The sequence below is a fragment of the Vipera ursinii genome, assembly GCF_947247035.1.
Source record: "Vipera ursinii genome assembly, chromosome: 1".
In the NCBI taxonomy this organism is placed as follows: Eukaryota; Metazoa; Chordata; class Lepidosauria; order Squamata; family Viperidae; genus Vipera; species Vipera ursinii.
The window spans coordinates 160,112,481-160,256,659 of record NC_139512.1 but is presented as its reverse complement, the minus strand read 5'-3'; the positions used below and the strand labels follow the sequence as shown (position 1 = coordinate 160,256,659).

General features: G+C 41.4%; 1 protein-coding gene across 4 annotated transcripts; it reads left to right on the top strand.

Moving 5' to 3' along the window:
- The first annotated feature begins 45,438 nt into the window (after nucleotides 1-45,438).
- LNPK (lunapark, ER junction formation factor) lies at nucleotides 45,439-124,405 on the top strand. 4 transcript variants are annotated; one of them, XM_083372191.1, is made up of 14 exons: nucleotides 45,644-45,751; nucleotides 56,745-56,835; nucleotides 58,987-59,127; nucleotides 60,202-60,246; nucleotides 61,740-61,927; nucleotides 65,964-66,022; nucleotides 89,810-89,850; nucleotides 99,754-99,837; nucleotides 99,919-99,970; nucleotides 102,015-102,257; nucleotides 108,928-109,033; nucleotides 110,394-110,464; nucleotides 117,993-118,163; nucleotides 123,450-124,405. In XM_083372191.1, the coding sequence occupies exons 5-14, from the start codon at nucleotides 61,896-61,898 to the stop codon at nucleotides 123,641-123,643; spliced, it is 1,053 nt and encodes a 350-aa protein (XP_083228317.1). In that variant the 5' UTR covers nucleotides 45,644-45,751; nucleotides 56,745-56,835; nucleotides 58,987-59,127; nucleotides 60,202-60,246; nucleotides 61,740-61,895; the 3' UTR covers nucleotides 123,644-124,405. The 4 variants fall into 4 exon arrangements, with proteins under 4 accessions (XP_083228314.1, XP_083228315.1, XP_083228317.1 ...); XM_083372188.1 differs by lacking the exon at nucleotides 58,987-59,127 and having other exon boundaries at nucleotides 45,439-45,751; XM_083372189.1 differs by lacking the exon at nucleotides 58,987-59,127 and having other exon boundaries at nucleotides 45,440-45,751; nucleotides 60,205-60,246.
- Nucleotides 124,406-144,179: the final 19,774 nt, after the last annotated feature.

Below are 144,179 nucleotides of genomic sequence, written 5' to 3'. Positions count from 1 at the left end.
TTGAACATTTCAGCCCTCTGACTCTCATTCACTTGGTGGGAGCCACACTAAATTGGACCTTAGAATACTGTGAATCACAAATATTTGTGATTAAGTCATGGCTACTGTGCCGCAAGAGCCCCCAAACTTTGGGCTAGAGAATCAACTGTGCATGAAGTAACTATGGGTAAGCCCATGGTTTCTGTGATCAGAATCACTTTGTGTTTGAACACAGAAATATTTTCTCCATGTAAAAAAAAATATCTGTGTGGTGAGGCAGGTGAGAAATGCTGAAGGGAAAGGCCTGGACTGTTGATGGACTTTTAAGCCAACCACCTTGTAGGGGAGATAGGCAGCATAAAAAGTGAATAATTAAATAAACAAATTTTAAAACAAGTTCATTAGGAATGAAGGACTTACTGGGATAATACAGGTTGGCTCCTGAGGAACCATTGTCTAGTTCCAAGGATCTCTCCAATTGGTTAGAATAGATTACGGGTAGGCAACCTCGGCTCTTTTATGACTCATGGACTTCAACTCCCAGAATTCCTGAGTCAGCTGACTCAGGAATTCTGGGAGTTGAAGTCCATGAGTCATAAAAGAGCCGAGGTTGCCTACCCCTGGAATAGATGGTCATTTTGTTTGTGTGTGTGTGTTTTCTTTCGCTACTGGAGGAAAATATTGTGTTTATGGAGGAAAATACAGATCCAGAAAAGAGGCTTTCTTCACTGATAGATGTGCATACTTGAATCACAGAGCAAACAATGTATGTATATGGTGTTTGTAATATTCTTGTTCTAAGTTTGTAAACTGATTTTTAAAAATTATTATAGTATACAGTAATCTTATCCCTATCTTCCGCTTCTTTTTGCTATTTCCACTATCCACTGGGGCTTGTTCCTAGGTAAGTGGTTTGAGTCGAAAGAGTGTAGTGTCCCTATGTGGTAGCCTTCTCCAAGTAGGTGAATATGTACACACTTTTCAGATGCGGTTACATAGAAGGCAGTCTTAAAAAATGTAATTATTTCTCATCATTCCCACCAGTTGTTTGCCCTTAGGTTCTCTGACTTGTGGAACCAAACTTGTAGAGCTACACATTTTTTGGGGTGGGGGTGGGGAAAAAAACCCCTCCACTGAACTCAACGGGGCTGCTGAGTAGTCTTGCAGATATCTCACAGTGATAGCAGGTTACCTTAAAGTGTATTTGAGAATGAATGAATGAAATAATTAGTACCACTACTAATACCGTGGTCTTTCTGAGAGAAAAAAAAAGACGCGTATAAACCTGACGTTGATGAGAACTTTTAAAATAATAATAATAATAATAATAATAATAATAATAATAATAATAATAATAATAATAAACTCTTCGTTTCAAATTAAAACGAAGGCAGAGGGGGACTGCGGATAGCAGCAGAATCTGAAGTCTTTGGGGCGGGGGGGGGGAGGGAGACCCTCGGAGAGAACGGACCGAACCGAGTGCTGCTCATAGAATGTGACCGGTTCGAACTTTAGCGCTGTTTTCACAAAGTGGGTGAAAATTCAGGGGCATTTTGTTGCCAAGCACCATTTGGCGACGCAGTAAATTTCGCGAGGGTCCCTGGCGTCCGGTCGTACGTAGCTCCCGGCTCCTCGGCGCTTCGCCTCCAGGAGTTTCCTCGCAACTTCGGGCTCCTCCTCCTCTGCAGCCGACTGCAATTGCACGCTTGGTCCCGAACAGGGGTGACCGTCGGAGGAGGCGACCCTTCCCTTATGCAAACCTCGCCCACCGAACTGTCCCGTCCCAAATACGGCTGCCTCCCCCAGCAAGATGGGCTGGATTACCAATCCCATCAGGCCATGCACGCTAGGGGGGTCCTCGGGTGGGAATTGCAGTCCAGATTAGCTGGAAAGCTGTAAATCGGGGGCAGGGAAAAGGTGCAAGCGGAGGGCCTGGTGGTTAACCTGACGCCTCGACTCCGGGCTCACGGAAATTAGGAGGCGATGCGGAGAAGCAGCCGCTCCACGGATGAAAAAGCTCCGGATGAGAGTCTACTACGACTACAGTCAGGTGCCCTCCTTGCCACGGACAACTCTTCTCCCTTGCTCCGCTATTTCTTTCTCCCTCCCCCCCCTCCCCCGAAAAAACCACGATGCCGCTGGCCAGGGTTCGCGCTGCGCTTTTGCAGGTCGAACTAAATGCGGGAGGACAATTCGGGAAGAAGAATAACCTAAGTTCACTTCGCTTCGACAAGGGCGATTTTGACAGTCCCCACAGGACTCACCGGGGGAATTCAGCGGAGGAGGAGGAGGAGGGAGAAAGAGGCGGAGGACGAAGGGAAAAAAAACCAACCTTCTGAATTGCTACCTGTAAAAACAGCGTAGCCGAACAGCGCAGTCCGTGCAGGTCTACCCAGGAGGGGAAAAGTAAGCGCCGTGCAGTTTCGGCTTCCTATCAAATGAATACAACGCAGAAGCGAAATTCAGGAAAACAAACACAAAAACAAACAAACGAGCAGAATTTTTCCGGCAGCCTGGTGGATGGAAGAGTGGAGTTTCGTAGGAGAAGCGCAGCGAAGGACTTGTCTCCTCCACAAACTCATTGGCCGCTCAGAAGTCGCACTTTGTAGGGTTAGCCTACAGCAGGGGTCTTCAAACTTGGCCCTTTTATGACTGGTGGACTTCAACTCCCAGAATTCCTCAGCTGAGGAATTCTGGGAGTTGAAGTCCACCAGTCATAAAAGGGCCAAGTTTGAAGACCCCTGGCCTACAGGGTTATTTAGTCCAATGTTGCGTGTTTACAGTTCATTGAACCAGACTCTTTAACAGCTAGGCTAAACGGCGTCTGACTACTGAGGTTTTTTTTTTCCAATGTTCGTGTGAGCACAGCTTCCGGTGTTTTAAGAAAGCTGCTATTTTCTTAACCCTGTCTGCAGCGTGGTTTATATAGACAATGAACAGACTAACGCTTTGGGTAGCCTGGATAGATAGATTTTAGGAATGGTCCGACGTCGCCATTGCTCATGAAACTGGGATTGCGGGTGGGGAGAACTATTTATAAACTTCTTTTTTTGAGGCTGGGGGTGGGGAAATTCGTCCATCGATTCATTCCGTACGGGTGTCAATTGGGGTTGGGGGCTTGGAACCTTCTGCGAAAGAGTGCCGGCCTGTTTCCTCGTCATTGTGATGAACGATGGCGGTGCGTCTTTTTGACGCCCCTGATTGCATTCCAGAGTCCCCTGTTTTTGATCTGCGGCTGCAATCCATAAAGGCCTCTTTGGAATATTCTCATTGATCGCAAAGGATCCCCAGAGCAGAAGAGATGTGGGCTGCCGTCTGTGTCCAGGGACCCCGTGACTCTCATTAAACATCCTTAAGACAAGCACTTGAATTGAAAGTACTAACTAGACCCTTTGTTTCAAGAGCCGAACGAGCTGATTATCTTTCTTTAAAGGAAGGGATTTAGCGAACGACTTGGGTTTTGCAAGCCTAAAGGCATTTTCTTTTAAAGGGTAACTTAACACTCGATTCACATACGGGATTCAACGGGAAGGCAAATTAATGAGGAAACGTTAGCAAATTGAGACGCGTGTACTTTTTCAAGCTTGCCACTCTGCGCTCTCACCCACTTCTTTCACATCAAAACCCCACCGAAATCAGCGGGGAGGAATTCCCAGAAACGCTGCCCGAGGTTAACTCCCTTTTTACCACCACCCTGCAAACCCTTAATTCGGGGTAGAATCGGGGCGACTGGATCGGGAGTGCAATCTAACCTAGTGCGCCTGTAGGCTCTTCCTTCCAATTTCAAATATACGCGTGGCTCTGATGGAGTGGATACTTCTCTTAAAAAAAATCACGGGGAGTGGCTACCATGAAGAGCCTAGAAACTAACCAGACCGTGAATTCATCTCATGTTTTTTCCAACTTAATTAACTATTTCCAGCGCTTAATGGCTGAATTGATTTTGTCGGACCTCCTTCTAATGGTTGTGTGTGGGAGGGGGAGGGGAGGCTAAATGTCTTTAGATGGCACTGGCCGAGCAACCAAAGGCAATCCTGCTGCAGCTTGTTGGGGAGGGCGGGGGTGTGGGTGGGTGGCTGGGTGGGTGAAAGAAAGCGCGTGTTAACTTTGTTTCCTCCTCCTCCTCCTCCTCCTCCTCCTCCTCCTCCTCCTCCTCCTCCTCCTCCTCCTCCTCCTCCTCCTCCTCCTCCTCCTCCTCCTCCTCCTCCTCCTCCTCTCTGGTCGCTTTCCAACCTTCCCAACCGCAGCACTCGATTGTAAGAGCTTTGATTTCAACGATCTCTCTTTACAGGCCTCCGAACGCGGGGATGTCGAGGGTAATCTTTGAAAGAGGAAGCGGGGCAAAGCCATCCGCAAACGAGAGACCTGACGGCTCTTGGGTGGCGAGAAGGACGCCAGCGCTACTTGGCCGCCAAAGCAGGGACGCGCCGGGGGCGGGTGGGGGGGGGGAAGAAAACCACACACCACAGGACGATGACGTCATTCCTGCGTGGAGAAAGGCTGCGGGTGGGAGGAGCGAGGGGGTCACGAGGTAGCGCCTGAAGCCCCTCTAGGATTTCCCTCCCCCCCCCGCCCCACCAAGAGGAACAGTTTGGTTTAGAGATGAAGGTACCAGGTAGGAGCCGGGAGTTCTAGCGGCGTTCTCACCTTAAGCGTGGAAAAAAAAACTGGCTGGGTGACTTGGCCACCAGGCTTTCTCAGCCCAGCTCACCTGGCAGAGTTGCTGTTGTGGGGAAAAAAATAGGAGGATGTATTAGGGATGTCTACCTCCTGGTAGTTGTTTATAAACAAATAATAAAGGTGGGCTCTACATTCAATAAATGTAAATTAAATTAAGGCACAGAGGTGGTAGGGGTGAAGCACAGAATCTGAAGAGAGAAGTCGTTAGATTATTTTAAGATCTGGCCTAGCCTTTGCTCTCAGGGTGTGTATCACTTCAAAGAGGTCAAGCCCGCCCAGCTGGATCTGGCTAATTTCTGGTGGATCCCTGTCCTCAAACCTGTGTTCAAAAAACTTTCCTGGGTAGCACCTCCTAATTTTTCCTTGGCTGGAAGTAAGCCTAGTAAGATTTATTATGCCTGATGGGTGGGGATTGCTATCCCCCTAGGCACAGAACCCATCTAATAAAGTAGGCCTCCTTTGGAGTAACAGGATAATGATGCACAATCTCCTGCGCTACACAGCATAGTGGTGACTTCAACTAGTATGCTGCTTGAGTAGGAGGTTGGACTAGAAGATCTCAAAAGGTCCCTTCCAAATCTCTGTTAATGGAATAATGAAGGTGGTCAGAGCATGGGCTTTGGGATGGTCTTCAGGCTCTGCTTCCAAACAGAACCAAGAACTCCAGGAATTGGAGGCTATGCCATCTCAAGGGGATCCAATGAGGAAGGCCTGTGTCACGGTTCCAATAAATGAGACCAGTAGAAATAAGAACTCTGAGGCAATTGCTTTCCTCAAAGAACACTTTTAATGGCCACGGTGGAACCAAGACCGAAAGTTACCCCCCCACACACACAAACAGGTTACAAAGTAAAAGTTGAAGTCCCCACCCCACTGATGTGTCATAAGTCATAATCCCCAATTAACACCTTTGGCGGGCTTCCTAAAGGTAGCTCCAGCCTGCCAAACATTTAGGCTGCTTGATCTTGGTTCCCACAAGAAAGTTATTATTTTGACTAAACTAAAAGAATTCAGAGCATTTGAAGGTTTGACATCCTGGGGTTTACAGGTTGTATATGTGTCTGAGATCCCAGATTAGTGAAGCATCTTCTTGCTGCAGAAGATTCTGCTGAGATCTGTGTGTCAAAAATATCAAGATGGTGGCCATCACCCCATGCATGCAAAAATAAGGCAGGGTTTTGACTATGCAACCATAAGTACCGTTGACTTTTTTGATCCTCCTGATGCACAGGTACCAAACTCGATTACGTCACATGATGTATCGTGACATATTGTGATGTTTTTTTGCCTTTGTGGAACTGGGCTGGGCCTGGCGTGCATGTGACACATCTGGCCAGTGGGCCACTAGTTTGACATCCCTGTCCTTGAGGATCCCCCTGGGCATCTGAGTTTCCTATCAGTAGTTTGACTGCTTCCCACTTTCCATTTCACTAAGAAAGTTTAAATGATCTTATTAAAAATGTGCTAAGAACAAAGATCAGCCTATGTTTTTTTTATGAAGCTCTTACATATCATAAGGCAGCCTTTTTTTTCTTTCTGGAAATGCTGGATTGCAGATTCTGCTACTCCAAACACACTCTTTCCCTATGTCTCCTGGGCGTGTGTGTGTGTGTGTGTGTGTGTGTGTGTGTGTGTGTGTGGGCTGGCCTGCCAGTCTCATCATCTGAGCCAGCAGCAGGCACAAGGGTGGATGACACTGAGAGTCGTAGTCCAACGTATCTGGAGAGTAACAGCTGGGGGGGGAATTAAATGCAGGACCCACCAGAATATTTGTCTCTTTTCAAGTGATGTCCTTTAGATTCAACTTCTTACCTCCCTCCCATAAATAATAATAGACTTGTTTCCGTTGTCTCAGCAACTGAGATTAAATTGTCTGGGTGAATGAGTACTATGGTACAAGACATCTGGGGATGCTAATTTGAGGAAACCCCAGGAAAATGGTACCCTTGGTCTGGGCAACGGGTTGTTCTTCTGGACTTCAAATGACCAAATTAGACAAGCACATGCTTGTGATGCCATTTCCACAGAGTCTTGCACTCTATCCAGGAGAACACAGGTTGTTTTTTCCCCAACTCCCTCAAGTGAGAAGAAAGCCTCAGTGATATCAGAAGCAAGATACAATCCAAGACACTAGTAGCAATTCTGTTGCAGCTGCTTTCCGAGTCAACTGCAGGATCCAAGCCATCATACTGTAATAATGCAAGCTCCACCCCTTTATACATCCATATGATACCACAAGTCAGGTTTAAAAGTGACAGCGCTTGCACTGTGGTAATGTGACGCTGCTTTCATCGTTTCCCCTCTTGACACCCCCTCCTGGGTACACATGCAAACTTGTTTCCCTGAAATTGCTGTGTAAAGTATTTCAACTTTGACTAAAAAGTCTTACCTACTACAACAAGGAGCAGAGGTCACCATCTTCTTCTCATGCCTCTAGAACAGAGGTCTTCAAACTTGGCCCTTTTATGACTTGTGGACTTCAACTCCCAGAATTCCTCAGCCAGGCATGCAGGCTAAGGAATTCTGAGAGTTGAAGTCCACAAGTCATAAAAGGGCCAAATTTGAAGACCCCTGCTCTAGGAAGAACTGTGCCACAAGTGATGGTGTTTTTAAAAGGTCACTGAGCTGGAATACAAGAAAAAAAACCATATCCTCCTTCCAGTCTTCCTCCTTTGTACATAACCATGGGACAAAATTGGCCTGATAACTTCCCCCCCCCCTGATATGTTGTATCCCCATGATGTTGCTTTCTTCTCATCCCTAGCTCATACATGAGATAGCCTGAAGTTCTGTACTGGTCTTATTGTAATATTTTCCCCTTTTCCAACACAATCCCAAGGATCATTTCAAGGGGTAGGAACACTTGTTGAGTATTGTCACCAGTGCTTTTTTTTGTAAAAGAAAAAGGTGCCGGAACTCACACATGTCATACAACCCGCCTTGCCTACCCTACAAGGTTCCATCCAAAAAAGGTGCCGGAACTCCGTTCTGAGCGTTCTATGAGAAAAAAAGCCCTGATTGTCACCCATTATTCTGGAGAGAAATCAAATGATTGGTAGGGATTTGGAACAGAAGCCAGATAGGGCTTGGTATCGGGGATAAACAATTCAACTGTGGCATTGATTTTTTTGTTTTCTTGGGAAAAAGTGCTTAGTGCTTCAACTTAGCCAGGGCGAAAGGACACAGAGATTCCTTGGCTTTGCTGAGGATCACTAGGCCTCTTTCAAAAACCTTGGAAGGCCCAGCCAGCTTTCAGGAGAATCTGTAATCTTCTAGGTCAGGGGTGTCAAACTGCCAGCACGTGGGCCAGATGGGTCATGCGGAAACCGTGCCCACCCCATTGCCAGCGAAAGCAAAACAGTCCCGATACGTCGCGCAACAACATCACGTGACATTGCGAGTTTGACATGTCTGTTGTAGGTCAAGGGAGCTAAAGCATTTTGTTTTCAAGTTAAGAGTGAGCTAGGCATATTTATTTTATTTGTATTTATCAAATGTAGGCAACACCCATCTCACTATTTATCAAATTTAGGCACCACCCATCTTCACTATCACTATGACTAAGGGTGGTTTATAGATAAGAAGTTATAAAAACATAAAAAGATACAGTTGAAACAGAATTAAAACTGAATGACAAACAGATGCAAGCAAGGATAATAGGAACTCTCTCAGGCCACCAACCACCCCCCATGGTTGCATGCCACTCTTTAATAACCAGGCGAGTTGGCAGAGCCAGATCTTCACACTTTTTCAGAAGGAGTGATAAGGAAAGTGAGGTCATATTATTCATTGTTTTTTATTTTTGTCTTTCCCTGTGAGCTCATGTACGACAAAAGATCCTCCCACTGGATCCTCACAATGTCCCTGTGATCTGGGCTAGGCTGAAAAAGACTAACTAGCTCAAAGACACCAGGTGAGCGTTATGGTGGAGGGAGGACTTGAATCTGACCTCCTCTTAAAACCCACCATCTTAAGGGTTATATGCAGTGCTTTTTTTGTAAAAGAAAAAGGTGCCGGAACTCACACATGTCATACAACCCGCCTTGCCTACCCTACAAGGTTCCATCCCAAAAAGGTGCCGGAACTCCGTTCTGAGCGTTCTATGAGAAAAAAAAGCCCTGGTTTATATGTTCTCTCTCCAATGAGCTTGCAAGCTTTTCCAAAATGAGGCTCCCCAGCTGGTTTGGACTGCAACTCACAAACAAAGTGCTATGTGACAAAAGTTCAGAAATCTGGAAGTTACAGAATCTGGAAGAAGCCACACTGTTTTAGGTGTCCTCTTTCTGCTTCCCCCTGAACCTTGTTAAAAGAATTATAGAATTTCTCTATGAAGTTTGTCTGACTAATCTCTCCTTAGTAGAGAGGAGTGAAGCCATTTGTACATACTGTACTCAGAGACTCTCTTCTGTTGTGCTGAGGATGCCATTTCCATTAACTCTTGCACACAATTATAGGCCTCTTTTCAAGGAAATTCAATGGGCATGATACTTAGCCATGTAGCCAAATTAATCAAATGCAACTTATCTTCATAATTTGGTTGGTTTATAGCAGGGGTCTTCAAACTTGGCCCTTTTATGACTTGTGGACTTCAACTCCCAGAATTCCTCAGCCAACAAGGCTAGCTGAGGAATTCTGGGAGTTGAAGTCCACAAGTCATAAAAGGGCCAAGTTTGAAAACCCCTGGTTTATAGTAAACAAAGGCCTGGTTAGTTAATTGACGCATTTTCTGAAGTTACACCACCTATTCAACCATATTAGACTAAAATATGGTTGGCTTTTTTGCTGCTCAGCCATGTTTGAGCCTCCCATGTCACAAATGGATCTTCAAATAAATATAGGCTGGAAGAGGAGAGCAGAATTTCATACAAGGAGATCTGGTGCCAGGTCTCTAGGCATAGAAATGAGCTGCTTAGGTCAGTTTGTTGTTTTAGCATTATCACTTTAACAGAACGTGGTTCAGATCTGTACATACTGAGTGAACCTCTGTGAAATGCATTCAAGCCAGTTTAGTTGTAATCCACTGTCAGTACTAAAATTAATTGGACACCTGGCTTAGTGTGTTGAAGAACAGGCTGATATGTGACATCCTCAGGTGAATTCAATGGGATGCGAGGAATTTGGATTAGGGCAGACATGTCAAACCCGCAGTGTCATGTGACGTCGTGCGACATATCGGAGCTTTTTATCCATTGCCGGCAATGGCACGGGCATGGCTTCCTGATGATGCATCTGGCCCGTGGGCCGGCAGTTTGACACCCCTGGATTAGGGCATTCTTTGATAATCATCTGGGAACTGGGGCAAAAACCTGATTTCTGTCACTTGCTCTTGTATGAATGGTGCCAGGCTGAAATAATCCAGCAAAAATACACCTGCCTTTTCCCAATCATCCAAACATCAGTGGTGGCACACTACTTCAGAAGGCTACTGGGCACCCAAATGAAGCCACACTTTTGCTCCTACCTCCTTGTTTTCTTCTTCCTCTCCACTTACCTTTTTAATTTAGATCAATTCAGAGAAAGAGAGGAGGAAGGAGGGAGGGAGGGAGAGATAGATAGATAGAGAGCGCACCTCAAGTGTTATGTACTGGGTTCTTGAGGAATACCACGTGGGTTGCTGGAGCAGCTAACGGCTCTCCAGCAACCCAGACTACAAGTCTCCTGTGCTGCAATTTGCTATCTCCAGGCGGCAATGGTTGATTCAAACCTATTGGCTGCCGCCTAGGGGCTAGGGTATATATTGCGGCTAGTTGCAGCCATTTCCCCAGTACAGTTCCAGCACGAAATAAACTATGAGGTACCTTGTACTCAGCTACGTGTCTTCTTTCCTGCGCCAAAGAAGCTGCTATTTAACATCAAGGAAATTCAAAGGCAAGAAGATGAGAAATTTAAGAAGCAGAAGGAGAGAGAGAGATTTCTTGTGTGGATTTATTTGCATCTTTCTGTTTCTATACCGTCTGTTCCATCAACAGACCTGAAGACGTGGTTGTTCCAACAAGCGGGCCTGGACTGAGTACGATTTTTAATTACGGTAGGCTTTTACTGGGTTAAATTGTTTTGTAATTTTGTATTTATTGTTTAATTCTCTTTTAAATTTTTTACTCTATGTTTTTTTTAATTTTTTATTGTTGTGAGCCGCCCTGAGTCTTCAGGGAGAAGGGCGGCATATAAATTTAATAAAATGAAATGAAAATGAAATGAACATATAGAGGAAGGGTAGGGAGTGAAGTGCTGTGTGGGGGTAGGCTGGAAGGTTGGAGGAGAAGAAAAACTGTTCTGTATTGACAATGAATTGGCAGCTAGAGAAACCCATATGTTCTCTAGAAGAAATACCTTTTGTTGATTAACCAAAGTTTGCTGCATTATAAACTAAGCAGCCTCTGCCACCAAATCACATTAAATAAATTATGGTAGTTTGGAGATTTAAGGCCTTTCCAGGCCAGAGCCAAACTCACTAGACTGGTATTTCTCAACCACAGCAACCACAGATGGGTGGATCTCAGTTCCCAGAATCCCCCAAACCAGCCATGCTGACTACAGAATTCTGGGAGTTGACGTCTGCATAGCTTAAACTGGAAGATGACTACAGAGGTGAATCATTGATACAAATGAATTTCTAGAATGAGTGGAAGGACGTCATAAAATGAAAAATAAGGGAAAAACATAAAAAGGAAACATATAAAGAAATTCATTAGAGAAAAAAATTGACCTGCAAAATAAAAATGGGTGATAAATGAAACGAAACTGAAGTACAAGTAGTCCTCAACTTATAACAGTTCGTTTAGTGACTGTTGGAAGTAATAACAGCACTGCAAAGGTGAGTTATGGCCATTTTTCACACTTACATCCATTGCAGCATTCCCATGGCCCCGTGATCAAAATTCAAATGCTTGGCAACTGACTCATATATATGACGGTTGCAGTGTCCTGGGGTCATGTAATCACCTTTTGCAACCTTTTGACAAGCAAAGTCAATCGGGAAGCCTGATTCACTTAACAACCGTGTTACTCACTTAGCAACTGCAGTGATTCTTTTAACAGTTGTGGCAAGGAAGGTCATAAAATGCGGCAAAACTCACTTAACAACTGTCGTGTTTAGCAACAGTAATTATTGGCTCAATTGTGGTCATAAGTTGAGGACTACCTGTAATGGAAGGTAAAATTGTTCAGTATAATTTTGGATACAGGGGCTATGTCAGATGATTAGCCAATAATTATATTCATTATTACTCTATTTAAAGCAATGTCAAAAATGCAATGATTACCGTACAATAAGTTTAATGAGTCATGTTTTTTTTTTAAAAAAAAATCTTAAACTGGTACACAACAGATCTACTGAAGTCGTTTTACGTGTCACTAGTTTAGATTCAGGTAATGGAGATGCCTTTTTAAATTTAAAATGTCTAGCAGATATGAATAAGGATGTTGATGAGGCAACAGTCAGGGTAACTAACATTCTATATTTGTTAACCTGCCACTGGCTTCAACTGCATTAGTAGACTGTGCGCAGTGGTGATGACCTATAAAGCCTTAAATGGCTTGGGTCCAGACTATCTAAGGGAACACCTGCTGCCGACATCAACCTCCCATCGTCCTGTGCGCTCCCATAGGGAGGGCCTCCTTAGGGTGCCGCCGGTCAGGGAATGCCGGCGGGTGATCCCCAGAGGGAGGGCATTCTCTGTGGGCGTGCCTGCCCTTTGGAATGATTTACCTGTGGAACTCCGGACTGCCCCCAACCTGCGCTCGTTTCGCCGGGAACTGAAAACCTGGCTTTTCGATCTATCTGGCCTGGACTGAGGGGGTTTTTAGTTTTAAGTTTTAACATTGTTTTATTGTTGGGCTATTATTAATTTAATTCTTTTTAATTCTATTTTTATCTTAATTTATATTGTCTTTTAAATATTGCCCTGTAAACCGCCCTGAGTCCTTTGGGAATAGGACGATATAGAAAACTAATAAAATAAAATAAAATAAATAAATAAACTCTGCCCTCCAAAATCTGGAACGCACCTCCTATTTCCTGCCTAGCAACACAGAGCTTCTTCTAGTCGTTGTTGTCTTTCATTATAGCAGAAGACCAGCTTTATATCATTTCAGTGATGGCTAGATGATGTTCTGAAAATGTTCTAAGTCGCCAGTGTGGAAATGTCCCATGATGACCATTATCCAGAATTAGATAAACCTTTCTCTATTCTGAATTTGGTCCACAACAGATTTTGAAGGATTTTGAATGACAAGCAGCAAAAACGTCCTTCAGTTCTGGTATAAATACTAAAGAGCTAGGCCTTCAGTGAGATGTATTTTGTGGATATTACTGCTTTTGAAATCCAATACCGATCTGACTGTTTGCTTTATGTGTTTATATTATTGCTTGTTTCTTTTATATTTATACTGTGGATACTTTATCGCATTTTTATGGATGTGTGTAAACTGCTGAGGGCTTTTTTTTATTGCAAGGGCAGATAAGGGGCAGGTATGACTCTGATACATACAGTACATGCATATATAGCAGATATTTGACAGACGTGCCCCTTATGTTACAAATGTCCCTCGCAGTTGAATTTCAAAAGGAGAAAAAATAGTGTTTAAACATCGTGTACGATTTGGAAAATGAAGACAAACTTTGTTTTCCAGGCCAGATGTTTATAATCTCTGTCTAGAACTCACTTCTAAGATACAGCCAGGAGGAAAGGTCTGATATTACATCCCAGTTCCAAAGAAATGATACAGGTGTCACTTCATAATGTAACTGCTCAGTCAAGTTGACCTTGACTCCAATAACTTTGTGGAACACATTCATGCAATTTTCTTGACAACAACACCTGTGGAAGAATGCTCTTTCCTTTTTCGGGTGCTTCTTTGACTTCCCAGACTGGCCTGTTTAACTCCAATTAAATTGCTGGGGTTTGAAGCAGAGGCCCAATGGGATTTATTAGCATTATCAGTCAGTTTGTCAGTGACTTTGCATTTGTTCGCTTGAAATAAGCTGCATTGACTCTAAATGTATATGTACAAATTATCTCCTGACACAGTGCAGCGGGTTGCAGAGGGATTTTTCCGCCAGGGAAAATATGTTTGCTACCCAGCAGCCAGTCCCTACTAGTGTTGGAATCAAATGCTGCCTTTACTTACAAACAGAAGAGTGAGAAAGTGGTAAGAAAATGGCAGATTTCTGGAACTCTTCCAATTAAACAGTTTCCAGCATTGTTCTTGTTGTAAAAATACGAGTGGCAAAAAAAGTTGTGCCTTTGAATACATTTTTATGGAAGGAAGCAGGCAGTGACCTTTTATCCTTTAAAAAATATGTTATTTACAAGTGAAGTTGTTGACTCTCTAATTGCAGTTTAGAAACCAGCATACAGTCTCATTTAATCTCTGACCATTTCAGTTTGGGAACACATTTTTGTTTCCATAGGGATTGCCTATATTTGCTGGAAGTTAATCCCAAGGTAGATAATAAATGCAAACTTGTGGGAATTGGAGGATCTAAATGCAAAAAGATTCCAAATACTGGGGGAAAAAAAAGATAGCACAACCCTTCATTGTTTTGAAATTGTCTTTGTAATATTAAATCAAACAGGATGGATACAACGGGAATGAAGAAAGGAAAATGATCAAAACTCCTTAAGATTTTCAGAGAGCAGGGCCAAGTTAGAAATTTGGGAGTTGTCAGTTGAGGTCAGTTTGATAAAAGCTGTGTGAATGCGCACAAAGAGAATTCAAGAGACTCAATTAGGAATGATACTGCAGTTGGATGCATATTGCCACAGGGAGGGGAAATTCCATTACGCACAGAGGGATTTACGTACTTCTAAATACGACTTTATTTGTAATTTCAGTGGAAGCTATTTTGCTTTAAAAATGTTTATGTACCGGTAATTGTTAGATTACATAATTTACATAATAAATTGTTATTACTGTTAAGCAGGATGGTCTGCTTAAAAGCCCACCCTGACAAAGAGAATAGAGAGGAAAGAAGGCATGGCTACCAGCCCTCCTACCCCTCCATTTGCACGTTAACAACGACAGGCGTTGTAACTAAAGGATACTGGCAATCCCTCCTTGCTTCCTTCCTAATGGTGCTTTTGTTAGTTGGTGGATCAGATTGTTAACGTGAATGATCAAAAGCAAATTAATGAAGTAGAAGACAAAACGAAAGCTATTGAGCATCAAATAATCTCTAGCTATTGTACAACTCTTTAACTTGTTAACCTCATACCAAGCAATCAATATTTTGAATTATTTCCCTGTTGGCAGCTTTAAAGAGAACATCTTGAAAAATTGATTAGTGTCAAAATTACAGCAGCTCTTTCCAAACCACCCAAAGCCTTTTCTTTCTTTTACTAACTATCCAAATGGTCAATTTTTCCCTCCGTACAGCATTATCAACTTAGCTTTAAGTGCAGAGTCTGGAATGTCTAGACATGCTGAGGGAGAACCGCTACTCAAAATCTTTTGTGTTTGTTTGTTTGCATATATGATACATGCTGTAATCAACACAAACTCAATACTTTGGTGTTGCCATATAATGATCAAATCAGAATCTTCAGGGCCAAACTTTTTAAAAAAATATATTGCTCTTAGACTACAGCAGCCATCACCAGCTATGAGTCCAAAAGACATGTTTGCTTTCTTTGTATTTTGGCTTCTTTCTTGACAAACTTGCTTGCAGATAAATCCTCTTGAGATCAGTGGAAGTTTGGTTGGAAGTTTGTAAACATGCATACGTTACATACATAAATTACAAAGGTAAGTATCCACCCCACAGTGGTCTGGTTAGCAAGGAAGTGCTTTCCCCCCCTTCCATAGGATCACAATTACTAATTGCCTGTTATGAAGGCTCTTAGATAATTCTTCCTTATTTCCAAATCTTATATATTGTACTTGTATTTATTCCATATTGTATTTGCATTTATTATATGCTGTATTTATTATATATTGTATTTTTATTTACAGCAGTTTATATTTTTGAAGCTACTTTTAGAGAATTGTGGTCCTGAAAGCCAAGATATTAATAATTGAAATAAATAAGTAGCTGCTTGGTAATAGTAAGATAGAAATTCAGTGAATAACACTATCTTAAATAAGAAATGAGAGAATTCTTGTATGTATTGGAATCACTTCAAAAAGGAGGAGAGTGAGCAAGATTAGCACAATAGTGACATGGATGTTATTTAGAATGGATTATAATATTTGAAAGAATCACTTTGGTTTAATGGTTAGAGCATCAGGCCAGAAACCGGGAGATGGTGAGTTCTAGTATCACCTTGTGACCTTGGGCCCTCTCTCATCTCTAGGAAAGTGGCAATAGCAAATCCCTTCTGAAAAACCTTCCAAGAAAACTGCAGAGATTTGTCCAGGTAATCACCAAGAATTGGACACAATTGAAAAGAAGAAAAACAAATAAATATTTAAATAAAAATACTACAATTTAAATATCAAGACAATATCTGTAATGAGGAAGATTATAACAAGATGGCTTGAGTTAGGTCTGCAGTCCAGATGCTCAGTGTGAATGGGCAACCTGGATAGGATAGGATAGGATAGGATAGGATAGGATAGGATAGAATAGAATAGAATAGAATAGAATAGAATAGAATAGAATAGAATAGAATAGAATAGAATAGAATAGAATAGAATAGAATAGAGCTGGAAGGGACCTTGGAGGCCTTCTAGTCCAGCCCTCTGCTCAAGTAGGAAAACCTATACCATCTCAGACAACACTGTCCAGCCTCTTCTTAAAACTCTCCAGTGATGGAGTGCCCACAATTTCTGGAGGCAAGCTGTTCCACTGGTTGATTGTCCTCACTGTCAGGAAGTTCTCCTTAATTCCAGGTTGCTTCTCTCTTTGATCAGTTTCCAACCATTGTTGCTCGTCCTTCCCTCTGGTGTTTCGGTGAATAACGTGACCCCCTCTTCTTTGTGGCAGCCCCTCAAATACTGGAATACTGCTATCATGTTTCCCCTATTTCTTCTTTTCTTTAGACTAGCCAAACCCAAGTCCTGCAGCTGTTCTTGGTATGTTTTACTCTCCAGGTCTTTGATCTTCTAAGACTCTGTTCTCCAGCTTCTTGACATCTTAAAAATTGGGCAGCTTTTTTAACAGAGCCAGGTAGCCATACAGAAAAATGTTTGGGATATTATCTGGGTCTGATGAGAGCTGTTTCTGGCATATTTGGAGGGCATCAGTCTGTTTAGCTGCTTTCTTACAACCTTTATAATTGTTGTATAAGTAGAGCATATGGTAATCCTTTCATTTTTACTTCATTTCACTTTCTCATTGCTATGCAACTTTTTCCCAACAATAGATTTTCTACAAAAGAAGCCAAAGCATTACTGAGCCATACTGATCACATAGATAGAACGTTCCATAAGCAAGGTGCTTCACTCTCTGGTATGTGTTAAACTGGCAATAGGTGGCTTTCCAAATGTTGCTGAATTTTATTTCTTAGCAATTCACAATAAATTTTATTTTACTAATCAATTTAGATGCTGTTAGCTTCAGAGTGACTGTAGGTGGCTCACAATCCGACAAAGAGGAAAAAATATAATACAATTCAAAGAGACAAAGCCAACAAAAACAAACAGGATAAGAATAAGATAAAGAACAAGATGGCAAATCCAGTGAACACACAAACATATATTAACAAAACTCACAAGCAGCTCCAACTACACTACACCAGGAGCTACATGGTCAACATGACCAACAACTATGAGGCTCCCTACCTAGACACTGAGAATACTTGCAGTCTCTATCCAAGAAGATAAGATGGTTTTCCTTACAAGGTCATATATGTTTTCTCATTTGATAATGAAAAGTAGGTAGTAGTTCATTGAAACCAGTCTCAGAACACCTTATTTGCCTACGCTGCTATTCTTTAGAGAACTAGAGGAGTGGCCTTTCAAAAATGGAAGGTTTACTAAATATTCGTGCCAACCAATGTCAACATAAATGGGGGTCATAATGCTAGCTAGAACCCAATTATGTGGTTACCATATGTTTAGATTGGTTTGGTACTTCTGCTGTTGTTTATGTTTTACACAGTGTTTAGGTATTCATTCGTTTTCATTCATTCCATTTATTTATTCAATTTATACATCTGCCTACCTCAAATTCATGACTCTGGGTGGCTAACAACAGTAAAAAAAAATCATTAAAGCCTATAACTATACTGAACCCATGGAAGAGAACAGTTGCTTCTCAATGCCTAGAGTTCCTATTGGGAGACAGGTGGTTACATACAGTAAAACAAATAAATATGTAAATAAATAAGGTAGAAAGCAAGTTCTTCTGTTAGACCCATCAGAATTACTGAACATGTTTTCACCTCCTACAGTGGTCACTTCATTTACTTGGAAAGTAATAAGAATTGGCAGCAGCAACATACACACCAATAGCAATCTAAATGCTTTATGTGCTATTCCTTATTAGTCACAAAATGCACTGGAAGATGTGCAGAGGACACATGTATTAGCAGGCTTGGAATTTTTGCAGATCCTGAAAAGCATTAAACAACAGGAAGAGGGACAAAAACAATTCAGTGACGATTGGCACTCCTCCATGCTGCTGGAAGCCTTGCCCATTGCCAACTGCCACTGTATTGTGTCACCATTGGTCCTCAAATTTGGGGAAGAGTTGAAAGGATAGAAACACCTCCTGGATCACCAGCAGGGAAGTTAATAAAAAGGAGAGAGAGAGGGAGAGAGAGAGAGAGAGAGAGAGAGAGAGAGAGAGAGAGAGAGAGAGAGAGAGAGAGAGAGAGAGAGAGAGAGAGAGACTCCAATCAGTGACCTATCCACATATCTTCACTTTCATGGCAAAGAAAGGAAAAACATGACTGAACATGTGGGAAGAGCAATGAAAATGTCCCTATGATTTGTCTAGAGAAAGGGAGAGGTTGATAAGATACTATGGCATGTTGGCTTTAGCACGGAAGAGGAAGTCCCAAGAGCAGGCATTCTCAATGACAGCACCTGCCCAGCCCTCAGCTTCAGAGGAAATATTACAAAAGTGCCTTGCAGTATTTCCTCTAGAGAAAAAGTTGAGTGCATAGGGAATAAGGATCTACAAAGTTTCAGATTCAAAGCCAGAAAGTGCTTTGGAGAACATCTGGGTGCATGTATTGTATAGCCAATCTTCAATTCCTTACATCAAAAGCACTTTTTCCTGGGGTTGTGCTGCAGGGGTAGAGAAGGGAGGTATGTTTTGGTGTGTTTGGTAGGTTGAAGACAATGAATGATTGTTGGGATGGAAGATGTTAGTTGAATTTAATTCAATCTGCAATCTAAAAGACATTTTTAATGAACATGACTCATATGCATGAAAAAGGGGATAAATATAACAATACACTGATTAATATTTGAACTTATCAAGTTAAGCAAAAATATTTTCCCAGAAGCAAGTCTTCTTGATTTATTCTTATAAAAATGTGCGTTGGGACAACTGACTAGTTGAATCAATTTTAAATTTGAATGATACCCTGTGTAAATTAAAGAAAATATTATTGATTATCTTGAGGGTGCAATAAATGTAACATAGGAGAAGAAGGAAGAATATGCCATTTCAAGAGCTACAAATGAACAGTTTTTATTAACTATTGTAAACAGTATAACTATAAAATGACAAAACCTATGATTCTATGATAATTGAACTTATGGAATTTCATTGAAAAAGAGCTTCCTGTTTCCTACCCCTTCCTATGTTCCCTAAAATATTTATTTATTTATTTATTTATTTATTTATTTATTTATTTATTTATTTATTTATTTATTTATTTATTTATTTATTTTTATAAACCGCCCTTCTCCCGAGGGACTCGGGGCGGTGTACAGAGTAAGGTAGGCAAACATAATGAACAGTACTGAAAAACAATAAACAAAACAAAACAAACTGGGACCCCAATTAGAGCTATCAGGCCAGGCCGGACTGCTGGAATAGGTAAGTCTTCAAGTCGCGCCGGAAGGTGCGGAGGTCGGGGGCCATCCGGATTTCAGTTGGTAAGCAGGACTGTGAAGATCCCTCCCAAACAGTACAGGATGGACGGTGAACAGGTGCTGGGAGAATAAAGAGCCTTTTACTGCATTATTTTTTTCTGATCTTCTATAAACACTTGTCAACTTCCAAATCAGTACTAAGTGGAAATCCAATTCAATATGAAATATTATTCTTTCAAGAAAATGTTTCCTGATCTGAAAGAAATTAGGTAAAAGAATCTGGCCATAAAATGGTGCAGGATGGAGTTTTAAGTTCCAGCCAGCCTATCATCTTCCAATAGCCAGCATTCTGTACTCATGGAGGAGGAATATTCTGTCCTTGTTAGTCAATTCTAGGACTTTTGATCTTCTCCTTGCACTCATCGAGAAGGTTCATACGTATACGTACTTAGTCCATGGATGTCTCCGGTCATTCTTTCTGCAGGATTTTAAACTGCTTGAGAAAACTCTCAACCGATCAAAATTGCTTGCCGTAGAAAGTAGATGGTTCTGCATCCTATAGTCTTGCATGAAAAAATAACAATTGCCAAGCACTAAAAGGGAGCATAGCATTATTGTTATATTTCCCTCCCCGTTTTTTATCACAAAAATAGCAGATGTATTTAACATAAAAGGTATTAATTAATACCTAATTAAGAGGAAGCCCAAAGTCCTTCTACTCACGTGGTTTAATGCTCAGTATCTTTTAGCTTTTTTCTTATGGGGAAAAATGGCTCTTAAATGATGCAAGTTTTTTTTAACATTAACATTTGCTTTTGATTAGCCTTTGTAACACTTCAGTGCTCTCATGTACGGCTGATGTTTGTTCAAGAACTTCGAGTAAAATGACACCGTGAGTCACTCGTGAAGAATTTATGGGAAAGATCCTGACAAAAATAGTGTCCCTGTTGAACAGGCAGGTACTATAGATTTTATTGGTTTGCCAGAAATACATAGTTAAGTTTATCTATAAAACCTGACTTTGATCTTGTTCTTCTGTTCCCTGGCCTTGAGCAAATAGCCTGTACCTATATTCTACCTTCAGAAGTACTTGGTAAGGGTTTTTATGATGATGATGATTGAAACTAGACTTCATCCATCTGGCACCTTTCAGATATGTTGGGGGTATAACTCTGAGAGGTCCCAACCAATGTGTCCAGCTAAAGACTAGGCTGATTGGGAGTTTTGGGAACCACAGTCTCAGCAGACCACCTGCTGCCGGCGTCAACTTCCCTCCGCCCTGTGCGTTCCCACAGAGAGGGCCTCCTCAGGGTGCCTCCGGTCAGAGAATGTCGGCTGGTGGCCCCCAGGGGGAGGGCCTTCTCTGTGGGCGCTCCGGCTTTATGGAATCAGCTGCTGGTCGAGCTCCGGACGGCACCTGACCTTCGCTCCTTCCGACGTGGTCTGAAGACCCATCTATTTGTACAAGCCGGCCTGGCCTGATGGGGATATGTTGGGGTTTTAATGGGGATTTTTAATGGGGATTTTTATATTGTATATTGTTACCGACTGTTTTAACTGGGCTATTATTTAATTCTTTTTTAATTTTTGTATCTTGTATTTTTTATGTATGCCCTGTTCACCGCCCTGAGTCCTTCGGGAGAAGGGCGGTATACAAATACAATAAAACATAAACATAAACAAGTGTAGTTGGAGGGAACCAGGTTGGAGAAGGCTAATCGAAGCGATATTTCTTCATTAGCATATATAATTAATTCTGCAGTTTGGGTCGCTACAGGAGTTTGACATGATGCTATAAGTTCATTTGACAGTTCGTCTTTTCATATGATTGGTGAACGGGGGCCGTTGTTCCACTTTTCTTTTTAAAAAGTTGTTTAAAAAGGACACCTCCAAGTTTACACCATTGAACCATTGCTATATTTAGCTGGCCTGAAAATGTGATTAAATAAAATAAAAAAAAGTTCCATGAATTCTGGCTGTATTATGACCATGACTTTTTAAAAATTACTTTTTCTTATGGTCACCCACTCTGGAGATTCAGAAGACTCTGATCCTTTTGGTTTTCTGAAAGGCCTTTAAGACCTGGCTTTTTCTCTGGGTCCTGGATGAGACTGTCTATAATGATTGGAATACTGAATGTTTGTGGATTGGTTTTAATTTATATAATTTTTTTCCTCTTTGTTCTACCTTGTTGGTCTATTTTTGGTTTTATTCCTCTGTTAGCCACACAGAATCACAGTTTATGATTCAGGCATCAAATAAAGTAAAGTAAAATAAAATAATAAAATAAAACAATCCAGTCTGTCCCCCACATCAGAGCACTTGAATATATACTTATAATTGCATAATTCCTTTATTTCTCATTTTAATTTGTAGGGCTGTCCATCTCAAATTCATGACTCTGGTTGGCTAACAGCAGTTAAAACTGCATATAAAGAGATTGAAAAATTAGAACAGCATCTGGATCCCAAGAAGTTGTCCAACATGTATCCTAATTTACAGTCTAAATGTTGGAGATGTGGTAGTTTAGAAGCTACCTATTTTCACATGTGGTGGACTTGTAGAAATATAAAAGCTTTTTGGATCAAAATTTGGTGGAACATTCAAAAGATTTTTAAGAGAAAGATAAAGTTTTCTCCGCAATTGTTTTTATTGGGTATTGTTGTAGATTGTGATGTTAAAGAAACTAACTTGATGTTGAACATGATAACAGCAGCACGGTTACTGGTGGGACAATATTGGAAGAAGGATAGTTTGCCCACTATAGAAGAATGGGTGTTTAAAGTTTCGAATCTTGCAGAAATGTCTAAGATTTCTGCTTATTTGAAAGATCATTCACAGGAAAGATATATTTCAGTTTGGAGGAGATGGATAAATTATATTCAGAACAAATATGGGACTAAAAAGTTCCATTTAGGTTATGAGTAGATTTTAGTGGGATATTGTTATTGGTACTTTGTTTGTAGTTATGTTAAAGGGGAGTTAAAGCACATTATGAATTTGGTTAATTGTATATTATGCATAATTTTTATTTAGAATATGATTATTGTAACTATAATCCTGTATTTAGCTCTGGGAAGTGGGGGGGGGGAAGTGGGCGGGTTTGGGGTGGGAGGGATTTGGGGATATATTGTAAAATTTTGTTTTTGTAAAACTCTTTAATAAAAAAAAAGAGATTGAAAAATTAGAACAAGAACACATGCAACCCACAGGTAAAAACAAACTCACCTATGACAAATGAATACAACCACTGCATAGGCTCTGCCATGCATCCAGATCCCAAGCCCAGTGACAAAACTGTCTTATGAATGGTAGACAGGTTTGAGGCTAATCTAGCCTTTTTAGGTTTGTTACCATGCACTAAAAATTATTAAGTGCATGAGCGAATATATCTACATATACTCTGGTTTCTCTTTAGATCATATACACCTTTCTTTTTTTAAAAAAAGAAAAAGAAAATAATAACCATGCATTTTTAGTAAGGGTAACAGATCTTTCAAGAACAATGTAGGGAAGATTTGGGGAGAAAAAAAAGCTATAACCAGAATGAAAAGAGACAACAATATCGATCCAGATGCAGGCTAAATCTTCTCAGCATGAAATGCTATGTCATCAGCATTTTTACTTAAGCATTTCAAACCAACTGGATAATTGGATTAGTTCTTTCCCCCTTCCACTGTAGCTGAACAAAAGTTACTGAGTGTCCTGCCTTTTAAATCAAGACCCCTTCCTGCATTATCTGAACTGACTCCGACACTGAACTGCTGAAACAGAGCGCGCAGCTTTACTAACAAAAATGTTTGTGCTTTTTTATGATTAGGGCTGTATGCTTTAATCAGTAGATTAATCAACTATAGCATTAGTTAATTAATCACTCGGGGGCAAATCTTAGTCGGTGTGGAAAAATGTTCATTGCTGAAGTTAATGCTGATGGGCAATTTGGGGACTTTAAAAAAAAGAGAAAAAAATTATCATTGATCTGTTGTGGTTCATTCCTTGAGAAGATTACACACATACACACATATGTTTGTGTCTATGTACTTGAATCTCTATATATCTATCTAGCTACACACAAACACTTCTTACAATGTCTCCTTGTATATTCAACTGTCATTTAACTCCTCATTATTTCAGAAAGCTATATTGAGATTTTGGTAACAAGAATTATGTTCAATTCTTTATCTATTATGCAGCCATTTTAAAAAGGCAGGGGACAAATAATTACTTTTTACTTACTTATTCATTGTAAGTAAATCTGTTGGTTGTGTGTGTGAAGAGAAAAGCGGGCAGGAAAGGAGAGCAAAAGTACGTAGGGCATTATGAAATGTTTACAATTTCTATCCAAATCTGCACCTTGAAGCAACAAGCCCAGTCCAAAACTTGAAGAACCTGCCTTGAGAGCCTTCCCGTGATTACAATATGCCCATGTATTTACGGAAGAGATTTTTGCTGGAATTTGCTGGAAACTCAATCAAAATTTCAGTCAAAGTATCTTCACTTGATGTTGTGAAGTCCCCATGAAGACCTTGAAGCTTCAAGTCGCAGATTTGGATGAGGGGTTCACAAAGTGCCCTTGCAGAATCCTAAGTGCTCATCTATATGCAAAAATCGGTTAGAAATTCATTAGTTATTTGCATATTTGAAACATGTATTTTAAGTCTCCTAGAAATTTGTACGTGCGAACAATTGATTATGACCACTATATTAGGTACATATGCAATTATGAGTACACTAGCATGTACAGTGATGTGGGTAAGATTAGACTGCACTTCAGCCTCACACATAGCCATCTGGAGTATGACAAGAGATGGAGTAATGATAATATTACAATAATAAATATTTATATAAATATACATCTTTAAGTAGAAGAAATGGGGAGGCTTTATAAATATAAATCTAGAGCAGGTGTGTCCAACCCACAGCTCATGGGCTGCATGTGAACCTGGATAGCTAGTAATGCAGCCTCACAAGATTGTAAACTTTTAACATTAGGATGTGATTTATATACATTAACTGTATTATATATTTTATATGTGAACCAAGACAATTCCTGTTCACTCAATGCGTCCCAGGCAAGTCAAAAGGTCGTACACCCATGATCTAGAGCAATTAGTTATCTAAGTATAATATTGAGTGTATCAGGCACAGTACCTACCATCATAATCCTAGTCATAATCTTTTTTAAGAAATGATTTTAATTAACACGAAGTAAAAATGAGTAACCAAGCATAAAACTGAATGAAACACAAAAAACAAACTATCCAGAACACAAGAAAAGCCAAGCAAAAAACTAGAAAGAAAGTCAAAAATGATATGTAGCAGAAGAAATTCAGTGGGGTCCAAGTCTTAAAACTGACCACATGGAAACTTATTGATCAGATATTCCCCAACATAAATAAAAGGTCAATTTGTATTGTAGAAAGTGCATACATATCTTCTATCCAGTTTTTTTTAGAGCAGATACACCAAAGTAAATCAACTTCCTTAGCTGCACCCCACAGCCAATAAATCTAAATGTGTTATTCTTCAATAGGTTCTAAATTTTCAAGATGTAATTTGATATCACAGTTACATTTTTAATCTATTTTTTTTCCTCCAATACTGTCTTTAAATCACAATGGTGTCTTCGTAGAACTTGCCCCAAACTATTTATTAGTGTCTGTTCCAACATAGAGATTGAAACCCAGCTATTGTTGCACATCTTCTTGAAATATTCAAAATATTTTTATGAGTCTGTAGTTTTTAATGAAGGAAATCATTAGATGTATAACCAAAAGAAGTACTGAGTCTCTGTCAAGATATTAAGAGGAAGAAACAACAGCTTTCTAGTTGTAACCATAATGGTTTTTGAAATAAATCATTTAAATTCCACAATGCAATAGAATTCAGAACAGAATCAAAATGGAAAAATCTCCTCTCTATATACTGTCATAATTTAGGTTTTAAAAGTAGGGATCTGACTAGTTCTTAAAAACGTATATTTTCAAAGCACTCTCTGTTTTAATGTATTTGACAGCATTTCCCCTTTTCTTTTACAAAATCTTTCACAACACGGAGGTTTTAAGATTAGTGTTTAATGCCAGAACATGGCCCTGCTGAGAATATAGAAAGCTTGTACTTTGCTGGCAGGACCAATAATGGCTGGAGGTGCTGATCTTGCTGAAGCCCTGACACTAGCTAAGCTGATAACATTGAAAGTGATTAATGAATGATTGAAAATTCAATCACTGCAGCTCCAGGAAGAATCTCTTATTTAGAGGCTGTGGCAGAAAACTAGGCAGCTTGTAAATGAGCCTCTGATCATTGTATTGATAGGTACGCTACTGTTTTCCAAGGCTAGATGGAGAAGGAAAAAGTATAGGCCAAGCTTCAGTAGGTAGCAACCAAGCTAAGAAATATCCTTCTTACTGTGTATAGAACGCCTGTCACTTTTCACCTCTTCGTTTCTCGGGTTCAGCTTTTGCCTAAGAATGTTATTGTCTTAATACCGACATTATTCATCAGCCTGGAGTTTCTGTAGAAAATCCTTCATAGGTTTTCTGCAAAAGGTAAAATGGAGAGGGGAAGCTATGGTTTCATACGATGCCAAATGAGAAAAGTGGAAGGGATTGCAGATAAAGGTGGTTACCATGTTTAGATCTCAAATTGCAATTAATTTTCATATATACAAATTCATTTTCAGTACTATACACCACCTGTAAATTCATTCCTTTTCTTCCCTTCAAGAAAAAAGGGACCGTAACAATTTTTAAAAGAAACAAACAGTTCACTGGGTCAATAATTTTATTTTCAGTTCCAATGATTTAGATAATTTTTTGGATGTTTTGGTCTCTGTAAGTAATGCTAAGCCGATCTATTGCAAATAAATCGTATAGAGCCAATGAAGATAGTTTCCAAGAATATATATATTTTGTAAGCAATTAAATATATTTTATGGGAAATTACCCCCACTGGATAATCTCCATCTCCATTTTAGAATCCTAAGCCTAAAAATAATTTTTTGGACATAAATAACTTTGTCAATAAAACTTAACACTTAATGGGAATATAAACTATTTTGATTTCGCTACATTTAACACCTCTTTCCTGACTGCATCAGAACTGAAATATGCAAACTCTCTTCCCACTGTTTTCTTTCCAGTGATATTACTTCCTCAGATTGGTATGTTATTTTATCATTTTGTTATTCAAAAAGTACGGTGGGAAGCAAGCAAGGAAGCATAATTTCCCCCAGCGATACAAATTAACGTACAGTATTAGGAACCAAGTTGCTTCTCTCACGGATGAATTAGTTTGCCTCACGAAAGATGAGGTAATTCTCAGATGTATGATTAGAATGGTTACAAATCAAGATTCTATCAATTTAATAGAACCCAAGTTTGTGTGCCAGATAAAACAAAGCAGTCAGTGCTCAACTTGTAACAGTCCTCTATGATGAAACGTTCCAATAAATGGAATGCTTATACATGTAGAGAAAGTAAAATGCCTCAGTAGTAACAGACTCCTTAAATTTTATAGTTTGAGGATTTTAAAATATGTATAGTATGCTAGGGTAATAAAGTTTTTTACATTTTATATTGATTTCCCCCCTTTGCTGAGTACTGTTTTTTTCCTAAAGTTATTGTCGATAGATTTTTTTGTTTAGTTTTTATAATCTCCATTGATAATATTTATTACTGGGAAAGTGAAAACATATAGTACTTCTCCGAGGTATCCAGACAGATAGATACTGTATATTGATACATGGGTGCATCAGCTAAGTTCATTATATTTACTGTATTTTGAAAGAACACAACTACAGCAGAGGATTTAAATACATGACTGCTTGGCATGCTTGGATTAGCTCTGCTAGTTTGGAGTCAATTCCTTCCCACGCTATAGATCTCATATAATTCATTGTGGATACTGTTCCATTAAGATAGAGGCTGACAATCATTTGGGGCCAGAGATTGCATTTTTCCTTTTTTAAAAAGTGTCTTTGGTTTCCACTGGTTGCAGCAATCATGGCAGACAACCTGTTTCTGTCACTACTGGTAGTCCTCAATTTATAACCACAATTGGGACGGAAATTTCAGTTTCTAAGTGATACGGTTGTTAAGAGAGACATCACTCCTGATCTGATTTTACAACCATTTTATGCGGGCATTAAGCAAATTGCTGGTTGTTAAGTGAATCACACAGTGATTAAGCGAATCTGACTTCCCCTTGCCGGAAACTGGCTGGAAGGTTGCAAATCATGATCATGTAACCACAAGAAGCTGCCACCATGATAAATGTGAGCTCAAATGGTAAACATATGACCAAGGGGTGGTGTAACAATAACAGGTCATAAGTAACTTTTTCTGAGGCTGTCATAATTTTTAACTGTTTTTAAATGAATAGTTGTAAGTCAAGAACTATTTGTAAAATGGGCTGGGAGAAATGTTCAATCACCCGTGATGCTTTTCAAACTGAATATATGAGACAAAATAGATATAATGAGCCTCACAAAAATTCCAAAATCTTTCCAAAATTTGAAATACTCCCTCCCCATTTTCACCAAAAGAATCATTTCTGATTTCTGTTTCTTTATTAGAAAATCACAAAAGATATCCTACCATCATCATTGCCATAGAATATAAAAATGTTCTGTTTTCACTTTTTACAAAGAGTAATCTCATGTTGTCTTTGGGCTTCAGAATACATTATTAAGGCCTGTACTTATCTTTCATGAACACACTGGAGAAAAATCAGCAAGCATATTAAGGTTATCACACCCCTGCATCTTTAAATAATCATAGATGTCCACTATGAGGGAGGGCAAGATGGAGAGCTCTTGGACATAATGGTGGAAGGTCACTTTAAAAAATAAGACGAAATAGTTTTTCTCTGATGTATCCATTTTCTGCTTGGACCAATCCTCTCTTATTCCAATCACATGGAACCGAAAAACTTGGACTTTTGTGGCAAATGTATATTCTTCTCTTGTGAACTGTAAATCAAACTTGCAAAAGAACGTCATGCAGAGAAAATAAACTAAAATTCAATTAAAAGAAACCTTAATGGAGTGGACAGATTGATCAGCTATTTAAAAATAAGCTACATAACACATGAGAAAATTGTAGCAATGGGAAGAGTAAAAACAATGAAGAGGTGAAGCTATCTCTATTCTTTGAAAAATGTGAGCAAGTTATAATATTTATATCTAGCCATTATAAACAAAACATGGCTGCATTGTTTTTAAGACATACACACACTTTTTATCCATTCTTAACCTTTATCAAATTTTACCAACATGATTTTTCTTTTTCCTAGATAGAAAGTAGGTTGGGTGGTGTGGGGGTGGGGGTTTGAGATGTAAGAAAAGTCTTTTGACTTTATCTGTATGTGGGTATATTAAACAAGGCACTCCCCCTCCCCCAAAGCGGTCATTTTATTAAGGTTTCATTGGGAAGCATTTACCCTAACCTCAAACTGCAATCAAACATGAAATTCTGATGAGGCTGTTTCTTTGTTAAACCTATAACATCTAATGGCCTGAGGTTATAAGAAAAATAAAGTACTCAATTAGAGAATTTAGGATGGTTGCCCACATACCTGATGGCAAATTATATTGCAGAACTGTCCTTATAAAAGGACTAAACAATATTTCCTGTTTTTCCCCCCCTCACTCTCTTTTTTTTGGAGGTGAATGAATTATTCCATGAATTTCCCTCCTTGAACTTTCTTAACATTTTATTTCTATGATAATACTTCCTTTTTTTAAAAAAAAGAGCAACAATTTGGTTTCCACTCTTCTACTATTCTGCTGACCCTTAGTTGGCATGTACAAATACAAAAATATAAAATGCTTTTCAATAAGTTTTTATTAAAAACAGTTTTCCTCCTCCTGTCTCAAATTGCTCAGACAGAGTGAGGTATCCTGTGTTATCATGATAACAGATACTCTGCGTGTGAGGCCTTTCTCAGAGTCCACGGCTGTCTTTTATCATGGACTTTTTCATCGGTTATTTCTTTCATTTAAAGGAGGAACTGTTTCTCCCAAGCCATAAACACCTATTAAATATTCCCCACCCTTTCATACTGGGGCTGAGGGTCTTAACAGTCTGCAGCTGGGTGGATCATTTTATCTTCATTTCAAAGGCAAAGCGCTCCAACATGTAAGCCAGCTTATTACAAACTCCCCTTAATGGACATTATCTTCAATAAAAAAAGCATGTGATTATGTCTGCAAAGGGAGAAAGGTTCCTGTCCTGTAATCTATATTCACAAATAGAAAAATCAAGTCCTGGCGTTCTGGGGTCCAGAAGTCTGAGTGCAATCAAAGTGGACCAGCTGGGAAATAGAATCGGTGTCCTGCCAAGTGAACCTCTTGGGTGGCTGACATTTCACCGGGAATTTGCAAAAGGGAGAAGGCCTGGTGGATGGAGTGGCCTTGCTTAATCTGATAAGAGGCTCAAAGGTGCTGACATGGTTCTCATCTCCTGATCTAGAAAAAGAGAGTCCGATTTCATTATTTCACCAAGGGTATGTATATGGGTGTGCATATGTGAATGGATGGCTGTAAACACAGAGGACGGCTTTAAAATGGTTTGACTCTTTAGAAAACAATGCCTTTTCTTTCTTCATAAACTGTTCAACTGGCCTATTCATTTCTACAGTCAGGCAAATGGGCATCATTTATTTCAGCGAAAGCCCCATGTTTCTTAAAAGAAACATAGAGGATCTAAGAGTTTCAAGGAGCAGCTAAAATATAGTAAAACTCATGCTAGCAGGACTCAAATAACAAAAATGCTAACTAAAGTCCAACCAAGTTATACTGAACTGCTTGTCTAGTTTTATCTTCTAACAAATTATAGAAGTTCAGCCTATGCAAAACTCTGCCTTGTTGGGAAAAAAATCACAATTATGTAGTATGACATTAAGTTATAAACAAAGAAGCCATGTTTTGAGTCGGTGTGATGGGTGAACCAATCAAATAAGTAGAGTTAGCTAGGAGTAAGTACAACAAATGTAGTGCTGAAGAAACTGTTGAGAAAATTCTTGTCCACATCCATGCTATCTTGATTTCTTCAGAAGATAGAACAGGATTTCTAGATTAGCAGGTATCTTGACATCCTGGAAAGGAGAACCAAGGCATTAGAAATTGTTGGATACATTATCTTTGTCTATCAAATTGTTCCTTTTATGGTGCAGAATAGAGAAGATATCACCTGGTGTCCTACTTTCCATTTCTATTCAACTGTTGATATATACATAAAAAGGATTAAACCTGGAACAATCAAACGCCAGTCCCTTTGGATTTGTCTATATTAATTATCCTGTTATTTGCAATAGCTTTGGAAAGTTTTGTGTTTCTTGACAGAAATGGAGATAAAGATTACAGTTTGTCAATTTCTATTGGTCATCTTTCTCTCATTTTCTATATTTCCATCTCTTGGTCTTTTATCCCACTAACTATTTTGGTAGTTGCTGATGTTTAATATATAAATATCAGGCTATATTTTTGCTAGCTGAATTGAGTTGTCTGATTTTGTTATAAACTAAACTGAAAATTACTCACAGTAATTATTGAACAAAACGGTTATGGACCCAATATGGAGCAAAACTGAACTCTGATCACCCCAGTAATAAAAACATCCCAATTTATTTCCAGGCACTTGATCTAGCATACAGCTGATCAACGCTTAGAGATCATGGGTTGTTGATTTTTATTAGGACTCAAAATATCCTAACTGAGGAACAGTTTTCATTCTTACAAATATAACATAGATTTTTTTAAATGGCTGTGAAATAATGACCAGAAAATCTCATCCTTGAAAATAGGAAAGAATATGGCATCTGGAACACCAAATAGAGTTTGAAAAGCTGGACCTCTTTGAAGATGTCAGGCAGCTTTGATGAAACAGGATGGATTGCTGAAATTTGAAATAATTCTGAGGTTGAGCTTAACAAACTGTAAGCCGATTGTTAAACTGTACTTCAGGAAGGAGAATCAAACAGATTGAAAATGTTTTTACTAAAAGAACATTTCGAAGAGTAGATGCACAGTTATGATATAGGATGCATCCCCTTTAACTCCTTTAATATTTATTTTTATTTTATTTTTATTGAATTTGTATACTGCCCTATTCCCGTAGGACTCATAACGTATATATCAATCAGAATGATTATTATGATTTGGCTAAAATGAAATCTTTGAGAGAATATAATCTTTATGAATTAGAAGATTTTTATAGTAATAGGGAACCTTTGATAAAGATCAGATTGAGTAAGAAATAAATGATAAATTACCACGGCTCTTCTGGTATCAACTTAAATCTCTTCTGGGCAATAGAAATATCAGAGATTCAGCAACATAGATCTACGCCAATTTTGAGAATTTAATATTTCATTATTTAGAACAACCAAAAGGAACACTTTCAAAAATTTATGGGTTATTATTGCAATCAGAAAAAGGGGAGCCTTTAAAGGAAGCTTGGGAAACTAATCTGGGTAATTCCATGGCAGAAGTTGCAGAAGCTGGACAGATTCACTTCAACTTTGATGCAAAAAAATGTAGCAGAAGATTATACATCATTGGTATACGATTCCTGTTAGGCTGACATATATTTATCAAAATACTCTTCCCAATGTTGGAGAGGTTGCAAAAAAGATCATTTTTTTCATTTGTAGTGATCATGCAATAAAGTTATAGCCTATTGGTATAAAAATTTTGAGAAGATAAGCACCCCCACTAATCAAAGAACTGAATGTTTCCCAGAGCTAGGCTTACCACATTTATTTACAGAAACAAATCATAGGCTTAAAAATAAAGGACTCATATTGTATTCAATTTTAGCAATCAAATTAACAATTGTACATCATTGGAAAACTCTAGATAACATGACAGCTGAGTTGTAGATTACGAAGGTCTTTTCAATTGCTATTTTAGAAAAAAAATACGAAGTTAATAAGACATCAGAGGCAGGAACTACAACTTTATCAAACTTGGATGGATTTTATGGTTTAACTTAATAGCCATAGATTATAATCTGGTATTATACACACATGCAAACACACACAACACACAAGCACAGATGGAACAAATTTTTATATGTATAGTACTTTCCCTTTATTCACATTACGGTGGATCTCTGGCATTGTTTATATTTTGTTTCTTTTTTTATTTTTTCTCTCTAAATTATTTTGGATTTATGTAAATGTAGTACCTGATATTATTTGATAAAACCAATACAGATAATTTTTTTAAAAGAAAAGGAGATGGTTGGTTAAGCAGACAGGCATGTTCAGAAATAAACAATCATACCTTCATGCAGAAACTCATAAATCTTAAATTACTGGGGAATTTAATGGAACATGCACCAAAGTATCTCTCTATTCCGGAGACACTAAAAATAGTGTGAACCTTTCCAGTGATTTAATCAAGAAAGCGATATTAAAATCATGACCAGAATATTATATATAAGGTATGTATTAGAGTTAATCAAACTTCATGATGAAATTTCTCTTGAGAAAGTAATTGCAAAACTGGAGGCATAGTAGCACAGTGGGAATAGTTTGCAACTGTAAAGAATTCTTTAACAACGTAAAGGAAAGAAATGGAACATGTCATTATTCTAATAAAAGATGACCTATTAAAGGAAAATGAAGACTTTACAGAACTAAGACTCATATAAGAAAGACATATAATGAGATCAAATATCCTAAAACAAAAGTCAAGCCTGACCAAGGATTGCAAAAACAAGGAGATGTAGACAAGCACAGTATTTATGTTCGCCTACTTGAAATTGGCTATGATTCTGAATTTAAAAAGTTAGACAGATTTTTGTTAGATAGTGGTACATTATCAATTTGTCTGTAACAAATATATTTTTATGAGCATTGATGAATTTTACTATGGAAAAGTTAATTGAGAAATGGAATGTTTATAGATGTATGTGGAAAAGGCAGTATTAAACTGAAATGCCTGATAAAATATAATGAAAGCAGAAATGCTCTAAGAAGCATATTATGTACCTGGATGCAAATGAAGTACATCTGTGTAATCTATGTAACATGGTTGTAAAATAATGTTTAAAAATAGATTTTGCACTGTTACAAAGGACCATGAAATAATGTTGATGGAAAATTGAAGCTAATTTGCTAAAACTGTGCAACCTGAGGCAAACAGTACCAAAACATATGCATTATAATAAAATGGCATAGAATATTTAATTATAGAGAATCTGTTTTTAGAGAATAAAGGATGAGGACTATTAGAGGGAAAAAAATCAGAGTTTTTTAGCATTCTACTTCCTTCTCAGTTACCCAATTGATGAGGTTCAAATCAGTCAGGACACAGTACCTTTATCAAGAATGCAGAGTCTGGTCAAGCGGACAAAGAATGTGTTTGACAGTGGCTTCTTGGGCAATGTTATGTATTGGGCTTGTGGTGTTACACCACGTGCGTTGCTGGAGCAGCTAACGGCTCTCCAGCAACCCAGACTAACTGTCTCCTGTCCTGCAACTGGCTAGCCTCAGGCAGCAAGAGTGGGTTCAAACCTATTGGCTGCCGCCTAGGGGCTAGACTATATATTGTGGCTGGTTGCAGCCCACGTTCCAGTACAGTTCTAGCAAGAATAAAGTATGTGTTATCCTGTACTCAGCCTCGTGTCTTCCTTCCTGCACCAAAGAGCCCACTACTTAACAGGCAAGACCACAAGCACACATATAAGCAAGGTTTTATAATCATTTTCACACAAAGAGTTAAAGACAGTACAATTGCATTGGCCAATACATAAATTATTCCATATGTGATGATTTTCAAACTAATTTGGAAGTTCCCTGCTTATAGTTTATCTAGCACAGGCATAACTGTCTGTAATGCCTTGGCAATATACAGTGGATAACAATGGAAATTTTTATATTCTGTGTTGATAATACCAGTGGTTTTCTAACACGGTAACCTTTTCGTGGAAGAGGAGAGCTTGTGCATGCTATTATCTATGCTTTTATAAGCTATTTTGTTCCTTTATGGTTGTCCTGGTTTTGTATTTCAGAACAGTTACTTTAACCATCAGTGTCTGCGCAGTACTAAAATATTACGGCAGCTGTCTTGCCCTTTTATTCCATGCATCCCTTATAGGACTGGACTCTATATTGGTCCTTACAAGAAATAAGAGGAAACAAAATGTGATTGTTGCTTAAAAGCAAAAGGAAAAGGAACAAATTGAATTCAAAGAATTGGACCTTAGTTTTTTTTTGATGACAGTCAAAATCAAAATGAAGGGCAGTTAACAACTACTTTGTAGTGTTCATGCACTGTCATTCAAAATATACCTGCATATCTTTTAATGAGAGGCATTAAACAATTATACCAATATTTGTGTTTTTTTTAGAATATATCAGCACAATACAAAATCAAAACTAAATCAATATACTATTAGGGGTTATCTTTGTCAGGAGGGTGGTTATTAATAGCCCAGGATGGCAAAGGATTCTTGTTTGTGTCCCGATACTAAAAAATCTGGTTCGTTTGTTGCTGACTAATTTTATGGTGCTCTAACTTTTCCTGATGGCTTCAACCTTGAAGATCCCTGTTCAACATTAAGCATAGAACTTTGGGGACAGAAAGAAAAAAAAAGGATGCAGTTCATTAAAAACAGAGAAGTCGGCTTTTCACTACATTTTCTTAGGCACACATAACCTGGCTATTGTAACATTTGCATTGGTAATTGGTAGTCAGATTCATTTCATATGATTTGATATTTGAAATATGGACTCAGAATAGTGCAGATGATGACTAACATACTGTGAATATGAATAGATCACTTGGCCAGCATGACTATATGCCAAGGTGCACAGAATGCAGTTACCTTCCCACTGAAGTGGTACCTATTTATCTACTCAAATTTGCATGCTTTCGACTGCTAGGTGGATAGGGATTGGGGCAGGTAACACGAGCTCCCCCCATCATGTGGCGCTTGGGTCTTGAAACCTGGGCTGCTGGCTTTCCAGTTGACAAGCTCAGCATCTTTAACCACTGAGCCATTGTGCCCTCCACCCCCCAATCTTTCAATAAAGCAATATCTAAACAAATGGCACAGGTTTTCTTCAAAACACATTAAAATGAAGATGCCTGCTTGTTGAACTTGAAATGGGGAGGGAGCATCTTGTCAAGAAAAATAAGTCCTTTTAGGATTGTAAAACATTTTATGCAGTTTTGTAAATCCAGGCCAATATATTTAGGATTCAGAATGTTAAAAGACCAATCAAAATGCAATGCTGTCTCTCTCTGTGTTCTGTATGTTGTTTATCCTGTAAATATATGCATCTTTCTGTGCATCTATGCATCTATGCACACATTCTCGCATACAGAGTAAGATTGATAAACTCACAGATATGGTAGAAAGTAGAATCTCATCTATATTTTTCTTTTCTTTATTGTAATGGGCACTGAGAGGCAGTCTTCATTTTTTCTTAAAGTTTTATGTTGACTACAAACAATGAGACACTTTCTGAATTAATATACTTTTTTAAATAAGGAAAAGTATGTGTTACTGATTAAGCATTCTGTAAAAATTCATAAAAACACAAAGATAATAATGAAAGTATTTGGGGACTTATGCTCTGGTATAAGTAGTAGGGGGAAATACACAAAACCAAAATCCACAGATTTCTCCATGCAATTTGATTAAAGGTTATTCGCCTGAAAGCAGAGTTTTCAATTTTATGGACTTACTAAAGCTAAAATTGAATTTCATATGCAAAGTATCTACAGTTCTGTTTGATATTAGCATTGTCCCCTCCCCAGATATATTTGCAATTTGTGTAACTGAAAGATGGAGCAAGTTAAATGCCCATCTGCATGCTTTAGTCCTTTACATGATGCATGCTTACTTTATCAAGATAATTAAATGGAAGCATATTCTTGGGCAGTTTGTGGATAGTTTAATGCATATATTTTGGATATATGAAAATTAGGTTTTGTGTTTTGGGCCAATTTACTAACTGACATAGTAATAAAAAGTATGACAAATACCATTATAGATTGAAAGAGTTCAGTGGAGGGTCTACAATTTTTTCTCTAATAATTACCAAGTTTGACTTCTGAAAAGCTTTTCCCAGTTTGTAAGAAGTTAATAATTTACAACAACAACTAAAAGGCACATATATTATGACACCAATTTTATTGTCTTGGACTTCTTATGGACTTATATTGGTGAAATGTAAGTTTTAAAGATATAATGAACAATGTATTTGGTGTAAAATATAATACAATGGAAATTAATACTTTTCTTTCATATCACGTGATAATGCAATTCTGAAAACTTTAATCCTAGTGATGAATTGTGTTAAATTTTGATATTATATAGCGTATATTTTCCAATTTCTCATTTTTACCAGTGTGTATATTTGAGCAATTCTAAAATTTTGCTGCAAGAGAAAAGATGTAATTCCTCTAAAATATGAATGAATTTTACCTGGTTTATATGGATTTTTTTAAAGCACAGAACACAATTGAATAGATAGAATGGAGTTCATTGCATGGACATGAGCAGGTGAATTAAAAGTTCAGTTTTGTACTAGGTGAATAGATAGCCTTAAAATATGTGTGTTTGTGTGTTTTGTGTGTGTGTGTGTGTGTGTGTGAGAGAGAGAGAGAGAGAGAGAAAGGTATGTTCCTGCCATAAATGAGATCTATCAGCTACTACAAGATCTGCCATGATGGATCAGGATAATCAATAATCCATGAGCTATATTAAAGGTGCTTAGCTAGACAGACAGACAGTCAATCAGTAAGTAAATTTATTGTTGTAACCACTGGTCATTACTGCCTCACAGATATAGCATATTGGAAACTATGCAGCATATTGGAAGCTGGAAGTTGGCATTTGTTGCTTGTATAAAGGAAGACATTGTCAACAAAAGTACATGCTCTCTATACGACTCAAGAAGAGAAGATGAATCTAACAATGATGGACAGAGACATACAGCCAGATATTTTTTTTTAGATTTTGTTTTTTTAAAAAAATTTAAGGTTTTTTTTGTCATGTCTTTTATTATTTTATAAATAACCCAAGGCAGCGAACACATTTAATACACTTTCCTCCTCCTGTTTTCCCTACCACAATAGTTCTGTGAGATGGTTGGCTGAGAGAGAGAGAGAGAGAGAGAGAGAGAGAGAGAGAGAGAGAGAGAGAGAGAGAAAGAGAGAGACTTACTGGCCCAAATTCACCAATATGTTTTTCATGTTTAAGGCTGGACTAGAACTCACACTCTCCTGGTTTCTGGCTTGTTGCCTCAATTATTAAACCGACTCACTATTTGCTCCTTTTCTGCTACGGGACATACTTTTCTCACCAGCTGTGACAAGCAGAAGAAGGAAGATTAGCAAAGCCAGAGGGATCAACCAATTGTTTTATCAGACATTGCAGACAAAATCAGGAAAATGCAATTTGCGATCATCCAACACCATAGGATGAGATTTTATCAATATGAAGATGATTGTTGTTGTTGTTGTTAGTTGCGAAGTCGTGTCCGACCCATCGCGACCCTATGGACAATGTTCCTCCAGGCCTTCCTGTCCTCTACCATCTTCTGGAGTCCATTTAAGCTCACGCCTCCTGCTTCAGTGACTCCATCCAGCCACCTCATTCTCTGTCGTCCCCTTCTTCTATTGCCCTCAATCTTTCCTAGCATTAGGCTCTTCTCCAGTATGAAGATGATACTCAGCTTCAAAACTCCTTTCCTGCTGATCCAAGAAATACTGAGGCTGCCCTTTTGCAGTGCCTGGAGGTTACAGGGGTCAGGATGGGAGACAACAGACTTCAGCTGAACCCTAGGAAGATGAACTTGCTGTGGATTGACGGACCTCAGGATCTAGTTGTTTTTATTATTTGTAGTTCTGGATGAGGTTGTACTACCCCAGACAGACCTGGTATGCAAATTGGGGGGGGGGTGTTCTCTTAGACTTATAACTCCTGCCTGAAGAACAGCTGGCAATTGTGGCTACAAGGGCCTTTGTGCAACTTTTGTGTTATATACCAGTTGCGCCCTTATCCAGATCACAAGGCTTCGTGTAGTCACTCATGTCCTGGCCATCTGTTGACTAAATAATTGCAATGCACTCTGTACGGCACTACCCTTGGAAGAGTATTTGGAATATACAGCTGGTACAGAATGCAGTGATATACAGTTCTGAGGACCCCTAGGGTGGCATATATAACATCACTGTTGTGCGAGCTGCATTGGTTACCAGTTTGCTGTAGAGTCCAATCTGTTATTATTACTTGTAAATCCCTATATGGTCCAGGGCATCTAAGGAGCTGTTTCATTCCATTCCATCTTTGTGGACCATCTATTAAGGAATTTGTGGTAAGCAGAGTCAAAGAGAAGAGCCTTTTCCACTGTGGCCCTGTGCGTGTGGAACACTCTACCACTGGAGGTGAGAACTGCTCCCACCCTTCTAGCTTTCTGGAAGGGTAATAAAACTTGGTTTTGCCAGTTGGCCTGGGACCCTGAGAGGGGGAGCCATTCACCACTGGAGGTGGTTGATGGGGTAAGAAGATGTCATCCCTGTGTCCTCTGTTTCCTTGATTCTAGTTTATATATAGCCTTTAACATTTTAATTATGTTGATATTTATCTTTTTACTCTTTGTAAGCCAGCCAGGGACATTAGAAAAATGGGTGGCATATAAAATAATAAACATATAAATTTGGTGATGACTTAGAATAGAGAGGAGGTAGCACAGAAATAGCAACAGTTAATGCCAGTATAAATTTCTGCCAACCCACGATGTTTAGATCGCACTTTATTTCAATAACCAGGAAAGACCTTCAGACCTTTTCAGGCACTGCAGAATCAGTACAAAGCTAGACATGCGTTTCAGACACCCCCAAGACAACTTCTGTGCTGCAGAGCCACAAATATTGGGAAGGTTTTGTGCTCCCTACCACTTACCACTGCAGCTTTATAGATCTATATCTAACAGCTGAAAGTGTGCTTTAAAGTACCCCCTTTGTGCCTTCAATACGTTAGCACCAAAAACATGGAGGCTTTTTCAAACTGGAGACATGGCTCTGACTACACTTGTGGGAAAGAGTGAGAAGTCATGATCTTTTGCCACGATTGATATCCTAATTCCTTGTTTCAGAATATATATATATATATATATATATATATATATATATATATATATATATATATATATATATATATGTGTGTGTGTGTGTGTGTGTGTGTGTGTGTAAATTTTTTTTTGCTTGCTAACAAAGAATAAAGGGAGACTGATATAATCATTTCAAACTTATTTGTTCTCATCAGTCAGCCATACCCTTCTGAGGTTCGAATCTCAGAAGGGTATGGCTGACTGATGAGAACAAATAAGTTTGAAATGATCATATCGGTCTCCCTTTATTCTTTGTTAGCAAGCAAAAAAAACCCTACACAAATATGAGCTGCCACTGCTGTGGCTACTGCCTGTAGATGGCCTTGGCCTAGGCTGAAACAGGGAATAAGATTTGTCCCGTGTCTGGGACTAAGCAAGTGTATTCTGAATGCTTAACAAACATTTAACATATGTATGTATGTATGTATGTATGTAAAGTGTTTGTTAAGTATTTAGAATGCCTTGCTTAGGCCCCAAGCACGGGACAAATCTTTTTTCCTGTTTCAGCCTAACCCAGCTCGGCGGATGCCTTAGTGGAGGCCTGGGAAAGGATGGCCACGGAGGCACTTGACCGAGTTGTACCCTTGCGGCCCCTGACCCGGCGCAGATCCCAATGGGCTCCATGGTTTTCCGCGGAGCTCCGGGAGATGAAGCGTCGGAGACGGGGCCTAGAGAGCGTCTGGAGGTCCACCCGATCTGAATCCGACCGATTGCGACTAAGAACCCATATTAGGTCTTATCTCGCTGCGATGAGGGTAGCGAGATCTAACTATTTCGCTGCCCTCATCGCGTCCGCAGATAATCGCCCGGCCGCCCTGTTTAGGGTGACCCGCTCCCTCCTCAACCAGGAGGTTAGTGGGGATCCCTTGCAGGGGCGTGCCAAGGAATTTAGTCAACATCTGTCGGACAAAATCGCTCGGATTCGGACCGGTTTGGACTCCGACTGGGCAGTATCGGACGATCAGGACACGAGTGATCTTGTCGATGTCATCTGGGAGGAGTTCGATCCTGTGACTCCGGAGGAAGTGGACAGGATCATGGGGAGGCTGAGCTCCACCACATGTTTATTGGACCCGTGCCCTTCCTGGCTGGTTTATGCAGCCCGGGAGGGGACACGAGGCTGGTTCCAGGCGGTTATAGCTGCTTCTTTGAGTGAGGGCAGTTTTCCCGCCGCCTTGAAGGAGGCGGTGGTGAGACCTCTCCTCAAGAAGCCTACCTTGGATCCGGCTGTTTTGAATAACTTTCGTCCGGTCTCCAACCTTCGCTTCCTTGCGAAGGTTGTTGAGAGTGTGGTGGCGCACCAGCTCCCTCTGGTCCTGGATGAAGTGGATTATCTAGACCCGTACCAATCGGGCTTCAGGCCTGGGTACAGCACGGAGACGGCATTGGTCGCGCTGGTGAATGATCTCTGGAGGGCTCGGGACAGAGGATACTCCTCTGTTCTAGTCCTATTAGACCTCTCAGCGGCTTTCGATACCATTGACCATGGTATCTTGCTGCGGCGTCTCAGGGGATTGGGAGTGGGAGGCACGGTTTTTCAGTGGTTCTCCTCCTATCTCCTGGGACGTTCGCAATCGGTGTTGACGGGGGGGCAGAGGTCGACCGCGAGGCCTCTCGCTTGTGGAGTCCCTCAGGGGTCGGTCCTCTCGCCCCTTCTGTTCAACATCTACATGAAACCGCTGGGTGAGATCATTCGTGGTTTTGGAGTTGGGTATCATCAGTATGCTGATGATACCCAACTTTTTATTTCGACCCCAAACCACCCCAGTGATGCCCTCGACGTGATGTCCCGGTGCCTGGAGGCGGTCCGGGTCTGGATGGGGAGGAACAGGCTTCGTCTCAACCCCGACAAGACGGAGTGGCTGTGCGTACCGGCATCCCGGCATATTCAGGATATCCCACCCCTCATTATGGGGGGTGAGTCATTACCTCCTGTAGATAGGGCTCGCAACTTGGGAGTCCTCCTAGATTCACAGCTCTCTTTAGAAGACCATATTGTAGCTGTAACTAGGGGGGCGTTCGCCCAGGTTCGCCTGGTGCGCCAGTTGCGGCCCTATCTAGACTGGGATGCCTTGCGCACGGTCACTCATGCGCTCGTGACCTCTCGTCTTGATTACTGCAACGCTCTCTACATGGGGCTACCCTTGAAGACCACTCGGAGGCTCCAGCTGGCACAGAATGCAGCCGCGAGAGTTGTGTCGGGGGTCTCCCGATACTCCCGTGTTACACCTTTGCTCCGCGAGCTGCATTGGTTGCCAGTTGTCTTCCGGGTGAGGTTCAAGGTGTTGGTAATGACCTACAAAGCCCTCCATGGCATGGGTCCAGAATACCTTGGGGAGCACCTGCAGCCGGCGTCAACTTCCCTCCGCCCAGTACGCTCCCACAGAGAGGGCCTCCTCAGGGTGCCGCCGGTCAAAGAATGCCGACTGGTGGCCCCCAGGGGGAGAGCGTTCTCTGTGGGTGCACCGGACTTATGGAACCATCTTCCAGTAGAGCTCCGGATGGCGCCCGACCTCCGCTCCTTCCGGCGCGACCTTAAAACCCATCTCTTTAAGGAAGCGGGCCTGGCCTGATGGGACGGGGTGGGTTTGTTATTATGACTTTAATTTTAAATTTGTACTATGGGCATTGTTCAATCATGTTTTAATAATTTTAACTTTTGTATTTGTCTTTTACGTATTGCCCTGTTAACCGCCCTGAGTCTCTTGAGAGAAGGGCGGTATATAAATTAAATAAATAAATAAATAAATAAATAACCCAAGACCATCCACAGGCAGTAGTCACAGCAGTGACAGCTCATATTTGTGTAATTTTTTTGGGGGGGGGATTGCTAACAAAGAATTAAAGGGAAACTGATAAGTTTGAAATGATCATATCAGTTTCCCTTTAATTCTTTGTTAGCAATCCAAACACACACACACACACACACACACACACACACACACACACACATCTATATATCTATATATATAGTCACCGAAAGGGACGCGGTGGCTCAGTGGGTTAGGAAGCTGAGCTTGTCGATCAGATGGTCGGCAGTTTGGCAGGTCGAATCCCAAGTGCCGCATAACAGACTGAGCGCCTGTTACTTGTCCCAGCTTCTGCCAACCTAGCAGTTTGAAAGCACCTAAAAATGCAAGTAGAAAAATAGGGACCACTACGGTGGGAAGGTAACAGTGTTCTGTGTGCCTTTGGTGTCTAGTCATGCCGGCCACATGACCACGGAGACGTCCTCGGACAAGCGCTGGCTCTTCGGCTTTGAAACGGAGATGAGCACAGGCCCCTAGAGTCGGAAACGACTAGCACGCATGTGCGGGGGAAACTTTACCTTTAATATATGTCACCAACATTAACCTTCATCATAGTTTTCCATTTCAAATAAAGTTGAATTGTTGGTTTTATTTCAAAAACAAACATCCAAGCATCTGGGGCTATATTGGTATACAGTAACAGTAAATGTTTTAACCAAGTATATTGCTGAACAGATGATTTAGGTAAGCTACAATCAATATGTATCTTTTCAAATTCTTAAAATACTGGTTGCCAGTCACCTAATCTGAGCTATTGATCTTGTTCAGCTAAGAGTTCTGATAAAATATTTCCCTCCATCTTTAAATCTGGATTAGCACGTTTTAAGAAATGTTAAATGCAGTTCTTGTGAGTTAGATATGAAGTTAATTCATCAGAAACTGTTTCTTGGGTTTCCCAAAAGAGGTTTAAGAAAGAATGGATATCAAGATTTTTTATGTTGATTTTGCAGGTCTTTTTGACTCAAGCTCAAGTTCTCTACAGTGCTTTTCTAATCTCAAATTCCAAGTTACTCCAGTTTTGGAGGAAAACTTATAGAAATGTAACCGAAGTGTGGAACCCTATTCCAAAAATACAGAACGTAGCTTTTTATAAAGAACTTTGACTCTATCTAGCTTGGGGAATCATTTAAGAGAATCATTCTATGAAGGTAGAATGATAAAAGAGTGGATTCAAGAGATGTGTTCTTTGTTGATTTTTGAAAAGGCTTTACATTGTAGAGAATTATGTTGCTGTAGGGTTTAGATTTAACAATATGTTAGGTGTCTATTAACAGCCCCCTTTTTTAAAAAAATATCATTAATATATATGATTGTGGATGCTTTTTATCAAGTGGGATCTATTCTATGACTGCCTTGGTCCACCTGCCATCAGTTCTTCTTGCTGTGTGACCAGCCCATTTCCATTTCAATGCTTTTACTTTCTTGATGATATCATACAATTTCGTTTGTTCTCTAATCCACGTGCAGGTCTTTTTATCTTGTCTTGTAATGCCGAGCATGTATCTTTCCATGGCTCTCTGCACCACTCTTAGCTTTTGTATCGGTAGTGAGGTTAGTGTCCATGTTTCACTGGCATATGTTGGAGCAGGTAGCACACACTGATCAAAAATTTTTCTCTTCAGGCATTGGGAATGATAAAAAGCATCCATGATAAGCAGTGCTTTTTTTGTAAAAGAAAAAGGTGCTGGAACTCACACATGTCATACAAGCCATCTTGCCTACCCTACAAGGTTCCATCCAAAAAAGGTGCCGGAACTCCGTTCTGAGCGTTCTATGAGAAAAAAAGCCCTGATGATAAGAGACTTAAAACCAGATGGATAGATGTCATCAGCAAGCATTGTGGGCCCAATTGGCAAAAGAAAGGCTCAGGACCATATTGGTTGGAAACATGTGAAAGAGGCCTTCATCCTGCAGTGGGTAGACAATGGCTAAGATGATGATGATATATGATTATGTATCTAGATTTTTATATTATCATTGTATTGTATTGACACACTTCCCCTCTTCTCTCATTCTTTCCACCCTCGGCAAGAAAAGTGGAGGGTTCAGAGCACCCGGCCTCTGCCCTCCTCTGGCTCTCACTGCAAGTTGTTCTGTACCACATTTGCTTTTAGGGGGTCCTAAGTGTGATTTTCTTTCTGGTTCCCATGAAGAATAATACCATAGCATTGCTGCTGTGGCAAAATGTGCTAAGACAACAGCAGATTGTTGAATGCCTTTGGTGGAAAAGGACGAGAGATACAACATCATATCTGAAGACTAGCATGCCTTCTCCCCATTTGACCTTATTCCCTTTTTTCCCATTATATTTGTTTTGATTTTGGATTGCAAGCTGTGTGCCCCCAGCGCCCGTTCCTTGTAAATTGCCGTTAATAGCTCTGTCCTCGTAATAATGGGAAAAAAGACTTTCCATCACCTCCGCCCGTGCAAAAAGCACATCTACGCCTCTCCATCTGTGCAAAGGCTTTATACATCGATGTTCAACAATTGGATATGTTCTTTAAATGCTCCCTTGCAGCTTTAATGCTTCAGCATCAAATACAGGAGCTGTAAAACCAGATTCTACTCCCGTTGGGCGTCTTCCGTAAGAGGCATCGCCAGATCTCTGCCTGTCACTCTCCGCGCTTCATTTCATTCTGAAGGTTAAAAAAAAAAAAGCCCCGCCCAGGATTCTTTTTAAGCCCGGGTGCTTGAAGAGTTAATTATTATCTGGGTTTCTACGCCCGTCCGTTCTGAATCGAGTCTTAGAAGTAGAACTTCCCTCTCAAATTCGGTAGTGCACCACTTCTGGCTTCTGGGGAAGGCGCTATACCTTTTAAACTCCACTACAGTATGCCGATCCTCAGAGAGGCAATCAAGAAACCATCTCTTCTTACAATTGTACTTGAAAGCCCGCCGTAGCGGAACAGCGGATGAATCCCGAACGCCAACAACGTAACAAACGCCGACCGACTCGTCCTCTTCCAAGATGGCCGCGCAAGCGCCCGGCGCCAGTCTTGCGTCACAACCGCCTCTTCCGCCGGCCTTGCCCTTTTCCAGAATGGCCGCCCCGCGAGCGTCGCCAGCCTAACTCACATCGTTCCTCGGACTAGAGAAGAGGCACGAAGGAAGTTCGACGGCAGGGGGGGCGGGTGGGAAGTCACCCTTTTTTCCCCTCGTCCCACGTCGAGCAGCGCGGCCCGAGCGCGTCGGAAGGAAGCCGCGCTGGGGCGGGGAAGGTGCGTTTCCACCGGGGGGGGGGAGAAAGCAGGAGAGGCGGGGGGGGCGTGTGCGCTTCTTGCTGGCCGGCGGGCGACTGGCGATTGAAAAGGGGAGGGAGAAAAAAAACTTTTTAGAGAAGGAGCGACGGGAAAGGGAGGCGATTGCAGTTTAGTATCGCCCAGAGAGGGACACCAGCCCGGGGTGGCTCTTTTAAGCGTAAGGCGAGGGAGAAGCGAGGGAGGTGAGTGGCTTGTGCGGAGTCGGAGCAGCTTGCTTGCTTTGCCCGCCCTGGCCCTTATTTGTAGCCCGCTGGTCTTGGCCGTTCCCCGAGGTCCACCGCCTCCTGCATTTCTTTTTATGAGGCTGTTGGGGGGTCCGGCTGGGAGCGCCGGGCAGAGGCTGTCGATGCCCCGCTGCCTGGGATGCCAGGGGTGGGTTACGAGTGGCCCGAAGCTTGCTTTCCCTGCGGAGGCTGCCGCAGGAACCATCGAAGGGATGGGCGGAGGGAGAGGAGACAAGCATGTGCTCCTTTTTTTTAGGCCAGGGGTCTTCAAACTTGGCCCTTTTGTGACTGGTGGACTTCAACTCCCAGAATTCCTCAGCCAGGAATGCTGGCTGAGGAATTCTGGGAGTTGAAGTCCACCAGTCATAAAAGGGCCAAGTTTGAAGACCCCTGTTTTAGGCGCTCATCTGGGGCACGCTTGATACACCTAGTCCAGGGGTAGGCAACCTTGGCTCTTTTATGACTCGTGGTCTTCAACTCCCAGAATTCCTGAGCCAGCATAGCTGACTCAGGAATTCTGGGAGTTGAAGTCCATGAGTCATAAAAGAGCCGAGGTTGCCTACCCCTGACCTAGTCTATCTAGCCTTCTGGAATAATAGGCCTGAAAGTGTGACTTAGACGCGCGGGTTGCGTTTTTAAGCTGAAACTAGCACTTTTCCATCTTATTCCCCCCCCACCCATAGATATGATATTAAATTAATCCCCCTCCTGTCAATCAATGGTCCTGTATGTGGCTGTGTAACTCAGATATGGGCGTATAAAGCCTTAGTGTAAGAGTTAAAAATGTAAAAGGATTTCTGAGTTGTACCACAGATACATCTTGGGTAAAGTTGTTAGGAAAAGCCAAGGGGTGAAGTCAAATAAGATCCTTGTGGGAAAGTATGCATGGTGAGCGGCCTCTTTTTCTTGCCTCTTTGTGAAATTTCATCTAGTTTTGTCAAAATTAAAATAGGAGCAAAGTATCTCTGTGGTTGTTTTTTGTTTTAGAATTTCATTACTGTCAACCTTCTGCAAGAGTCTGTAAAATGCAGATTATTGCAGCCGTGTATAATTTAGGTTTTTTTTTTCTTAAGGTGGGGTGGGGGTGGAGGTACCAATTGCAGTGGAGAAAGGGAAGTATTGATTTCTGCCTTGGAAGGTGTAAATATTATCCTCTTTTTTTCCTTTTAACATTATGTACTACAGAATCTGTTCTCAAAATTTCATTTTTGGTCACACTACATAATTAAGGTTCCACTTATGACATAAACATGTCTCATTGCTTTTCAGTATTTGCAAATATTTAGCAATCCAATCCAGACACTTATGTTTCTCCTCTGGAGTTTAACAGTTCAGAATTAAACTATTCTGACTATAATCCTGCAGCTCCTGAGATGGCAAGGCACTCTCTGCCATACAGAGAAGTTAGGCTCTTCAATGTAAATGTCTGCAGCTGTTGCTTCTCTGTGAAGACAGTAAAAAGGAATGTGTGGGGCCTATGACAGGGAAGTTTCAAATAAAGTTCTTCTATTCTCCCATCACTTCCATCCCAATGTAGGGAATAAAGGTCTTGAGCTCAGAAAGTTATATACTTTATCTTCTGATCCACTTGGGAAATGAGGCAATGGAAAGAGAAGAAACTAAATAAAAAGATCCATCCTACCTTTCAGCTTTCTAGTGAAGTTAGTAATTTATTTCCCCTGTCCTTTTTGGATTGCTTAGTTAAAGGCATATTCATCAGTCATTGCTTCTTTGCATTAGTCATTTATCTAGTTCACCCTTTATTATCTAGCCAAAATATTTGGAGGAGTTGTGGTTTGACAATGATTTAACTGTTAACATATTTTTCTAGTATCTCAGTAGTTGTTTCTTGATAAGGTCAATACAATTGTTTCTTGAGTTGTTGCTGAAACTGAGTTGTTTCTTGAGTAGATAAAAACTGAAAGCGGTGTAACTTGAACACAGTAATGCATGTTCTGAGATGTTAAAACAATTATCTCCATTTTCTTCCAATAGCTTTTAGTTCCAAAGTAGAAATTTTGTTTTCTTTGCATGATAAAATACGTCAAGAAATTGATATTTAATAGAAACATCACCGAGGGCTGATCTTTTATTTTTTGTGTGTGTAAACCATGTTTTAATGAGCTTTGTTTAAAGTTCAGTAGATATTAGCTATTTTCTCTAATTCAGTAGTTCTCAACGAGGCAACTTCAACATATGCAGATTTTTAGAATTCCCCAGCCAGTGTGGTCGTAGTTAATGATGCTGTGGGAATTGAACTCCACACATCTCAGGTGGGGAAATGTTACTTTAGTTCTTAAAGGTATAGACCGGGGTCCCCAACCCCTGGTCCGTGGACCAGTACCGGCCCACGGCATGCCAGCAACTGGGCCGCACAAACAAGCGAAGCCCCATCGATAAGACGCAAGCAGCACACAAAACCACATACTCTCTGGTTCGTGGAAAATCCTCTCTCCACAGAACCGGTCCCTGGTGACCAAAAGGTTGGGGACCTCTGGTGTAGACTACTGGGCCTAAATGACTTCAGATGCATAGGCCTTTAGAGGGAGACTGAATATGTGATTAGCATGATGCAAAGACAGCATAGGGCTAAAAAGTTTGTTCCCAGCCCAATTCCAAATAGGCCACGTGGCCCAGTTTCCCTATCTTCCCCCCAACCGGGCCACCAAGCTGCAAAGCTTGAGGACTGCTGGGTTAAGGCACCAGGCTAGAAATCAAAACTATGAGTTTATTTATTTATTTATAAAATGTATTGGCTGCCCATCTTACCACTGTGTAACTGGGCAGCTTACAATTAATTCTACTCCTGTCTTACACTCAAGAAAGCCATCTGGTTGATTTTGGGTCAGTCATTCTCTTTCAGCCCCACCCACTTCACAGGATGTTGTAAGGAAAATAGGAATAGGGAGGAATATTAGGAATGTTTATCTCTTTGAATTATTTATAAAAATAATGAAGGCAGGATATAAATAAAGGAAAGAAAGAGAAAGAAATCAAAGAGAAAGCTAAAAGTGCAAAAAAGGGATAAAACTAAAAATAGAAAAGAAAGAAAAAAAGAAAAAAAAGATAAAAAGAAAAATATAAATTACCTCTTTCAAAGCAGTTGTAAATAGACAGATCTGCTCAGAGTCAGTTTGGTTTACACAGTGGTTAAGGCATAGTCCTGCCTTAGGCACAAAAACAGCTGGGTGTCCTTGGGCCAGTTACTCTGTCTCAGTCTTAGGAAATAGGCAGTGGCAAACAACTTCTGAAAAATTAAAACTTGCCAAGAAAACTGCAGGGACTTGTCCAGGTAGTCCCTGAGAATTGGACACAATTGAATGGAAGAAAACTAAATCTTTTCTTCTTGCTTGGAGAAAAAGCTATTAATTAAATAAAACGCTGAACGTATATTCTTTCATTTTTTAAAATAATATACCCTTTTACCATTTACTTTTCTTTACTAATACCGTACATGTTTTCATGTATTAGGATATTATGAAATAGCTCATTCTTCTTGCCCTTAAATTCTTTTCTTAAAATCTTTTTCTCATGATACAGCAAGAGGTACTTAAACTTCAAGAATTAGGAAGTGAGGCAGTCTTAGAATCAATCATTTGTAGCTCAGTACAAAAAAGCTTGTAATCCTTTTTGTGGAAAGAACTTCTAGTTACAGCCTGGTTTTTGCTGTTGTGTTGTACCTTATTGTGGTAAAATTGTGGCCATGTAAATTGCAGGGGGTGGGCAATTCTTAGTCTGCTGTATATTACTACAGGTTGGCTATGTTTCAGCAGCAAATGAAATGATCAGGAACTGCTCGTGGTTGTTGGTAAATATTGAAGGTCCCATTCCAGGTTAGCAGAAGCATGGAGAAGGTTTTAATGATTAGGATTCAAGCAAGACACTCCCAAAAGCTTCTGCAAACATTTTCTTTCTTCTGGTTAGCTTCTTAATACTTCCCATCATCTGATTAACTTGTAAGATTGCAGACGTTGCTGCAGGGAAAAAAGTAATCACCGAGTATTATGCTAATTTAAGCTTTCCTATTTAAGCCGAAAAGGAAGATGATAAGTGTGCCTTGTGTATTTTATGTGTGCGAGCAAGCAAGCATGCATCCATGCGTGATTCTCGTAGAGTTCTCTTTAGTAAGATTTGTTGAGGTAAATGGGAAGAAGTTCCCAAAATTCCAGCAACTCAAATTCTTTCTCATTTATAACCAATATGTTCCCAAGTACATTGGGCTGAAGACTTTTTATTTCTTTATAACAGCTCTCTTATGATCTAGTGCACGGGTGTCAAACTCGCCACGTCACGTGACAGGTCGCAACGTATCGACAACTTTTTTCACACTGCTGGTGTGGGCGCGGCCTCCGCATGATGCAACCCGTCCCTGCGCTGGCAGGTTGACACCCCTGATCTAGTGGGAAGAATCATTGGGAGTTGGGCAGCATAGAAATATAGTAAATTATTACTGATGTCTCTGCTCACAGGGAAACAGCAGCTGGTTATTTATCTATAAATCTCCTGAACCCTAACCAGATTGGGACTTGGCTATTGCACACACGTACGCATATCATACATACATACAGCCAGTGCTTTTTTTGTAAAAGAAAAAGGTGCCGGAACTCACACATGTCATACAACCCGCATTGCCTACCCTACAAGGTTCCATCCAAAAAAGGTGCCGGAACTCCGTTCTGAGCGTTCTATGAGAAAAAAGTCCCTGCATACAGCTCTTTTTTATTCTGAATGTCAATATGGCAGACTAAATCTTGAGACATTGGAATACAGGTAGTCCTCGACTTACAACAGTTTGTTTAGTGACTGTTCAAACTTGCAATGGTATTGAAAAATGTGACTTACGACTGTTTTCCACAGTTACAACCTTTGCAGCATCCCTCTGGTCACATGATAAAAATTCAGATGCTTGGCGACTGGTTCATACTTATGACCGCTGCTGTGTGCCAAGGTCATGTGATCACTGATTGCGACCTTTTCACGACCAGAGTCAGTAAATCAGAAGAGGAAAATACAGCCTTCTGCTCTCTTGGGAAATTCATCTTTTTTTTTTCCTGTCCCTTTAACCAAAAGAAACAGCTACTTCCATCACATCAAGCCAGCAAATAGCAGCCCAGTACTGCACAGACCCCTTCATGGATTACTGCCTTGTCGTGGCAAAGGGGCTTGCGTAATTCAATGAAGCTATGAGCTATGCCGTGCAGGGCCACCCAAGACGGACAGGTCATAGCAGAGAGTTCTGACAAAACATGATCCACTGGAGAAGGAAATGGCAACCCACTCCAGTATCTTTGCCATGAAAACCCTATGGACAGTACCAAAAGGCAAAACGATATGACGCTGGAAGATGAGCCCCTCAGGTCGGAAGGCGTCCAATATGCTACTGGGGAAGAGCAGAGGGCTAGTACTAGTAGCGCCAGAAAGAATGAAGCGACTGGGCCAAAGCCGAAAGGACGCTCAGCTGTGGATATGTCTGGTGGTGAAAGGAAAGTCCGATGCTGTAAAGATTTTTTCTCCATAGGAACCTGGAATGTAAGATCCATGAATCAAGGAAAGCTGGACGTGGTCAAACAAGAGATGACAAGACTAAACATTGACATCTTAGGTATCAGCGAACTAAAATGGACAGGAATGGGTGAATTTAATTCAGATGACCATCAGGTATACTACTGCGGGCAAGAATCCCTCAGAAGAAATGGAGTAGCCTTCATAGTTAATAAAAGAGTAGGAAAATCAATACTGGGATACAATCCTCAAAATGACAGAATGATCTCAGTTCGAATCCAAGGGAAACCATTTAATATCACAGTAGTCCAAGTCTATGCCCCAACCACCAGTGCTGAAGAGGATGAAATTGACCGGTTCTATGAAGCCCTACAGCACCTTATAGAAGTAACACCAAAAAATAATGTCCTTATCATCATGGGGGATTGGAATGCTAAAGTAGGAAGCCAAAAGATAACTGGAATAACAGACAAGTTTGGCCTTGGAGTACAAAATGAAGCAGGGCACAGGCTGATAGAATTTTGTCAAGAGAATACGATGGTCATAGCAAACACTCTTTTCCAACAACCCAAGAGAAGGCTCTACACATGGACATCACCAGATGGTCAACACAGAAATCAGATTGACTATATGCTCTGCAGCCAAAGATGGAGAAGCTCTATACAGTCGGTAAAAACAAGACCAGGAGCTGACTGTGGCTCAGACCATGAGCTTCTTGTTGCAAAGTTTAGGCTTAAACTGAAGAAAGTAGGGAAAAGCACTAGGCCACTCAGGTATGAATTAAATCATATCCCTGTTGAATATACAGTAGAAGTGACAAATAGATTTAAGGAATTAGATCTGATAGACAGAGTGCCTGAAGAACTATGGACAGAGGTTCGCGACATTGTACAACAGGTAGCAACCAAAACCATCCCAAAGAAAAAGAAATGCAAGAAAGCAAAATGGCTGTCTGAGGAAGCTTTGCAAATAGCTGAGGAAAGGAGGAAAGCGAAAGGCAAGGGAGAAAAACATAGATATGCCCAATTGAATGCAGAATTCCAGAGAATAGCTAGAAGAGATAAGAATGCCTTCTTAAATGAACAGTGCAAAGAAATAGAAGAAAACAATAGAATAGGGAGGACCAGAGATCTTTTCAAGAAAATTGGAGAGATGAAGGGAACATTCCATGCAAAAATGGGCATGATAAAGGACCAAAATGGCAGGGACCTAACAGAGGCAGAAGAGATTAAGAAGAGGTGGCAAAATTACACAGAAGAACTATACAAGAATGAGCTTAACATCCCAGATAATCACAGTGAGGTGGTCACTGACCTCGAGCCAGACATCCTAGAATGTGAAGTGAAGTGGGCCTTAGAAAAGCTGAGCAACAACAAAGCTAGTGGAGGTGACAGTATTCCAGCTGAGCTATTCAAAATCTTAAAAGACAGTGCAGTAAAAGTGCTACACTCAATTTGCCAGCAAATTTGGAAAACTCAACAGTGGCCACAGGATTGGAAAAGATCAGTTTACATTCCAATTCCAAAGAAAGGCAGTGCCAAAGAATGTTCAAACTATCGCACCATTGCACTCATTTCTCATGCTAGTAAAGTCATGCTTAAAATCCTACAAGCTAGACTTCAGCAGTATGTGGATCGAGAACTACCAGAAGTACAGGCAGGATTTCGAAGAGGCAGAGGAACTAGAGATCAAATTGCTAACATACGCTGGATCATGGAGAAAGCTAGGGAGTTCCAGAAAAACATCTACTTCTGCTTCATTGACTATGCTAAAGCCTTTGATTGTGTGGATCATAACAAACTGTGGCAAGTTCTTAAAGAAATGGGAGTACCAGACCATCTTATTTGTCTCTTGAGAAACCTATATGCGGGTCAAGAAGCAACAGTGAGAACTGGACACGGAACCACTCATTGGTTCAAAATTGGGAAAGGAGTCCGGCAAGGCTGTATACTGTCACCCTGCCTATTTAACTTATATGCAGAGCACATCATGAGAAAGGCAGGGCTAGATGAATCAAAAGTTGGAATTAAGATTGCTGGAAGAAATATCAACAACCTAAGATACGCAGATGATACCACTCTAATGGCAGAAAGTGAAGAAGAACTAAAGAGCCTCTTGTTGCGGGTGAAGAAGGAGAGTGCAAAACTTGGGTTGAAACTTAACATTAAGAAAACCAAGATCATGGCATCTGGCCCTCTCAATTCCTGGCAAATAGATGGGGAAGAAATGGAGGTAGTGACAGATTTTGTTTTCCTGGGCTCCAAGATCACTGCAGATGGGGACTGTAGCCAAGAAATTAAAAGACGCTTGCTCCTGGGAAGGAAAGCCATGGCAAATCTAGACAGCACACTAAAAAGCAGAGACCTCACCCTGTCAACAAAAGTGCGTATAGTCAAGGCTATGGTCTTCCCAGTTGCAATGTATGGCAGTGAAAATTGGACCATAAGAAAGGCTGAGCGCCAAAGAATTGAGGCCTTTGAACTATGGTGCTGGAGAAGACTCCTGCGAGTCCCTTGGACTGCAAGGCGATCAAACCGGTCAGTCCTAGAGGAGATCAATCCTGACTGCTCTTTAGAAGGCCAGATCCTGAAGCTAAAACTCAAATACTTTGGCCACCTAATGAGAAGGAAGGACTCACTGGAGAAGAGCCTAATGCTGGGAAAGATTGAGGGCAATAGAAGAAGGGGACGACAGAGAATGAGGTGGCTGGATGGAGTCACTGAAGCAGTAGGCGTGAGTTTAAATGGACTCCAGAAGATGGTAGAAGACAGGAAGGCCTGGAGGAATGTTGTCCATAGGGTCGCGATGAGTCGGACACGACTTTGCAGCTAACAACAACAACTGCACAGAAAGATCACTTTTTTATCTTTCTCAGTTTTTATTTTCTCAAGAAAGCAACTTCTACATTAGTTTTTTATTCTCTCTTCTTAAGTCAAGCTTGTCATGATTCTGCACTTTTAACGTGTATGTATGTATGAATGCTACATTTTTAAACTTATTCTTTGTTGTGACAAGAAGCTTTAATGCTGCAACTTATTTTAATTTTCCACTTTTTTCTTCTATACCTAACTCCATTAAAGTGAATCATTTCTTAAAATCCTCCAGTTCTTCCTTGACCTCGCTCTTTGATTTATTTATTTTTATCATTTCATTGAGTGTATTACATTTTTCTTAGATGGTTCACTAAAATTTCTGTATAACTGAATTGTAACTGATGAACTGATGATGTTTCTTTGATATCCGGTAATCCCAAGTTTTATTTAATAAATTGATTGGTTATAGTTTCATTTTTTTGGATTTTTCAACAGCTGTTTAATAAAATTTATTAATCTATAATATTCAGAAGATACAGGATTACCGGTAATACTGGAGGAGGCCCAAACGTATAGTAGAATTAATAGAAATATTGGTTTCCTTTTTGAGCCTATCTGTATTTTTCGTTCCTTTGAGGTGAAAAAAAGAAATGGAGGTTTAAAATGTTTTATACTTCTGAGGTGTGAATGAGGGACTTGAGATGCTTTCACATTTACTCAAGTACCATTGAGTTCACTGACTAAAGCAGGGGTAGGCAACTTCGGCTCTTTTATGACTCATGGACTTCAACTCCCAGAATTCCTGAGTCAGCTATGCTGACTCAGGAATTCTGGGAGTTGAAGTCCATGAGTCATAAAAGAGCCGAGGTTGCCTATCCCTGGACTAAAGTGTCTAGGTGATTATATATGTTGGGGTGGGCAATTAATTCTCCCAAGGGGTCACATGAGAACTGGGACTGTTGTGAAACCAATAGGCTTCCTGTTACTCTTTGTCGGAGATCTTGTCCCTGTCATGTTTGGAGTTGAGCTTCTTCTTGGTGACTGACTGCTAGCACTGGCATGTTCAGGGAGGAGGGGTGAGGTGAGCCTCACCTCAGACCAGCCAGGCCCAGCCATCCCTCTTCTACTACGGCTGCCATGCTCCTCTTCGCTTGCTAGCTCATGGGTGTGCTCAGCCTGCTTGCCTGCAAGAGCACGATTTGACTGAAGTGTGGTGGGTGGCCAAGTTCAGGTCCCCTCATGTGATGCCCACCAACACTGCCTCCTCAGGCTGCTCTAGGCGAGGGGTGAGCGCTGTGAAGGTGCAGAGAAGCCCTTTCTCTCCTCACTTCCTGCGGCCACCAGTTGACGGAAAGAGCGCACGGTGATTGTATAAAGCTGGGCCAGTCCTGTGGCATTCTTGTTTACATTTGATTTCCAATTTTTGATTGACCTCACACAGGCTGAACAGGGACAGCCAAAGGGCTTGGAGGGGCCTTGGGGGCTGTAAATTGCTCAGATCTTACACACACACAGACACAGAGAGATAGACAGACACACACTGTTTGCTGTTCAGCTTGTGGTAACATTGCTCAGTTCATAAGATCTATTCCACAACTTGCATTATGGGTATTCTAAAGATGTACTCTCACTTGATTTTTTTTTCTGTTGCTGAAGGCATCTGTCAGCTGGAATTTTCAGTGATTTCCCTGCAGATTCTCCCAAGGCTCCTCTCGCACATCTCTACAAGGATCTGAATCTTTGGAACAGATGAGAATGTAGGGAGTTGCAGTGAGCAAGAGAGAAATTGCTGAAAACTGTGTACTTTCCTCTTGACAGCAGAAGCAAACTTGCTTTTGTTTCTGCCCCAGATATTCTTGATTATTATGCCAAGAAACTAATGCTATTAAAATATTTTTTGGGGGGTGGGTGGGTAACCAAGTTAATTTGAATTGTTATTGCATCTTATGCCATATTTGCACGGATGGAGGTCTTTAATTTCAATAATGCCTTTCTGGGATTTGAATGAAGTTCATAATATTCACATTGAAATTCTAGTGAAATATTAATCAGCTTTTAGACTCTCCATTCAAAACTGCAGTTGCTAATGATAGTCATCTAATTGGTAGTAAATGTTTTATTTTTATTTATCTAGTATTAATTAAAGGATGGAACTTTTATCTTGTTTCCATGGCTACTTGATGTTTTACAGTGGATTTCATTTGGGAAACTTTACCTAATAATTTAAAATTCACAGAAAAATGTATACTCTAGCACAAAACAATATATATGTAAAGTGAAAATCTGGAAGTGTATTTGAAAACTATCCTATGTGTGTTAGTGATGAGTCATTATAGTTTGAAATATCTAAATACTTTTAGAGTTACACTGTGGGTGAATTTTTAATTAAAAACACAAATGCTTTACTTCTAGCTGTGAATTCCATTACAAGATTGGTTATAAGTTACCAAAGCAACCCATCTCCACAAATAAAGCAATGGGTGGAATCATTTCCAGATGGCGGGTAAGTAAATCTTCTCAATTGGAGGTATATATTTTTGTACGGCAGGAAGGACAGTGTCTCAGATGAATTTTTAAGTTGTTCTGTAATGTAGAACAACTTGGTGAGTTGAGCTATGGCAGAATCGTATTTATCAAAATCATAGGTATTGGTTGCTCTTATTTCTATTTGTATGATGAGTCTTCCAATGAAGATATGCAGGTGGAATGTTCGGACTGCAGAATGTAATCCATCTCTTAAAATCAGAAGGCTGTGCATATCTTTTATGCAGTATTAAATTGCGTTTATTTATTATGGAATGAAATGCCCTTGGTCGGTGGCCCCCAATTTTTCTGGCAGCAGGGACCAGTTTTGGAAGAAATATTGTCTTCCATGACCTGGGGGGGTGCGATAGGGGATGGTTTCATGTGCAACCTAGATCCTAATAAAGCATCCTCAGAGGAGGTTTTGCTCACTTGCCGCAGTTTGCGCAGCCCAGTTCCTAACAGGCCATACACTGGTACCAGGCCACAGGCAGTGGGGGGGGGGAATTGGACCCCTGGCTAGGTAATGTAGAAAAAAAATATGTTGCTAATAACTAAGGAGCTGTCTAGAGCACAGGTGCAACCCGTGGCTCCGGAGCCGCATGCGGCTCTTTCAGCTGTCTCCTGCGGCTCCCAGTCTTCTGCCATGTGCAGTAAAAAAAAAAAGGGTGGGACTAAAAAAGTTCAACCAACCAATTCAAATATGCAGGTTAGGTGCATATCTCGCCTTGGCTCCACTCTTCAGTCAAACCCTGTTCTGCACATGCGCACATGTACACACATTTTTTGCGGCTCCCAGTTTTTCCTTTTGTGAGGGAACCGGTTCCGAGTGGCTCTTCCACTGTTTCAGGTTGTTGTCTAGAGAAAGGGTGAAGTTAAATCTGTAACGTTTTAGCATTTTGCAATACGAGAATGTAGCTGCTTAATGAGAGAACACATATAACAAGCAGCTTGGTTTATGGAGTTACCCCCATTATGGAATCATTAACAAGAGTAGCATTTATATCCTGCTTCCTTAAATTTGGAGTACATCTCATGGAAGACTTTGATAAGAATACACAAATCATATCAATGAATTTCCAAGTTGGAGATGGTAGTGAAGAATAAGCATAGTAGCTTGAGTTTGAAGATATATGTGATTTATAGTGAACTCTGCCTTTAAAACGTATAAACCACATGTAGGGAATCATGTTTATACTTAAAACATAATTTAATATTCTTATTAATCCTTTAAAAAATGGATGTTACTAGGTTGTATTTATGTATGGGGAATATATTTAGTTTTAAATGCAAGCAAATTTTATTTTTCAGATCTGTATAATCTAAGAAAGACTGTTCTATTTAAATACAGCTTCTTTGTACAGATAGAAAAAGGATTTTTTCTATTTATGTGCAAATGTATATGGCTGTGAAGCGTGGAAGATAATACAATGCATATATTTTTTGCTATGTATACATCACATTTATATCCCACCCTTCTTTTTAAAAGCTCTCAGTGCAGCATTTATAGTATTAATGTAATGTATTTGCACATTAATCCTGGGAAGTAGGTTTTGGGTTGACAGATACTGAGTCACCGAAGGCCACCTGCAAATTTCATGGCAGAATTGAGATTTTGAATTCAAGTCTCTCTGGCATACTACACTGCCAGTTTATTGCACTGATTGCACTGCTGAAGGAAGAAGTTACATTTACTGCAGTTTGATTACTGCATTGTAAGTGTAGAGTCTGGAAATTTCTGTAACCGAAATTTCTCCTCAAGCTGATAGAAATGCACAGAAATCTATCACTAAATAAGTATCCCTAAACACTAGTATTGTAAACAGCTTTCTGTAATTCCCCCCCCTTTCTCTCTCTCTCTTTCCCTCTCTTTCCCTCCCTCCTTCCCCCCCCCTCCAGAGCCTTCAGACAAAGTTTTTATAAACTTCTTTTCATTGGCCTGCAAGATCACAAGTAAAGATTAGCAGGACTGGAAAAAACTGAGGCACAGATCTAAACACTTTTTGGCCCCTAAGAGGGTATAAGAATGTCTATTAATTATCTAGATATTTAGTGATTAGAAATTTGTGTATTTAGCTATCTAATCTTTAGATATTCCTCAATCTAATTTCCTCTTTCTTTTAACAATTAGAATGTTGAAGAAAAAGAGTCGGGTTCACATTTATACGTAGGAGCCTAGGATACAAGTTTGTGTGAGAGTTTCTGTGAAGAGATAAGATGGATATAAGTGTTCATTTGTGTTCCCATCATTCTGAAACATTTCCTTTCCATTGTAAGTTTGTCCATGAGAATGTGAGAGAAAGGGAGGGGGAGAACTTTCAGCCGAGATATTATTTATGTGATGGCATACAATATTTGCTTTTCATAGACTGTTAGAGCAACCTCTTTTTTTTCTTCTTTTCTATTTTCTTACTATCGGAAAGCTGGTTTTGATAGTTGGATCCTGTGGCTGCAGGGCCTCCTTCAAGCCTGTCCTGGCATGACCCTTTTTCTTTCAGCTTCATTGGAGCACTGATAACAAGTGGAGCAGTGACAGTTTTCTTGAGACTTTAGCCATGTCCTATATTTATAGGTTTCAGGCGTGCAAAACCACCTTGCTTCTATGTCTTCCCAGAGGCACGGATAAAAGAGGAGAGATTTTACCTTTGAATAAATTTATTTAATTCCGCCTAACTAGACAAGCCTGTTCCAGATTCAAGAGGACTGGGAAACTGCTTCATTTGGGATGGTCTCAGATCAGTCGAGTGAAATTTGTTAACTTCCCTGACCTGTTCTTTTACATCATAATATTGATTTTGAGGATATGTGCTGTTCAGAAAAATGCCGTGCCGAGCAACGTGTTATACAATTTGTTCTCTTAGAAATTGTTCCCCCCTTTCTGCAAATTGCAGCGTTCTGCTTCTTTACTGTATTGCCTTTCTTTCTCATGTGATCTGTGGAGGCAGTTAAAGTTATGGGAAAAGTTACAATGCATGTGCTACCAATGCTTCTTCATGTGTGCACCTTTGGTAATATACCACCTTACCATGAGGTGACTGGGGAAGTAAGTTATATAAGCAGGTAGAAGTTTGCAAGGGAGTCTGCTATTACTCATATTATTACAACTCTCCCCATCTCTCAAATTTCTATTTTTTGTTTGTTTGGTAGTATTTATTATCTAGTCCAGGGGTAGGCAACCTGGGCTCTCTTATGACTCGTGGACTTCAACTCCCAGAGTTCCAGAGTCAGCTGCTGACTCAGGAATTCTGGGAGTTGAAGTCCACGAGTCATAAAAGAGCCCAGGTTGCCTGCCCCTGATCTAGTCCTTCAGCGTAATTTTTCACAGCTTTTTTCTTTCATTTGTAAGCAGGCAAAAGCTTCCACTGTAGAAGTGTTGGAAAGACTTGATAAGGTAGGATTTTCTTTTAATACTGTTTTTATGAGTTGTGAGGCTTTAATTATCTTTTCAGGTATCATATGTAGTTTAACTTGGAAAATATATATAAAATGTGTGTGATTAGTTACAGTGTCATAGATATGTCACAAGCATAAACATTCTAGATAGGAGCAGGCTATTTGAGAATAAGTAAAAATGGAAATCGATAAAATGCTGAATTTTAGGAGGAAAGTGCTTTTGGAAGGGGAAGTAAAAGAGACTATGCATAGGAAATAGAAGAAATGAAAAGATGAAGAAATGAAGTAAATGAGAAGATAATACTGAGCAGCAACCTTCTTCACTGTTGCCAAAGACTCTCTTGTCCTAGAGTGGGACAGATGATAAACAAACTAATTCACCTATTAAATTTAGTTAAAAATGCTTCTATGCAAGTAATATGAGAGTCAGTTTGGTGTAGTGGCTAAGGTCTCAGGTTAGACCAGGAGTAGGCAACCTTGGCTCTTTTATGACTCGTGGACTTCATCTCCCAGAATTCCATAGCTGGCTCAGGAATTCTGGGAGTTGAAGTCCACGAGTCATAAAAGAGCCAAGGTTGCCTACCCCTGGGCTAGACAATGGGAGACCATGAGTTCTGATTCCATCTTGGACTGAAATCCAGTTTGAGTCAGTCATACTCTCTCTGCGCCCTATGAAGGAGGCGATGGCAAACTATTTCTGAAATCTTGCTAAGAAAACTTCATGGACTAGCCCAAGGGGTGACCAGGTGTCAACACTGCCTTGGTGTCACAATGTAATAAAAAATAATAGTTAAGATATTAGATTAATGTATGCTAGTGCTTATTCAGAATTACAGCTAGTCCTTGTTTAGCAACCACAGTTGGTTCCGATGACATGGTCGCTAAGTGAACCACATGACTGAGAGAGAAAGATGCTGTGAAGCATTTCATTTAGATAAAATTATTCTCACTCCAATGTGTGTTTTTGTCAGGTGCAGAAATTTAGACATAAATCTGGGCATTTGTCAGAAATTTTTTCTACTGCCATTTATTACCATCATATTTATGAACAGTTGCTTTCTGAGGCAGCTGCTAAACAAGGACTACCACAGTCAAGTATATTTATTCATTTTTACATAATACTATATTTAAAAATAAAACTACAAGCTTTTTAGCTCTCTGGTTTCTGCAGTTTCCACAGGCATGTTGGATATTCTTGAAGTTAAGATAATTCTTCTTTATAATTTATTCCTTTTTTAATATAGGAGAATGTAAAATATTCAGTACCTCATTTTTTCTCTATCTTCTTACATAGATCTTTCTCTATGCTGCCCCACTCCTTCGTATGTGTACTGCAGTGAGGGTTATGCATATGTTTCTGAACACAAACCATAAACAGGTTTAGAATGTTATTCAATACATTATCTCATTCTTAATTTTTCAGATGAAAGTTTTAGAAAGTTAAAATGCTACCAAGATATTCAAATATAAATATTTTTTTTATATTTATAGGATATCCAGGCACTGGAAGAGTTCAGAGAGAAAAATCAGAGGCAGCAGAAGCTATGGGTTGGAAGATTTCTCCTCTATTCCTCTGTTCTCTATCTTCTTATTTGCTTAGTTATTTATTTGTGGTACCTTCCTGATGAATGGACTGATCGATTTATTATGACTCTTCCACTTTTTGCGTTTCCTCTGATGTAAGTAAAATATTCCTGTTATATTTACAGACATTATGTAGAAAGAGTTGAAAAGAATGCTATGGGTTCTCCTTGAAATAGTGTGTTATCCTGAGGTCTCTGCAGATTTTGTAGACAAGGAGTCTGGAAACAGTTTTTTCCATAGGCTAAGCGGGACCTCCGAGAAGTTCATAATGAATATGGAAACCCAGTAGCCTTCTGTTGTTATTTTTGAACAAGACATGCTCTAATATATAATTTTTACTGCAAAATAGGCAGCAAATATTTTAACAAATAAATAATGATAATTTTATATTGCATTTGTGTATTCACCATCCGAAGTGCTATCCATATATTACAAGAATGATTGACACAGTGTGTGTCCGATGGGAAAAGTACTTTTCTTTTGTCTGTCCTGAATTGCCCATTCTGCAACTCATTCAATGATCCCAATTTCTAATGCTGTAAGAAATAATATTTTTGCATCGTCTAATTGTATTTTGTCCCCCAATGATAATTTTCCCACCTAAATTAAATAATTCTAAAGTTGCAACTTTTTCCACATGGTGTTGTTCAGGACTCTTAGAACTCTCTTTGATTTACAGTAGCCATTCTGAGGTACAAAATCCACGCTCTACATAGTTTTTACAAGATATTCACATCATTTGAAAATTTCTGCTGGGAAGGAAATATTTCGTCTGAGCTTAAAAAAAAGAAAATAAAGTTTTCTGAGACTAAGAAAATAATTTCCAACACAGAATGGGCCAACTATTTGGCCAGAGCGTGCATATGATCCTAGACAAGGCGGGTCCAATTCATGGGCTGCATGCAACCCTGGAAAGCTAGTAATACAGCTCCACAATAACATAAAGGTTTTACATTATTATGTGATTTATATACATTAACTATGTTACGTATTTTATATGCAGCCCAAAATAATTTCTGTTCATTCAGTGCGGTCCAGGCAAGCCAAATGTTTGGTAACCTATGTCCTAGAGTAATGTTTGGTGACTCCCGAAACACTCTGGAGTCTCTTGCACAGAAATACACTGACTGTATTTATGGCAATCACAACTCTGCATTACTACATGAGAAACTGTCAGGAATGCATGAGGTCAGTGAAATCATAGAGGACTTATGGGTTATAGGAACCTTTGGAATAATTAGACCAAGACCCAGGCACCTTGACTCTCAACAGTCCTGGTCAGCATGGACAGGGACTTCCTAAAACTCCATTTTCTCCTTATTTTCTAATCTACTTGCTCGCCCGCCTGCTCTTAACCATTTCTTATAGCAGTAAGAGTAATTGGATAGAATACAGATCAGTTTTTTTCTCTCTCACTGGTTTATGAGAAGGATGCATTATTATTACTATTTTTCAAAGAAAGCCTCTGGAAAGGAAAGGGAACACCCGCAAATATTACTCCTTTGTTTCTTCTTGTCGTTTCTGTGGTAGTAGGTTATCTACTTTGCATGATCAGAAGGAATTAGTTGCTTTTTCCCTGCTAGGAATGGCTAACTGTTGACAACTTGTTTTTTCTTTCCGTCAAAATGCGAATCTATGTGGAATATGTAGTTTGATCTGGTGCTAATTCTGGCATCTTAAAGAAAGTAAATGGTGCCTGCCTTTCTTGGCTTGCAGTTCCTAGAAAAATGCTGCCTTGGACTACTCTCCAGGGGTCCGATAGTATTACCAGTGCTGGCAAAGTTTGCTGGCTTTCAGGATTATGTTTGCTGCCTAGCTTAATGCATGCATTTAAATTAGTTTTGAAACTAAGATAGTGAAGGCGTTTTCAGTAATTTTGCTTATTTATATCTAAAATGTTCAGCTTAGCTTCTTTTAAATTCTAAACATCTATAGGTAGAGGTAAAGGTTCCCCCGCACATGCGTGCTAGTCGTTTCCGACTCTAGGGGCCGGTGCTCATCTCCATTTCAAAGCCGAAGAGCCAGCGCTTGTCCGAGGACATCTCCGTGGTCATGTGGCTGGCATGACTAGACGCCAGAGGCGCACGAAACGCTGTTACCTTCCCACCGTAGTGGTCCCTATTTTTCTACTTGCATTTTTACGTGCTTTCGAACTGCTAGGTTGGCAGAAGCTGGGACGAGTAACAGGCGCTCACTCTGCTACGCGGCACTCGGGATTCTACCCGCCAAACTGCCGACCTTCTGATTGACAAGCACAGCATCCTAACCCACTGAGCCACCGCGTCCCTAAACATCTATAGAATTGCCAAATGTAAATGAAAAGAAAAAATATGGAACTATCAGAAATATTTATACGCCAAACAGACTTTTAATACGTAAAGCTCTTTATGTATTGCGAACCGGCAAAAAAGGGCTTTGCAATTTATAGAGTAAAATTAGGGCTACTCAGAGATCAGGGGCTGAAAATTTCCTGCTTCAGAAAACTGTCAGTTTCAAAATTATGTTATTTTTTGAAGTTTTTTTAATAAAATATTTTAGATTTATTTATTTTTTTAGGATGGCAAAAATGTTTTAAATTTTTTAAAAAAAACATTTTAGAAAAGGGTACTATGATCATATTATGTTTTTTCCTTTATTGTTGAATACCATTTCCTACATTCCAGTAAAAACATTTTCCCCCCCTCTGCAGAACCTTACTTTGATTGTACTGTTTAAGTCCCATAATATAGGCTGGATTTAATTCTTTTGACTTCAGTTAATGTAGCCCAGGTACTAGTGCAGACTGTGGGTACCGATAGGCTCAGTAGAAGTATACTTATTTACATAGGAAAAAAAATTCCAGAACATTTTTGGATGCTACATTTTCTGGAAATTGCACGCTTCTGGAGAGACAGTATCAGTTCAGGTGGCTGCAAGATTGCAGCAAATCTAGTGGGTGTCTAGATTTCTGCCATCCAGGGGTGAACAATTAAAATGATTTGGAAAAATGTTGATTCTGAAAGCTTACTATGGTTTCCTGTTAATTAGTCTGTATTTTGAGATGGCTAAAATGAAGGATTACATTTGGTGACAGTTGAAAGTTGAAAGCTGTTCAACGTTGCCCCCTTGTTTGTAGTTTCAAATACAGCACAAGGGCGAATCAGTTTTACTTACACTAAAGTGCTTGCTATTTGTTTTGCCGTAAACAAAAAGTTGGTAACTGCATGTTTGTAGAAATTTCTGAAGCCCTTTATCTTGTTTGTATAAATGTGTAGTGTTTCAGTAAAAGAAAGGGAGAAATATAGAAACAGTATTACCCTCCACTTGTCTTAAATTTTGGTTTTATTTGACATACTGTATAGTAATGGAAGGGGACGTGGTAGCTCAGTCGGTTAGGACGCTGAGCTTGTCGATCAGAAGGTCGGCAGTTTGGCGGGTCGAATCCCGAGTGCCACGTAACAGAGTGAGCGCCTGTTACTCGTCCCAGCTTCTGCCAACCTAGCAGTTCGAAAGCACGTAAAAATGCAAGTAGAAAAATAGGGACCAATCCGGTGGGAAGGTAACAGCGTTCCGTGCGCCTTTGGCGTCTAGTCATGCTGGCCACATGACCACGGAGACGTCCTCGGACAAGCGCTGGCTCTTCGGCTTTGAAACGGAGATGAGCAGCGGCCCCTAGAGTCGGAAACGACTAGCACGCATGTGCGGGGGTACCTTTACCTTTACCTTATAGTAATGGAGCTTCAATAAAGCCAAGTATAAGTGCAACAGATCCCAAAATCTGAGTCAGGATATCTTGCTTCCATAGAGTATCTTAACTGGGTGCAATTATATTAAGATAGGGAATGGATAAGCAGTTGGTTTTTGCCTTCCAATTCACAGTCTGCAGTCTTTGCCTCTAATAACAAATTTTGCTGTCTTAATGTCCTTGCTTGAAACAAGTTCATTCAGTGAACTTATAACATGAAATAAGGTGGTTACCTATGCACAGGACTTTTTTGGCATTAGCTTCTTTTATTAAAATTGGGATTAGCTATGATATGTTACAGATAATAATTGAATTCTTACAAACAATGTCGTTTAGTTTGCTCGTCTAGATTTTAATGCTGGATGTTCTTTCTCTCTTTCACCCTCTAACTTTTCTCTTCTCTTCAGTGTTTGGTCTATAAGAACACTCCTCATCTTCTTTTTTTCAAAAAGAACAGAAAGAAATAGTGAGTATTTTATACATCTTTTTCTTTTTCTAGATCTTGTAAGAATAAACATGTTATTAAGAGAGTGACGTTGTTTACAGGTAGTCCACACTTAATGACCCTAATTGGGATCAGTAAATCTGCCCCTAAGTGGTTGCTAAGTGGGAAAACGTGTGACTATGATTGTGCTTTGTGGCTGGAAAGAGACAAGGCTACTCAGTTTCACACCTTGAGTCTTTGTTTGCCCCCTAAAGACTACCCCACCCTTTGGAATGCTAAAGTGCCTGCTTACTGTCTTGTTCACAACAAAAGCAATGCAGTTGTGCCAGCTGCCTTGGGCTGGAAGCAATGGGCATGCTATGCCAACAGCTTATTCTCTTGAAATCCCTTTCTCCCCAATCTCTCTGCTCTGGCAGGGTTGGGGAAGGAAAAAAAAAGCAAATGATTTCTGTAGAAAATATCTCCTTTGCCTGACCCTTTCCCACTGCTATTGTGAAATCATTGCTTTCGATGTGCGGAAGAGCAAATTACTTCTTTGAAATCCCTTTCTCTCCAGTGTCTCCATTCCACTGTAAAGTTGGTCTAAATTTATTTTTTCAACACTATTGTAACTTTGAATGAGATCAGTAAGTGAACATTATCTATAGAGTAGTTTTGTAGCAAAAAAATTGTGGATAACCTTGTAAATACAATGGTACCTTTAGTAACATTTTTAAAGCTTTCCAGATATGTTACACAGTCTTTCATTTGGCTATAAAATGGAAAATGAATATAAAATATTGTGGAGATGATTATAGTAGAATGATTGTACAGTAAAGAATATTTTCTATTGTACAGAATGTGCCTTTCTATAAATTATAGTTCTTTAGATTTATTATACTAAATATATTTCAGCTCTCAGAGTAAAAACAAAAGTTATACTTTTTAAGTGATAAAATTGGTCACTCCATGCTGGTAATGTATCTTAGGAGTCAGGATTCAATATTCTCTTTTGCTATCCTGTATTGCTCTCTCTATTATACTGTACATTGCTAATTATTTATTTTTGGACAGGTTTTTTTAAACACACCCATCTGAACGCTCTAGTTGGTTACAACAAAGTAAAAATACAGCTTTTTTAATAAAAAAATTAGAAAGCTTTCTATACAATTAATAGTAATACACTATGTGGTGATCCAAAACATTCACTCCTGGTTATAGTGGAATAGTTAGCATTAACAACTTTATTAAATGCTAGATTATAGTAACCACAAAAGGGGAATCCAGCTACTTGGTCAATGTGGTCCTCATCTAACCTAAATATGTTTTTTTTACGATAATCTTCCTGGAAAGTTAGTTTCAATTTTGGCAACGCAGGATCTGATGCTTAGTGCTATGCTATTTAGGGCTTTGTAAGACAACACCAGCATTTTGTATTGGGTATGGAAACCTCTGGTAACTGATGCAGTGACTACTATAAGACTTCCTTGACTTACGACCACAGTTGGAAATGGAGTTTGTGTTGGGAGGGAGCAGCTGAGTGCATTCCTTTAGTTGGCTGGCGAGAGAAAGAGATTTTCTGCGCCTATGGTAGAAGAGCAGGGCTAAGGCGAAGTTCTGTGCTCCCTCCTCCTACAACACATGGGCGCCCAGTGGCCGAATTAGATCTAGCCTGTTGGTTTGGCCCTTCACAACAGTTCCAGTTTCTCATGTGGCCCCTTGGGAAAATCAATTGCCCACTCCTGCTCTAGAAGAATCTGTCCTCAACCTGATCCCTTAGGTTTTCTAATGGTGCACCAATTGCCACTGTAATTGAGTCCATCTACCTTGCTGTTGATCATTCTCTTATCTTTCACCTTTTCCAGGATTATAGTTTCTGCATGTTGTTGTTAGTTGTGAAGTCGTGTCCGACCCATCACAACCCCATGGACAACGTTCCTCCAGGCCTTCCTGTTCTCTACCATCTTCTGGAGTCCATTTAGGCTCACGCCTACTGCTTCAGTGACTCCATCCAGCCACCTCATTCTCTGTCATCCCCTTCTTCTCTTGCCCTCAATCTTTCCCAGCATTAGGCTTTTCTCCAGTGAGTCCTTCCTTCTCATTAGGTGGACAAAGTATTTGAGTTTCAGCTTCAGGATCTGGCCTTCTAAAGAGCAGTCAGGGTTGATCTCCTCTAGGACTGACCGGTTTGATCGCCTTGCAGTCCAAGGGACTCACAGGAGTCTTCTCCAGCACCATAGTTCAAAGAGTTTCTGCATAGGTTAGTCTTTGCATAATACATCCAGTATGATAATTTGAACCTGATTATTTATCCCACAGATAAAAACTCTGGGTTCATTTGTTCAGTAATCCATTTCTTTGTTTGTTTGATGATCCATTTGTTAGATGCCCAATACAAAAGAAATTAGAATATCTTTTCCAAAGCTTTTCTGGCTACTCTACCAAGTACTAGTCAGGCATATTTCTTGATGGATGCTTCCTTTACTGTTGAGAGTTGATCCTCAAAGGCAGAAGCTATCTACCATTTCATTGTTTTCAATGTCAAATCTAAAACTAGGTATTGTACCTCTTTCTATAAGTTTGGTCTTTGTATTTCATTTTAGTTCAATTTTTCATTGGGCTACTTGACTTGCTTGTAGATTCTTGGCTATAAGAGTAGTGTCATCAGCAGAATGGAGGTTATTGACGTTTCTCCTTCTCATATACGGCCTTGTTTGATTCCTTTGCCAACCTAAAGCTACTCTGTTTTGCCGTATTCTGGACTAGGGCTTCCTGACCCATGTATAGATTTTGCACGAAGAAATGAGATAGTCTAGGTCTAGGATTTCCATTTTTGTAAGCAAATTCCAAAACTTGGCGCAATTGACACAATCAAAGGCCTTTCTATAATCAATGAAACATATGTTGACCTCTTTTGAGTCAATTGGCTTTGTCAGTTATCCAGCATGCATCAGCAATAATGTCTCATGCTCCTCAGTCTTTTCAACAACCATGTCGCGCCCCGCGGGCTCGACGCCCAGCGGCGCCACGGGCGCGACACTCACCGGCGCCGGTGTCTTCTGCTCCTGGGGCTCGGGCCGAGAGAACGCCCAACGGCTCCAGTCGGGAGAGCGCCCAACAGCTGCGGCAGCAACAACGGCCTCCTCACACGAACGCCGAGCCAGCTGAAGCCCCAAAAGTGCGCACGCGCGTCGTGCAATCCGGCCCCGCCCTGCTGACTACGGTGGCCTCGCAGGGTCCTGGGCTCAGCTCCGTCCTGCCGGCTACGGTAGCCTCGCAGGACCATGGGCCCACACCAGATAGTGACTCGGCCCTTGCGGCGCTGGCGGGCGGGGCCTTCGGCAGCGGAGCCCGTTTACGACAAGAAAGGATTGGGGGCTTGCCAGCCTTGCGAGGGGGGGCCCAGCAGCAGGGCAGAGGTGTGTCTGCAACAGGAGGGAGGGTGCCGGGATCAGGGATGGGGGTGGGGGTGGTGACTAGCGGCGATGGGACGAGCGTTCGCGAGGAGACTCACCTGGGAGGTAGAGGGTGCCGGGTGGCGGGCCGTGTCGCAAAGGAAGGTGTTTGGGAGAAACGGGAGTTAAGTAGGGGATGGGCGGAAGAGGGTGCGGCTGGGTGGGGCGTGGGTGTGTACATGCAATGTGTATTTAACAGCGTTGGATGCGGGTAGCAGCCAACGCTGGCTTTGTTCCGTTTGAAGATCGTTTGCTTTTGCTTATTAAACCGTTTTGGAAACTCAGCTTTCGTCTCGGTTGCTTGAATCTCCTGCTCTCCGGACGAGGTTTTGAGAGAAAGCCAGCGTTCTCACCCTTTCATTTTCCCTTCCGAGCGACAAGTGGGTGAGTTGTATGGCGGAGGGATTGCAGGGGCCCGCCTCGGCGGCTGCTTCTGAAAAGGAGGTCGGGCCTGAGATGGGGGCCGGGGCTGGTGTAGCCTCCTCCAGGACAGTGGATGTGGGAGAGGCTGTGCTTCCGGCGGTTCGGCCTAGGCAGCGGCCATCGTTACTCGATGATTACATGGTGGAGCCAAGGGAGGCAGGGGGCCAGAGCCTCGGCAGAGGGAGGAGGCCGAGCCTTGCCCTGGGTCATAGAGGATACGAGGAGGCTCACGAACCCCGGCTGAGGGGTCCTTTGTCAGTGTGGAGGGAGCGGTGCCTTGTGGAGGACGAGGGAGAGGAGTGGAGTTATTCCACCACCCCAGGCAACCAGACTATGGACATTCTGCGGACCAGGTTCGGGGAGGCTGGTGGCCAAGAGGCAGGCCAATGGTCCCCTGCCGGGGCTCCGGCAGGACGGGCTGCGCCGGCCCATTCACCTCTGGATGCGCCATCCCACCAGAACCAACCTGGTCTTAGCATGCCTTGTGAGGGTTCTGCTCCTGTAGGCCTCAGACGAGGTGCTGCAGGGATGTGGTCAGGGACGGACGGTAGGCCTGGCCAGTCGACAACACGGCTAGTTGGAGCTTCTCCTGTGTTGGGCCCGCAAGTGGCTTCGTGGGGACCCGGAGTGGTATGGGGACCTCCACCTTTGTCAGTTACTTATGATGGCCACCCTGACCGCCTGGTGATGTTCCTGGGCCAGGTGATAGGACATATGGACCAGTATGCCCAGGCTTACGTGTCCCAGCGGGCTATGGTGGTGGCAGTAACAGCTTGCCTGCAAGGGGAGGCAGCGGCTTGGGCAGCCGATTTATACAGTGACCACGCTCGGGAGCTCGGGGATGTTGGCCTGTTTTTGGAGTCGTTGCGGACTCGTTTCGAGGACATTTCCCGGGTGCAGAGGGCCGAAGCCGACATCCTTTCCCTACGGCAGCGAGGCAGATCTGCGGTGGAGTACGTGAGGGAGTTCCGTAAGGTGGCAGGGAAGTTGCGTTCGTGGCCGGAGCGTCTTCTTGTCCACCATTTTAGGGCTGGCTTGGACGGGGCTCTCCGTCGGGCTTGTGTGGTCCGCGGCGTTCCAGCGCGACTGCAGGAGTGGTACCGTGTGGCCGTGGAGCTGGACGTGGGTTTGCAGGACGTGCGAGGCCGGTTCGAACCTCCTTCTGGAAGCCGACGGCCGGCCGAGAAGACGAAAGTGGAAGAGCCATCTGTGGCGGCGTCTACACGGCCTTCCTCCCAGCCAGCACGGGCTGTCCTGAGGTGTTTCAGATGTGACCAGCCAGGACACCGCGCGGTCGATTGCCCTCTGCCTCCTGCCCGGCCAGCCCCTTCTGCCTCCCCAGCACGGGGAACCGGAACCCGGAGATCCATGGAGCGGACACGGGCCGCTCACCAACTAGGCGGAGATGTCTCCAGACCAACTGCTCCTGTTCGGGTGGAGACGCCGGTAGAAACACAGCCCCCACCGTACGAGAGTCCAGAGGAACAGGATCTAGACGAAGACCCAATGGTAAGTGCTCCGGTTTGTCCTTTCGTATTCCCTGTGGTGCTGGTCAGTCCCCGCACCGGTCAGAGGAAAGCATATAAAGCACTCGTTGACTCAGGTAGCACACGGTGCCTAATGAGCCAAGCGGTGGTAGCAGGACTGGGGGTTACGGTGAGGCGGCTAGCTAGCCCTCTACGCATTCAGCAGGTGGATGGGTCTCTTTTGGGGGGGGCACCTGTCACTCACGTCACTGAACCGATCCAGTTGGAGATGGGCGATCACTGGGAGACTTTGCGGTTTATAGTGGTGCCTTCTATGACCGAGGCAGTTATTCTGGGGCTCACATGGTTGGATCAGTGGGGCCCTACGATCTGGTGGGAGGGGGGTTGCCGCCATCTCCGGTTGGGGTTGGGCCTACAGCCTCCGCGAGAGCACACATTCCTGGGTCCACTACACACGGGGGAACGAGAGAGGGCCTGTGCGGGTGGGTTAGCGCAAGAGGCTCAGGTACCCCGTGAATACTCCGACCTGTTGGACGTCTTCGATGAACGAGAGTGCGACACGCTACCACCTCATCGCTCCACGGATTGCGCCATTGAGCTGGAACCGGGTGCTAAGCTACCAAAACCCCGGATGTACGCTATGTCCCCGAAAGAAATGCAGGAACTCCGGTGGTACATCGACAAGAACCTGGAGCGGGGATTCATCCAGCCAGCACGGTCTAGGATGGCGGCGCCCGTGCTGTTCCGCGAGAAAAAGGATGGTGGGCTTAGACTGTGCGTGGACTATCGCGGTGTGAACGCGGTGTGCGTTGAGCACCTTTACCCGCTCCCATTAATGAAAGACCTGTTGGCCCACCTGGCTAAAGGCCGGGTCTTTACCAAACTGGACCTCAGGGAGGCCTATTATTGTGTCCGAATCAAAGCAGGGGACGAGTAGAAGACGGCGTTCAACTGTCCTCTGGGGAGTTTCCAGTTTAGGGTGATGCCGTTTGGGCTACAGGGTGCCCCTGCCATCTTCATGCAATTGATTAACCAGGTCTTGCATGAATTCTTATATCGTGGGGTCTTGGTTTACTTAGACGACATCCTGGTTTACACCGAGACGATGGAGGAGCACGTCGCCTTGGTTAGGCGGGTGTTAACTAAATTGCGGGACGCACGGCTCTTTGTGAAACTGTCCAAGTGCGAGTTCCACCGGCAGCAACTTGATTATTTGGGGTACAGAATCTCTGCAGGGGGGGTGGAAATGGACCCAAAAAAGGTGGAGGCCATCCAGCAGTGGCAGGCCCCGCGGACACGGCGGCAGTTGCAAGGGTTTCTAGGCTTCGCGAACTTTTATCGCCAATTCATACCCTGTTTTGCGGCCATAGCCCTGCCACTTACGGACCTTCTTCGCACACGACAGCTAACAGTACAACCACGTCCCGGATTACGGGTGGGGTGGACTGCAGAGTGCCAACGAGCTTTTGATACGTTAAAAGCTCTTTTTGCTAAAGAACCGATCTTACGACACCCAAACCCTGCCCTGCCTTTCGTGGTCCAAGCCGACGCAAGCGACATTGCCCTCGGAGCCGTCCTTCTTCAACGAAACAACGATGGGGTGCTTCAACCATGTGTCTATGCGTCTAAAAAGTTGTCTCCTGCAGAGTGTGCCTGGGCAATATGGGAGAAGGAGGCTTTTGCGGTACGCTGGGCATTGGAACTGTGGCAACATCACTTGGAGGGGGCTGTCCACCCGTTTGAGGTGTGGACGGATCATAAGAATCTGATGGCGTTGCAGACACCCCGACGGCTTTCCCCCAAGCATGTACGGTGGGCACTGTACTTCCGTCGATTCCGCTTCACATTGAAGTATGTTCCGGGGGGGAAAAACTTCCTGGCGGACGCGCTGTCGCGTATGCCGCAGTTTGAAGGGAAGAGGGAGGATGTTGTACAAGCGCTTGTGCCTACCGAAGGTCCAGTTCAAGATGGGAACACTGCTCTAGCAGCGCAGGACGAGTTCTGCGAAGACCTTAGGAAGGCTCTTCAGGGGGATACCTGGTTACAGGCCCACCCAGAGTTCGTGGCCATGCGTGATGGCTTAGCTTGGCATGGGACCCGAATTTATGTACCAGCCCCTTTACGGGAACGAGTGCTGTATCGGTGTCACGACACCAAGCAAGCTGGACACTATGGGTTTCTGAAGACCCTGCATTTGGCACGTCGGCAATTTTGGTGGCCACACATGACAAAAACGGTGGAGGACTATGTGCGGCGATGCCACGTTTGTACTACCACAAAACCTATGGTGGGAAAACCTTTGGGCCTTCTACAGAGGGTGGCCGACCCTACTCGTCCATGGCGGGATATAGCCATGGACTTCATTGTTGAGTTACCCGAAAGTAAGGGCCATAATGTTATTTGGACAGTGGTGGACTTATTTTCTAAGCAGGCCCACTTTATTCCCTGTAAAGGGTTGCCCTCAGCACGTCGATTAGCTTGGCTCTTTGTAACTCACGTCTACCGTTTACATGGGGTACCACGCCGTATCATTTCGGACAGGGGAGTACAGTTCACGGGTCGTTTTTGGAAGGAATTTGTTAGATTCATCGGGTCAACCCAAGGACTCAGTACGGCGTACCACCCTAGCACCAATGGCGCAGCAGAACGAGCCAATGCCGCCGTTGAGCGGTATCTACGCTGCTACGTATCGTACCAGCAAACCAACTGGGTGGATCTTTTAGCGTTTGCGGAAGTAGCGTATAACAACGCTGTACATAGCAGTACGGGGTTTTCCCCCTTCAAAGTGGTTATGGGTAACGATTTTGTCCCCATCCCCGAATGCAGCCCGGGGCACGAGGATCCCTGTCAGCCACAGGAATGGATGAGGCAGATTGAGGGGGCCTGGGGTGCAGTGAAAAAAGCATTGGAACGGGCTGCGGTAACGTATAAGGAGCAGGCTGATAGGAAACGGAAAGCGTTCGCAGTCCCGAAGGTGGGGGACTTGGTCTACCTGTCTACCAAGTATCTACGTGGCCAGGCTCCCTGTAAAAAGCTAGGGCCCAAATACATCGGACCATTCCGGGTGGTACAGGTAACCCCGTAACAGTACGGCTACGATTACCGAAGATCCTAGGCAAACTTCACCCAGTGTTCCACAGTAGCCTACTGAAGCCTGCCACCTCAGCTGCAACGGCAGTGGGGGAGGGTGGGCCGGGGCCCACCCATGGCGACCATTATGAGGTCCAAGAGATCCTTGACTCCAGGGTTCGTAGGGGGGGCGTCCAGTACCTAATCAGGTGGAAGGGATATCCTGTGGAGGAAGCGACGTGGGTGGGGGATGCAGATGTTCATGCTCCTCGGTTGGTACGGGCATTTCACCGGTTGCACCCTGGTAAGCCGAGGGGAGGACGGGGGAATACCGCGGACAGGGTGTACGATTGCTTACCTCTTATGTCTTCCCCTGCAGGAGGGGCCCTGGTAGGAGGGGCGGCATGTCGCGCCCCGCGGGCTCGATGCCCAGCGGCGCCACGGGCGTGACACTCACCGGCGCCGGTGTCTTCTGCTCCTGGGGCTCGGGCCGAGAGAACGCCCAACGGCTCCGGTCAGGAGAGCGCCCAACAGCTGCGGCAGCAACAACGGCCTCCTCACACGAACGCCGAGCCGGCTGAAGCCCCGACAGTGCGCACGCGCGTCGTGCAATCCGGCCCCGCCCTGCTGACTACGGTGGCCTCGCAGGGTCCTGGGCTCAGCTCCGTCCTGCCGGCTACGGTAGCCTCACAGGACCATGGGCCCACACCAGATAGTGACTCGGCCCTTGCGGCGCTGGCGGGCGGGGCCTTCGGCAGCGGAGCCCGTTTACGACTAGAAAGGATTGGGGGCTTGCCAGCCTTGCGAGGGGGGGCCCAGCAGCAGGGCAGAGGTGTGTCTGCAACAGGAGGGAGGGTGCCGGGATCAGGGACGGGGGTGGGGGTGGTGACTAGCGGCGATGGGACGAGCGTTCGCGAGGAGACTCACCTGGGAGGTAGAGGGTGCCGGGTGGCGGGCCGTGTCGCAAAGGAAGGTGTTTGGGAGAAACGGGAGTTAAGTAGGGGATGGGCGGAAGAGGGTGCGGCTGGGTGGGGCGTGGGTGTGTACATGCAATGTGTATTTAACAGCGTTGGATGCGGGTAGCAGCCAACGCTGGCTTTGTTCCGTTTGAAGATCGTTTGCTTTTGCTTATTAAACCGTTTTGGAAACTCAGCTTTCGTCTCGGTTGCTTGAATCTCCTGCTCTCCGGACGAGGTTTTGAGAGAAAGCCAGCGTTCTCACCCTTTCATTTTCCCTTCCGAGCGACAAGTGGGTGAGTTGTATGGCGGAGGGATTGCAGGGGCCCGCCTCGGCGGCTGCTTCTGAAAAGGAGGTCGGGCCTGAGATGGGGGCCGGGGCTGGTGTAGCCTCCTCCAGGACAGTGGATGTGGGAGAGGCTGTGCTTCCGGCGGTTCGGCCTAGGCAGCGGCCATCGTTACTCGATGATTACATGGTGGAGCCAAGGGAGGCAGGGGGCCAGAGCCTCGGCAGAGGGAGGAGGCCGAGCCTTGCCCTGGGTCATAGAGGATACGAGGAGGCTCACGAACCCCGGCTGAGGGGTCCTTTGTCAGTGTGGAGGGAGCGGTGCCTTGTGGAGGACGAGGGAGAGGAGTGGAGTTATTCCACCACCCCAGGCAACCAGACTATGGACATTCTGCGGACCAGGTTCGGGGAGGCTGGTGGCCAAGAGGCAGGCCAATGGTCCCCTGCCGGGGCTCCGGCAGGACGGGCTGCGCCGGCCCATTCACCTCTGGATGCGCCATCCCACCAGAACCAACCTGGTCTTAGCATGCCTTGTGAGGGTTCTGCTCCTGTAGGCCTCAGACGAGGTGCTGCAGGGATGTGGTCAGGGACGGACGGTAGGCCTGGCCAGTCGACAACACGGCTAGTTGGAGCTTCTCCTGTGTTGGGCCCGCAAGTGGCTTCGTGGGGACCCGGAGTGGTATGGGGACCTCCACCTTTGTCAGTTACTTATGATGGCCACCCTGACCGCCTGGTGATGTTCCTGGGCCAGGTGATAGGACATATGGACCAGTATGCCCAGGCTTACGTGTCCCAGCGGGCTATGGTGGTGGCAGTAACAGCTTGCCTGCAAGGGGAGGCAGCGGCTTGGGCAGCCGATTTATACAGTGACCACGCTCGGGAGCTCGGGGATGTTGGCCTGTTTTTGGAGTCGTTGCGGACTCGTTTCGAGGACATTTCCCGGGTGCAGAGGGCCGAAGCCGACATCCTTTCCCTACGGCAGCGAGGCAGATCTGCGGTGGAGTACGTGAGGGAGTTCCGTAAGGTGGCAGGGAAGTTGCGTTCGTGGCCGGAGCGTCTTCTTGTCCACCATTTTAGGGCTGGCTTGGACGGGGCTCTCCGTCGGGCTTGTGTGGTCCGCGGCGTTCCAGCGCGACTGCAGGAGTGGTACCGTGTGGCCGTGGAGCTGGACGTGGGTTTGCAGGACGTGCGAGGCCGGTTCGAACCTCCTTCTGGAAGCCGACGGCCGGCCGAGAAGACGAAAGTGGAAGAGCCATCTGTGGCGGCGTCTACACGGCCTTCCTCCCAGCCAGCACGGGCTGTCCTGAGGTGTTTCAGATGTGACCAGCCAGGACACCGCGCGGTCGATTGCCCTCTGCCTCCTGCCCGGCCAGCCCCTTCTGCCTCCCCAGCACGGGGAACCGGAACCCGGAGATCCATGGAGCGGACACGGGCCGCTCACCAACTAGGCGGAGATGTCTCCAGACCAACTGCTCCTGTTCGGGTGGAGACGCCGGTAGAAACACAGCCCCCACCGTACGAGAGTCCAGAGGAACAGGATCTAGACGAAGACCCAATGGTAAGTGCTCCGGTTTGTCCTTTCGTATTCCCTGTGGTGCTGGTCAGTCCCCGCACCGGTCAGAGGAAAGCATATAAAGCACTCGTTGACTCAGGTAGCACACGGTGCCTAATGAGCCAAGCGGTGGTAGCAGGACTGGGGGTTACGGTGAGGCGGCTAGCTAGCCCTCTACGCATTCAGCAGGTGGATGGGTCTCTTTTGGGGGGGGCACCTGTCACTCACGTCACTGAACCGATCCAGTTGGAGATGGGCGATCACTGGGAGACTTTGCGGTTTATAGTGGTGCCTTCTATGACCGAGGCAGTTATTCTGGGGCTCACATGGTTGGATCAGTGGGGCCCTACGATCTGGTGGGAGGGGGGTTGCCGCCATCTCCGGTTGGGGTTGGGCCTACAGCCTCCGCGAGAGCACACATTCCTGGGTCCACTACACACGGGGGAACGAGAGAGGGCCTGTGCGGGTGGGTTAGCGCAAGAGGCTCAGGTACCCCGTGAATACTCCGACCTGTTGGACGTCTTCGATGAACGAGAGTGCGACACGCTACCACCTCATCGCTCCACGGATTGCGCCATTGAGCTGGAACCGGGTGCTAAGCTACCAAAACCCCGGATGTACGCTATGTCCCCGAAAGAAATGCAGGAACTCCGGTGGTACATCGACAAGAACCTGGAGCGGGGATTCATCCAGCCAGCACGGTCTAGGATGGCGGCGCCCGTGCTGTTCCGCGAGAAAAAGGATGGTGGGCTTAGACTGTGCGTGGACTATCGCGGTGTGAACGCGGTGTGCGTTGAGCACCTTTACCCGCTCCCATTAATGAAAGACCTGTTGGCCCACCTGGCTAAAGGCCGGGTCTTTACCAAACTGGACCTCAGGGAGGCCTATTATTGTGTCCGAATCAAAGCAGGGGACGAGTAGAAGACGGCGTTCAACTGTCCTCTGGGGAGTTTCCAGTTTAGGGTGATGCCGTTTGGGCTACAGGGTGCCCCTGCCATCTTCATGCAATTGATTAACCAGGTCTTGCATGAATTCTTATATCGTGGGGTCTTGGTTTACTTAGACGACATCCTGGTTTACACCGAGACGATGGAGGAGCACGTCGCCTTGGTTAGGCGGGTGTTAACTAAATTGCGGGACGCACGGCTCTTTGTGAAACTGTCCAAGTGCGAGTTCCACCGGCAGCAACTTGATTATTTGGGGTACAGAATCTCTGCAGGGGGGGTGGAAATGGACCCAAAAAAGGTGGAGGCCATCCAGCAGTGGCAGGCCCCGCGGACACGGCGGCAGTTGCAAGGGTTTCTAGGCTTCGCGAACTTTTATCGCCAATTCATACCCTGTTTTGCGGCCATAGCCCTGCCACTTACGGACCTTCTTCGCACACGACAGCTAACAGTACAACCACGTCCCGGATTACGGGTGGGGTGGACTGCAGAGTGCCAACGAGCTTTTGATACGTTAAAAGCTCTTTTTGCTAAAGAACCGATCTTACGACACCCAAACCCTGCCCTGCCTTTCGTGGTCCAAGCCGACGCAAGCGACATTGCCCTCGGAGCCGTCCTTCTTCAACGAAACAACGATGGGGTGCTTCAACCATGTGTCTATGCGTCTAAAAAGTTGTCTCCTGCAGAGTGTGCCTGGGCAATATGGGAGAAGGAGGCTTTTGCGGTACGCTGGGCATTGGAACTGTGGCAACATCACTTGGAGGGGGCTGTCCACCCGTTTGAGGTGTGGACGGATCATAAGAATCTGATGGCGTTGCAGACACCCCGACGGCTTTCCCCCAAGCATGTACGGTGGGCACTGTACTTCCGTCGATTCCGCTTCACATTGAAGTATGTTCCGGGGGGGAAAAACTTCCTGGCGGACGCGCTGTCGCGTATGCCGCAGTTTGAAGGGAAGAGGGAGGATGTTGTACAAGCGCTTGTGCCTACCGAAGGTCCAGTTCAAGATGGGAACACTGCTCTAGCAGCGCAGGACGAGTTCTGCGAAGACCTTAGGAAGGCTCTTCAGGGGGATACCTGGTTACAGGCCCACCCAGAGTTCGTGGCCATGCGTGATGGCTTAGCTTGGCATGGGACCCGAATTTATGTACCAGCCCCTTTACGGGAACGAGTGCTGTATCGGTGTCACGACACCAAGCAAGCTGGACACTATGGGTTTCTGAAGACCCTGCATTTGGCACGTCGGCAATTTTGGTGGCCACACATGACAAAAACGGTGGAGGACTATGTGCGGCGATGCCACGTTTGTACTACCACAAAACCTATGGTGGGAAAACCTTTGGGCCTTCTACAGAGGGTGGCCGACCCTACTCGTCCATGGCGGGATATAGCCATGGACTTCATTGTTGAGTTACCCGAAAGTAAGGGCCATAATGTTATTTGGACAGTGGTGGACTTATTTTCTAAGCAGGCCCACTTTATTCCCTGTAAAGGGTTGCCCTCAGCACGTCGATTAGCTTGGCTCTTTGTAACTCACGTCTACCGTTTACATGGGGTACCACGCCGTATCATTTCGGACAGGGGAGTACAGTTCACGGGTCGTTTTTGGAAGGAATTTGTTAGATTCATCGGGTCAACCCAAGGACTCAGTACGGCGTACCACCCTAGCACCAATGGCGCAGCAGAACGAGCCAATGCCGCCGTTGAGCGGTATCTACGCTGCTACGTATCGTACCAGCAAACCAACTGGGTGGATCTTTTAGCGTTTGCGGAAGTAGCGTATAACAACGCTGTACATAGCAGTACGGGGTTTTCCCCCTTCAAAGTGGTTATGGGTAACGATTTTGTCCCCATCCCCGAATGCAGCCCGGGGCACGAGGATCCCTGTCAGCCACAGGAATGGATGAGGCAGATTGAGGGGGCCTGGGGTGCAGTGAAAAAAGCATTGGAACGGGCTGCGGTAACGTATAAGGAGCAGGCTGATAGGAAACGGAAAGCGTTCGCAGTCCCGAAGGTGGGGGACTTGGTCTACCTGTCTACCAAGTATCTACGTGGCCAGGCTCCCTGTAAAAAGCTAGGGCCCAAATACATCGGACCATTCCGGGTGGTACAGGTAACCCCGTAACAGTACGGCTACGATTACCGAAGATCCTAGGCAAACTTCACCCAGTGTTCCACAGTAGCCTACTGAAGCCTGCCACCTCAGCTGCAACGGCAGTGGGGGAGGGTGGGCCGGGGCCCACCCATGGCGACCATTATGAGGTCCAAGAGATCCTTGACTCCAGGGTTCGTAGGGGGGGCGTCCAGTACCTAATCAGGTGGAAGGGATATCCTGTGGAGGAAGCGACGTGGGTGGGGGATGCAGATGTTCATGCTCCTCGGTTGGTACGGGCATTTCACCGGTTGCACCCTGGTAAGCCGAGGGGAGGACGGGGGAATACCGCGGACAGGGTGTACGATTGCTTACCTCTTATGTCTTCCCCTGCAGGAGGGGCCCTGGTAGGAGGGGCGGCATGTCGCGCCCCGCGGGCTCGATGCCCAGCGGCGCCACGGGCGTGACACTCACCGGCGCCGGTGTCTTCTGCTCCTGGGGCTCGGGCCGAGAGAACGCCCAACGGCTCCGGTCAGGAGAGCGCCCAACAGCTGCGGCAGCAACAACGGCCTCCTCACACGAACGCCGAGCCGGCTGAAGCCCCGACAGTGCGCACGCGCGTCGTGCAATCCGGCCCCGCCCTGCTGACTACGGTGGCCTCGCAGGGTCCTGGGCTCAGCTCCGTCCTGCCGGCTACGGTAGCCTCACAGGACCATGGGCCCACACCAGATAGTGACTCGGCCCTTGCGGCGCTGGCGGGCGGGGCCTTCGGCAGCGGAGCCCGTTTACGACTAGAAAGGATTGGGGGCTTGCCAGCCTTGCGAGGGGGGGCCCAGCAGCAGGGCAGAGGTGTGTCTGCAACAGGAGGGAGGGTGCCGGGATCAGGGACGGGGGTGGGGGTGGTGACTAGCGGCGATGGGACGAGCGTTCGCGAGGAGACTCACCTGGGAGGTAGAGGGTGCCGGGTGGCGGGCCGTGTCGCAAAGGAAGGTGTTTGGGAGAAACGGGAGTTAAGTAGGGGATGGGCGGAAGATGGTGCGGCTGGGTGGGGCGTGGGTGTGTACATGCAATGTGTATTTAACAGCGTTGGATGCGGGTAGCAGCCAACGCTGGCTTTGTTCCGTTTGAAGATCGTTTGCTTTTGCTTATTAAACCGTTTTGGAAACTCAGCTTTCGTCTCGGTTGCTTGAATCTCCTGCTCTCCGGACGAGGTTTTGAGAAACCATTTTGAATATCTGGCATCTCTCTTCCCTTGTAGAGCTCTAATACAGTTGCAAGAAAAAGTATGTGAACCCTTTGGGATTACGTGGAGTTTTGCATGAATTGGCTATAAAATGTGCTCTAAACGTCACGTAAGTCACAACAATAGAAAAACACAGTCTGCTTAAAATAATACTACACAAACATTAGCTGTTGTCATGTTTTAATTGAACATAAGATGGAAACATTCACAGTGCAGGGTGGAAAAAGTATGTGAACCCCTAGCCTAATGACTTCTCCAAGAGCTAATTGGAGCCAGGAGTGAGCCAACCTTGACTCCAACCAGTGTGATGATATTGGATGTGTTGCTGACAGCTGTCCTGCCCTTTAAAAACACCTGTTTTGGGTTTACTGGTCTCAAGAAGCACTGTCTGATGTGAACCATGCCTTGCAGAAAAGAGCTCACAGAAGACCTACGATCAAGAATTGTTGACTTGCATGAAGCTGGAAAGGGTTACAAAAGTATCTCCAAAAGCCTTGATGTTCATGTGTCCACGGTAAGACAGACTGTCTACAAATGGAGAAAGTTTAGCACTGTTGCTACTCTCCCTAGGCGTGGTCGTCCTGCAAAAATGACTGCAAGAGCACAGCGCATAATGCTTAATGAGGTAAAGAAGAATCCTAGAGTGTCAGCTAAAGACCTACAGAAATCTCTGGCACATGCTAACATTTTTGTTGACACATCTACAATAAGGAAAACATTAAACAAGAATGGAGTACATGGGAGGACACCACGGAGGAAGCCATTGCTGTCCAAAAAAAAATATTGCAGCACGTTTGAAGTTTGCAAAAGAGCACCTGGATGTTCCACAGCACTACTGGCAAAATATACTGTGGACAGATGAAACCAAAATTGAGTTGTTTGGGAAAAACACACACTATGTGTGGAGAAAAAAAGGCACAGCACACCAACATCAAAACCTCATCCCCACTGTAAAACATGGCGGAGGGAGCATCATGGTTTGGGGCTGCTTTGCTGCCTTAGGGCCTGGACGGATTGTTGTCATTGATGGAAAAATGAATTCCAGAGTTTATCAGGACATTTTGCAGGAAAATATACGACCATCTGTCCTCCAACTGAAGCTCCGCAGAGGATGGGTGATGCAACAGGACAATGACCCAAAGCATACAAGTAATTCAACAAAACAATGGCTTCAACAGAACAGAATACACCTTCTGGAGTGGCCCAGTCAGAGTCCTGACCTCAACCCAATTGAAATGCTGTGGCATGACCTTAAGAGAGCGATTCACACCAGACATCCAAAGAATATTGCTACACTGAAACAGTTTTGTGCAGAGGAGTGGTCCAAAATTACTCCAGATCGTTGTCTGATCTGCAACTACAGGAAACGTTTGGTTGAGGTTATTGCTGCAAAAGGAGGGTCAACCAGTTATTTATTTATTTAATTTAATTTGTATACCGCCCTTCTCCCGAAGGACTCAGGGCGGTGAAGAGGGCAATAAATACCAAAAATACCAAAATACAAAAATTAAAAACAGATTAAACCATAGTGCCCAAATACAATAAATAAATTACTTAAAAACAATAAATAAAACCCCAAACCCATCAGACCAGGCCGGCTTGTTCAAACAAATAGGTTTTTAGATCACATTGGAAGGAGTGAAGGTCGGGAGCCATCCGGAGCTCAACCGGTAAACGGTTCCAAAGGTCAGGCACACCCACAGAGAACACCCTCCCCCTGGGGGCCATCAGTCAGCATTCTCTGACCGGTGGCCCTCTCTGTGGGAGTGCACTGGGCGGAGGGAAGTTGATGCCGGCCGCAGGTGCTCCCTAAGGTACTCCGGACCCATGCCATGTAGGGCTTTGTAGGTCATTACCAGCACCTTGAATCTCACCCGGAAGGCAACTGGAAGCCAATGCAGCTCACGGAGCAGAGGTGTAACATGGGAGTATCGGGAGACTGATTAAGTCCAAAGGTTCACATACTTTTTCCACCCTGCACTGTGAATGTTTCCATCTTATGTTCAATTAAAACATGACAACAGCTAATGTTTGTGTAGTATTATTTTAAGCAGACTGTGTTTTTCTATTGTTGTGACTTACGTGACGTTTAGAGCGCATTTTATGGCCAATTCATGCAAAACTCCACGTAATCCCAAAGGGTTCACATACTTTTTTCTTGCAAATGTATGCTTTGAATATTCCTATTCATTATTTTGCTAATATCTGAAATTAAAAGTATTATATGATAGTTTGCATATTCTGTTCTTTTCTTTGCTATTGCAATATAGTTTGACCTCTTTCAATTGGCTGGCCACTGTATTGTTTTCCAGATTTGTTGTCATAGTTTATGAGTTATTTATTCTGCTATTGTTTGCCATATTTCTATAGATACTACCTGAATTCTTGTCACCTTCCAATTTGGTAACGAATGGAGGGCTGATTTGGTTTTGTGAACAGATGTCTTTGATTTTGAGATTTCTATTGTAGACAATTTCAGCATTCCCTGTCTATCTTTGAAATTTAGAGAACCTTTGGAAGACTTTTCTTGTTTTTCCATGTTTCTTTCCATCCTTAGGGCCTTTATAGATATTATTATAATACTGTTTCTTGTCTCTTCTAACAGTTTTTTTGAAATTCTTTGTTAAGTTCCTTCCTGAAATCTTTGGCTTTTCTTCTTGGCAATTTCCACTGTTTGTTCTGATATCCAGTGTGCTTTCTTTTGTTTTTTGTTTTATCTTTGGCAATCTCTTTTCACATTCATTTTTAATGACTTGTTTAAATTCATTCCAGAGTTTCTCTGGTTCCTTTTGAATGAGGTTCGAACTTCAAAGTGATTGTTGATGTTCTCCTTGAAAATGTTGGGTATATGCTGAAGATTCTATCATGGGAAATGGTTGGCTTTCTTCTGCTGCTTTAGCTGAACTTGGAAATTGCATCAGTTCCTGGCCATGTCTTTGCTGTTATAACTCCTTCCGCCTCCCCCTACCATATCCATATATATGGTGATGTCCATGTTTTGGCATTGTTTTGGTTGTTTGAAGACTCTGTTAGCAATACAAAATGGTTAGACTGGCAGAAATGGTTAAGTCATTTTCCTGCTTCATTTTGGTTTTTTAGGCCATGTAGTCCAAATTTCTGTGTATAGTATGCGTGTGTGTGTATGTGTGTTTGTGTGTGTGTGCATTTAAATATGGCGTAAGACAGCCTAGTGATCCTGGGGAAAAGATACAAAGAGTTGTAGAATATGCTATTTTCATATTCTTGCAAGGTCCGTGCTATTATTTTGTTCTGTAAAATGTATACAGGTATTATTATTATTATTAATAATAATTTTATTTGCATACCGCCCTTCTCCCGAAGGACTCAGGGCGGTGAACAGGGCAAACATATAAAAGTACAAAAATACAAAAATTAAGAAAGAATTAAACGAGATGCCCAAGCTACAACAATAGGTTAAATACATTTAAAACAACAATAAAATCCAAACCCATCCCCCATCAGGCCAGGCCGGCTTGTTCAAACAAATAAGTCTTCAGATCGCGTCGGAAGGAGCGAAGGTCGGGTGCCATCCGGAGCTCAACCGGCAACCGATTCCATAAATCCGGGGCGCCCACAGAGAAAGACCTCCCCCTGGGGGCCACCAGACGACATTCTCTGACCGTTGGCACCCTGAGGAGGCCCTCTCTGTGGGAACGCACAGGGTGGAGGGAAGTTGACGCCGGCAGCAGGTGATCCCTAAGGTACTCCGGACCCATGCCATGTAGGGCCTTGAAAACCATTACCAGAACCTTGAATCTCACCCGGAAGACAACTGGGAGCTTAAGCACTAAGCATCTTAAATACCAAACTTTTCTTTATTCACAAACTTAAATTGGGATTAATGAACTATCAATGTAGAGTATGAGACACTGAATGTAATAAAATTACCTGCTTGTTAAACATTCAGTCATAAAACTGAATTATATTAGTATTGTTTCAAAAATTAAGAACAAAATTTAATCCTATAATTATTTTTTTCAAGGTAGTTTGGGTTTTATTCTTATATTAATAACAAAAATTAGTGTTAGTAAAAGTAGAAGTATTCTCTTTTATTTGTAAGATCCTGCACATCCAAAGGAAAACTTGTAAGTTTTCCTTATATAGTATATGGTGCATTGGTGCACACCAGCCTGCAATCCTTATGTTTTTCATGGAATATCCTAGCATGGAACACTTGCTTATCTATTGGAATAAGTGAACGGATTTACTAAGCTGTTTACAGTGTACTCAGCCTTGTTATTTACTAGTACATATGATCCTCCATTGCCCATTTGTTGAGGAACATGAAATATAGGTAATCAAATGCACATTATTTTTATTTGCCTGCACAACAGTTTCTAATATCTGTTTCTTCTATATGCAAATTGTTTTGATTTTCATAACGCGTGATCTTTTCTGGATCATGAGATCAGTGTTCAGTCACCTACACTTGCCATTTCTTGTTTGGATTACCGCAGTGTTCTCTACATGGGGCTAACCTTGAAGACTATTCTTCATATTTGTGATTATGGGAGGTTTACAGTTAAAACATAAGTGATATCAAAAACCACAGCATAAAACAATCATACAAATGATACAAAATATTAAAACAATTAAAACCATGCAGTTCAGTCATCAAGAGAGTGCAGTTGTTCATAAACAGGACAACCATTTTCATTCTGATGCTGATTTGTATATATTCTCGTATAGTTGTCTCCTTGTATATGAGTCAAAACAAGATTTTAAGTAAAGGTTGAAAGTGATTTGCAATATTTCATTTTGCTTTCAATGTGAGACCAAATAAGCTCCATAACTAAGCAGCATATTATCAGACAGTCAAAAAAAAATATCGGTCTCCTTGAAGTTAACAGCACTTATTATTATAATTTTTTTGACTGCAATTAGCAGACTGTGGAGAAGAAAGGGGATTGATCAGAGTTAACATAATGTGAGGGGACTAACCTCTTGACAAGCCATAATGTAAACTTCAAACACAGGAGTGGCTGCACTTTATTTTACTAGTCCTTCAGATCTGATTGCCAAAAAAGCTTTGGAGAAAGCAGAAACAGATATGTAGCACATATCTGTAGCATCTTAAAGTAACTATGCCTTTTCCCAGGATCCATAGGCAAAGCAGTTTTCTGTGTGAAACATCTTTTGAAGTTTAAATTTTATGTGCTACACAGCTATTTTTACTATTACATTATTTTTACTGTTATTTACTGTTGTTGGTACAGGCTGGCACAGGGAGCAGGACATGGATGTCATGACATTGTAAAGATGGCCAGAGTGAATTTTGTTTTTACTGTTGTTTTTAATTGGGGTGGTTTGGTATCCCCAGGCAGTTTAACATATAATAAGCACTGAATGCATGTACATAATTCCTCTTACGGCTACACAAGGTTGGAGAGTTGCATGTACCCAATAGGCTGTTGCCAACAGGTTATTTGCTCTTAGATAACCTTAAAGTACATTAAAAATTTACAGTAAGTTGAAATAAAGTACTAAAGTTGAAATAAAGTACAATATATTTAAAGGATGCTTTAAAACTTGTTATTAAAACAAGTTTATAGAACAGTCTGGCTTTATTTGTAATGACTCCTAGGTTACATAATCACAAACCCATGATTGCTTTGGGTTTTCTTTTGAAGACAGCATTCTTTTTAGTGTGGTATTATATATGTTAGAGGGCCAGTGTGATATGTTCTTAACATGTCTGGCTAGAAAGTGGGTGACTGTGAGTTCTAGGGCAGCCTTACACACAAATCCAGCTGTGTGGCTGTGAATAGTCATTTTCTCTTAGCCTTAATAAGGAGGAAATGGCAAAATCTGAAAATTCTGAAATCCAGCCAAGAAAACTGCAGGGGCTTGTCCAAGCAGTCGCCATGATTTGAAGGCAAAAGTGTTGCAAATGTTACTCTTGAACATGATTCATTTTTCCATAGAAGACCTTTTGAATCCTTTGTTTACTTGTTTACATTTTTGAGATGTTTAGATCTAATACAGGTGATGCCTAAAAACTTCCAGTTGATGTACTTATTAAACAATTTATGCAATAATCTCTTTAGCCGAACTGGGTGAGGAGAAGGAATATAAAAAATATACTTCAAAACACCCCCAATGGAGTTCTCCACCGCCGCTGCTGCTTTCCTGCCCACATGGAGCACCCCTCTGCCACTGCTCCCCCCACCCCTGATGGAGTGCTCCACTGCCACTGCTGCTTCCCTCCCAGGACGGAGCGCTCTGTCGCTGCTTCACGCAGTGACAAAGGTGGAGTTTGGGAGGCAGGACCATGGCGTAGCCCAAGCATGGTCCAGCAGCAGCAAAGCTCAAGTCGCCACCAGCGGCTTGGGTGCCTCTGCTCCGTCCGAGTTGAAGAAAGCGGAGGCGCAGCAGTGGGTTTGCTCTCAATAAGACGGGCGAACATGAGCGAGAGCTTACCTGGCTCTTACTGTTTGAGAGCGATCCCGCTGCTACACCTCCGCTTTCTTCAACTCGGACGGAGCAGAGGCACTCAAGCCACTGGCAGCCGATTGAGTGGGGAGGACGAGGAGGAAGAGAAGATCAGTGAGGCTTTGTGCCAGCCGGCTGGCCAGGTGAGGAGTAGGTCGGGCGATGGTGGCTGGCTGGCTGGGGAGGGGGAATCATGGCTGCTCAGGGAGGGTCTGCCAAGCCTCATGGCAGCGGCATTGATAGCTCCCCCCCACCCGGCCCGTTTACCAGTCCCCACACAAGATGCTTGGCAGAACTCCCTCCCTGCGGCCTTGATCAGACCCACGCAGCACCTTCTTTCCAGCTCCACTGTGGTCCTTCGTCACTTCCTCCACCACCCTGTGCAGTCCCACAAACAAAAGAGATTTGTGGGCAGTCCCATAAACAAAAGAAGTTTGTGGGACTAAAAAAAAGGTTCAATCAACCCCAACTTCGCGAGATCTTTTTTTTTTCCCCCGCGAGAAGTTGGAATTGATTCACCTTTTTTTAAAAAAAATCCCATATGGGTTGCTGACCCCTGGTATAGAACAACCCTTTTCAAAGGAGCTCAAAATAGTATGCAGAGGAATATATACATCTTTGCAGTGCTTTTGTGACCTCATGGTTTACTCGATCCCATTTCTGGAATTTCTTGTCTAACTGGTGATGTGAAACTACCTTTCCAACTTCATTTATTTTATTTTTATTTTTATTTTTATTTTAATTCCATTTATATCCCGCCCTTCTCCGAAGACTCAGGGCGGCTTACAAGCTTAGCAGTAGCCTTCATTCTATGTATATGCCTGCTTATTAGGGCTTTCACACACACCCCAAGCGGCATTATTACAAAGTCAGCTTAATTGCCCCCAACAATCTGGGTCCTCATTTTACCTACCTGGGAAGGATGGAAGGCTGAGTCAACCTTGAGCCTGGTGGGATGCGCACCTGCACTTATTGCAGGTGTATAATAATTAAGTTATACTAGCATTCTCTGTTTATAACCAGTCCACTGCATTTGAATAGATTGTAACAGCTGTTTATTCCAGAATTTAAGTTATGTGGGTGCCCTTGGCATAAACCTTGCATGCATTAAGCCTCTCAGTTCAGTTGTATTTATCTTAACATTAGCTTTGAGGTGGCCTAGTCAAGTTCTTGGGCCATCTGTATTAGAATTCTGTTATTATACATCAATATTTTTTCAGTTGCTTTGAGTTAAACATTTGAGTTGCAGGGATTTCAGGAAAATACTAAAGACATTTAAAGTAATTTTTCCCCCAGTAGGGTTAAAATATTACAACATTATTATGCAATTTGTTATACTACAGCTTCTCTTGCAATAGAATTCTTGACTAGTGTTTATTTCTTAAACGAAATGGGCTTACTAACTTCATATAGCATTGAATATCTGTTTAATCCTGGGATTAATTTTTAATATTTTATTTAAAACTTACTTTTATTTAAATTTAAGCTCATGTTCTTTTCCCAGTATATAATGTTTCTGTGATAGTAGCTTCATATCAACTTTAATTCCTTGCCTTGGTTATAAAGATATTATGACATGTGAAAACAATACTACTTTTAATGATATTTACTTGATACAGCATTGCATAAAAACTCAGTTACCATATTTACTTGCAGTAAAATCGATAAGCTGTTCATTATGAATAATGATGTATCTTATAAAATATCCTATTAGTTAGCCAGAAGAGAATGAGTAATATACTCCATTAAACTTTTAACCTGATCAGGGTATGAAGAAAATAACTTTTGTATCCAATATTTTCTTTATTGTGCATGCGGATATGCTTGTCACATTAGTATTAAAATATTATTGTGAATTTTATTTTCTAGATGAAGCCTTAGAAGATTTAAAATCCCAGAAGAAAAAAATAGTAAGTTTCTGTATAAATATGTTTCTTGAAATCTTATCTCTTATAACATTCACTTGGTTGCAGATCTTCTTGAAGGATATGTAAAATGCAGTTAATATGTTCAACTGATTGAGCTGTTACTGTCAACTGTATATGAAGGGAGAAAAATCACTTCTTATCCACAATTTTGATGGGCATTCATCAGCAGGATTGGAGTAGTTGGGTAGAGACTGTCCCATTTATGTACTTGTGATTGTTCAATATTTATTACAGTCAATATTATTTAATAAGATTTCTTTATCTGATTATTTGTACATTTTTGGCACATCTCCACTGAAAGTTGTGTCAGTGTGAAGCCAGTTGTCAAGCACCAAGGAAATCAGGCGATCCAGGCAGTTCAAATGCGTGTAAAGATTTATTGCAAGCATAAACTCTCTACATTAATCTGAACTACTAACAGTTAAAGGAAATTAGCAGGAGTTAAAAATAGAAAGGAATTTAAGGTGGGCTGGACTTAAATCTCTTGTGGGTACAAAGGGACTCATGACTGATGATGCATTTGACCCCTCCCTCGGGCTCAGCCTGGTCTACTCCTACATCAATTGTGACATGTTTCTGCGAGCATAAAGTCTTGATCTGGAGCTGTTTGTTCTTTATTATTTAATGTTTATTTCAAACAAAAAATAGAATAATAAGCTTTTATGTTTTGTAAGTTGCTATATATCCGTGAGATAAAGATTAAATTAAACTTATCATTGCCAATTAGAACATTATCATCCAGAATTTAGTCCAAGATAAAAATGCCAGCCTGTTGAGTCATGGGTCTGGCAGAGGGAAACAATAGGGATCTTTTCTCTTCCAGCTCAGTCTTCAATGTGCAATAGAATTTTGGTAGATAGGGTGGAGAGTGGCAACTGTTTAGCCAGTTGTTCTGCTGTTCCATTTAATGGAGAATTTGAGCACAGAAGGGGCAACAGCTTGAGTGTAAATAGCGGTAAATTCAGAGTGAATTGCACTGAACATGAAATAAAACACATTTGGAGCAACATCCCATTGTGTGGATACAGCTAAGAATGCTTACTTCATAGATTTTACTGTTTATATATGTGAAGTAAGTTTGCACTGCTTTTTCATACCGAGGCATCTATTCTATGAGGTTGTGAGAAACAAGATGACAAAGCAGTTAATGATTTGATATGAGCAATCTGTAGCATTCCTTGTGGATATACCGTGTTTCCCTGAAAGTAAGTCTTACTCTGAAAATAAGCCCTAGCTTGATTTTTGGGTGGGGCTAATATAAGCCCTACCCCAAAAATAAGCCTTAGTTTTGGGGCGAGGCTAGGGTGGGGGTGTGGATCTGCCCCACATGCCCCATATCTCTTTAACATTGCAGCCAGGCCTCCCATGGGGCTTCCCAACTCCACTGCTTCCTGGAGAGAGGGGGTTTACCCCTTCCTACCTTAAGAAGACAGTAATAAAACTGCCACTTAATATATTATATTCCATTGACCTGGACATTAAGTACTGTTAAGTAAGGGTTAGGGTTAGGATTCCCTGCAGATTCTACTTCGCTACTTGTTGCCAACTATGGGGGCGGTGCTCATCTCCGTTTGAAGGGCCATTGAATCAGCACTGTCTGAAGATGTTTCTGCTGTCATGTAGCCAGCATGACGTCATGGAGTGCTGTTACCTTCCCACTGAAGTGGTCCCTATTTATTTACTTGCATTTGCATGTTTTCGAACTTTTAGATTGGCAGAAGCTAGGGTGAGGACAGGAGCTCACCCTGCGGTGCATTGCTCAGGTCTTGGACCTGGGCTGTCGCCTTTCCAGATGACAAGCCGAGGTCTTAACTGCTGAGCCATTGCACCACCTTAGGTACCATTAGCAAGCCCCAAATATATGCGATAGTCCTGCAAATCATGGTACATCTGGACGGACTGATTAACTGGGCTTACTTAGCTGTGGCTTTTTGCCAGGGTGTAGGGCTTGGATGGCTTTGATTATCTTAGCAAATTATCTTTGATGAGAAGCGGATGATGGAAGTGCAACTGGATCAGTTTTTTAAAGGATCGTTTAGCATCTTTCAATATCATACATTACCATCTTTCTGGATCAGCAGATGGGGTGCGTTGGTCTTTCTGGTGGGCAGAAAGGGCGGAGATTTGGGGAGCAGATACAGTCTTGGAAATAGAAATTACATACACTTCTGCTTTTAAATGCTTGTATGGATAGATTGAAGCAGCCATGTTGGGAATCCATTCCAGATATGATATGTTAAGATATGTTACTTTCCCTTTATGCTGCTAACAGTTTTTAAGAAGAGAAGGTAGGAGACTGCATGGTGGTGCAGCATTTTCCTGAAGGTTGTCCATGGAATGTTATTATCTTATGACTTCCGGGGAAGAAATAGTGAACTTGGAGGTAAAAAACGTGGTGGAATGAAAGAGTAGGCCACCTCACTGTAATTCCTTTGTGAACAAGGAGAAGATTTGAGATTACCCCACAAGGGCTCCAAACAGTTGCTCCTTGCAAGGAGACTACTATATTTATAGGGCTTGCCTTCAAAATGACATTGGGTTGGCATACTTCCTTTTCTAATCACTTTCAGAAATTGCTTGTTTGTTGCTTTTTGGCTATTAGGAACCTTGGGATCGACATGTTTTATAGCACCAGGTGAGTTTTCGCCAATCCTTAGCAAAAGAAGTTTTAAATAGAAGTTAAAAGACTTTTAAAAATATTTTTTAATAAACAGCGAAAGGGTGCTAAGAACTTTGAGTTTGGGGTGTTACAATGGATTAAGGATCCAGATGAATTTTGAAATAAGGTTTTGAAATTAATTATAAAAATCCTTCCCATGGGAAAATGTTTTTATTTTGCATTCTTTAAAACAAAACATGATAGGATGAGACTTTGAAGGTTGGACGCTAGAGGAGACCAGAAGGAACTAACAATTATAATTAAAGGAGAAGACTTAAATTTGACTTAGTAATACTGAATGAAGCAAAATATTTTAACAGTGAACACAGCAAAGGATATTTTTGAACAATGGGCTCAAAAGTATCTGCCTCCATAGATAGAATGTGTTGAAAAGATATTATAGAAGAGGAACAATGATTAAAATCGTATTTTGCTGTATTATCTTTAGCAGCTTGCAAGTAATTAGCTGCTATATTTTGACAGAAAAAAGGGCTGAATTTAGATGCCTGTTTTCTTTTCGCTATTACTTGGTGGTTGTGAGCCCTGGTCCTTTCCTGTCCCCCACCCTGCCAGAGATGCATGCAGGTGATTTATGGAAAACCCCTGAATACTTTTAAATAAATGTGTGACATTGGTGTCAGCTCAAAGAGTGAATATAGTACCCAATAATATTGTGCAACTCCTCACTTGACATAGCCAGATACATATCTTTTAATTAGCAGATATAAAACTCAAGTCACTAATGAGTTAATAATTAGTATCTTTAATAGTAACCAGAATGATTTTCTTCATTTATAATTGGTTGTGTATTTTCTGTTTTTACGTCCTCTTTCTTCATGCTCAGCAAATAAGTACCGTGTGTCAAACTCTGATTTCACATTTTCCCCTACCTTCTGCTGTGTCCTGAGTTTTGACTGATAAATTTGCCATCCATTGCTTTTTTAAAAAATATATATCTTTATTAAAAATTTTAATTACAGTAATACAGTCTAATACAAAGTAAATTAAGAGAGAAGAATGTCGCAAATGAAGGCAAATCTACGTGTCCCAGGATAATGTTGCAGGATCTAATCTGAGTCGGACACTGGGACTAGAGGTTTAGTCTTCCAAGCTTTTGGCTCGTGCTGGAGGCCATCCTGAGGGAACTTCTCTCAGTCAAACATGGGTGCACTGGGCTGTTCTATGCATAGTATTTATGTGGAACCTGGTTGTGTGTGGCTTTTAGTTGTTAATTGGAGTGCTGATGGCCAGTTATTAAGTTGTTGACTATTTCCTTGTGCTGCCCTGCCCTCAGTTCCTAAGTACCTGGTAAGCTGGTGTAAATCAGCATTCCTCTTGACTTGACAAGGGGACCGTTCCCCAGGTTCAGTCATCTAGAGGCATGTTTCTGCCCCCCCTCCATTTCCATCATCAGAAGAATGTAAAAAAAAAAGAGTAAGAAGTGCAAAAAAAAAATCTAAAAGAGAAAGAAAAGAAAAAAGAGTGAAATGAAAAGAAAAGAAATATATAAGGAGGTGACTTCCAGTCTTTATCACAAGAAGTTTAAATCTGATAACTCTTCACCTATAAGGTTACAGATAATTTCTCCTTCCCATAATGCATCCCTTTAAGCAAATATATAAGACATCAACTTTTCAGTCCTAGTGTCAGGAAAAAGTCTGTAAAGGGTTATCAGCTCCATTTCATACAATAAACTAAATTATTAATGTATCTTAAATAGAAAACTGTATATAGATAGATTTTTTTTACTCCAAAAGCATTTTATTAAAATAAATTAGATAAAAAAAAATAAAAAAAAATCAATTTAAATAAAACCTTGACTTTTTGGATTTTTTTTAAAAAGCCGTTGATTATTATAGAGCCTTGGTGGAGCAGTGGGCTAATGCCTCCTTAAGTAACACCAGCTGCCTGCAATCAGTGCAGGTTCGCGTCCCACCAGGCTCAAGGTTGACTCAGCCTTCCATCCTTCTGAGGTAGGTAAAATGAGGACCCAGATTGTTGGGAGCAATTAAGCTGACTTTGTAATAATGCCGCTTGGGGTGTGTGTGAAAGCCCTAATAAGCAGGCATATACGTAGAATGAAGGCTACTGCTAAGCTTGTAAGCCGCCCTGAGTCTTCGGAGAAGGGCGGGATATAAATGGAATTAAAATAAATAAAATAAATAAATTATCCGAAATGAGATTAGTAAATTTAGTGCCCTTTAAAAGGCTTTGTTGCAGTTGTAAGCTTAATGATTGACCCCTTTGTCTCCTGGCACTCAAACCCTGGTGATACTGCTGTCTTGCAGTCTCTATACAAGGAACAGCTGTCCAGAGCGCATGTGAGTGATCTCCCATCTTTATTTATTTTATTTATTTATTATTTATTTATTAAACTTATATACCGCCCTTCTCCCGTAGGACCCAGGGCGGTTCACAAGGCGATTAAAACATCTTCTCCTTGTCTGTTCCAAAGAACTGGTCTACTCACCAGTTCTTCAGTCTTTGACATTGTCTCTGCTCTCCGTGGAGAGATGTGTAACTTGCCATGTCTCCACCGGAAGTCAAGTCTGGCTGTTATCCATTGCTTTTCCAGTTATTTATTGCTGTCCACAGCTTCAGGTCCCATCAATTAAGCAATGTTATCTAATTGAATCCAGGAAGAGTGCTTTCCCTCTGGAATTATATCCCCTAGAGATCTGAATGGCTCCCCTCCAGATCTCCAGGAAGCTGTTGAAAGGCCTGGCTTTTCTCCCAAGTCTTGGGGCAGGGGGCAAGATTAGGCCCCTATTTAATTTTGATGGGAATCATTGTTTACATGTTTGTGTTTGGGGCATTCCTGATCTCTTTTTGATTTTTGCACCTTTTCTTTTCAATTGTAAAGCATCGAGAGTCACTAGGAGTTGATCTCCTCTAAATTTTATAAATAAAACATGTAGGCCTTCCGTCTTCTCTGTAGGAGCAGGAGAAAACAGTAGGTCTGTCATGCTGCATCTGTAGATGCCAAAACCCAGAAGCATGACACAAAATCCCCTTGTTAGCTCTCCTTATTCAGAAGAGGACTTGTAAAACTAACAAAGGGCTCCTAGGAGAGCGCATATCATCCCTTAATTGATATGTAGCTTTATTGGTCGAAATTCCTCATTCCCAATTTCTTAAATCTGCCGATTTTATTCAGTTTCCCCCCCTCTTTCTTTCTTTCTGCTTGCTCACTCCTTAATGCTACTGTTTGACTTTGGTAGTTTTGGCATAGAGGTCTTTCATCTCTCCCAGCAGTTTACCTGAGAGAATTTTAGACAATAGTGGATTACGCGGTATAGCTTCTCCTTCAATAGCCTACAAAATATTTATCTTTTGTCTTATTGGCCCAGTCTTATGTTTAAAATACAGTAATAATTTTTCCTTCTTTATTTTTGAAAAATTATGAGCAGCATCTTTAAAAAAATACAGCTATTAGCTTTTTTTTTTAATAAAAATGAGCTTTGTACGCTTAGATTTGCAAGATTAAAATCTTAAAACATCTGCAGTTGTAGAATCTGTATCATTGTAAGAGGGTTGGTTTCAAGAAATTACTACAAATGTATCTGCTAGTACAGGTAGTCCTCAAGTTATGACCACAATTGAATCCAAAATTTCTGTTGCTAAGCAAGACAGTTAAGTGAATTTTGCCCCACTTTATGACCTTTTCTGTCACAGTTGTTAAATAAGAATATCCAAGGCCTTATGCAAGGATGTGCAAATCTTTTCACATGCATTTTTAAATTTGGAACAACAAAGTGATTGCAACAAGCTGCATAGACTCAAAAGACAGTAAAACTACATTTGGGGGAAGTATGCAGAAAAATAATAAAAGAAACAAAAAAGCGGATAAATAAGCTTCTGCTCTGATTATCTGTTTCCATAGTAGCTGTCAAATGTTTTGAGAAGCCTTAAGGAATTCGATGGTTAGATAAATATAGGTGTCACTTTCTATTTGTGACTTCTGATTGTATGGCCTTTTAAGAGGATTACAGAAACAGTTAGTATAGCCTTTGATAAGGGGTTTTGAAAGGGCAAAAATGTTTTGTGGAAACATTCTCGGTAACTTATAAGAATAAAACCTATGTTAAAAGGTCAAGGAAAATAACAGTATATGAGCCAATGAATTTTGTATGACCTTTCTTATGTACTCTAGTTTGACTTCCAAGAAACACTTGCACATACTAGCTAACTTGAGCAACGTTTTCTTTTCTGTAAATAAATGTTACACTCTGGCATTGGCCAAGACTTCCAAACCACCACCAGATTGCATGCAATAGCTGTCCAGTGCTTACTTCAAGGTATGCATAGAATCCTTTTCTGCTTTCTCCGACCCCACGTATGTTTGATGCCATCAAAGCTAATAAGGCCAGCTATATCTTTGGCAATACATGTTCAACGTAGCACCAGATCTTTAAAAATGTGTCCATATAGGAAGTTGTATTTTTTCTGAAGACAAAATCCATACGTGCACCCAAGTGTAATTCCAGTTGCACTGAAAGAAAAGGAGAAAGTTAAAAATATGCTCCAGGGGTTTGCAGGAAAAAGAGAAATTGACAGAATTTACCTAGTGAAGAGCCTCATTCTATTCTGATGAATAGAATAGAATAGAAATAGCAACAGAAGAACAACTACCGTTAGTTGATTATAACCTAGTGTTTGTTCTGATTTTGAGATGCTTAGTGAGGTGAGAAATATAGTTATATCTAATTCTTCACCAGGCCTTTAATCAAGGAATACTATTTGAATGGTTTTTGTTTGCATTTGTCTTTGTATTTTTAAATTAATGTTATTTTTATGAAGTTCCAGTCTACTGTTTGCTTTCTGTATTTTAATTATTCACTGAGAATCGCTTTGAGATTTGGAAAGTTCAAAATAGTATAAAAGTACATTTAGTAGTAATAACTGAAAAAGAGATGCTTGGGGAATGGTTTAATCAGGGGAAAAAAGATAAAATAGCTGAAGTATGAGAAAGAAGTAGAATCTTTGTCTAAAAACTTAACTGCAACTCATCCGTATCCATTAAATTGACAAGGTATTCCAAAATAAACTTCCCAAACTCCAGATGGTTTGTAGAGTAATTCCCATTATTCACAGTTACATTTGGGAGCCATGTTAGCTGAGTTGGCTTCTTGGGTGTTTAGGTAATTGGGTATGTTAATTTAAAACATTTTCAAGACCTAAAAATCTGGAGTTCCTACTCTGAAGCTTTCTTTATTATATAACAAATTTGTGGTTCTAGCAAACGGAGGTTTTCTAAACTTTCATTTCAAAATGTTTCGAGCCTAATATTTCATGAAATGCCCTAAATTTGAATGCAAAATGTGCTGCCAGGAATGCTGCAAATATTATATAATGCTCAAAACTCCCACCCACCCCTTTTTTGTTTGCAAAATTACAAGCTTAAAATGAAATATTGCATGCTAATATATTGCACTTTGTTTTTTAATTTCTAATTATGTCAATTCACTGGCTATCATGTGTTGAAGCAAGAACTAGTAAAAGAATAACCAGATAATCAGTTCTGTTGCCTGAAATGACTAGATGTAGTAATTGCCCTTGTTAACAGAATCTTATACATTGGAAAGAAAGCGAACTTTTGATTTTAAATTACCGTTTGGAGAATTCTGGCATCTATAGCCTTCTTCTGTAAATTGGTTGATCTTAATAATGTAGCTATTTTTTTTCCTTCTTTCAAAGTTAGCAGCATATATTATTTGTTAAATAAATCCTTGATTCCTCCTCTTGGAATACTATCCGTACATACGGTTTACATTTAAATAGTATAATAAGGTAATGTAGGGCAGCCTTTCCTGGTGTAGCATCTTCCAGTAGTATTAAAGTTGCTAGAAGTGCTTCAGAGCATACCGTTTGGGAATCCTAGGCCAACACATCTGGAGAGTGCTTGTTTACACAGGGAAATTTGCCAAAGGGTATCCAGTGCAGTATCATCTTTTTCAGTCATCCTTCTACACGCCCTAAAGAAATGGATTGATCAGTGTTTGCATAAAGTAATTTTGGTGCAGCAATGAACATGAAATAATAGCTTACATGAGTGGGAGAGGAAAAACTACTGGATATATAAAGGGAAAGTGAATTTTAACAGTAAGAAGAACCTACGGAGAGGAGAGCCATCAAAACACACTGTAAAATGCTTCATATTCCTTGTGTATATTAGTCATCTGTCATAATTTTAGAACACAAATATCCGTAGTTAAACTTCTTCTGATGCTGGCTATTAGCTGCTAAAATGATATTTTACTAGTGATTACTTTTTTAATTAAGCCCATGTATTAGCCATAAAGCTGCTTGAGTGCATTGTAAATAAAATGCTGTAATAATGAAGTGCTTTAATTACATTCCCTAAAGTATGCATAGCACTCTGTAAATTTTTTATTTAAATTCTTAACATGTTCTATTTTCCCCCCTCAAATGGCAGTTTGAATCTAGCCGTAAAGGCTGAAGCTTTAGCCTTTAAAGTCATTTGAGCAAATTCCATGGCTGTTCTCCCAGTTACTGAGTTTTCATGGCATTTGCAGCAAGCTAATTGCTTCTGCTAATAAATAATCTAAAATCAATGCTGACAGCAGTTAATTGGCAGAGAGACTTTATTCTGTAAAGCACTTGGCTAACGACCTCCTTTAAATTAATAGCATTAAGTGCTATGAGGAAATAAATCTGAGGAATTGCCTGTCATTTGCTTGTCATGTCTAATAACTTCCAATAATGATAGCTGATAGATTTTTGCACATTCTATTATTGAAGTTGGTGCATGTAATTATTCTCCTCATTATATGTAAACAATTAGCAATATTTGGAGTTTCCTTGCAATAAAGCTGTTGAATGCAACTAGAGGTTAGAAATTCTTTTTGAAGCTAGATTTTGTTTCTGCTGAGTGCAGACATGTGCGTATATGCATGTCTGTAATTGCATGTATAAGTTATTCCAGGGCTTCTCTGGGTCAAATCCACTGGAACAGTGGGACTTCTCACTAACCTCCTCTCTCTGGCATTCATCTTAATATTCTCCCCCACCTATTCGGGGGGGCAGGGGGGAATTCGCTAAGTTTTGTGGAGGAGATTTTGGAGGAGGAAGAAGCAGGAGAGTCTATTTCGCTAGGAAATGTTATTTTGTTATAGACTCTTAAATTTATGCACTAAAAGAAGTACAATGAAATGTGAAATCTGAAGAGGCCTATCTTGGCTAATAGAACTGAATTTTATTTTTAGCTTGAAGAAGTGATGGAAAAAGAAACATATAAGGCTGCTAAATTAATCCTTGAACGATTTGATCCAGAAGCCAAGAAGCCAAAGGTAGGGTCTAATCTCTGTACTAATTTTCTAGAAAATGCACCACAGAGAAAAAACACTTTATGATATTATTATAATTGACAGGATGTTGAACCGCCATCTGCTGGAGCATCTGCAGTTCCAAGACCTGGCCAAGGTAATAGCTCTGCAAAACTGCTGCTTCTCATAAGGAAAATTGTATTTACACCATTTAATGCTTATTCCAAGAGGTTTTGAATAATTTGAAACATTGCTCCATTATGAATAGGATCTGTTTCTAAACAAGAATTAGAGTAGGAGAGCTTCTTTGTGAATGAGTGAAAGGAGCATGGGCTAGAACAGGGGTCAGCAACCTGAAACAGTGAAAGAGCCACTCGGAACCAGTTCCCTCACAAATGGAAAAACCGGGAGCGGCAAGAAATGTGTGCGCATGCGCGTATATGCACGCATGCGCAGAACAGGGTTTGACTGAAGAGTGGAGACAAGGCGAGATATGCACCTACCCTGCATATTTGAATTGATTGGTTGAACTTTTTTAGTCCCACTTTTTTTTTTTTGGACTGCACATGGCAGAGGACTGGGAGCCGCAGGAGACGGCTGAAAGAGCCACATGTGGCTCCGGAGCCGCGGTTTGCAGACCTGTGGGCTAGAAGAAGCAGAAAATTCCTCCCTCTCTCCAATAGACATGGTGAATCTGTGAAGTTGTGGACAGAAATACCCAAGGATGGATGTAGGTTTTTCCATCTTGCTTGACCCTAGATCCCAGAAGGACACAGACTCCAGCAGCAGCAAACCTCTTGGCTGCAAATAGGATGAACTAAAAGCTTTTTCTACTGGCCATTTTTTTTTCCTTCCACGAGTCCACAGGCTTGGCAAAATCTAAAGGAGAAATTATTATAAATAAATACAAAGGCCCCCGTCCTCTCTTTTCAGCAGCGAAACAGTATTAAAAAATATTTGTATACATCTGGCAAAGAACTAAAACAAAGCTGATGTTGTATTTCGAAGCCATAAAGAAAAGATTTTTTTTTTAAATCAAGCCGCCTCCTGTATTTATTTGAAAAATTACATGGACAATTTTCTTAAAGAGCTCTAAGTAGGATGCAGAATTTTGAAAACAAGGCCTGAAGTGGAGTAGTTCAAGGCAGAATTTGAACTGGGTCTCAAAATGATACAGAAGTTGCTGTTCTTATCTACACTAGGAATATTTTGTTCAGAGATGGTCCCTGCCATATAAATAATAATACTGAATTCAGAGCTACTCATTGCAGCTTTGCTGGAAGGACAATTCTAGCTCAAGTTGTATATTCCCCTGGTTGTGATTCTGGATGACTTAATACTTTTATCAGTAACAAATGCACACACAGTCTTCAAGTTGGAGTCTGCTGAACTATCATTCTGGTTTTGATTCAATTGGCTGACTCCTATCTGATCCTCAATCACACCAATAAAATGACAAGTTCAGAGCAGACCAGCACCATCAGCTGGTGCTAAAAAGTTGCTAGCACTTTTTAGCACCTACTTCCGAACTCATTATCTATGGCAAATTCCTGCAGAGCCAAAGGCAGTTTTATGTATTAAGGATGATTTAACAAGTCTCTCATTCCCTTTGAACTAGAGGCATTATGATAACGCACAAATGATTACTAACTAGGTATCTGATCTTTGTTTGCATGGACTTGAACTTGCTGTTCAGCCCTCCCCAACAGAAAGCTAACCACACCATCTCACTGTTCCATTTTCTTCTCAGAAAGATAACCAAATATATTCTGAAGTCAAAAATTGGAGCAGTTGTTTATTTCTGCGCTGATCAGGTCCGATAACCACAGAAGAATTTCATTGTGTTTGATAGATTTTGAATAGGGAGTGATAATGTTTGAAAAATTATCTAGTGGCCCAAAGAGCATTTGACGTATACTTGAATATAAGTGATTAGCATTTAAATGGAGATTATGTCATCTATATACTGATTCAAAAATGCAAAGGGATGCATCATTGCTCCATTGTTGTTCAGGCGAGACCCTCTCGTACAGTGGTAGAATGAAGTGCAAGAATAGATTGATTGGCTAACTTTAGTGCACTCTTCTGCTACATTTGGAGCGCAACTTTCTTTTTCCATCTTTAGCTGATGTAATATGTTGCCAGTTGTTGAATCACTTGGAATGTTGTTGACTAAATTAAGTATGTGGATGTTCTGTCAGAACTTCGCCATCGGACCCCAGTGCGAGAAAATATGCCTCCACCTGTCCCCGTTACACTAAAACAGGGATCACCAAAAGCTGTGGGTCTAGTCTCACCACCACCACCACCACCACCATCTTCTGGCTTGCCAAGAGACATTTCAGCACCCGGGGGACCTCCGGAGAGAATGCTATCATCAGCCTCACCGCCAAATATGTTACCACGACATCTTGGGTCCCGTACTTCCTCAATGCCTGGAATGGGTAAACAGAGCACTTAATGTTGTTTACAGTTTATATTGTTTCCTCTAGTTACCAATAAAACAGGCCATTTTCAGACAGTATGGAAATAGCATTTTGTTGGGAAATAGAAGAGCAGTTATCTGATTAAGCAGGAGTTCCATATTCAATTAGCCATAACTCTTTACAGCTGGCACCTTATGATAGTGAAGCCTATTGCCTGAGCTCATTTAACTGTTATGGCTTCTTTGTTTAAATGGCAATAAAACTTTGCAGGATTCTGTAGTCAACAATATAGCATACCTTTTTATGTTCTTGCTTTAGGCAAGCTCCAGTCTTATATAAATCAGGTACATGAGAAAACACTTCCAGAATACGTTCAGTTTCATACAAAGCTCTGGACATATTTTTAACGCATGTTTTGACATTTATTTAAATTTTTCCCTCTAAGCCAAAAATACAGTGCTGTGAAGATTAAAGCATAAAATACTCAGGAAGTGAAGAGGATTTTCCCCGTTAGCAGAACTTTCTATAATAACAAGCTGATAACCAGGAGTTAACATCACTTAGCATCTTATTTGAAACATTTGACCTCTCAATTTGTTTTAACTGAACTCAGATTTCCTGTTTTATAGATGCGTCTTTTTTCAATTGCGCACATAAAACTTTGCAACGAGTACCTCTCATTTATTCAACGTTTGTAGGCTACCTCAAGCTATGTAGAAGAAGGTGGCAAAAAACAATTCAGTGTATGATAAAATTAAAACAATCAGAAATATTATAGTAATTTTAAATGAATCCACGAAGATTACCCAAATCATACTAAATACCAGAAATGTAGCACCAATTTCACTTGTGCCTGGAAAGCAAGGAAGTTTGTAGTTGCCCATAATTCAAGTATTCCATGGACTCGGGCTGCTGCTGAGAAGTCTTGCCACCTGGTTATATGCTCCCTGCATTAATATTACTTAATTCTCAATATGCCTTTGTCCATCTTTTCCTACTTCTGAGTAAAGTCCAGGTATTAAAGGATGAGGCTGTTTTCCAAGATGGGAGCCTGGCTCTCATCGTACTGTACATCAGAGGTCCCCGACCTTTTGGGCATCAGGGACTGCTTCCATGGAGCAAGGTTTTTCCACGGACCAGTGAGTGCGTGGTTTTGTGTGCTGCCTGCATCCCACGGATGGGGCTTTGCTTGTTTGTGTGGACCAGTTGCTGCATGCCGCGGCCCGGTATCGGTCCACGGATTGGGGACCCCTGCTGTACATTATACTTTTTTTCGTCTGTCTTGCTTTAAAATTGCGACCTACTTTGAGTCCTCTGTTTAATTTCAAGCTGTGTTTATGTAACATAGTTACCTCCAGTATGCAGTGTGCCAGATGTATTTTCCACTTGATTATCTTGGAGACAAAGTTGTTAACTTTTACTATATAGTGGGTGACATTGTCTAAGCCTGTCTTCCCCTACACTGCACAAACGGGAGTTCCACATCTAGACATATTATATTGTCAAGCTAAGTTGTAGCTGACTATATCCAAAGAAGCTAAGTTCGTTAAACAGGAGTTCTTAGTTCTTTATATAGAATGCCAGAATGTGATACCACTGTGGAAGAAATAGACTGAAAGCACTTCATGCAGGAACATTTCTCCTTGAGAAACGAGAAGATTTGAATACCAAGTTCTTGTGATCAAGAACTCACACTATAGCTATATTTAGATTGTGTTAATTCTTTGTTTGATTTTACTATAAATAGGAATCATTTTATTGGAGCCCATTAGCAGATGCAAATCTGTGTACCCACAGGAATGCATTGGTGCAGCAATGGGAAATGGAATGAATTGAGTCTGTGCAGAACTCTTGCAGGATGGGTGAATGATTATGATGCCATATACGAGAAAGCTTTATTTTTGCTTATTCTGCACTGTTTTGGGCTGTTGCTGATTTAGAGTGGTGACTTATATTTCTTTTAAAAATATTTTTTTGTATTTGGTGGAGCTTCAGTTCTTTACAACCCCAGTGATCTCACAGCTTTGCCCTTTATATTACTTCATAGTAATATAACAATATTTTAACTTTTCTACCTGAACTGTATTAGTAAAAGCTGAACCATACATTTAGAGAAAGTGATTATTAATAATACAGCAATAATGTAATATCACAACATAAATAGGTAATGTTATATTATCCATCCTAAATGTAGACTGTGAATTCTTTGGAGACAGCGTGCAACTGATGTCACATAATAATGGTGACTATAAATATAAGCAAAACATAGCAAAGCATTATTTTGTTTTTGAGTTCCAATCAGCTAGCCAGATTCTATTGATGAACAGGTCATACCTGTTGCAGAGCCCTGTTTTCCTTTTTCAGTAAACAGTTTGTATCCTGGTTTCCTCACCTCTTTTTGGCCTTTGGGCACATTGAAAATTTGAGAGTGTGTTGCAATTGCCCTGAAAGCCCATTTGCAAAATGACTATTGTAGTGACAGGACTCATCACAAGCTAAAAATTCAAGTGGGTTGTGAAATTGAGAGGTTGCCAAGAGAAGGATTCATTGGCACACTGATGCTTATTGGGATTGCTCAAGTTTCTGGATATGAATAAATTTATCTTCTAAGTTGCATGTTTTAAAAAGATTATTTTAAACTTTCCCAAGCCACGCAGTGTCTTTCAGCACATTGTAAGTCTTTGCTTCTTATTTCCCAGCGATACTTTTTTCCCCCCCTTCAGCATTCAGTACTAATTTTGCTACTAGTGTGGGTAATACAATTGCTGCCCTACTGTAAAATCATTTTTGAATAGAAATTAAAGAATCAAGCTCTGCCATAAGCAGAGGACAGTAGATCTCCCCATTTCTCTGCTTTGGATCGAATATTTGTCTGTGTCAGACAGAGACCAACCTATGTTTCACTTTAGAAGCATCCCGCAATTGGTTCTTTCCAGGATTCCCTGTTGGCAGTTCTAATGGGTAGCTTTATCTTCTATGGATTTGGGGGTATATGCCAAAGGTACGTTTGAGTCAGGCAAGCAAAACCTTAAATGGAAGGGAATTGCTGATAATGTTTCTGTGTGGAATCTTTTTGGCTTTACTCTAATAGGGCGGGACTATGTCCTACTAAATTTCTGAATACTTTGTATGGGTACCCTCAGGGGCCACTGGAGGACAGATTTAAGACTTAAAATAATGGAGGGAAGAAAAATTAATACTTCTGTTTTTTAAAAAAAATGACCCATATTCATTAATGGTAATCATCATTAATGATTGTTAAATGTGATCAGTTTTAACTATATCTTTTGGCAATTAGGAAATGAACACCCTCAGTTAACTTAGTTTTGCAGCATATTGCATGACAGTCCTTGTGTTGGTACAGGAATTTCATTGATCAAACACTGTATGTAACATTTAACTTGTAAGGCATCCTTAGCAGCATAAAAATAATCAAATTTCTTGAGCTACAATTTCCCATCTTGTGAGAAATAGCAGTCAAAGTCCATATGACTGCATTTAATTAGCTCTAAACTAGAAAAGATCATTCATTTTTTCATTACATTATACTTTGTGGAAGAGAATCAATTTAACATGTATTATTACAGAGCTTCCATATGTCTAAAAATTAATAACCAGCAGGTAGTTGAGAGTTTGCCAAGCTTTGGAGAAATAGCCAGCCTGCCCACAATTATTGCTTTTGATGTTCATATTAATTACCCTTGTCCATGTCAGCATGAAGAATAAGAAGTGTACTTAGATGGTTTGTTACTGTGCCAAGTAACCAGAGAGATTCTTGAGGCACATGAGCTCTTGTTTTAGGCTTCCTAATTATAGTTAGACTTTACTTTGCAATGGGCACTTCCAGGTCCAAATGTGCATAATAGTCTTGACCGTTAATTTGCTTTTTGTTTCGTTTCGTTTTTATTTTCTGCTCCTAAAACTGTTTATTCGGAAAAAGATTCCCTTTTGTTGGCAATTGGACATTGTGGACTCTTATTAATCTGTGTAAAATAAAATGGAGTCTTATTCAATTTGTCTAATAATTATAATAGAAATTAACATTTCCAGTTTATATCCCAACATTTATTTATTATTTATTAGTTGAATTTATATACCGCCCTATTCCCGAAGGACTCAGGGCGGTTCACAGGGCAGTTAAAACAGTACAAAAAAGAGAATAAAATGGAATTAAATTAGTACAAGCCCGCAATTAATAATAACAATAAAAATTTAAAATTTAAAATTAATTTAATATAATTTAATATGATTTAATTAAAATACTTTAAAATTTAAAATCCCTCAGTCCAGGCCAGACAGTTCAAACAACCAGGTTTTTAAGTCCCGGCGAAACGAGCGAAGGTCGAGGGCAGTCCGAAGCTCCATCGGCAGTTCGTTCCAAAGGGCGGGCGCACTCACAGAGAACGCCCTCCCCCTTGGAATCACCCGCCGGCAATCTCTAACCGGCGGAACCCTCCCTCCCTGTGGGCGCCCACAGGACGATGGGAAGCTGATGCTGATAGCAGGTGCTCCCTAAGGTAATCCGGACCCATGCCATTTGTTTTTTCTGTTTGTGATATTAAAGTCTGGCAGAGTTTGGGCCTAAAGGATTCTTGTCTTCAGGGAGCAAATACTTCAAGCTACTTTATAATCTAAGGGTCTTCAAATATGTTATGTTATAACTTCCACAATTCTTAAGAAGTAGTTCCAAAACATATTGTAGTCTAGCAGCATCCAAGAACTGACACAGCTAGAACCAACTTGCAAAGGAATGTGTCTTCATAGATTTGAATGGGAAAACATCATGAGGAACCTGATTGAAGAAAGTCTACCAGTATTGCTCGGCTTGTCTGATAAGAAGAAACAACCATGTAATTTAAACAATATTTTTTTAAACATTGATTTTCATGGTCTTTTATCCAAAACCTTGTTTCTTCTCAAGACGTTTATGCACGACAAATTTCCATGCATTTTTCATTCAGAATTCATTGATAAACATTCATATACAGTCACTCTAAAGTTTGATTTTCTGGTTGACCAGTTGGGCAGTCTCTGGTCCATCCATCCGTCCTTCCATCTATCCAATTTATATTGTAGCTGCCCATTTGTCAAATGACGGTGGGGCCAACTAAGGTTAAAAATAGCTACAAAGGAAAATTGTAAAAATAATAGGACATTAAAAAAACCCTAAAAGATACTGCATTGAGGACCAGTCAGCTAACTCATAATTGCCACAGGCTTTTGCATCATCCTGGCCCAATCTCTAGTTTGAAAACCATTAAGCTTCCATTAAAAAAGTGTGTGTTGTATGTGTTAGGCCAGGGCTGGTAGTCCTTTGGGACAAGTAGTAAGGCAGATTGTACCCATAACAACAGTCCTTTAGAGAATAGCACCTCCTCCTACAAGGCATGGACAATAGCCATCATTCACCTCTCTAATAAGATGCTTGAGAAAACTCTTGATGACATTACAATTTGCTTATCATAGCACAACATGTTTGGTCAGTCCTCAACAGCTGAGCCATTCTGTGGAGCATAATGGTAACAATTGGAAATTAAGCCTCTTCCTTTCTGAATTACCTTATTACACATTTTAATGGTTAATTGTTGCTTGAATTTTTTCTTTTTTTTAAAAAAAAACTAGACTAGGCAGATCTTGATCTGATCCAATGTACGTAAGCACATTCTTGCTTTTTTTAAAAAAAATAAAAATAAAGAGATCAGCTGTACTTTAAGTATTAAGGTATTTGTTAATGAAACATTCATCAGTGAACTAGGCTTTCTGATTTAAAAAATCCCCCAGATAATAATCATCACTGGTTGGAGCGTGACACTGAAATGGAATTTGAAAGCAGGGATTTATAAACGTGCTGAAGTTGTTGTTTCTTAATATTAAAAATAATTACATTTTATTTGACTCAATCAACCCAAGTTCTTCAGGCTGGCTAGATGAGCTGCATATTAAAATCACTAAAACAGTAGAAAACTATAAATACCCTAGGGAGGGAAATAAGAATGTATAAAAGCTACTAGTCTTAATGTGGGCAGTTAAAATCAAAGTTATTTATTAAATCCTTAGGAGAAGAAAACGTTTTAGTCTGTCATTAAGATTTTCCTTGGGATAAAAGGGAATGGGGTATTCAAACACAGCATCCTTCTGGATAGGAGAGGGAGAGTGCTCTTTGCAGCCTTCTGGAGATCTTGTCAATGATTGCTGGACTATCTCCTGTGATAAAATTGGGGAGCAATTGTTACCTGGCAGTGATGCTAATGTATTGTATCTAGATAGGAATGGATGCCAAAGTAAAAGCATTCACCTGTGGCATGGTCAAAGTGGGTTGAAGTTCTCATGCGTAATTCAGTGCCTGGAGCGAGGTGCTTCCCCCCCCCCACACACACTATTCTGTTTTGCTGACAGAGCTAAAGTTGACTCCTTTCTCTCTAGCTTCTTTCTGTTCCAGGGCCTGTTTCCCATAATTAACAATAAGGAAGTGACTATAGGTCCATCTAGCCCAATATTGTTGGCACGAATTGTCTGCTGCTCTTTTAAGATCTTAAATTGGAGCCTTATCAGTTCTTCCTGGGAAGGCCAGTATAGTGGGATATAATGTAATTTCTAGAATACGTTTTCCTACCACGTGTCTCTCATATGGGCTGAAACATTTTTATTTCTAATGAAGTTTAGATTGAAAGCTACTTTTGTCTTTCAGGCCTTCACCCTCCAGGACCCCCGTTGGCAAGACCTATTCTTCCTCGAGAGAGGGGAGCATTAGATAGAATTGTTGAATATTTAGTTGGAGATGGTCCACAGAACAGGTAAAATGTTGCTCGTTGCAATAAGTGAATTTTATAGCTATGGCATGAAATGCTAGCAATTTCTTACCTTACTTTTTAGATAACATCAGAAATCTAGGTCTGCCTGCTCCAGCTGAGATGTCCCTGAGACATCTTCAACTCTTCAGTAAAATTCCTTGAATTCCCTCGCTATTATTGAGAATTCTGGGGATTGAGATCTAGATTGACAGAGAGCATCTAGATTGGTGCTGGGATTGACTGCACTCTGCTAAATAACATATTCTTGCTATGGCTTTTCTCCTCGGTTTTCTTGTCTCTTGCATAAATTAGGGAATGTAAAGAAAGTCATGTGGAATCGGGCTCTTACAGTGTCAATCCAGATACTGTACAGATGGTTCTCGCTTAACAAACAGTGGTTTAGTGATCGTTTGAACTTACAGTGGTGCTGAATGAGTGGCAGTTATAGCTGGTCCTGGTACTTGGGTCACTTCCATTGTCCCCCGCCGCTATGTATTTGTAATCCAGGCACCTGGCTTGTAATTATAATGTCACAACATTTCAGGGGTCCTATGTGCGTCATTTGCAACCTTTCTGGCTGATTTCCAGCAATGGTGAAACTAGCAGGAGGTCACAAATGGCAACCACGTGACGTTCTTGCTTAATGTCTCTCAGTGATTTGCATAATGATGACAACTGGAAGTGCCAGAATTAATATCGCTAAGCAGTGCAGTCACATAATGTTGTGCTTTATGACTTGCATTGCTTAGTGATGGAACTTCCATTTCCAGTTATCATGGTTAAGGGACGACTACCTGTATAGCTAGCCAGAAGTCAATGGTACTGAGTTCAACTAACTTTAATTTGATTGCAGCCATTGTGTATCTTTCTAATAACATAGCTAAATAATTTCAAAACAGTTATTTTATCCGAGAAAAATAGCCACAAATTGTAATAATCTGTAACTGATGAGGCCAGATATGTCAAGTATTGCTTAATATAAGCAGCTATTTGTAACCTTTACAAAAACTTATTTATTGCAGCATGAGTGTGAGAGTTCAAAACCAAATTGCAAATCCTAGACTAAAAATATTTAGATGATTCCTGTAATGTGCAATTATTGTATATTTATTTATATAAAAAAATCTACACAGCACCCTATTTTGATATCTGCACACACGAATTAAAGGCAGAGAATGGTGGAGGAGGGAATGGGCACTTAAGGTTCCTTCAGTTATTGTACTAAATATGTGGACATTATAGAATGGAGTACAGAGATCAGGTGCAAGTTAGAGGACACGTGGGGATAATCGTATTTCTGAATTTTAATGCTGTCTGATGTGAGACTACTTCAAGATAATTTTGGCTCTGATCCTTTCTTTAGATACGCCCTGATATGCCAGCAGTGTTTCTCACATAATGGGATGGCTTTGAAAGAAGAGTTTGAATATATTGGTAAGAACAAATCTATTTAGTCTGCTATTTCAGTTCTAACCAAGGTGCACTTAGGCTTATATTTACATATCATATTGGTTTTTCCTTTAGATTAAAAACTTCATTCTGTGATCTAAAAATTCTTGAAATTGTTATTTTTTTTCCAAAAAGCTTGAACAAAATTAGTTATTTACCATGCACATAAATATTTACCACGCTGTTTGGGGGAGTAGGAGTCAAATCTATCTGGAAAGCACCAGATTGGAGAAGGCAATTTTCTGGGATCTGCACAACAGGTATACAAACTGGCTATAGAAATGTAGTTATTTGTTCGTATTCTTTAAGACTATTTTGGTATAAATAATTCACTGAAATGTTTAAAGTTTTAGGCCCTTATTTTGCGAGAATTTAAAGAACAAAATTGCTGGAAAACACTAGAAATGAAGCAGGAGCAGACTCCAGGGGTATGCTTTTATTTTATGTTAGTAACATAAAGTAGGCACAGCCTTTGGTGAACAGAGGTGTTAATTTTGCTTCTTATCAGCAAACACAAATCAGCCTGCAAGTAATGCAGATTAAGGCTCTTTTCTTTTTTATGTGGATATACCCACCCATGTGCTCTTAGCTTTGTGAATATGCTCCAGACAATAATCAATACATTTATGATGTTCCTGAGTATCAAGATAACAGAATATTTTGTTGAAATACATTTTCATTCTCTGTGCCTGTATAGCCCAAATATTGACTGTGTATGCACAGACTTTTCCAACATTTCTTTTTCAGCTACATTGATGTAGGCTTATTAGTTTGTATCAGTTATACTCTGCATATAAATAACATATTAAATTTTATAGACTGACATTTGCCTGCTTGCCGTAACTCTTTGGTTTGGGATAAGCTGTATTTTTCCAGAAATATATAGTATAGTATTTTCCCAACTTTATTTAAAACCCCTCTTTAATTCATGAAATATTAACAGCAATGCTTGGAAACCAAAATGTAACATTTTGTAACATTTTATAAATATTCAGAATCCGTATGCATACTAAAAGATGTGTGAATCAACTTATTTTGTGTCCATGTCAATTTTCCTCACTTTTTAAAAAATGAAGTTTCAAATTGCCAACATATGCTGGATCATGGAGAAAGCTAGGGAGTTCCAGAAAAATATCTACTTCTGCTTCATTGACTATGCTAACGCCTTTGATTGTGTGGATCACAACAAACTGTGGCAAGTTCTTAAAGAGATGGGAGTACCAGACCATCTAATTTGTCTCTTGAGAAACCTATATGCGGGTCAAGAAGCAATAGTGAGAACTGGACATGGAACCACTTATTGGTTCAAAATTGGGAAAGGAGTCCAGCAAGGCTGTATACTGTCGCCCTGCCTATTTAACTTATATGCAGAGCACATCATGAGAAAAGCAGGGCTAGATGAATCAAAAGTTGGAATTAAGATTGCCGAGAGAAATATCAACAACCTAAGATAAGCAGATGATACCACTCTAATGGCAGAAAGTGAAGAGGCACTAAAGAGCCTCTTGTTGCGGGTGAAGAAGAGTGCAAAAGTTGGCTTGAAACTTAACATTAAGAAAACCAAGATCATGGCATCCGGCCCTCTCATTTTCTGGCAAATAGATGGGGGAGAAATGGAGGTAGTGACAGATTTTATTTTCCTGGGCTCCAAGATCACCGCAGACGGGGACTGCAGGCAAGAAATTAAAAGACGCTTGCTCCTGGGGAGGAAAGCCATGCAAATCTAGACAGCACACTAAAAAGCAGAGAGATCACCCTGCCAACAAAAGTGCGTATAGTCAAGGCTATGGTCTTCCCAGTTGCAATGTATGGCTGTGAAAGTTGGACCATAAGAAAGCTAAGCGCCAAAGAATTGAGGCCTTTGAACTATGGTGTTGGAGAAGACTCCTGCGAGTCCCTTGGACTGCAAGGCGATCAAACCGGTCAGTCCTAGAGGAGATCAACCCTGACTGCTCTTTAGAAGGCCAGATCCTGAAGTTGAAACTCAAATACTTTGGCCACCTAATGAGAAGGAAGGACTCACTGGAGAAGAGCCTAATGCTGGGAAAGGTTGAGGGCAAGAGAAGAAGGGGACGACAGAGAATGAGGTGCTTAGATGGCGTGCTTGGATGGCGTGAACTTAAATGGACTCCAGAAGATGGTAGAGGACAGGAAGGCCTGGAGGAACATTGTCCAAGGGATCGCGATGGGTCGGACACAACTTCACAACTAACAACAACAGCTACTTGTATGATTGAATTGATAATTTGTCCTAAAAGCATGTTGATAATCTGCATTTCTTAGAAAATAATGTATCTTTTTAACTTTTAAAAGTTATGAAGTTTCAAAAAGATTATAGTTAATACTGTATTTCCCTAAAGGCACTGATTATAATTTGTAGCATTATATATAAACTATATACAACTATCAAAAGGTGCTGTACTCTAAAAAACTATACAAAGTAGAAGTTACTAAATAATCCTAGTGTTATTGTGTAACATTATGGTATACCATCATCTTCATTATTATAAAATAGAATCTGAACAAAGAGATCCTCGGTATTGAATCTTCCATTAAACAATAACCCATATCTTATTAATCTGTTTAAAATATCAAATGGAAACAAGATAGATATTGTTCACATAAAGATGTTATGTCAGAGCGTGCACAGTTCTGTTGTGCGAGACAACCCAGGAGACAGTGCTTTGTAATAAAAGGTGATTTATCTACAATATAATACAGTTATACAAAAGCAACAATACATGTGCTAAGAGCAGAATCCAACAAACCTTGATTATAGCAGGAAAATAGAAGAGAGAGAGAAAAACAAGATACATACACGTGGTGAAACAGCAAACTCCCAATACACAGCAAGTACAGCAGGAAACGGACAAGAGAGAAAGACTCCAGCAAGGCCTTCCCTTTTATACTCAAAAAGCTCTTAAAGGGATACTAACTTCTGCTGAGTCATTCCTAGCATTGCACCATTCACCTCACATTATACAAGCTGGTCATCTTCTAAATCATTACCGTGCCATGTTAAGTTTTGATATTATTTTCATATTAACTATGTATATATTATACACACAGAGACACATTCTCATCTACCTTTCAATAACCATTTTCATCTGGGCGATACATTTTGTTATGTTCTTATCCACTAAAATGGATACTTTCATGTCATATAAATATTACATATATTTTGGTTTCCCCAAATATGTAATTTTTGAGGATAATTTTTAGCATGGAAATATTCTTAGATGGATACTTGCAGATTCCATTTACGTCCTGAATTCCTGCAGAACAGACTACTTGAAGAGAAGTCTGTTTCAGATGATTCCAACATGCCTAGTATAAATACCCCCCACGGACACTCAGATTTGAATCTCAACTCACTACAAAACTACAGAATGTGAACACATTACCTGTTGTTTGCAAGATCTGAATTTGCTCTTCTTTAGTCCAGAAGATAAAACAGATTACTTTGTTCTTCAGAAGACAACATTTCAAGCCATTAGAAATACCATATCCTTTGTTGACTGAAGCTTTTATGTGAACAATATAAATACAGCAGTAGACCTCAGTTGATGAAGAATGTTGACTTAATAAGTCAGCTTAAAATAACTTCATATCCGGATCTTTTAGTTACGAGTCTTTACTGTCTGATAGCTATAGCTCCCTCAGTACAGTAGATCCCATAATTCCCTTTCTACCACATCCAGTCCAAAGTTAAAATATAAAGATTGATCACTTCACTTGCCCTACAAAGTAGCTTTTATTCTTTAAGTCTTAAAATTTTCATGCTGTGGGGAAAACTCCTATTAAATAGATTGCTATCTCTCCCCCCTCCCCCCCCCAAGCTCAAAATACAGGCAGCCGTAATCGATATACATCTGGGAGGTAAGCAAGAAGCAGAATAGGGTTTTCTGAATGAAGCAGCAGCTATTTCTTGGGACAAAAAGCACCAGGCCTCTAATCAAGCCATTTTGTCCTCTTCATCATTACCCCTCTGTCATCAAGATGGCTTCTTCTGCTTATTTACCATTCCTATTTTACTCTTTTCCTCTATTTGCAGAGCTTTAAAAGGAAGAGAAGCATAACTTTTAATTTTAAAGATAGATCAGTTAAATTCTAACTGCTTACCTATTTCTTCCCTCTGTTGGGACTGCAGCCAATGACTAGCAGAGAATACTGATAAAAGAATCTTTACTAAGTCAATATTTCCGTAGATAGATGGCTTATTAAAGCAGGGGCCTCCAGACATACAGCTGTGCTCATTTTCTCAGCAGAAGCATGTTTAAAACTAGGTAAATGTGGCCCCAACTTCAGAATGGAGATAAAAAGCTGCTTTAAGTTTCCTTTGTCCTTCTATTCATTCATGGAATGATACCCTTCAGTTGGGCCCAATTGGAAAGTGTTGGGCAAGCGTTATTGAACCAAGATAACTCAAATGGGATAACTTACAGAATGCTGGAACCCATGACTCCGATGGAAAAGAAACTTGGGAAAGTTGTGGCTGCATCAGTGCCGTCTCAGCTTCTGGCTCCTCTTCCCAGAAGCCTGTAGGTTGCATGGTGCAAGGTAAGAGGAGAGGGCAGTACGCTTCCCCTCGGTTCCCACCTCCCTCTGGTCACTGCAGGCAAATGGAGGGTGGCACACTCTGACAGGCAAATTGGCTACTTTGGAACTGAGGAGGAAATTTGAAATCTCTTAATGGTGGTGGGCAGTGAGGGAAGGATAAGGGAGTGGCTCAAATGCCTGATGGTGAAGTAGGACTAGCTGGAGAAGGCCAGCAGTTGACAGTTGAACCCTCTTCCTCCATGGAGGGTGGGGGCTTTAGGGACAGGTCGAGATGGGGACTTGGGGGGGGGGCGGGAGCGCGCGTGCAGTTTTCCTCATAGTCCCCGGCTCCCTTTGTTTCTCCTCCACCCAGTAAAGTGGCAGGCAGTTCTTCAGTTCAGCCGAGGAGGAGGGAAAGTGATTTCTGATGTTCCTTGCCAGCTTCCCACAAGCAGAGTCAATGGGAAAGCCAGGAGTGAGTCAAAGGTTTCTCTTGCCCCTACTGGTATTCCCAATTGGTTGTTGGCAAGGCCCGATAGGGTGAGCGGTGATTGACTGCTTTGAAATTGAGACTGAAATTTGAAAACGTTTATGGTGGTGGGTGGCAAGGGAAGGATGAGGGAGTGACCTGTATGCCTACTTGCAAGTAGGGCTATTTGGAGACCATCGGCATTTACCGGGTGAGCTCTCTTCCTCATCAGTGAGGAAGCCAGCAGAAAGTTGGAAGTTGATCCCTCTCCATTCCCTTTGCTTTTGCAACACCCACGATCATTTTGTTTCTCTGCTTAGGTAAGGAGATATCTTTGAAAGGAGATCCAGTGGGTTATGTGTAGTGTAGTGCCCTATAATCCTTCCCAGACTGGAGTGAAAACTCCAGTTTTCTGAATTCCAGAATTATCCACTGAGGAACTATTCAGCAACTAAAGCCTACTGCTTTTAGTTTAGTTCAGTTTTTAGTAAAGAGTGCTCGATCGAGAAGGGGAATATAATGCGGGGGGAAAAAATCCACACGTAAAACGAGTATCAAAAGTAAAAGATTTTTTAAGAATATGCTACAGCCAATTTTATGTCTGGAAGAAGCCGTTTCGGCTGCAGAGAGATTTCATTTGGTTTTTCCTATTAGGGTTTGAGGATTTGAAAATAGACATGAAACAAGTGATAATAGGAAATCACTGATTTCTAAGACTAGGAAAAGCTTTTTTATACTAAAGGCCTTTATTTATTTGCCTGCTTGTTCAATTTCTATACTTGTCAAGAGCCAGGAAAATCAGGAGATCCAGACAGTTCAAATGGATATAGAGATTTATTGCAAGCTTAAGCTCTCTACAAGAATCCGAACTATTAACAGCCAAGGGAAATTAGCAGGAGATAAGAGTAGAAGGAATTCAAGGTGGGCTGGACTTAAATCTCTTCTGAGCACAAAGGGACAACTCATGACTGATGGTGTTTGACCCTTCACTCGGGCTCAGCCAGGTCATCTCCTATAACTATTTCTAGTAAAAGGTAAAGGTTCCCCCGCACATGCGTGCTAGTCGTTTCCAACTCTAGGGGCCGGTGCTCATCTCCATTTCAAAGCCGAAGAGCCAGCGCTTGTCCGAGGACGTCTCCGTGGTCATGTGGCCGGCATGACTAGACGCCAAAGGCGCACGGAACACTGTTACCTTCCCACCGTAGTGGTCCCTATTTTTCTACTTGCATTTTTACATGCTTTCGAACTGCTAGGTTGGCAGAAGCTGGGACGAGTAACAGGCGCTCACTCTGCTAGGCGGCACTCGGGATTCGACCTGCCAAACTGCCGACCTAGCATACAGAACTATAAAAACATTCACCTTCAGCAAAACCCAGTGCCCAGTAGCTTCTTTTTCTGGATATTAAACATTAAAAACTCTGCAGGAATGTTCTGTTTTAGCTGTCCTCTAGAAACATGTTATTGAGGTGCCATTTAGATTGCGGGATGTCAGCTGTTCCAGGCAATTGCGGGCAAAAGTAGAGGCATCCTTCCACAAACTCTTCGTTACAACAAATCCTGATATGAATAGAAGCTAACTATGGTATGATGTGAAATACAGCAACTTTTTATAAATTTGAATACATACAGTAACTATTTATATGCAGTTGTTTGCAGATTCAAAATAAGAAAATAGTAACTATATTAATTGTAAATGGATTAAGTTTTAATTAATGAATTATACTGCACAATAAAAAGATACTTGAGTTGTTAGGCATACAGTTGGCTAACAGTGGATAAATTTAAACTGAAAACAAGTTTCAGCAAGATAGCAATCTAAAACATACCTCTAAATCAGGGGTCTTCAGACTTGGCCCTTTTATGACTGGCTGAGGAATTCTGGGAGTTGAAGTCCACAAGCCATAAAAGGGCCAAGTTTGAAGACCCCTGCTCTAAATCAACCATGAAGTACTTACAGAAAGTAAAGATACTGAACTCACCTTTGCAGTAGTACCAGAGGTTTGAATCTGTATGAACATCTCAAAGCATTTTTGGCATCCCTATTTAGGTTGAACAAGACAGACAAGCTGATATGCCTGAAATGGGAGGAGCTGCAGATACCCTATTCTCAAGCTGAAAAGGTTTTACATGCTAAAGCCGGCCCTCTGAATTGGACTTGGAAGCTGAATGATAACTAACGCAGTGCCTGCAAAATCATTCCTATCGGTATTGGTGGTGCTCATTGCCAGTAGACATTGCCAGTAGGTGCTCCATTCTGCACTTTCTGGGTAGTCTTCAAAAACAGCCGAATGCATTGCAGTAGTCAGTTGGAAAGGTAAATGGGGCCAGAGGTGACTGATAACAGGGTCATGATGCTCCAGGAAGGGCTTTTAAACCGGTACACTAACCAAAACTCGTGTTCCCAAGAGTAACATTGAAGAATAAAAATAAATGACAACAGGTGTAAACAAGAGCCCTGATGTTCGCTGAGCTCATTGGAGATGCCTTTATTTATCTTTTGTGCAGCCTTTCGGTGTGCCTACTGTTTTTTCCTGAATCCTGCAAGAAAAACCAGACCACAAGCTCCACGGCCTCCGGATTTCAACGTTGAAAAGAAGCCAGCTGCTGCGATGGAGAGCAGGACTGAAGCTCTGCAGTTGGAGGAGGAAAAGTTACAAGAGACTGAAACGGAAGAAGGTATGTAGATAGAAAATCTCAGTTATTCAGTGAAAATAGAACCAGTGTAGTTTGGTCAAATGATTTGAGGGATTTGCATTTTTCTTGCAAAGATAACAGTGGGAAGATTGCCAATATATATTGTATGATAACACACACACACACACACATAGCTAAAGACAGGCCAAGTGGATACTGCAGAGAAATCTGTTTATATATTGATTTCTTTTAAGAATGCTATCTTGGATCATTGGATAATATATGTAGTCTTGTTTATTCCTTACAATTTAGAATTAGAGTTCATGGTTGGGGGTGGGTGGGTGATGTTACAAAGCAAAGAGCAGCCACAGGAACATCCCAAGCCTTTTTCGAAATTTTCAGAATAGTTTCTCTTTGCTAACTGATATTTTATCCTGAAATTTGTTTTTTAATATAAATCTTAGGTTCTCCTGTTAATTACTTACCAGTGTTAAGAATTGTATTCACTAATTAAAGAGATTTGGGTCATCATGTGGTTAAATCTCATAGTTTTGGGTACATCATCAGGTTGAGGTGAAGGTCGAGCTTTTATTCTAAATGGAAAGGTTGAAATATTAGTTTTGATATTTCCCCCGGGGATAGAAAATCTAGTAAAACAGACTTGCTTAAAAATAGGGAACTCAGAGAGAGGTTGTCAAACTTAATTTACCAAAGTTCCTTTAAAGAGTTTTTATAAGTTTGAAATGTAGTAGGGCTCTTGTGTTCAGCTAACAGGAAAAGGAAGCATTATAAAAATATAACTGTTGATTTTTTCTTTGAAAAGCACAACCTGAGATGAAGGGAAGTAATATGCAGAACACTGTTGTGAGGCTTTAGGCAGAAGAGTCTCTTCAGAATATGCTGAAAAACATAATTGGTGGTGATTGGAAGAAATAGTGATGATGGCCAAAAATACTTCTGTAACCTTTTACAATGCTGGTTGATATTTTTGTACATAGCACAAACAAGCAATTTTTCGAATTTGTAAGTTAACTTACAACACATAGGAAGAGCCCTTTTAGATGAAATTGAAGAGCACATGACACACGAGCATGGAATAAAGGAAACACTCCTTTCTTGCTGTTAATTTTTCAGTGAGTAATGTTCAGCAGCAGGTTTAATTTGGCCATAATACTAAGCTATAATAGGCATATTTGGTGTGTTTTTTTTTTAAAAAAAAGCCTAGTCTGATAAGGAAACTAATCTAAAGAACATAATGATTTCTTTCAGGGCAAGAAAGCATACTTTGAAAACGTGATTTACAAATTCTTGTTTATGAATCCCGACTTGCAATATTTCTGCTCAGAAGTAATCCTCATTTGTTTTTGTGCTCTTCTCAGAGTAGGGGGTCAGTAGAAGAGATGAAGGAAAAAGAAACCAGGAATTGGCAAAAAAGTCCAGTGATTATTCTTCAAGTTTGTCTTTGACTTCTTGGGGGAACCATCATTAAAACAAATCCTGGGTTAGCTTGATAGCTATGAAAGCAGCCATAGACTGCTTTTGAAAATAAAGTTCGTATTTAACTCTAATGGTCAATAACCGTATACATAGTTTTGTTTGGTGACTTTTCCAAGTTGTTTGGGTTCTTCTGCTCATGTTCACTGCAAACACAAAAATGTTTTTATGTTAAGTCACTCATCTAGAACATTGTTACTGTTCTTTTGTACCTGAAATCTTCTGTAGAAAAGAGTATACTGAAATATGCCAGTGTGATCCCATTTTTTAAAAAAGAATTGTTAAGAGAAATCAGAGGGCAATTACGTTAACAATTGTCGTAGACGAAACAGTTGAAAGTATCACAGCATTATTAGAGAGCAAACATACATGAATGAGATGAGCCTTGCCGAAAAGCAACTAGCATGGCTTCTGCAAACATAGATCTTGGGAACATTCTATATTTTTTCAAGGGAGTCAGAAAGTAGGCAAAGAAGATTTCCCTCGAAGTTACTCTGTATTTCAATTTTCAATATGCTTTTAACAAATCCCTCACTAAAGACTTTTCAGCAAATCAAGCATGCGTGGACTGTGCTCTCGTGGATTGTCAGTTGGATTGAAAATAGGAAACAGTGCAGAAAGAAATAGACATTTCTCACACTGGCAAGTTGAACAAAGTGGGGTTCTCCAGGAAATGTATTTGTACATAAATGATCTGGAGTTTGGTCTGAGCCTGAAAAGAGGTTGTGTTTCGTGATGATCTGAAGCTGTTCAGGGTGGATGGTGAAATCAATAAGGGATTGTGAAGAACTCCAAAAGAAATTTTCCATATATTTTTTTCCAAAGTGGCAAATGTGGTTTAACTTAAGTGTATGTAAAACACCACATATTGATACAAGATATTTAGAGTCCGGATCTATGTTATTAGGGTGGGAGCTGGCAGTCACTAACCAAGAAGGGGTGGTATTTTGGAGGGCAGCTCAATGAAAATGCTTTAAACTGCTGAAAATTGCAGATGTTATAAAGAAGGCAAATTACACACCGGGTGTCATTAGAGAGGGAATTGTACTGGCTTAAAGCCCTTGCCCAAATCTGTGGTGAGACCACAATTAGAGTATTGGGTGCAGTTCTGGCGATAGCATCTTTTTAAAAAATGGTATTTTAGAATTAGAAGAAGTGCAAGAAAGACCGAACAGAATGATTCCTCATAAGATACTCTAGTTTAGAGCAGAAGCCCCAACCTTTTGGGCACCAGGGACCGGTTCTGTGGAGAGAGGTTTTTCAGTGGACGGGAGTGGGGTTGGTTTCACATACTGCCTGCATCTGGTGGGTGGGGCTTTGCTTGTCTGTGTGTACCAGTTTCTGGCATGCTGCAGATGGGTGCCTGTCCATGTACCGAGGGTTGGGGACCCCTGGCTTAGAGTCTTCAGCTTGGAATGAAATAGGGTAAAAGAAGGCTTACCAGAGGTTCTGTACTCTGTATGTAAAATCCTGCATGGCATGGATAGGATGTGCTTCTCCCTCTTTACAATATTGGAATTCAAGTTTACCTATAGTAATGATGGCCATTGAATAATCAGAGGCAAAACTTTTCCATGCAACATGTTATTAAACAGGAATTCCCTGCCAGTTGTAGAGACTGCAGTCTGGATGCTTTGAAAAGGAGCTAGATGGATTTGTAGGCAGGCTGTGACTGGCTACTGCTATTGATGGCTGTTGAATCAGAGGCAACATGCCTTGATAATGCTGATTCATGGAAAGCAACAGTGAAAGGGGTTATTGCCCCCACCACCCTCCATTACCGATAAGCTTCTCCAACACATCGGTTGGGCTAGGATGGGTCTCTGCCCTCCTGAACTAGTGCAGACATTATTTTGCCCACCAAACTAATAAACCTTCCCGTTTTCTGAGTTCCTCTTGCTAATTCTTCAGTGACTATAATTACTAACCCGTGAAGGAATGTGGCCTGTGTATGTTCGGTGCAGGGAACAGCTAATCAGCATAATTTATCCAGCTCTGCTCAGGAAGACAAGGAGTCTGAAGGACTCTTAAAGAGAAGACAAATACTCCATAGGCAGCTAAAAGCAGCAATAGTGTATGCCAGCCGGCTTGGCAACTGCTTTTCTTTTAATGACTGTTGTCATTACGGCCGCGCGAGTTGTGATGGGGGCTTCCCGATACTCCCATGTAACACCTCTACTCCGCGAGCTGCATTGGCTTCCGGTTGCCCTTCGGGTGAGATTCTATATTATTTTTATATTGTATTTTATGCTGCCCTGTAAACCGCCCTGAGTCCTTCGGGAATAGGGCGGTATAGAAATTTAATTAAATAAATAAAATAAATAAATTACATTTAAGGACACTAAAAAGATTTCTGTCCTTTGATTTTAGCTTTTTTAAACACCCCTGCAGTCCCTCCCCCCCTTAAGCCTCAGTTACAGTATCACCAACACAATGATATTGTGGGCCGTAAATGACACTTAAAACTTCCCTCCGCTTTGAAAAAGACTTTTCTAAGTTTGCTTCCCCAGTGTGGAGGGAGAAGACCCTTGATAGTCACGTACTTTAGGCTGCTTGGTTTTAACATTCAGTTTTTATGTTCTGATGATGTCCAGTCTAGGTTGATAGTGTGATTGTTATTGATGTTTTTCATTTAGTACTGTGTATAGGTAGTCCTTGAATTGTGACAGTAATTAGGACCAGAATTTCCATCACTAAGTGATGAGGTCATAAAGCACGATGTCACTTGACTACATCACTTAGCAATGGCAAGCCTGGCGGCTGTTGCCATTGTTACCAGAATGCCACCAATTTGTTAGGCTAGGACTCACTTTGATCCAAGCCACAGCCAGCTTCACCCTTCCAAACCCCAAGTCTCTGTAAGGGAAGGGATTTTTTTCTCTTCAACTCCCCCTCCGTCTTTCTCCCACCAACCCCCTCTCATTTCTACCCTTTTGGCCCTCTTGCATTCTGCTGCCTTTGTTGGCCTTGCTGCCCCAGCTGGCCTTCACTGTTTTCCTGATGAGCTCCTGGCCTGGCCCTATGCGGCGCTGGTCTTCTTCCCAAGGCTGCTCATACCCGTCGTCCAAACAGTATGTGCCATTCTTGTGGTGCCTTTGAAAGCTTCTCAGCCCTTTTGAAGCACCATGAAACTGGTCTATGTGCTTTGGAGAACAATGGATATAGCCTTCTCTTGAGATTTTGAAGGCCTAAGAAGTCTTCCAAAGCGTTGGGAGGATAGCCCAAACAGCCTTGAGAAGAAGGCCTGGTCAGCCAGCAGTTGCTTTGCATAGCACCTGTCCGGTCGTGCCTTCTTAGAGGAATACTGTGAAAGTCAGCTGGGTGTGGCAGGGCCTGCAGAGCACACTTCACGCGTGTGGTGCTAGGGCAGAAGTAGAGGCCCTGAGACAATGATGACTGGCTGAAACTGCTGAAGGCCTTGGGATTTTACCTCAGCCCCAGCACCACCATCAAGGAGTACCAGAAATGCTGAAAGGGCAGGGATGGGGGAGATAGGTGCGTGGGTGGGGAGTTGAAGTGCCCTTGTGTTCTGGTCATAAGTGTGGTAGGACTGACAAGTGCCCAAATTTTGACCACGGGTGCGGGGGGGCGGGGCTCTGCAATGGCTGCAACTTTGGAGACCAAGATAAGTACCATTTTTTTCAGCACTGCTGTAACTTCGAATGATTGCTGAATGAATGGCTGTAACCCGAGGACTTCCTGTAGTGTATTATAGGTATTGCCCATTATGCTGTAAGCTTCTTGGAGTTGTATAATTAAAAGTGGCATAGAGAGGCACTTGCAATGAATATATCACTAAAAACAGTTTGTATAATTGAAATGTGTGTCTCATAGGACCTTCAGAAGAAGCTCCCCCATTGACAGAGACAGACCAGGAAAATAAGGAGGCTTTAACAGTCAAACAAGGTGATGATGACATGGTTGAATCTGCGGAGGGAGAGCAACCGGCAAAGGAAACGGAAACACCGCCTGCAACTTCCCTCCCTCCTCCAAGTGACCAAAGAGAAGAAACTTCCGAGGGAGAATAAGTGCCTCATTGTTTTAGCTATGTGTATTTTTTTTTTAGATGTTACTTTTTTCAAGGACTGATTCTGAGCTTAGACTGCCACTCCATGAATGTTAAAAGCTGTGCAGATTATATTGCAATAATATGTTTGAGAGTTGACGGTGAATTAAAGCATTTAGGTCTGGGCTAGTTAGTTGAAGTCTAACTCAAACACTGATGAGTTGTTTTTTTCTTTTTGCGTACTTACAAAGAAATGTAAACATGCTTAAATGGGTATTTTCCATAAAGTGATCTGAACTATAGTATTATTTGGCCTTTGAGCGAAGAGTGCTGTAAATGACTAAAAGGATGTGTAAGTTTTGCTTTAATAAATTAGGAATATTTTTCCTGAAAATATTTTATCTTTTAAAATGAACTAGATCAATTTAAATATCCAGATGTTTACAGGAGAAAAGGTGCTTGGATAATTACTGTACCAAAAGCAGTACATTTGTGTCATTGAAACTTAAAACCTTGCTGCCGCTCTTCATAATTTTTCCTTGAAAGAATGCAGTTAAAGAGGGCAGACTAGAACATGGCGTGCCCTGTTGGGAGGCTCTGGGCACAGCAGATGAGCTGAAGATAGCATGTGAAATAGAAAGCCTAGTTTGTGTTTACATGAAGTGTAGGAATTTCAGCACTTGATTGTACTTGAATACCGAGCATTATTTATACTTGTACAATAATGATGATAAGTGTATTTTGTGTATTTTGTTAAGAGCAAATAAAGACTATATAGCATCAAGGGCTTCTTGGAAGCGTATTCTTCTAATTGACTTAAACTGGGTCTCTTAATGCAATCATGTTATTACACGTTTATTCTTAAATGTAAAACTACTATATGAAAATGTTATTTACTTAATTTCTTCAAGGTCAAAAGAATTCCATATTACCTCACAATACCCCCTTGTTTGCCACCCATAGGTTATGCTCAGTTACCATCTAAACCAGAATGAATATGAACAATTATCTGTGAAGATGCCCGCAATTTAATTTGCCGTTTTTGCACACGGTTTGCCCCACCCACATTTTTAAAAAGGACTGGATAATTATTCAAATCAGGGTCAGCAGGAAATAATCTGTGAACAATGTACCGTAAGTGCTGAGAAGAACCGCTGCATCGCTACCTCTGTGAAGGCTTTGTTTCACCACTGTATAGGCTCTTGCCAGTATTTAGTCCCATCTATTTTTGGTTTTTCCCTACTGTCCACTGGGGCTATTTTCAGTCACTTAATCTCCCTTAGGTCTTCAATAAACCTTTGGGGTTGGTGTCTGGGAGGAGGCCTTGCTGGTACAATCTTAGTTCGCCTCCCATGTTTCCAAAGATTAACTAGGCAGAGGCTAGAACTCCTTGCCAAATTGTCAAGGAAATGCCCAAGCACCCTCTGGAAATTTGAATCCATTAGATTTCTGGGGCAGATGATTCTAATTGGTACTTTGCTACTGCAAAGGTTTATAACATCTGTGTACCCTAGTTTGATAAGCTTGTGATTGATTCAGCAAAGGACTGATGATAATGACTTCTTTCCTCCAGGTTATTAAAGTTGAAGTCAACTAAGATTAAAACCCTCAGGAACTCCAAACCCCAATCCAGGATATTTTTTTTGGGGGGGGCACTGCTAGGCAACTAGTTAGAACAGTGTTCCTGAGTCTCCTACGCAATCACAGGGATTTCTTTTCCCTGACCTTGATGTTGCACTGTTGTAGAATCTGAAACTAAGGCAGGCATCTTTCCAACAGAGTCATATGTCCCATTGCCAGGTTTCAGTAATACATGCCAAGTGCACACACCCATTCATCACCATGTCATGGATAGACATGGCTTATTGTGCAATAACAAGGTAGTGTTTACAAGGAGGGCTGGGTGACCAGGGCTTCTCAAAGTTTAGCAAGCTTGGTCCAGGACAGAGGCCTGTCGTATCTTGCAATGTCTTTATTCAGGAGATTTGACTCCCCCTCCCCGCTCCCCCAATAAATTTGAATACTTCTGAATTAGTAGCTTCTCCATTAGCAAATGCTCTTATTACAAAAGTCAGGTTTTTCTTTAGCATGTTGCTCTATTTAGGCCAGAGTTAGACAGAAAATAGTTTGGGATCTGCTGGCAGATTCCAGGGTGAGTTGCCCTGGATCAGCGCAGGTTCCTAATTCACAAGCATTTAGTGATAGAACAGGTAGTCCTCGACTTAACAACCTCAATTAAAACCAGAATTTCTGTTGCTAAGCAAGACAGTTAAGTGGGTCATACCCGATTTTGCAATCTTTTCTGCCACGGTTGTTAAACAACTCACTGCAGTTTTTAAGTAAATCAGGTGGCCGTTAAGCGAATCCGGCTTCTCCTTCCTGCATTGACTTTGCTTGTTGGAAGACGGCTGCGAAGGTGATCACTTGACCCCAGAACGCTGCAACCATCTTAAGTACATGTCAGTTGCCAGGCACTGGAATTTTGATCACATGACGGGGATGCTGCAGAGGTCGTAAGTGTGAAGTCTGGTTGTAAGTAAATTTTTTTCAGTGGCGTTGAAACTTCAAGCGTCACTAAACAAAAACGGTTGTAAATCGGAAGATTGCCTGTACTCACTCTGTATCAATAAAATTGAGATGAACTGCTGATAAAATTCCATGATAAAGTTACACAAACATTCAGAAAAGGTGAAATGGCAAATACTTCATAATCCTCTAAAGCCCACTTTAGGGAAACTAATATTTATTTGCCTGCTCATTAGATTCTAGGTGGCCTTATACGGTATACCTTTGGAGCTTGTTTATTCCATCTTGCCCGTTCTATCAGCCATTTATTCCGTCACTTTTGGCCAATTCACTGCTGTGTTTTGCTCTTCAAAAATGACTAGGGTAAAACTAAACCTTGATCCATATTAGTGCCGTTTGGAACATCATTTAGAATGTTTCTGCTCAGAACAAGCTGCAGCAAACTTCGTGCTTGATAATTCTGCTTAGCATAAAACACCAGAAGGCACATCAGATGTTTTAAAAGTTTCATGTATTCACACACACCCAAACCCATTGGGTCGGTACACAGCATGGAAAAAAGAGCACAGTGTAATTGGCTTAGTAAAAACGATTTTTTAAAAATATCCCCATAAAATGAAGCAGAGAAAGTGATTTTCTCAGCTTGTATAATCTCTAAAGAGGGATTGGGTCACTTAAATATTCTGTACATCTGTTCAAGCTAAATATGTACCAGTAACAAGAGAAGGAGTAGTTCTGTAAGCAGCAAAAGAATCTCTCTACGTGGCATGAGGTCTGCATGTCTATTCTTTCCTGTTCTGTTTGCAGCAAAGAGTCAGAAATTTTAATCCATGGGATTTCCCCCCCTATATTTTCTTTTGTCAACTGAAATTCAATTTAATTAATGTTAATTAAATCCTTTAATCCATAGGACACCTTGCTGTATTTTGTTTTCGTCTGTTAAATAATGTAATATAACAATAATAACAACGTACTTCCTTGGGAAAAACTCAATAGGTCGATAAAAATGCCAAATCCAGTCTAAACATTTGGCTGACTGCGCAACAAACTACAATAATGCTGAAAATTTAAATCAGTTGATGCCTCCTCCCTCAAAGGAAGATAAAAGAGAAGAAGCAAACCAAAGGATCTTTGATGTAGTGGTACAGATAATTCCAACCATTCATAAAGTCTAGTCCAGAGTGATCCATGCAGGAAATATAAACTGTAATTGATTAATTATGTGCCAATCAAGTCAAAATCAACTCTCGAAAGGCTACATAAATAAGACTTTCCCCATGATGATCTGGCCCTAACCTGGTCCTTCAGGTCTTCCAATAACTCAGGGCTTTTCAACCTTTTCAGAAATTGTACCACTTTTAGAACATGATAATGTTTGAGTACCACCAGTGCTTAGCAAGGTGTCAAAAACTTGATGACTAAAAAAAAGGGGGTGGCTTTACTGGTTAGATTCAGCTGTTGTTATAGAAATGGCTAGTTTATAATATTATGGAAGAGTAAAAAGTTGAGATTCAGTGTTAATGCTTCCTTCTACTGCAACAGAGGAAGTCAGAACTCAATGCCTTTTCCTTTTCCCTTCTCCCCCTCACTTTTCCCTTTTTCTCTCACCCTTCGCTTGCAAAAGCCCCCCCCCTTTTGCTCAGAAAAGCCCCTCGCTAAAACTCTCACTCACTTGCCTTTTGCTCGCAAAAGTCCCCCCCCGCTCGCTCTTTCACTCACTCACATTTGCTCGCAAAAGACCCCCGTTCAGTCTCTCCTCACCGCTTCACTAACAAAAGCCTCTTCTCTTCTTTCTCCCTTTGTTTCTCTCTCTCTCTCTCTCTCTCTCTCTCTCTCTCTCTCTCTCTCTCTCTCTCTCTCTCTCTCTCTCTCTCTCTCCCACCAAAACCTGCTCCTTTTATAACTTCTCCTCTCCACCCTCCTTCTCCTCCTCCTTTTCTCTTCCGGGTGCACCGGAAGCTCTAATCAGCATGTAGCTGCGCACGCAGATCCTGGGGCTTCTGCCGAGCCTTGCAGCTCCAGCTGATCTCCTCCAGGGCTGCGTGGCGCTGCTTTAGCTCGTTCCCTCCCCCGCTACATTTGGCTAGGGGTCGCATATCACCTGCCAGGTGCTAAAGTACCACCAGTGGTACGCATACCATCAGTTGAAAAGCCCTGCAATAATGCACCATCACTGCTGTCCATCCACCTTGCTGCTGATTCTCCTGTTCTTTCCCTTCTTTCCACCACTCTAATTATAGATTTCTCAAAAGAGCTGGGTTTTTGCATAATGTCCAAGGTATGATCATTGAGTCTTGAGTGAGAACCCTGGGTTGATTTCTTTGATAATCCCCTTACTTGTTTTCTTGGCTATCCACGGTCTTCTTAGAAGTCGCCTTCAATATCAAAAATTAAAATTGTCAAAACTCTTTCTCTGCTGACTGCTAGTTCCTTTATTGTTGGTAGTTGTTCCTAAAGGTAGACGTTACCCACCCTTTAATGTCTTCATTGTCAATTCTAAGGCTGGTTTCTGTCTCTGTGGTAATTAATGTAGTACATTTAATCTTAGTTCCATTTTTTTTCATTATGTGCCTTAACTTTCATTACTAAAATTTGCAAGTCATACGCACTTTCATCTGTCAAGAATAATACCACCAGCACAGCAGAGGTCATTGGAATTTCTGGTTTTTAAAATATAGTCATCCCCATCCAATCCAGCTTCCCTATTTATAGGTTGGATAAATAAATATATGTTTATGTTTAACAAATATATTCTACAGCCTTGTCTCACTCCTTTGCCAATCTGAAGGCAGTTGGTATTACCATGTTCTGTCCATACTGTGGCTTCCTGACCTGTGTATAGAATTTGCACGAGGACAATGGGATATTCTGGGATTGGAGGATCCAATTTGGGTCGGTAACTGGGATCAGAGGTTTAGGCTGCTGAGCTTTGGACTCATGCTCAAGTCCATGCTCAGGGAACTTTTCTCCCACCAGAATGTGTGGGACTCTGGGATTCCCATTTTTCTCGGCGTATTCTAAGGTTTGACATGATCAACACCAGGGCTTTTTTTCTCATAGAACGCTCAGAATGGAGTTCCGGCACCTTTTTTGGATGGAACCTTGTAGGGTAGGCAAGGCGGGTTGAATGACATGTGTGAGTTCCGGCACCTTTTTCTTTTACAAAAAAAGCACTGATCAACACAATACCTGTTCTATAACTAGTGGAGCATATATTACCTTCAGTACTATGAATAGCCTTCCCCAAATTTGCATTAAAAGAGAGAGTAAAAGAGAGGATAGGAGCAGCTACTCCCTATATTTGCGTTGAAAGCACTTTTTATGATTGCTCTGAGCAAGCCACTCCGGTACAACACTTTACATTGACAAGGAATAACATCATTCCCAATCTAGATGCAGCCATGCAAAATCAGAATGATATTTGCAATACCCCAAGAAAGGCATCATATTGGATAGCTGAACATGTGGGAAAGAAACAAGTTGCTTACTTCAATAGTATAAATCATACCGATTCCTTTTTAAATAAATGTCGATAGGTATTTTAAGTCATGTCATATTGCAACATAAATAACATTTTAATAATGTACAGCTTTCTTTGCATGTCTGTCTCATGATTGTCCTCAAGAAGACGGACAACATCCAGCCAAAGTTTACAAACATGAATTACATTTTTTTTTTAAAAAATGTCATATTCCTGCTTCTCCCATTAAAATCAATTTTACTTAAAATTTAATTCCCATTAAAATGGCTTATTTTTAAGGTGGAACATCATTATATTTGAAAGCAGACTTCCTTTATTGTTACAGTGCAATGTGGGGCTATTATAAAAGCTTTATACTAAGCCAAAGTTTCTGTCTGTTCCATGCTGGTTTATTTTTGGACAAGCTGTAGAAGAACACTGAGATGATATTTCACGTTAAAGATCTAAAGATCTACTTGATCCCGCAGAGCCTTTCTTGCTGTCATGCTCACTACCACTTTAATAATGCTGCCATGGCTTCTGGGTATTTTGGGTGTACAGAAAGATGGAATTTCTCCAGTCAATGCAGAAGCAAGCACAGCCACAGAGCATATGGACAATCCATGCTTAGCATAGCATACATTGTTGTTGTTGTTGTTAGCTGCGAAGTCGCGTCCGACTCATCGCGACCCTATGGACAACGTTCCTCCAGGCCTTCCCGTCCTCTACCATCTTCTGGAGTCCATTTAGGCTCACGCCTACTGCTTCAGTGACTCCATCCAGCCACCTCATTCTCTGTCGTCCCCTTCTTCTCTTGCCCTCAACCTTTCCCAGCATTAGGCTCTTCTCCAGTGAGTTCTTCCTTCTCATTAGGTGGCCAAAGTATTTGAGTTTCAGCTTCAGGATCTGGCCTTCTAAAGAGCAGTCAGGGTTGATCTCCTCTAGGACTGACCGGTTTGATCGCCTTGCAGTCCAAGACTTAACATTGTTGTTGTTGTTAGTTGCAAAGTCATGTCCGACCCATCGCGACCCTATGGACGACGTTCCTCCAGGCCTTCTTGTCCTCTACCATCTTCTGGAGTCCATTTAAGCTCACGCCTACTGCTTCAGTGACTCCATCCAGCCACCTCATTCTCTGTCGTCCCCTTCTTCTCTTGCCCTCAACCTTTCCCAGCATTAGGCTCTTCTCCAGTGAGTTCTTCCTTCTCATTAGGTGGCCAAAGTATTTGAGTTTCAGCTTCAGGATCTGGCCTTCTAAAGAGCAGTCAGGGTTGATCTCCTCTAGGACTGACCGGTTTGATCGCCTTGCAGTCCAAGACTTAACATTGTTGTTGTTGTTAGTTGCAAAGTCATGTCCGACCCATCGCGACCCTATGGACGACGTTCCTCCAGGCCTTCTTGTCCTCTACCATCTTCTGGAGTCCATTTAAGCTCACGCCTACTGCTTCAGTGACTCCATCCAGCCACCTCATTCTCTGTCGTCCCCTTCTTCTATTGCCCTCGACCTTTCCCAGCATTAGGCTCTTCTCCAGTGAGTCCCTCCTTCTCATTAAGTGGCCAAAGTATTTGAGTTTCAACTTCAGGATCTGGCCTTCTAAAGAGCAGTCAGGGTTGACTGACCTAGTTAAGTCTGTTGTCTGAACCAGACAGGATTCTTTTTTTATTCTCTCTACCTTGTGACTATCAATTCCCCCCCCCGTTCCCCCCCCCATTTCAATGTGCTGGCTTTAGGCTGTGTTACAGTTACAATCCTCAGATTTCCATGCTGGCTGGGAATTTGGGTAGCTGTAGTGTAAATGTCCCTGAAAGACACCACATGGGCCAGAATAAACAAATGTGCTTCCATGGTTTTGTGCGATGGTTTGTAAGCATCAATAGATGAGCTAGGAAATTGGCAGGATTCCCTGCTTTTAATTCCCACATGCTATCACTTGAAATGTGTTGGCGCTTATTGCATTTGGAATGCGAGCAGGTGCAATATAGCACCTTCTAATGAAGGGACAGATCAGTTCTATTCAGATCCATCAGATTGGTATATGCTCACTCACAAATCAGCTCTACTCTTTGTACTCTACTCTTTCTTTCTCTACTCTTTTAACTCATTGGAATATTAGACTCCACGATAATGGATTCCCCCACTCACACAGCCTATCATACCGAGAAATCTTTGTGACTGCCACACCTACAATTACAGGGGCAAGCCAAAACTGAATCTTTGGTCATTCGGGTTTTTCCCCATGTAGAATTGAAGGTGTAAAAGCAACGTTTTGACAAAATCCCATCCGTCATCCTCAGGCTGGTGGCTTCAGCTTCCTTCTTCTGGGAGAAGCATATATATAAAAAGTGGAATGAAATAACAACACCCTGACTACAAACAGCATCATGACTGAGTTGCCAAATGATTCATTGGATACTTTGCCTGATGTTTGGATTTGAATGTACTAAATCAGGGGGGGGGGTCAAACTGCCGGCCCATGGGCCAGTTGCATCATACGCAGGCTGTGCCCACCCCTGCGCCCACCCCAGCTCCAGCAATGCAAAAAAAAAGTCACGATGCGTCGCGTCACGTGATGCGGCGAGTTTGACACCCGTGTACTAAATACTTTGGGACCATCAACTTGAGAAGATCTGGGGAAAATGAGTGGGTTAAAATCTTCTAGAACTGTAAGATTCAAGCAGACAGGCATCTTGTTCATAACATGCCTGATATAACAGTTGTTGAAGAAAGTCTGCTTCATTGTTGTTGCTATTCTGGGTGATGCTAGGTTTGAGGAAAAACCATTGGGAAAAATTAGAGAATACTGGGACTTCCAGATTGGAGCCTGTGGAGCAATACCTAAAGGAATTCTTCGATATTTAGAAATATTGAATTTATCAGACTTGAAAAACCTAATTTTTTATATAAAAAAACACAACACCCCACACCCTGCTTGGAACTGCCTATATTCTTAAGCAATGCCTTCATAATAAGATTATTATTCATGGTTCATGGTTAGGACTTGAATTATTACATTTCCATCAGTTTCAGACAATGTGAACTGCAATTACCCACATGACGACAACATGTGAATCCAAATCTAAACAGAATCAGCACTGACAAAATAAAATATCCATCAGGCAGTTGCAAAAGGCAGCCTTAAAGAAACATCTGCAAGGATACTTTTAACACCATCAAACCACAACATCTGCCTATCCCAGGCCCTTTGGGAGGAGTCAATAGCTGTATTAAAATGCCAAATCCAGTTTAAGCATCTTGCTGGCTGTCGGGCCAACAATAATAATTTCTGTCTAAGTCTTGAAAATTTCTTTTTCTACCACATTTTTGAATTCTATTATCAGCTCTTATTTTCTACTATGTCTGGGATGACAATGATGAATATATGCTTAGGTAGTTTGGCAGTGCAACCCTCCCTTTCATACTGGAGAACCATTACAATTTTGTTTATAACAATAAAAGATCTTGTGGTTTTAATGCTGAAGTTTTGAACATGTTTGATGTGGAGTAAATTGTAAGATGGAAGTCTGGAAATTGCAGTCCTCATACAATCTAAAAGCAGCAGATTGGAGAAGGTTGACCTATAGTAGTGTGGTCCCTGCAGCTTAAGCCATTTAAAAAACTAATCTATAGTAATGTTTTGTTTTATCATTCCCACTCTTAAAATATAAAGTTGCCATATAATCAGCTCAGGGGTTATAATGACCATTAGCCCATTAGCACATTTAGTTTCCAACTGCAGAGTTAATTAAAAGCATGATAGCAATGAAACTGGATACCCACAATTAATGTGTGCTCATAATGACCCCATCTATCTCCAGTTTCTGCCCCAAGATGAATGACCAAAGGTCATGCATACTTCGTCAATTAAAAAAAAAGAAACTTCTGTATTTCTCTGTTATTTTGGCTCAAAAATAATCATCTTTGATTTTTGTAGGTTTATTAGATGTTGGAGTATATCCAAAGAGTAATACAAAAGTCATATTAACTCAATTGTGTTGCAAGTGTGCACTGTTACAGTTCACATGAATAAATCCTGAATGACGGCAATGACTAGTCATTTAGCCTGCTGTAACACATTTAGTGATGACTATTGTTGCCCATTAAAAATTAAGTTTTATTACAGTGTAAGATTTTGTGAAACAGTCCATTGCATTAAATGCTTGAAATTTTATTCTCAATTGACACTGCAGAGGGACCGTCAAAGAAAGACTTTGGTATCAATGTTTGCTTCTTTTTAATATTCATTTGCACTTCACTTTCAACCAAATGATTCTTAGTTTAAGAAGGGTAAAAGATAAAAAATTCCCTTGAATCAATACCAGGACGTTTCATGGAACAGCAATCTAGGGATGTGGGGTTTTGGGGGGTTTTTTTTGAGGAGGGCCTAACAATAAGTAGCTTGCCATTGTCTTTTTCTAAGAAACTGTTTTAACTACTTTATATATCCTACATCTTCGGGATCTCCTGATGGTCTCTCAACCAAGTAATGACCAGCTGATTCACCTTAGCTTCCAATCATTCTGTTTCCAGGAGTTGTTACATCTAACTGCTAACTGCTGTTTAAATTGAGGAAGGGTCACAGAGCTGACTGACAATAGTGTAATTGAAGCCCACACATTTCATGTGGGTTTTGCCTACAGAATAAAGTAAAAAACATGGAAGAGAATGATTTGAGGCAAAGCCAAATCACACACATAGTCTTGTACTTGTAATTCATTGGTGTAGAATGAACTGTTCTATATGGCCACAGGTTTATAATCACACAGTTATAAAAACGAAAGTTGGCCTCCCTAATTCTGTTTTTCTACATGACTACCTCTTGTCCCTTTCAACCAGTACAGCCAGTGGTGGGATTCAGCTGGTTTGCACCACTTCGGCAGTACTGGTAGCTGATTTTTTGTTGCCCAGGCTCAGAATGGACTTCTGGAAGCAGCATCCACACAGAGAATCGGTTGTTCACATATTTGAATCCCACCACTGAGTACAGCCCTATATTCAACAGAAGTTAAGTTCTTCTGACTTGAACTAGATTTTTATTCGCATTCTAATATAGTTAGGATTCACTATCTGCTGCAAATTCATTAAACAGTAATGCCCCTGTTTTCCTTTACATAATTATGGTGTCTGAGAATTATGGGATTTGGTATAATATCTGGAAGACTGTTACTGTTATTACTGATATACATACCAACTTGAAAATAGGACTATTGTATTTATTTGGAAAAGGACGCGGTGGCTCAGTGGGTTAGGACGCTGAGCTTGTCGATCAGAAGATCGGCAGTTTGGCAGGTCGAATCCCAAGTGCCACATAGCAGAGTGAGCGTCTGTTACTCGTCCCAGCTTCTGCCAACCTAGCAATTCAAAAGCACATAAAAATGCAAGTAGAAAAATAGGGACCACTACGGTGGGAAGGTAACAGCATTCCTTTGGCCTTTGGCGTCTAGTCATGCTGGCCACATGACCATGGAGATGTCCTCAGACAAACATTGGCTCTTCGGCTTTGAAACGGAGATGAGCACCCTCCCCTAGAGTCGGAAACGACTAGCACGCATGTGCAGGGGAACCTTTACCTTTACTATTTATTTGGAAGATAAGCACTTTAAATTATGGACAAATGAAAGAAGAACGCCAGGCATCTTTGTGATCACCATTGTGTTCTGCAGTTGGGCAACCTCAGATAGAAAACAGTTTTTTGATCTTCAGTAAATTCTGATAAGCCTGAGTTATCTACAGGCAAGCCTGTTGTATCCTGGCATGGGCAATGAGCTATTCTCTGGATCAAGATGGAAAAGGACCATTAAGTTGTAAATGGGAGGGTGGGTTGATAGTCAGGATTATTTTATTTTATGTGCAAAATTACATCTTTGGGGAAGACTACAAAATTGGAAAACTGTAGACCTTTGTCCTGAGATAGCATATCAGTAGAAGATATAAACATTTCAGGTGAGCTATTATAGCCTTATTGTCTCTAAATAGTGATTTATGTCCTTATTTCTGCATTATTGTCCACCCGGCACAGTCCCGTGTCATTTTTCAGGTGTTTTTATTTTCATTAGTATAGCCACTTTAGCTTGTGATCACTGCAGTGCATTGAATTAGAGGCCAGTACTGACATCTAAGCCCTCTGAGTTGACTGGTTGACCCCTCCACTTCCGACACATTGGTTTATCTCTTCCCCCATCCTGGCCCATGACTTAAAATTAGAAAGCCCTCTATTTGTTTCATGTACAGTATGTTGTGGGCAGTTTAAAGCCTGATCAGAATCAAATATTGCTCTTTCAAATTTGATAACGTATGACTACAAAACAGTGACCTTTGATACTCAGTAATACATCAAGATGACAAGAGCTGTAAGTGCTGCAATTACCTTTGCTACATGTTGAGATTGGGTGTTAGCTCTCATCTTGCAAGCAATTATTTCCAAAAAGAGGAGTGTGGGCTTGTGTGGGCACAGTGGAATCCTCTCAAGAGAAAAGGATCTATCAGTTTCACAAGTAATGAAAATGCAAAATTCGGGCACATCTTCATGGCTACAAAATGTACCTTGATACTTGAAATAAATCATCCTCCATTCCTGCAAATACTTAAAACAGCAAAAATTCTATCTAGTTCAAACAACTGTTGTCATAAAACCCCTCTGTGAAATTCTGTTCTGTGAAATTTCCAGCTCAACAAGAACATAAATTCTTCAGTGACTTGGTATAGTTTTAATTTCTGCTGGTAAACAGCTGACACCGGACTTTACCCTGGCATTAACTGTGATGGGATAAGGGAATAACCTGTGCTTGGCAACTGCTTTAAACAGTGCCTGCCTGGAGAGTGAGACTTCAATCTGGCTTCAGGAAAATCTTCTAGCATTTGCAGACATTGAAGATCCTTTATGAGGGGTGTCAAACTGGTGGCCCATAGGCCGGATGCGTCATGCACAGACCACACCCATCCCAGCTCTGCAAAGGCAAAAAATATTGTGATACATCACGATATGTCATGTGATGTGATTGAGTTTGACACCCGGGCTTTAGATCAGGGGTGTCAAACTGCTGGCCCATGGGCCGGTTGCATCATACGAAGGCCACGCTCACCCTACCTCCGGCAATGCAAAAAAAAAGTCACGATACATCGCAACACGTCACGTGACGTGGTGAGTTTGACCCCCATGCTTTAGACTGACTAATCTTTTTTTTATTGAAAAGTTTTACAGTACATTTTTGAATACAAAACCCCTCCCCTCCCCCTCCCCTCTCCCCAAACCTCCCCAACTCTCCCCTCCCCTCCCCTCCCCCCTCCCCGACTTCCCAGAGCTAAATACAGGGTATGAAAATACAAACAAACATAATCTAAAATATGCTAACAACAATAAGATATTAAATTCTATCGCACTTTAACTCTTAATAAAATAACTACAAGCTAATTATACATCATATAAATCCGCTACTTATTCAAATGCTAAATGAAACCTTTTAGTCCCATATTTATTCTGAATATAATCTATCCATCTCTTCCACTCCACAATATATCTCTGTTGCGATTGATCTTTCAAATACCCTGAAATCTTTGCCATCTCCACCAAGTTAGAAACTTTTAAAGTCCATTCTTCTATAGTCGGCAGTTCTTCCTTCTTCCAATATTGCGCTACTAAAAGTCTCGCTGCCGTAATTAAATTCAACATCAATTTAATATCTATAACGGTGGTATCTGTGATAATGCCCAATAAAAACAATTGCGGAGAAAACTTTATCCTTTTCTTGAATATCTTTTGCATATTCCACCAAATTTTAATCCAAAAAGCTTTAACCTTTTAGACTGATTAATCTTGAGAGTTCATGTCTATATTGGTTGACTGAATCCTATCTCATGGTTAGTGCAGGAATCCAAATGAAAGCATATGCATCTTTGCCAGATGACTGTCTGCCCTCTGCAGTGAATTCCTGTGTTGCTGGTTCTATCATCAAGTTTCTCTTACTAATTTCTTCCCCCTCTTTGGACCATAAATATATTCATTCTCTTCCTTGAACATAAAGTAAGCCAGTTCTAATCGGTTTAGACCAGTGTTTTTCAAACTTGGCAATTTTGAGATGTCAGTGCTTTAAGTCACAAAATTCCCCAGCTAATGTGGGAGTTGAAGGCTGTACATTTTAAAGTTGCCAAGTTTGAAAAAACACTGGTTTACATGTGAAACTGAGCTCCAAAGTCTTGTTCTGATGTTACCCACTAGGTCAAATAGTTTGACTGGAACTATCTTTTCAGGTTAAGGGATGCGGTGGCTCAGTGGGTTAGGATGCTGAGCTTGTCGATCGGAAGGTTGGCAGTTTTGCGGGTTGAATCCTGAGTGCCGCGTAGCAGAGTGAGCGCCTGTTACTCATACCAGCTTCTGCCAACCTAGCAGTTCGAAAGCACCTAAAAATGCAAGTAGAAAAATAGGGACCACTACGGTGGGAAGGTAACAGCGTTCCTTTGGCCTTTGGCGTCTAGTCATGCCGGCCACATGACCACGGAGACATCCTCAGACAAGCACTGGCTCTTCGGCTTTGAAACGGAGATGAGCACCGTCCCCTAGAGTTGGAAATGACTAGCACGCATGTGCGCGGGAACCTTTACCTTATCTTTTCAGGATCTTGTGTAAAGATTTTTCCAAACGCTATTTTTTGTAGCTGCCAGGATTGAATGAAGGATTTTCTTTTTAGCATACCAAGCTATCTCCCACCACTGACAGTTAACTATAGTTGGTTCAGGCGAAGACAAATCCAGTTGACTTCTGGCTGAGGAACTTACCCAGGGAGGAAGTTAGGAATCATTCTTGACCATTACATTTCTCCCGTAGGTCCCCTCAAAGCGTTGGTCTTGGGATGTGATACCAAAGACAAAGGGACGTGGGGAAATAAAAGAGTTTTAATTGCAAAGGTTCTATCACTAGCTTTGTGCCATTGCCATTTATCTGTTTGTCCACTGAAGACCACATAAAGCTAAGGAAGAAAGTTGGACTGAGATCTCTTTGAAGACTCTCTGAAGCTTCTTAGCTATAGCATCATTGTTCTTTCAAGCCAATAGGTAGATAGCGCAGGCTAGTCTTACTGTCAATAAAGATTTCTTCAGCTCAGTGAGGTTGTCCCTTAATCCAGGGGTCCCCAACACCCCATCTGTGGACTGGCACCGGTCTGCAGCATGCAAGCAATCAGGCCACACAAACAAGAGAAGCCCCATCTACGGGAGGAGACAGTATGCAAAACCACGGCCCCTCTGGTCTGCGGAAAACCATTTCTCCACAGCATCGGTTCCTGGTGCCCAAAAGGTTGGGGGACTCTGTCTAAATCATCTCGAGAAGGGTAATTTTATGTCTGCCCGTGAGATCAGTGACTTAAAAAAATAGATTAATTTCATGTCAAAGCCATCAAGTTGTTTTTTTTACCAAGTTTTGTGCTAAGGTCACCATTGAGCTTCTTGTTGATGACTTCCACAAAGTTACTTATTGGCACCTCCACAGCTTTCCCAAGCCATCAGGTGGAAAGTAGGCGTCTATTTTGCTGGATAAATAGCCATCTTTCCATCTGACCAGCTGTTCCAGAGTCAGACGTCAAATGTCAAGATATAGTAAATTATTGATGCCAGCTGAAGACTGACCTCCACAAGGCAGAAACTGCTTCCAAAGCCATTAGTCTCATCTTTCCCTAAGTTGGTATCCCCCCCAAGGTCAAGTTTTCACAATAATCAGAAAGCAGGCAATAGCATAGCCAGCCTCTGTGATTCTGATGACAGAGATCAGGAAGTGCCAGGAAAACACAGCCTAACTCCTCCATGCTTCTTTAAGAATTTAAAGGAACTCAAACAAATTGCCAGTCCCCAATTAATAAAGATTCAGCTGTAGTGTACAGAAACAGAAAAGCAAAATGGCTGAAACAGTCTTTGTGATTTTATGAGAGATATTCTTATCTTGGTGTGATAACACATAATTATATCACTTGAAGGTGACTTTGGGAGGTAAATCTTTAAAACAGGATCCATTTTCTGTCTCAGCTCTTTCTGTGATGTCAGCACATTATTACTGTTACCCATCTGTTCCTTGGAGATGGAAAAAGAAAAACAAACAAATTGGAGGCATAGGCTGGTAATAGAATACCACCGTTGCTCTAAATAAGGAGGGGATATGTGTCCCAATATGAACTCTTGCAACGTTTCAGATTTTTTGATGATTGTGCAAAAGTTGGTGAACTTTTATTTATTCTGGTGTTTGCTCTATGTACCATTTGTTGAACTTTCGTAGAAGACAGATAAGAGACCCTTTCTTATGAAGAACTTGGAGAAATGGACAACTGTGGATGGTCACTTTTCGCATAAAAAAGGAGACGCAAGGTAACATGTCTTAGCACTTCGTTTCCTCAAGTTGCAAATGAGTCATAGATACTGTTATGTTCTGGGCTCTTGAGGAATACCATGTGGGTTGCTGGAGCAGCTAACGGCTCTCCAGCAACCCAGACTACAAGTCTCCTGTGCTGCAATTGGCTATCTCCAGGTGGCAATGGTTGATTCAAACCTATTGGCTGCTGCCTAGGGGCTAGACTATATATTGTGGCTAGTTGCAGCCATTTCCCCAGTACAGTTCCTGAACGAAATAAACGATGAGTTACCCTGTACTCCGTTCCACGTCTTCATTCCTGCGCCAAAGAACCCGCTATTTAACAGATACAGCTCTGTCAACAGCACCTGCATTAATTATCAGACTACTATGGATCTTACTCTCGGTATGCCCACCTATACATTTTGCTGATTCCTGAAATGATTGCTAGTCATCTAAATAATGCATATTGAATGTATGCGATGTGCCGGGCTTTGCGTGACCAACACTCTACTACTACTATACTATAGTGAAAGGTATTCATATCTGTGAAATTATACCTGGTTTTCCTAGCATTTTTCTACGCAGGATTTGCAAACTGCTCACATGCAATTAATTTTGCGAAGTATGATCGTTGCTATTGCACACTAAGTGGGTCCACAGGCTATGTGCCCTAGATCAACCTATAAACTGAGAAATGTACGTATACAATTCAGGACCTTTCAAATGAAGCCATCAAGACCAGCGTGATGTCTGCAACTTTTGTAAGTTATTGTTGTTGAATCCTTTCACTTGGGATAGAATGGGAAGTGGTGCAGTTTTGTTAAAATACCTGGAAACAATTTATTTGCTTTCATTGAGGCCTCTTGGCCACCTGACTTAAATATATACTGATTGATGATTTATGTTTGAAAACAGAACTGATAAGAAGCATAAGTGTTCGTGATATTATATTTTGCCATATCTGGCTAAAAGATTGAAATCCTGAGAAACAATTTTCTGAAGAAATGAAACAATATGCCCTTCTGAACTCTGGTGGGAAAATAGCCTCTCCGCTTGCTCAGAATATGAAACAGTGAGGCACTGTAAGTAAAATAGACAGCTTTGCCAAGCATGTCACATTTCTATTGGTCCCAGCCAGAATGAAGTTTTAAAAAGATGTTCTAGTTATTTTTCATAAATAAATGCTGCAAATAACATCTGCAAACTAACTCACCTGAGGGTATTTTTTCTCTTTTTGTCAAATTAGATTCAGGTTGTAGTTTTGTTGCTTTTTAGAGAAAGAAGCTCGGCAAACTGCCTTATTAAACTTGCAGAATTTTTAAACAATAAGTAGATCGAACAAAAATGGATGATTCAGTTCACATAACACTCTTAATTATAAGTGCCAGAGAAATAAAGTTATTGTTGTTATCATGATCTAATTCAGTAGGTTTTCAAAGTATATTATATAATGACTTCATGCAAGAGTTCTTAGTGGGCAGATGAGGCACCCCTCACTGGAATATACTGTCCATTGTTCTCCTCCCCATCCCAGTGTGGGATGTATTGGAATTGCTACTTAGCCATTGCCAAAAAAGAGAAATTGGCATAAAAAACTGCATATGCTAATTCATATGTAATACACAAATGTTACTATAATTTTAATAGAAATATATCTTCCTCTAATAAGGGAGGACACAGCCATTTGACCTTGAAGCTAGTCCAGCTCTTGACAGGTACATATTTATGATGGGCAATTTAAATATCCTTCAATTGTTAGTCTTCCAATATAGATGAAAACAATGCTTTTCAGATATGCAGACATCAATTCCCAGAATTCTTAGTGATGGCTATAGTGACTGGAGAATTCTGAGTTTGGAAGTTCAGATAACTTCCCAGTCTTGGTGGCTTCCAGGTATGTTGACATCAGTTCCCAGCATTCTCATTAATAACCATCCTGACTGTGGAATTTTGGGATTTGAAGTCCACACATCTGGGATTGGCCCAGTTCAGAGAATACTGATCGAGAAGGTGCACTGATTGGAGGGGGCACTTCTAAGTGCTGGGTGTATAATAATTAAATGGGTGGTTTGAGGGCCCAGATGGCTGAGCCAATACTCTGAACGAATTGGCTGCATTGTTTGCTTTGAATTTGCAGGGCTGGCCTATGGCTTTTTAACCAGGTGGGTGGAGGTTTGAGGCAGTGATGTCAATGGGTACAAATGGCAGTGAAAAGTGATGTCTAAAGCCTTCCAAATTCTCCCTGGGATGCGGGGTGGGGGGTGGGGGTGGGAATCAACCATTTGCATTCTGCTGTGGAGAGCCACATTTTAGGTCTGGCACTGCCTGTCAGTTGTTGACCGTGGTAAAGAGAAAGACTTCTTCAATTTGATCTGGTGATACATGCCTGGTGCTTTCATGGCAATGGCATAGAAGTGATTTTTCACAGTCTTCTGCCTAGATGCTTTGTCCTTAAAAAGTCTCTTGTCTGTTCAAACATGTTCCTCAGAAGTATTGCACATGGATGCTTAAGAGTACATATAAATAACATTTCCCCTCAAATATACTCTTTGGTTTTACTGCTTTAAGAAAATCTGTATTGTTACTGACTTGATTTTTGTTCTGATTTTTTTTGTCTTGCAAAATAAGAATGCTTTTAAAATTCCTCCATCACACTTATTACATATAATATACAAGCAATACAAAGTGATGCTACCTACCGGCTCCAGAATTACTGTGGGTTTTTCTGGACAAAAGAAAATCTAGAGTTAGCCAGAACAAATTGTCAAATTTGCTGTTAGATAGGTAGGATATCCACAAGAAGGATGTCAAAAGAGTAAAGATGGTGGCCAAAATTGTGCAATCTTAAGCACACCCCTTTTTATATTTGTCATATGCAAAATGGAGCATGACTTCGTTGGTCCAGCTGTGACTGCCATCTTTCCTTTTCTGACACCCCACCCCCCCATGGACTCCTTTGGCTTTAAATCAATAGTGAGCTTCTCCTGACCCCAGACTGTTGGAAACTGCCTGACAGGATGATGGTATCAATTCTTAGTTTTGGGTACTGGTAGTTAGCACAATTGTGTAAAAGGTCTTTTTTCCTGTTTTCTTTATTCATTGACTATAGGCCTGATACATTTTCAGTAATAAAATCAGCCCATTGTATTTATAAGAGGCAGTGTTGAGTGGAATGATCTGTTGGTGTATCTATCAACGTTATAATAAATGTCTCTCTGATTCTTATAAGACTATTGAATGGAAATAATAGAAGTCTCTGTAAAGGTCAAGAGTGAGAAATCAAGAGGGAAAAATGGTGATTCTCTGTAGAGAACGGTTTGATGTTCATTGAAGCACATTATTTATTGCTGTGAGTTGGACTGAAGATAGATACATGTTGATATTTCAGATTCAGAACCAACAACATTGCTTTGCAAAATCAGAAACATCAGGCTACTGGGGAAGTTGAGAAACTTATATATGAACTAATTTGTATTCCTTGCAGCTGCTATGAAGCCATTTTGCTTTAAAAATGCACACTTTTAAACCATCTTCCATAAAAATAATAATTTGAAGCAAAATTCTGTCTCAGTCCTAGGCTAGTTCACATAAAACAAGATCCATTGAACAAAATAGAATTTACTTTGTAATAAATGTTTATATGATTTCTTGGCTGTTCTCTCCTTCCCGCAAGAGTCCTGGATAAATAAGGACAAAGTCTCCTTTGAAATAGAATAGGTTAAAGTATCAAGCTCATTCAATAGGAATTTAAATATGAACGAGCATCTTCTTAAAGGCTGGAGCGTGCACTAAACATTTCTGGAGAGTAGTGGAGCAGTAGTGGATAAAATGTTGATTCAAAGAGAGCAGGGCAAGATGAGCAGAGCAGGCATTTTGATTAGAGTGTTGCTTTACTTTGTGCACTTTTTAAAAAAGGAAATCCATTTCTATAAAAGTGGATTAAAACTACTTTTTGCTCTGGTTTTGCTAGATTTCCTACCATAAATGAGCAAGAAACGGTGTTTCAACTTCTGCGCTTTCAAGTATAAGAATGATTTTAGGGCTTAAAAAAGGAGATTTTCTTTCTGATCCTTAACAATCACTGAACCGCTCTGACTTGAACAATAATAGCAAACTTTGGCAGTGGTATTAGGTGAAGGCGTGAAGTAAAAAGAACATGCTAGAACAGGGGTGTCAAACTCAATTTCATTGAGGGCCGCATCAGCATTGCGGTTGCCCTCAGGGGGCCGGGTTGGCGTGGC

Coding starts and splice junctions, on each gene's coding strand:
- LNPK (XM_083372188.1), top strand. CDS start 56,809: ATGGGTGGAATCATTTCCAGATGGCGG. Junction 66,023..89,809: donor AAAAAGAACAGAAAGAAATA/GTGAGTATTTTA, acceptor TTTATTTTCTAG/ATGAAGCCTTAGAAGATTTA. Junction 109,034..110,393: donor GGAGATGGTCCACAGAACAG/GTAAAATGTTGC, acceptor TCCTTTCTTTAG/ATACGCCCTGATATGCCAGC.